General features: G+C 37.4%; 6 protein-coding genes across 7 annotated transcripts in view; 4 read left to right on the top strand and 2 right to left on the bottom strand.

The window, feature by feature from the left end:
- Positions 1-38638, bottom strand: part of dip2cb (disco-interacting protein 2 homolog Cb) — a 55973-nt gene extending 17335 nt beyond the window's left edge. Inside the window, exons 1-24 of one of the 2 annotated variants that reach the window (XM_073848126.1) lie at positions 38271-38638; positions 19418-19489; positions 19238-19342; positions 18264-18389; positions 17991-18170; positions 16270-16404; positions 15610-15747; positions 15314-15433; positions 14093-14290; positions 13904-13995; positions 12889-12999; positions 12600-12723; positions 12341-12450; positions 10889-10991; positions 10703-10767; positions 9548-9641; positions 9206-9325; positions 8973-9087; positions 6425-6564; positions 6107-6243; positions 4423-4631; positions 4216-4330; positions 1839-2040; positions 1646-1746 (exon numbers count right to left, since the gene is read on the bottom strand). In XM_073848126.1, the coding sequence (XP_073704227.1) occupies positions 1646-1746; positions 1839-2040; positions 4216-4330; positions 4423-4631; positions 6107-6243; positions 6425-6564; positions 8973-9087; positions 9206-9325; positions 9548-9641; positions 10703-10767; positions 10889-10991; positions 12341-12450; positions 12600-12723; positions 12889-12999; positions 13904-13995; positions 14093-14290; positions 15314-15433; positions 15610-15747; positions 16270-16404; positions 17991-18170; positions 18264-18389; positions 19238-19342; positions 19418-19489; positions 38271-38349 (2991 nt within the window). In that variant the 5' untranslated portion in view covers positions 38350-38638. The remainder of the gene's footprint in view (positions 1-1645; positions 1747-1838; positions 2041-4215; positions 4331-4422; positions 4632-6106; positions 6244-6424; positions 6565-8972; positions 9088-9205; positions 9326-9547; positions 9642-10702; positions 10768-10888; positions 10992-12340; positions 12451-12599; positions 12724-12888; positions 13000-13903; positions 13996-14092; positions 14291-15313; positions 15434-15609; positions 15748-16269; positions 16405-17990; positions 18171-18263; positions 18390-19237; positions 19343-19417; positions 19490-38270) is intronic. The other variant, XM_073848125.1, reaches the window with a different exon arrangement.
- A 5254-nt stretch (positions 38639-43892) lies between these two features.
- On the top strand, positions 43893-51760 carry marchf11 (membrane-associated ring finger (C3HC4) 11). The gene is made up of 4 exons (XM_073848127.1): positions 43893-45047; positions 47050-47205; positions 48803-48995; positions 51011-51760. The coding sequence occupies exons 1-4, from the start codon at positions 44688-44690 to the stop codon at positions 51319-51321; spliced, it is 1020 nt and encodes a 339-aa protein (XP_073704228.1). The 5' UTR covers positions 43893-44687; the 3' UTR covers positions 51322-51760.
- A 4020-nt stretch (positions 51761-55780) lies between these two features.
- On the bottom strand, positions 55781-111578 carry myo10 (myosin X). The gene is made up of 41 exons (XM_073848491.1): positions 111216-111578; positions 97836-97934; positions 95056-95214; positions 87443-87630; positions 85609-85746; positions 85313-85437; positions 85163-85176; positions 84974-85058; positions 83864-83967; positions 83454-83583; positions 83237-83355; positions 81314-81460; positions 81118-81218; positions 80948-81014; positions 80767-80859; positions 80517-80585; positions 79121-79203; positions 78935-79043; positions 78142-78222; positions 74403-74527; positions 74197-74311; positions 72601-72707; positions 72268-72498; positions 72133-72172; positions 69402-70334; positions 69061-69181; positions 68531-68774; positions 68283-68378; positions 68076-68169; positions 67934-67989; positions 66549-66691; positions 65897-66088; positions 65644-65801; positions 65440-65563; positions 65047-65347; positions 63714-63921; positions 63494-63630; positions 62972-63089; positions 59313-59768; positions 59047-59238; positions 55781-56545 (listed from the first exon to the last, which is right to left on the bottom strand). Exons 1-41 carry the CDS (start codon positions 111234-111236, stop codon positions 56444-56446), a joined length of 6225 nt encoding a protein of 2074 aa, XP_073704592.1. The 5' UTR covers positions 111237-111578; the 3' UTR covers positions 55781-56443.
- Positions 111579-111977: 399 nt separating this feature from the next.
- Positions 111978-115377, top strand: LOC141343713 (E3 ubiquitin/ISG15 ligase TRIM25-like). The gene is made up of 6 exons (XM_073848341.1): positions 111978-112604; positions 112784-112879; positions 113085-113318; positions 113429-113588; positions 113867-113926; positions 114317-115377. Exons 1-6 carry the CDS (start codon positions 112014-112016, stop codon positions 114865-114867), a joined length of 1692 nt encoding a protein of 563 aa, XP_073704442.1. The 5' UTR covers positions 111978-112013; the 3' UTR covers positions 114868-115377.
- Positions 115378-116443: 1066 nt separating this feature from the next.
- Positions 116444-125014, top strand: LOC141344471 (uncharacterized). Its single transcript, XM_073849364.1, has 12 exons — positions 116444-117114; positions 117288-117383; positions 117594-117827; positions 117945-118104; positions 119500-119559; positions 119980-120632; positions 121957-122628; positions 122807-122902; positions 123103-123336; positions 123457-123616; positions 123757-123813; positions 124241-125014. Exons 1-12 carry the CDS (start codon positions 116524-116526, stop codon positions 124792-124794), a joined length of 3567 nt encoding a protein of 1188 aa, XP_073705465.1. The 5' UTR covers positions 116444-116523; the 3' UTR covers positions 124795-125014.
- A 15664-nt stretch (positions 125015-140678) lies between these two features.
- LOC141343716 (tripartite motif-containing protein 16-like) overlaps positions 140679-144179 on the top strand; it is a 12421-nt gene continuing 8920 nt past the window's right edge. The window contains exon 1 of the mRNA XM_073848343.1: positions 140679-140909. Within this exon, the coding sequence (XP_073704444.1) occupies positions 140747-140909 (163 nt within the window). The 5' untranslated portion in view covers positions 140679-140746. The remainder of the gene's footprint in view (positions 140910-144179) is intronic.

Below are 144179 nucleotides of genomic sequence, written 5' to 3'. Positions count from 1 at the left end.
ATAAGCAAAAAAAGACAAGCATACACACTCACACATATACAAGTTTTCCTTTAGGAGGTCAGGTGAATTTGTGTTTTACAGACATACAGTGGTGTGAAAAAGTGTTGGCTCCCCTTCCTGATTTTTTATGTTTTTGCATGTTTGTCACATATTTCAGATCATCAAACTAATTTAAATATTAATTAAAGATAACGCAAGTAAACACAACATGCAATTTTTTAATTAAGTTTTTTTATTATGAAGGGAAAACAAAATCCAAACCCACATGGCCCTGTGTGAAAAAGTGTTTGCCCCCTAAACTTAATAACTGTTTGGGCCACCCTTAGCAGCAACAACTGCAATCAAGCGTTTGCGATAACTTGCAATGAGTCTGTTACAGCGCTGTGCAGGAATTTTGGCCCACTCATTGGAGGGTTTTCGAGCATGAACCGCCTTTTTAAGGTCATGCCACATTATCTCAATAGGATTCAGGTCAGGACTTTGACTAGGCCACCCCAAAGTCGTCATTTTGATTTTCTTCAGCCATTCAGAGGTGGATTTGCTGGTGTGTTTTGGATCAATGTCCTGCTGCAGAACCCAAGTTCGCTTCAGCTTGAGGTCACGAACAGATGGCCGTACATTGTCCTTCAGGATTTTTTGGTAGACAGCAGAATTCATGGTTCCATTGATCACAGCAAGTCTTCCAGATCCAGAAGCAGAAAAACAGCCCCAGACCATCACACTACCACCACCATATTTTACTGTTGGTAAGATGTTCTTTTTCTGAAATGCTGTGTTACTTTTACGCCAGATGTAATGGGACACACACCTTCCAAAAAGTTCAACATTTGTCTCGTCAGTCCACAGAGTATTTTCCCAAAAGTCTTGGGGATCATCAAGATGTGTTCTGGCAAAACTGAGACGAGCCTTTATGTTCTTTTTGCTCAGCATTGTCTTGGAACTCTTGCCAACTTCTGCCCAGTCTCTTTCTTATGGTGGAGTCATGAACACTGACCTTAACTGAGGCAAGAGAGGCCTGCAGTTCTTTAGATGTTGTTGTGGGGTCTTTTGTGACCCTTTTTCTCCCTTCATAAAAAACCCCTTCATTTAAAAACTGCATGTTGTGTTTACTTGTGTTGTCTTTGATTAATATTTAAATTTGTTTGATGATCTGAAACATTAAAGTGTGACAAACACACAAAAAAAAAAAAAATCATTAAGGGGGCCAACACTTTTTCACACCACTGTACTTTGCAATTTCACTTCAATTTTAGCTGTTTCCACTTGGTTTGGGGTAAAAAAAATTGTAATTGTAATTTAAAGGCTCCAGGTTTGTTGTGTTTTGTAGGGGTGCACAAATAGTATTATTAAATAATAAAATACATTTGTTTTAAATAAAATAATGATAATTGCAATTTACTGATAATTTACTAACCCCCATCTCATCTAAGATGTTTGTGTATTTTTTCAGTCAAAATGAAATTAAGGTTTTTGGGGAAAACATTCTAGGATTTTTCTCCATATATGTTTCTTTTAGACTGAAGAAAGAAAGACATCAACATCTTGGATGACATAGGGGTGAGTAAATTGTCAGGACATTTTTATTCTGGATGTGAACTAATCCTTAAATTGTTCAGCATTTAGAGATCCTAATCTCTGAATTTACCTGCTCATTGTCCTCCATGTGACTCAGGTCTCGTCCGCTGGCCTGAGCCATTCGCTTTCCTGCAACGAGATTCCCCACCATCACAGAGGCAGGACCCACCTCTGCAACAAACACAGATAATATTTACATCTTATGTTTTATGTAACACAAACACATGCTCTATAACAAGGCTTGTACTCAAAGGCTTGTATACCAGGTTGTTTCTGTCTGGGTTTGGGCAGGTTGGTGATGCAGGAATGAGGACACATGAGGATGCTGCAGGGGTGTAGCGCTCCCTCCAGAAACAGCTGTTTGGTCTCAGACAGGTGGATTCCACCCAGAGGGGTTTTGGGGAGGGTGTTGGCAGGAACTAATGCCAGGCAGTACACCCCCACCTGATGAATCCCATCTATAGCCTAAACACAGACACAGGTTTGGACAGAGAACTCTTTATTGTTAATACAAATCATTATTATTGACCTTACTCATATAATTAATACACTGAAAAGAACAGAGGTGTGACTTTAAAGCCTTGAGTAACAAAACACAACTGAAGCCATACTTGGAGCTTCAACTGAAATAAATATATTTCTAAACAAAAGATTTTTTGGTATTTTTGAAACAAGTATCTAATGTTAACCAAGGAGGTAATTTATTCCTGTAATGGCAAGGCACATGTGATATAATCCTTCAGAAATTATTCTAATATGCATATTTGGTGCTCAAGAAACATTTTTTATTACAGAGTGTCTATTTACACTAAGTGCAAATAGTCCGCCTTGTTGGCAGAGGCTATTTACACTAACTCTGCCCACGAATGTATGATCGGGTTAGTCAACATTACAAAAGACACCTGCTGAATAACAGCTCCAGTGGCGTTGGTGGCAAAGTGTGTAGCAGTGACTTTTTCGACCCAAGTTTGAATCCACCTTTGGCCGGACTCTTTCTTCTTCCATTTTTACATCACATTTTAGCATTTAATTTCAATAAAATTAAGGAAATAATCGAAAAGTGTCAAATAAAGTACCTCACAGGTATGAGTGGTTTATTGTCCCAAGATGGCATCTATTTAGTCATTTTAGTAAAAAAATGACAATTTATACTCAATACTTTATTATTATTGCATATGGTTTTATAATTTACTAAAATACTAAGGTCCAAATACCTGTCACTTGCACTAAGTAGTATAAATAGCATCTAGCATCTAATATTACTGCAAAGAAAATACTGCCATTTTTACTTAATGTAAATTAGGGATGTAACGATATTATCGATATCGTAATAGCAAAACTGTCTTGATATTATTGTGGCCACATGATGATATAAAACGATAGGTCTTCTGGACAAAATGTGTAGTTTTTAAAATATATTTAAACTTCTTATTCTGACATAAAATGTCTTTAAAGTTGTATTTTGGACCTTTGGCACAGTATCTGTCAAACAAACTAAAACCGAAAGCTTAATCCCTTCACCAAGCCTGTTTTCGATGTGCGTTTTAAAGCGTGTGCACTTCTCAGGCGTTTGGCTCGTGATCTGGTGTTTTCTGTGCCTCAGAAAGGCTCCGTTCACAGTGAAAGCAGAGAACCTGATTATTTCATTTGGGATGTAAAGACCATCGAGTTATGCTTTATTTTAGCGGCAGATGATTACAGCATTTCACTAGGTTTGTAGTGAGACCAGGAGTTTTCATCAAAATAAAAGCTATACTGCGGTTTTCGTCAAAATAAAAGTTTAAAATTACCTTTTTTTTAAAAGTCTGTTTTCACTAAAGCTGGAGTTATCTGTCAAAATATAAGCTCTACTGTGGTTTTCGTCAAAATAAAAGCTTAGAAGTGCAGTTTCTGTAAGTCTGTTTTCACTGAAGTTGGAGTTTTCTGTCAAAATAAAAGCTCTAATGTGGTTTTTGTAAAAATAAAAGCATAAAAGCACATTTTTTGTAAGTCTGTTTTCACAGAAGCTGGAGTTTTCCATCAAAATAAAAGCTTAAAAGTGCAGTGTGAATTGCTGACAGCTAGCGGTTTAAATGGGTAATATTACTGCAGTCCAAATTCAAAATAGCTCTTTCAAGTGTAAAAATTAGGAAAGAAGTACTGTTATTTCCCTACTGTAGTGTAAAGCAAAAATAATAATACATATGAAACATTTTCATTTGTCTTCTTTTTTTTTTAATAAGAAAACATTTTTAAAATATTGCAATAAATATTGTACCGTGCACTTCATTTCGAGATATTACCGTATTGTGAGATTTTGATATCATTACATCCCCATTTTATTTTGTATAAAGAATTACAATATGTCCAGACCTGGCACAACACAATATAGCAATAAATCAGCCAGAGTCAAAGGTTCTGTCCTTATGAGTGATGCCACAACAGGTGATATACAATGGTTTGGTTTCTATTTTTGTCATGTCATGGTGGGTTGCCACACCCACAGCGAAATCTCATTGGTGCAAAATCCTCACCTACATAACTATATATTAAAAATAAAATGTTTAGCATGGCTGTGACTTTGTTGCATAGTATAGCACTTTTGTCTTCAGCAAGGACGAAAAAAATGCAAATTTTGAGTTTGGTTATGTGTGTGTGTACCTGCAACACTCGGCTCATCCACTGGTAACTCTCTTCTTCAGTTGAATCTGGTCTCTGTTCTGCTACCAGCACAATCCTCTCATCATACAACACATTTACTGAGAACACCACCGTCCTAAATGCAGCAAGCAGAGACAGATTTAAAACAAGAATTTTTTTAGAATAACACTGATTGAGTATTGCCTTGGCCTTCTTTTTAATACATACCTTCCTCTATAAATGAACTTCATGGGCTCCACAGCAAGAGCAGTAGCGATGATATCATCAGCGTTGTGTTTCCGACCCCCGACCTGCATTAGTCCTTCAAGTGTACCAGAGATGAAGATCATCCCACCTGGACCCACAAACCCCAGCAGACCTGACCTCACAAATACACAATCGCTGAGCAGTCCACCGTCACATGCCACTGGACACACCTGCACCATAGAGACACAAAATAATTTACTGACTGACAGGACCCAATCACTAAATAGCAGGATACACACACTTTCTACTTTCTACCAACATTTAATCATAAAATTGTTGACAGCTTGAACCAGCTAATTACTATAAATGATAGGGATGCACGGAAATGAACGTTTTTGACCGAAGCCGAAAAAAATTAAAAACTGGGCTGAAGGCGGATTACCAAACACAGTTTTCCGTGTTTTTTCCCCCCCATGTATTTTGCCATTTTTTTCCATCATTGCATAAATTAAATAGCCAAAATCTTTTACACTTCTGTTCAAAAGTTCAGGGTTGGTAAAAAAATTTTTTAAAGACTGCAAAGCTTATTTGTAAAAACAAAAATAATTTGTAAAAATAAATAAATATATTTTTGTATTTAAACATGGGAAATATTATTACACTTAAAAAAATGTTCTGTATTTTAAGGAAAGACACTGCAGGCAAAAACACAGCTTTTTCATGAACCTGTCAAGATTTTGTGCTTTTTGGAGTTTCATAAAGTGTTTTTTTCAGACTAGTGGAAAGAAAACACCCAAAAGATACTGTTAAGTGTTTCTTTATAGCACTTTATCTATTTTGTCAATAGATTTCAATTACAATACATAATTTTAAAGGCTGTTTTCTCAAAATTATTATTGTCTCCTACACTGAGCCAAAAAAATCTCAACTTCAGTAGCACTTATACACACCAAACTTGACATTTTTATTCCTGTCTATATCCTGAAGGTTTTTACAAAGGGATTTGTTAATATTTAATTTGCTCGATTTTATACAACTTTTTATTCCCCCAAAAATGGTAAAAAAATACATTTCTGAATTATGGAGTGACAAAATGAAATACCCAAAGTCCCCTCTATAAAAACATTTGACTCTAATATGTTAAGAAAATTAAACAAGTTTTTTGAAACTGACTTCATCCAGTGTTTAGATTTGTGTACTAGAAATGTATGCAAATTAGCGCATATTTCATTAAATAATGCCTCATTTGCATATTTAAACTTAACATTTTAGTAAACTTGTAATACAAAAAATGTTTGCAATTTTCAGTGTAATCAATTAACTGGGTAAGTAAGGTGATAACTATTAGTTAATTATTTTACCCTATTCACCTGCAGTGTCTCGCCTTAATAGATTAAAAATATATATTTAAGAACATCAAACATTTTAAAATTGCTTAAGAAATTGGTGCTCAAGAAACATTTATTATTATGAATGTTGAAAACAGTTTTGCTGCTTAATTTCAGGATTCTTTGAGGAATAGAAACTTCAAAAGAACAGCATTTGTTTGAAACAGAATTCTTTTGCAACACTGTAAAAGTCTTTACTGTCACTTTTGATCATTTTAATATGTCCTTATTGAATAAAAGGATAAATCTGGAATAAAGCAGTGAATCTTAACATAAAGAAACTTGGTGTATATACAGTCTATAATGTATTTTCACACCTCGAATGTGTTCTTGCTCATTCCTGTAAGTCCATAATATGACGTCCCTGTGGCAACAGACGACACGCAGATCTCTCCAATCTCATCGGTTTTACACAGTTGAGGAACACCCTCCAGTTTAACAACACACACCATTGCTGAGAGAGACGGAGAAAAGTCAGTTTTACAAGAGCCATAAAGTCGTTTGATGAGGTCTGTGGTCACATGAGGAAAACAGCGCTGAACTGCTCTAGGCTTGTTTATGAGGTAGATGTTGGATCTGAATCAAAACCCTTTTTCAAGGATGTTCATTTGTTCATGTTCTCGTAATGTATGTACCTCCTGGCATGGCCGTGCCCACATCCTGTAGGGTGAGAACAGACAGCTTCTCTCCCGTGTCCACTCTGATGACCCCGTGACTCAGATTCGTCATACTTAGGACTCCTCGGCCTGCTGGTTTAGAGCTGCCCTCCTGAGGCCTGAGAGAAAACACATGCATACAAACAAATGCAAGAATAAACATGTCCATATGTGTTGCCAGAATATTATGTTACCATAGACACAATATTTTGCAGATTTCATAAACAATATGGAATCGTGTGGTTTGGCTTCATAAACCTCTGACAAAAGAGGTTTGATTGGCTGGTGCGAATATTACTTGGCATTCTCACAGTCCTAAATAAAAGTTTGTGCAAGTTATATCATTATTTAGTTTCTACCACCAAATCCTGGCATCTGCACCCACAAAAATCCCACTGAATGTGTCACCAAAAGAACACAAAACATTAAAGCATAAACATGAGAAGCCTCATGGTATTTTAATAAGATTCAACTATTGTTAAATAAGTTTGGTGTTGGTAAGATTTTGAAATATTTTTGAAGAAGTCTCTTGTGTGCCACCAAGGCTGCATTTATTTAAGGGAAGACACTGCAGGCAAAAACAGTTTTTTCATACACCTATCAAGTTTGACATTTTGGGCTTTTTGGTGTTTCATAAAGTGTTTTTCAGACTAGTGGGAAAAAAACACTCAAAAGACACTGTTAAGTTTTAAAGCACTTTGTCTGTTTAAGTCAATAGATTTGAATTACAATACATATTTTTAAAGGCTGTTTTCTCAAAATGAGTTTTTTCTCCTACACTGAGCCATAAAAATCCACTTCAGTAACACTTACATTTTTATTGTTGTCTATATTTTGAAGGTTTAAACAGAGGGATTTGTTCATATATAATTTTATACATTTTATTCCCCCAAAAATGATAAAAAATACATTGTTTTCTTTCAAGTTTTTTAAGTGACAAAATGAGATGTCAAGAAAATTAAACAAGAATTTTGAAACTGACTTCATCCGGTGTTTGTACTAGAAATGTATGCAAATTAGCGCATATTTCATTAAATAATGCCTCATTTGCATATTTAAACCTAACATTCTAGATGTTAATTAACTACTGTAGGTAAGTAAGGTGATAACTATTAGTTATATTTTTTACCCTATTCACCTGCAGTGTCACGCCTTAATTAAAAATATATATTAAAAATGACAATATCGTGAAATATTATTACAACTTAAAATAACCTTTTTTTTTACTTGAACATATTTTAAAATGTAATTTATTCCTGTGATGCAAAGCTGAATTTTCAGCAGCCATCACTTGATCGCATGATCCTTTAGAATGCGGATTTATGGTGCTCAATAAACATTTAATATTAATATTTTAACGGTTGTGCTCCTTAATATTACTGAGGACACTGTAAAACATTTTTCAGGACTCTTGAATAAATAGGACGTTCAAAAGAATAAAAATGTATGTGCTATAGTAAACCCATTTTTACAAAACATTTCTATCACTTTGGATCAATTTAATGCACCCTTTCTAAAAAAAGCATTAAATAAATGATTGATCTCACTTTCTCAAAACAGCAACCTTTATTCTGACTGGTTAGATTTACACAATTTCTGAGAAACCTGCCTTTACAAATCATATTTACAAATCTCTACTATAACGAATGCTTCCGAGAAAGAAATGATCAACTAGCTTTACCAAAGATCGGTCATCTGAAAGCTGAATAAATAAGCTTTCCATTGACGTATAGTTTGTTAGGATGGGACTGAGATACAACTATTTAAAAATGTGGAATTTAAGGATGCAAAAAAAAAAAAATCGAAATATTGAGAAAATCACCTTTAAAGTTCTTAGCAATGAATATTACTAATCAAAAGGTTTTGATATAATTACGGTGGGAAGTATACAAAATATCTTCATGGAACATTCTTTACTTAATCTTTACTTAATATCCCAATGATTACTGGCATAAAAGAAAAATCAATAATTTTGACGCATCCAATGTATTGTTGGCTATTGCTACAAATATACCCATGTTACTTACAACTGGTTTTGTGGTCCAGGATCACATATTATGTATCTAATTTCAGATTTACCAGTCTCCAAATGGCACAAAAAAATTAACTGAGTGGTTGGTAACGTAACAAGTCGGTCAGGCGGTCTTTTTTGTTTCTTTGGCCAATTCTTGGCAGTGTGAACCAGACTTTATAGCGATATTGCAAAGTCTAGAGTAATATCCGTTTGATAACACTATTTAAACTTCGACCACACACAAACACAATTAAACACATTTTAATGATTAAGAACCAAGAAGTTTTCACTACATGACATTAAAATCTGAGTCAGATGTATTTCTTAATAGTTTTGTGTGTGTTTGTGTGCATGAACAGTGCGTAGGCCTGTTTATGTTGTTTGTGATGTGCGACCACAAAAGACAGAACCTCCCATTTTAATGAGTTTAAACTGAAAACAGATTCCTCAGCACAGGACTGACGTGTGCACATGTGTGCCTCCTGGGCACAGAGAGTGTGAGTGTATTTATACCTCCTCACAGCTACAGTTAGAGCCTCGGGGGAGCCAGCACAGGGGCATATGACCTCTGACCTCAAGCCCAAGCCCTGAAACACGTTCAGGAATGCGTCGCAAGAGGATATCGACCCTGGGAATGAAAGACACAGAATTTATATACTTTTGATTCACAAAGTAACACACCCACAGGCTTTGAATCATCAGTAACACACACTCAAGGGGGTTTGATTCATCATTAACACACTCACAGGGGTTTGATCCATCAGCGATTAGCAGCATTCGCAGTGAGCTCATGTTGGTGTCACTCTGGTCTTTGTAGGCCATCAGAGCCCAGTGTAGATCCCTACTCTTCACACACGCCACTTTAGCTACACATACATGGGAAAAGACTGATTATTGAATATAATGTATAACACTATGTGTGCTCTTGTTTCATACAGCAGACATTGCCTCTGATTAGAGTGATAGGTGATCTTTGAACATGTAGGAAATGGCTACAACATGCAGGAGCACAAGCCAGGAGACCAAAAATTTGCAAATCTATCACCTACTGATAAACGTTTTCTGTATGTGTTTGTACATAGGTGTACCTTTGTATTGGCAGACTTTCTGGATCCAGGACAGAGGATTCACCTTCATAAGTGCATATGGAACACTGACCACATGTAACATATTCAACACACTCTACAGAGAGAGAGAGAGAGAAAAGCAGAAATCATGTTTTCAAGAAAGACAGGCTAAAAAAGATCATGTTAGGCTACAAAAAATGTCACCCTGGACCACAAAACCAGTCATTAGGGTCAATATTTTTTTTTTAAATTTTCATCTTAAATCTTAAATAAGCTGAATAAATAAGCTTTCCATGATGTATGGTTTGTTAGGATAGGCTGAGATACAACTATTTGAAAATCTGAAATCTGAGGGTGGAACAAAAAATTGAAATGTTGAGAAAATCCCCTTTAAAGTTGTCCAAATGAAGTTGTTAGCAATGCATATTATTAAACAAAGATTAAGTCTTGATATATTTATGGTAGGACATTTAGAAAATATCTTCATGGAATATGATTTTTACTTAAAGGGATGGTTCGGAGTAGAATTGACTTCATTGCTATGCACTCCGAAGCCCATGTAAATACCCCATCCGAAGTTTTTTTTACCTTAGTTAAACATTTATGGAGATATTAGAGTTTTTCAAATTGCTTGTTACAGGAGTGAATGGTACATGTGATGTATCGACGTGTCGCCATGTGTAGTTTCTGAGACTAGTAGTTCTCGGGTAAAACGTGTTTTTAAAACACTCATGGTGGACTTACAAATGTTCTGATGCAGCGTTTTGTGAGTACATAACCTATTTACACTACTGTACAAGTTTGGTAAGATTACTTGCACGTTTAGTGGTGCAATTTGCGAGATACATCACATGTACCATTCACTCCTGTAACAAGCAATTCGAAAAACTCTAATATCTCCATAAATGTTTGACTAAGGTAAAAAAAAACTTCGGATGGGGTATTTAGATGGGCTTCGGAGTGCATAGCAATGAAGTCAATTCTACTCCGAACCATCCCTTTAATATCCTAATGATTTTTGGTATAAAAGAAAAATTGATAATTTTGACCCATACAATGTATTTTTGCCTATTGCTACAAATATACCTGTGCTACTTAAGGGTTAACTGGGTTTGTGGTCCAGGGTCACATATCTGATAAATGACAACATACAGTAAATGGAGTCATTTATATTACCGTTTGAACACTGTGCCAAAGGCCGATGCCTTTCTTAAAGTCTAACACATTCACCATAGTCTCAGCTGAAACAAACACAAACCATTAGAAATAAAGTCATACGGTTTTGGAACGACATCCCAGTATTTTAATTTTTGGGCAAGTTATCCCTTTAAAAGTATCAAGTGTGATAATTTGATATCTTACCTTCGGTGTATCCGCAGGTATGCGTAAGTGTTTGGCAGTGTGAGAGCATCGCCATTCTTGTCACAGTTATTCCCAACACACTCCCATCCTTACAGGTCTTATACTGTAAATAAACCACAAAACACAGCCACTCTTATTATAAATGCAATGAGATTACTGTATTGCCAAAAATCCACAATATATGCACCCTTGCATATTAAGCAGCTATTTAAAAGCTGATATATAAAAGCTGCTATATAAATACAAATTTAATTAAATTATATAAAAACATATTTTTATATATAAAAACTATTGTAAAGTTTTGGGTAAGTCATTTTCATATAGTTTTTTTTGTAGTTTTTAACTTCCTTAATATATTTTAAAATGCAATTTATTCTTGTGATTGCAAATCTGAATTTTTAGCATTCATCACTCTAGTCTTCAGTGTCACAATCTAAACTGCTGATTTGGTGCTCAGGAAAAATTTTTTTTGAAGCATTTATTTGAAATAGAAACCTGTTAATATTTACTATAAATGTGTTAGAATGTGTTATAAATGTGTAATATTATAAATGTGTTTACTGTCACTTTTGATCAATTTAATGTGTCCTTGCTGAATAGAAGCATTCACTTTTTCAAAGGGAACCCCAGATATTAAGACTTGTATGACTTAATATATAATGAAAATGATTGAAAATAACGTGAAACAGTTGCACACTGTGCGCTACTGGCGCTACCTGTTGCTATTTTTATCGCAGCTTTTTTTATTTTATATTTTTTTTTATCAGCTTTTAGTTGTAATTTTCAGTCATAGGGCAACAAGAGAAGCGATGTAAGTCTTCACTGCTTTCCTGGCAAGAAGAAGAGGAGAAAAGAATGGGAAGACAAAACTTCCTAAAGACCCACGTATTTGTTCTCTCCACTTTAGCCCTGATGCCTTTGAGGCTTTAAGTAGACCACAGCTATTGAAAGAGCTTACAAACGGCAGAGACAAGAAAAGCTAGATGCCATCCTGGCAGTATGTAAACATGCCAACATTTGTCATGACACTGTGGCCAATAAAGGAGTTACCCAGTGCGGATTTCATCGATATCCAGGGACAATTAGACTCCTTGCGGGAAAAATCGATGGTACAGGATTTGGTTTAAGCCTACGCTTATATCCATTGCCACCTGTAAGCTCTTTCAATATCTGTGGTCATTGTATCAGTATTTTATTTTCCTAGTTGTGTTAGGGTAAAAAAAGCAACAGGTAGTGCCAGTTGCTCACTGAGTGCAACCATTTCACATAATCAAAATTATGTCCATAGTCCAAAATACAATATTATTTACATTATATTAAGCTATACAAGTCTTAAAAAAATGGCAGTGTATTATTTAAAAAATCATCATTAATTAATATTATCATAAAATAAATGATGATATATTCAAGACAAATCAAATGAATTTAAAACACAATCACACGGTGTGTTACCTCTATGTACGCTGTGTCATTGTTAGCATCTTTAATGAGAGGAAACCACTCTCTTGGGGGTTTAGATAAATGTTTGGAGTCAGTCAGCACCCAGAACAACTTTGGCCAGCCTGAACACACACAGACACACACACACACACATAAACAACACAAACATATAAACTGAATAAACCACACATATATGTTTAGCACATAACAATGTTCCTTTATGAAGACTCATGTGCAGGTGGTTTTAACAAACACTTGTGACGTCTCTCACCTTTAAACTGCATGACATCACCACTAGCACTCTTGGGAAGACCTTTATGACATGCATCACTTGTTAACGCCACGGCAACTCCACAGCTACCCAACAGGAAACCAATTTGTTGACTTCCAGCATCCTTTGAGGGGAGAAAGCAAGAGGGCACACCTCAGGCAAATTTGTTCTTGTAGAATTGTTTGTAAAACCAGACAAGTTATTTTGGTGAACTATTCTTTTAATTATGACTGATTATTCAGTCTTCCAAGTATGTGCAGTCCTGTCTAAGCTGATATACAGCAGTTACCTTCTTTGTAAGTGGTACTTCAATCGGGACAGGAACAACTTCAGCCAGAAGACAGCCATAAAATGCCACCATGAACGCTGCTGGGTCATTGTTGGGGTAAACCAATGCTACCTACAGTAACACATACACATATGTGACCCTGGACCACAAAACCAGTCATAAGGTTAAATTTGACAAAACTGAGATTTATACATCATATGAAAGCTCAATAAATAAGCTTTCTATTGATGTATGGTACAATATTTGGCCGAGATACATCTATTTGAAATCAGAAATCTGAGGATGCAAAAAAAATCAAAAAGACTGAGAAAACCACCTTTAAAGTTGTCCAAATTAGGTTCTTAACAATGCATATTACAAATCAAAAATTACATTTTGATATGTTTACAGTAGGAATTTTACAAAAAATCTTCATGGAACATGAACTTTACTTAATTTCTTAATGATTTTTGGCATAAAAGAAAAATCTAAAATTTTGACCCATGCTATGTATTTTTGGCTATTGCTAAAAATATACCCCAGCGACTTAAGACTGGTTTTGTGGTCCAGGGTCACATATAGTCTTCATTCTTCATCAGTTTTTGAATATATGTCTGTATAGTGTGTGTATATATCTGCTTTCTGTTTTTATATTGGAAGTGTATACTGTGGGGTCTGTAAGATTTTTTTTTTCATTTATTTGTAAAAGAATGTATTTATTTAATCATAATGTTTCATGATCCTTGGTGCTCATGAAACATTTCTTATTATTATCAATGGTGAAAACAGTTGTGTTGCTTATCATTTTTGTGGAATCGATTTATTTAGGATTATTTGATAAATAGACCATTCAAAAGAACCACAATTATTTGAAATAGAAATCTTTTGTAACATCATAAACATGTCTACTGTCACTTTTGATCAATTTAAGGCATCCCTGCTGAATAAAAGTATCATTTACAAAAATATAAAAAATAAAAATTATACTCCCCAAACTTTTAAACAATTGAAATTTTAGATTTATCAACTCTCTTACCCTGTCTCCAGGGTGAATGATTGGCTCTTGTCTGGAACCCAGTTTGTGGAGAAGGTTATAGGCCAACTTCACACTCTTGGACCAGAGCTTACCTACAAATACATAAGCAAAGAGATATAAACTTGCACCCACCACCAAAGACAATAAAATCCAATTAATGGCTATGGATATATATGTATATGAGTGTACCATATGTAAGTGTGTAGGGTTGTTTGGCATTGCTGTGCGTAGTGGTCAGACAGGGGGCTTTAGGTGCAATGGCTCCCCAGCGCAGAAGGGCTGCTTCCAGGGAGGCGGGGCAGTTTTTGGGTCCATCTAGTTCTTCTCCTTGTATGGTGATTGACTCCGCCCCCTCTGGGCGTGGCAGAGAAGGATCAGGCTGCTGAACTGCACATGGCAAACGTCAAGAAAAGGTTAGTAAAGCATTTGCATGTTGATGAGACCCATGTTCTATATTATCAGGATTCATATTGCGTGAATTTTAAGAAATAGTTTAACTTAAAGTACATTTTTACTCATTTACTCACCCTCATGGCATCAAAGATGTCAAAAAAGACAACACAAGGGTGAATAAATGAAGACAGGATTTAGATTTTTGGTTGAACTATCCCTTTAAGCACTTCACCTCGATCTCTGCAAAAATAGCTAGATCAAATTAACTTCTGTGAAGGGTGTGGAGCGTTTAATCTAAGAGTAATGAATTTCAAGACCTTTGACCTGCCAACTGTGAAAGTGTAAGAAGTATTTCAGTGAACTCACGCAGGATATGTTTCATTGACTTTTACAGTTACATTGCCATCCAAAAGTTTGGGATCCATAAGATTTTTAATGTTTTTTATTTTTTTAAAGTCTTTTCTGCTCATCAAGGCTGCATTAATTTGATATAAAATACAGAAAAAACTAATATTGTTACATATTACTGCAGTTTGAAATAGAGGTTTCCTATTTTAATATACTTTAAAATAGAATTTATTCCTGTGATTTAAAGCTGAATTTTCAGCATCATTACTCCAGTCTTCAGATCCTTCAGAAATCATTCTAATATGCTGATTTATTAAGAAATTAATACTTTTATTCAGCAAGACTGTGTTAAACTGATAAGATATGATAGTAAAGACTTACACTGTTAGAAAAGTCTGGAGTAATGACTAATGAAAATTTAGCTTTGCATCACAGAAATAAATTATATTTAGCACATTAAAATAGAAAACTGCTATTTTAAATTGCAGTAATATTTCATAATATTACTTTTTTGTGTATATTTGATCAAATAAATGGAACTTTAATGAGCATAAGAGACTTCTTTAAAAAACATTAAAAATCGTACTTATCCCAAACTTTTGAACAGCAGTGTATATTCATCTTCGAAATAAAAACAAGGAGGCACAAAGAGAGGGGAAAAATTTTAACCTTCCAGAAGTTCTTCAAAATCCTCCACAAAGAATTCTCTCAGGGGTCTCCGCTTGGGTCGCTTCAGTGTGTTAACTAGCTGCTGGATCTTCGCCGACACGCGGCTACTGACAGGCACACCTACACACATACATGCAATTACATAAAAAATACAAATTTGGATTAAACAGTATTTGTTTTTGTCATTTTAAATGAACTCAATTAATAATTTTAATATGAATAAAGTTTTCAAACATAGCAGATAGCCAAATGTGTAGATACAGATTAAAAACAGACCTCTGCACACACACACTCACCATCTCCTGTCTCCATCAGCTCAGCATTGCCATATTTGGGCGGGGGCCTGGTTATCATAGCGACCTGTGGGCGATGAACAGAGATGGGGGCGGGGTCTGGCATGTAGCTGGTGATGTCAGGAGGGGCCGACAGACTGTCTGCAATACACAAACAAACAGGTTAACTCATCAGTATAGAAACACAAACCATTCACCACAATAAATGTCACGACTCAGAATCAGTTATTAGAAATTAGATGCAAAAGCACATAAATTTAGCAGATAAATTTAAAGTGTATACATATCAAACAATGCTGTGAAGGTAAACCTTTTAACTAGAAGCAAATGCCATTACTGACACTGATATATAATATGTTGATAAAACACACAAGTGGATCCAGATGCAAATGCGCACACAGTAAAATGAACCCTTGTGAAACCTGTATGACTTTCTTTCTTCTGTGGAACACAAATTAAGATGTTCTGAAGAACACCAGGAACCAAACAACACTGAAGCCTATTGACTTCCATTGCATGGACAAACAAAAAAATGTACCACACAAAAGAAAGAAAGTCATACATTTTTGGAACAACATAAGTGTGAGTAGATGATGACAGGATTTGCGTTTTTGGGATGAACTATCCCTTTTATGTCAGCCCAAAGAATCATGAAATACTGACCCTCAGAATCCAAAGACGACCAAGGGCGATCTGATTGGTAGTCAGTGGAGTGCCTGCCAACTATTCCATTCTCAGCAGAAACACCCATTTCTCTTAAGCCCCACCTTTTCAGAGACAGATGAGACATCGGACCAACTGGGGGGAGAAATTGAAAGTGAAAAATTTACTTGTAGCAGTCATAATAGCAGTAAATAACTCTTTTACTATGCAATAAGCTGATAGGCTGGTTTGAGTCAAGCATGAGAAGCTCATTTGATGGAATAAGTTAAACATTAGAAGCTAACTGGCTGAAATTGGTGGGGCAAATAGAACTGATTGGCTGAGTTAAGTTTAAAAGAGGCCCAGATCAGATGCAAAGTCTTGTTTCATACAGTTGAGGTCAAAAGTTTACATCCCACTTTCAGAATCTGCAAAATGTTCATTATTTTACCAAAATGAGAGGAATCATACAAAATGCATGTTATTGTTTATTTAGTACTGACCTGAATAAGATATTTTACATAAAATATGTTAATAGTCCATAAGAGAAAAATTATAAAAATGACCCTGTTCAAAAGTCTTGTTACCTACTGTAAATAGATCCACAGCTGTGTTTTTTTTTTTGTTTAGTGATGTCCCTTGTTTGTCCTAAACAGTTAAACTGCCTGCTGTTCTTCAGAAAAATACTTCAGGATCCACAAATTCTGTTTTTTTTTTTGTTTGTTTTTTAGCATTTTTGTGTTTTTGAACCCTTTCCAACAATGACTATTTGATTTTTAGATCCATCTTTTCACACTGAGACTGATATACAACTATTACAGAAGGTTCAAATGCTCACTAAAGCTCCAGAAGGAAAAAACATTCATTAAGAGCTGGGGGTGAAAACTTTTGAACAAAATGAAGATGTGTATATTTTTATTATTTTGCCTAAATATCATATTTTTACATTTAGTACTGCCCTTCAGAGGCTACAGAAGATAGTTACATGTTTCCCAGAAAACAAAATAAGTTAAATTTACCCTGATCTTTAAATTCAAAAAGCTCTTAATGCGTTATTTTCCTCTCTGGAGCATCAGTGAGCATTTGAACGTTCTGTAATAGTTGCATATGAGTCCCTTAGTTGTCCTCAGTATGAAAAGGTGGATCTCAAAATTATACAGTCATTGTTGGAAAAGGTTTAAATGCACAAAAATGCCGGAAAACCAAAGAATTTGTGGGATCTGACGGATTTTTCTGAAGAACAGCAGGCAGTTTAACTGTTCAGGACAAACAAGCGACTCATCAACAAATATCATTAAACAAAAAATGCAGCTGTGGATCATTCAGGTAAGAACAGTATTAAGAATCAAGGGGATGTAAACTTTTGAACAGGGTCATTTTTATAAATGCAACTATTATTTTCTATTGTGGACTATATGTAAATATCTTTTATGTGAAATATCTCATTCAGGTCAGTACTAAATAAACAACAACAGGCATTTTGTATGATCCCTCTTATTTTGGTAAAATAATTACCATTTTGCAGATTCTGAAAGGGGATGTAAACTTTTGATCTTAACTGTATAAGTGAATTAAGCGTAAGAGGCTTGTCTTTCCTACAGATACAGTAATATTCAATATGCGCCAGATATTTGTGAAAGCAAAATCGAATTTGCTTGACAGTGACCCAAACACTAATTTATAACATGACTGATAATTATCCATATTTGTTTGCTGCCATGTGAGTATTTACATGCTCTTACCGCCGTATGAGTGCATGTTGGTTTCTGCGAGTCGGGCTGCGCTGACAGAGCTGTTGCTGTGCGACGATGATGACGAAGATGTTGAAGGTGAGCCATGGAGAGCTCTACTGATCCAGGAGTCCACGCTGACTCCCCCCGCCCTCCCCAGAGACCCCTCAGCGTCAGAGCCGGAGGACGAGTCTGCAGAGACACAGAGAGAACAGTCACACACACATAGACAAACAAACTCTTACTCACTGGCTCTTGCTCACAAACACATGCACATACACACACCTGGAGGTGTGTACGTGTCCATGGAGGTTTGACCGATGAGCGACTGCCGCTTGGATGGCAACAGCACAGCCATCTTTCTTTCACTGTGTCGCTCCAGCGCAGCCTGAACAGCTTCTGAGTGAACATCTGAGAGAAAGAGTCAGAGTTTATACATACATAAAGAGCGCAAAAAGCTTCTTATGTTTGTGTATGTGTGTGTGGACTGAAGTTCAGTGGAGTTGATCTTTTTCAAGCCCGTTCAGAGATTTATTTAGGATTTAATAATTCAGTGGTTTGTTACATCTAAGCCAAATGCATGTTCTGAAGATACCTCAATGGCATGGCTTCCATAGACCACTACTTGAAAATTGACATTTTCTGCCACCCGATAATCATCACTGTTTGCAAACACTGAATTGGTCTATATGTAGATGCAAGTTGCATAAATAGTGTTATGAGATCAATGTTTTTAATTAAATAACAAAAATATGAAATGATGAAAAAAACTGTATGTGGTGCCAAGTCTGTGGGTCATTCATTTAACCAATTTGTTTAATCATCTGATTCATTCAGGAATGAAACAAGTGACTGCCTTTATGAGTGAGTAATTGAATCATTCATTTCACCATTTTGTTTAAAAACATAGATTCATTCAGTAACAAAACACTGCTGTGTTTTGCTGTGGCTTTGTTTGGGAAATAGGGAACATATAATATGGTTTATTGAACTGTTAAATAAAATTTAAAAAACTCTTGCTCATGTGATATTGTTTAAGCATATCACATGTTATAAACAAAAAAACAAGAACTCAATGAAAGCGGTTTCCATAATCAAATTTAGAAATAAACAAAAAGCGAAAACTTCAAAAAAAAAAAACATCACTTTCTGAATATGACCGCTGCGCTGCTATTGAACTGTTTGCTTGTAGAGCTTGTATAATGTCTTCTGGAAGTCAGACTGTGCGTTTCTGTGTAAATCTGTGCCCTTTATCTCACCTGAGCGGTAACGTTCATCCCTTGTGCCAGTGGACCGTCGGCGTTGATAGCGAGAGGATGAGGAAGACGATGAAGATGGTGTGACAGGGATGCGACGCTCTGCCCCTTTGGGAGTTTCAAATGTAATCTTAACACAATAAAAACGGTATCCTGCTTAGTAAAGTATGGCATGCGTGTTACCTGGTGTGTGAGGTAGGTAAGCTTGTAAAAGTTTGGATCTTTTCTTCTCGTAGCCCTTCTGGGTGATATCACCTGAAAACAAATAAAACAAAGTTATAAAACAAAGCTTTTCATCAAGCACTGCAGTTCTTCAGTCTCCAAGACGCATTCAAGGAGGATAGTCATCCAGTTACTCAAACCACTTCAGATGATGTTTTTTAAACACATAAAAGACATGACTCAGGCCATGTATGTAGAACTATGTGACCGCAATCGACACATGGAGCATTTATGGATGAGACACATGGATAGAGCAACTAACATTTAGGCTAAAGAGGGTGTTCAAAAGAAAATTTTACTGCCTTGCAATAATTAGCATCAGAATTCACAGAAGTAAATGCTGTCATATCAGCATATTGCACAAATATATTGTGAAGGGCTGCATCATTAATGAAAATAAAAATTAAATCACAATATAGCTTAGTGTGATTAGAAGCCACAGCTTGATGTTTTAATATTTTTGAAAACCAAAAAAAAAAATTTTGAAATTTTTTTTTTTTTTTTTTACAATTTTACAGATGTCAAATAAAATTATTATTATTACATTTTTATTGAATACTGGACTTCCATTTTACAGTGAAATATTACTTGTAATGCATCTTATTTATACATTTATAATATAAATATTAACAATATTACAAGTAATATAACTAGTAATATATCTTATATATACATATTTAATAATATTAATATTAACAATAACTATATTAAATAATAATAATTATTATTATATTTTTATCTTTCATTTTACAGTGAAATATTACAAGTAATATGATTAGTAATATATCTTATTCATATGTGTAATAATATTAATATTAACAATATTAAATAATAATAATAATAATTATTATTATATTTTTATCTTTCATTTTACAGTGAAATATTACAAGTAATATAATTAGTAATACATCTTGTTAATATCTTACAATAACAATATTAAATAACAACAATAATAATAATTTTATCTTTAATTTTACAGTGAAATATTACAAGTAATATAATTAGTAATATATCTTATTTAATAATATTAATATTAACTAACAATATTAAATAATAAAAATAAAAGTGACAGTGAAATATTACAAGTAATATAATAATAATAATAATAATTATTATTATTATTATTATTATTATTATTATTATGTTTTTGTTGAATACTGGATATTCATTTTACAGTGAAATATTACAAGTAATATAATTAGTAATATATCTTATTTATGTTTAATAATTATTATTATTATATTTGTATTGAATACTAGACTTTAATTTTACAGTAAAATATTACAAGTAACATAATTTTTGTAATATATCTTATATGTTTAATAAAAATAACAATAATAATAACAACATTATTATTATTGTTATTAGTAGTAGTAGTAGTAGTAGTAGTATATAAATCACAACATTTTTGGGTCAAATTGTGCAGCAATCCAAAGAAGCACAGCAAACGTAGAGCTTCAATTAATTAATTAAAAATAAATTCATCGCAATTACATATTTAGATGACCAAGTGTAAATAAAAAGTCAGATAGCAATCTCATCAAAAACTGAATAACACTGCATTATAATGTAATCTCGGAAAATAACCGGCACAAAAAGACAGAAACACACACATTCACACAGAATACACTGTGGAAAACAATTACTTACAGAAGCTGGATGCCTCTCAAATTAATATTTTACATTTTTCCCAAATCTTTTCCCAAATGATTCAGTGTTGAACTAGTGCGGCTGACAAATTCTAGTAAACAAACACAAGTCTAAACATGCTGCATGCCTGCATCCAAAAATAATATCACAACTGATATCCATGGCAACATAGGCGTGGTGGCCCCCTCAGAGACCCGCAGGAAATGAAGACATGGAGGCCCTTTTCCCACGAGACTCCACATCCATTACAAACAACAGAGGGAGAGAAAAAAAAAACCCCTGAACTTTTAATATATTTCTGCATTCAACATAAAAAGAAGACTTGATTGTACACACATGCACAGACCTGGAGGGGAAAACCAGAAAACGTCACGCCATTAACTGGGTTACTAGGTCAATCTGCACTGAGCTTTACATAACATACGTTCACATTCAAAGACAAGATAACATATGCTTCTACTGAAACCTGAGCACACGCACACATGTAATCAAATCAAACCCAAGATAGCATATGAATGTCAATGAGAGCCTACGCAACCTCAGTGGCTGGCCACTTTTTGGATATGGCTGCTTGTCAAAATAAACAGCCAAAAATGTGGCTGTGAACCCTATTTAGAAAGCATGCAGATATCATCGCAATCGGATCATTAGAATTGGCACGTTATGGCATGTGATCTGAGCAAATGAGCGTGGGAGGATTGTTGATGCAAGGTTTCTCAGAAACAGTTGACCCTGTGGGATTTACATGCTCGGGTTCACAGAGAATGCTGTGTGAATTCAGCCAGATCTGTGAGAGAAAACACCTTGTTAAACAGAGCTCAAAGGAGCAGGGAGTGCATTTTTGTTGTGCAAAAAAAACAGGTTTTTGAAATGCACTAAAACTCAAAGCTCAAAACAATAAAGGTGAATGCGAGAAGAGCTTCTAAATGACACTGAATCACTAAAACTGGCCCATAAAGTTTTGCATAAAATTCCTAAAAAGTCATAAAGAGAAATGACTGATAAAAGTTTGAAGTCTTTTTTTAAAGAAATTCACACTTATTCAGCAAGGATGCATTAAGTTGATCAAAAGACAGTAAAGACGTTTCTAATGTTTCAAAAGATAAATTGGTGCATTAATAATAATAATGAATGTTGCTTGAGCAACAAATTAGCAAATTAGAATGATTCCTGAAGGATCATGTGACACTGGAGTAATGATGCTGAAAATTCAGCTTTGCATCACAGGAATAAATTACATTTTAAAATATATTCAAATAGAAAACAGTTATTTTAATCATAATATTATTTTACAATTTTTTTAATGGAAACTTGATTTAAGATTTTTTGATAAATCTGAGCTCAGTGTGTTTTTTGACATCTCTTCTAAAACTCTGAGTAAATCACTCGCATAAGCGACTGAATCTACACTCTGGGCGACTAATTGATGTCTAACATTAGCCATTGGCTAATAAATTCTTAGATTTTACTCGCCGGGTGTGTAAGTTGAAGGCTAAGTATAAGTTTAGCAAAAATATATTTTCACTCGCCGAACATTCTGACTGAGCGCTTCAGAGTTTCACTCTCCGTCAAGCGGTCTGTGCTATTTTTCAGTTCATCTCAATGGATGCGCAGCATACCTGTATTTGACATACCGTAAACTCTAGTGTGAAGGTGCACGACTTGCTGTCGCTTTGCTGAGAGCACTGTTTCTCACACACACACACGCAAAGAAAGTGACAGAGAGAGCGAGAGAGTCTTACATACAGTACCAGTCAAAAGTTTTTGAACAGTATGATTTATAATGTTTATAAAATGACTTCTGCTCACCAAACCAGCATTTATTTGATCCAATATACAGCAAAAGCAGTAATATTGTGAAATATTTTTACTATTTAAAATAACTGCTTTCTATTTGAATATATTTTAAAATGTAATTTATTCCTGTGATCAAAGCTACATTTTCAGCATCATTACTCCAGTTTTCAGTGTCACATGATCCTTCAGAAATCTCTCTAATATGCTGATTTGATGTTCAAGAAACATTTATTATTATTATTATTATCAATATTTAAAACAGTTGAATAAATTTTTTCAAGATTTTTTTTTGGGGGGAGGGGGGGGGTGATAGAAATGAATACTTTTATCTAGCAAGGATGCTTTAAATCGATCAAAAGTGATGATAAAGGTATTTATAATGTTACAAAAGATTTCTATTTGAGCTAAATGCTGATCTTTGGATCTTTCTATTCATCAAAGAAACCTGAAAAAATTCTACTGAGCTGTTTTCAACAAAATAATATTAATAATAATAAAATGTTTTTTTTAAGCAGCAAATCAGAATATTAGAATGATTTCTAAATGATCATGTGACTGGAGTAATGATGAAAAAAATCTGCTTTGAAATCAGGAATACATTACATTTTAAAATATATTCAAATAGAAAGCAGTTTTTTTAAATAGTAAAACTATTTTAAAACTTTACGTCTTCAAAAAAAACATCAAAAATCTTACTGTTCAAAAACATTTGATATACCATGCAGAGTTAACTTGAAATTCTTCAACTTTTAAGAACAACATTGTTGTATTAAATTGTTATATGTACATTGTTATATCATAGGGCCTATGATACATCTCAATAAACAGAATATAAAAAAAACTAGTTTCTCTAGTAGTATGCAGAACTAATACGCAAACGGCACTCTCATTGGCTGACGCTCACCTATTATCGTCCCTGTTTTGATTTCAGCAAATCAGTTTGAGCAAACACAGACAACGTAATTAATATTCATGAACCCAGCAGCTCATTAATCCCAGATTAATCCTTGTTATAATATTTTATAATGCTTGACTGCTGTTAATGTTAACTGAAAGCTGTGCCATTTTCAAACATAAGCTTGTAATCAAGTAAAAAATGTAGGCCTACTACCCAATGGCAATTCTATTGTCAAGGAGTGCGTAGAGGGTTGATTCAAAAAGAACTACCACTACTTCTCTCTTGAACTCCCATCAACACTACTAGGACAGCCAAAGCACAAACTTCATGCACAAACATCACACTTGACATGGATTTTCATTTTGCCTCAAGGAACGCTTCCAGCATGTTGCGTAATCCAGGTTATATTCAACATCTTACTTGTTTGGGAAGCTAGATGGGGTTCTACCCAACAGAAGGACCTTAGACACATTTGTAAAATCTGGTATAGACCCACAGTCAGTTTCTGACCTGTTGTTTCATTGGAGATTTCAGCTTACTGGCATGCAGCAATAATCAAGACAAGAAGGCATGATAACATCAGTATAATAGTCATTCATGCTACACTGTTCAGACCTTCACTGAAGGTGTAAGAGTCATCTGAGCTGAAACTGAAGCTGATGATGGTTGATTATTAATACTGTGCAGATTAGACTTCTATCACTTTAGAAATTAAATGACAACTGAAGAACTCTGGTTTGTGTAACTAAACAATTAATTTGAGTGTAACTGGAAAAAGATGATTTAATCACTCTAAAAAGCATCAGCAATACAACATGAAATTATGCATGATGACTCTCTGCAATCATATCATTGTGATAAAGGGCTATTATGTTTATTTTTCTACTCATTTAAAATCTAAATGATCCCCAAACCCATCCATTTGAGGAATCCATTAATTCACATAAAAGCATGATATTTCTATTGGCCTGAAGATGACCGTTCTGAACTTCAGTAGGCCTATCTGGCTGATGTTCTGCAGGTTTCCTGTTTAAAGATGTAAGACTAGCAGGTGAGAGCTTAACCAACCAATCTAATGCCAACAGCATCATAAACAGCATAATAAAACTGTATGTAGGTCACGTCTTACACAAACACACACACTCTGCTCTAAGACAGCCTGGAGCTCTAGATGAATGCAAAAGCATGGAAATTAGGAGAGAACCGAATTCTTCGGAGACCGAGTGTATAACATTCCTTATATAAAACAACAATATTTATGATTACATCAATTCTTATAAAACTCCCATTAATAATTCTAATAATAAAAGAGAAAAGGCTGATATCTTTGAGGCAGTAAGCTGTATATGTGTATACATGTGAGCAAGAGAAAAAGAGAGAGAGAAAGAATGGATAAAAATAGCATCATGACAGGCTTTTGGACAGCTGCAGTTGTGGAAAGAGTAACTTCCCATGACAACCCACTAATAAACATACACACACATGAAGTATTAAAAGTTATGCATCTAGTTGTTCACTTAATAAACATTATGAGGCTAAATATGAAAAATGCATACTCAGAAAACCCATTTACTTATACAACACAAAATATTTATTTTTGGAAATAAAATAAAATAAATAAATAAATAAATAAATAAAAATAAATAAATAAATAAATAACTAATAAATAAATAATAATTCTTGCCATTAGCTTTGTAAATGTAGACTTGAATGTCTGAGAACCTTAAGTCTGAAACAGGGTTTTCAAGTCAATTTAATGCTTGTTATTAAATAAAATATTACATTTTAATTAACAAATAATTTTACAACTGACATCAGAGAACCATGAACATGAAATCTGTTTTTCTTTTTCCAAATTCCATGTTTTCCATATTTTAATTATTCTGGATTCTGTTTTTCCGTTTTAATTTTTCTAGACTGTGTTTTAATGGTTAAATTAAATTTGCATTAATAAAAAAGCATGTCTAATTAATTGAAATCATGAAACTTTCACAACTTAACCTCAATTTATTAAAAGTTTAACAAAAAATTCATTTTAAGGGCCTATGAAATATTTTTTTCTATCAAATTTAGTCGGTGTTTTCCATTCAGTTTCTGGATTCCCAATTGAATGGTTACATTAAATTGTAATAATCAAAAGCATCTCTAAATAATTGATTTTATTTCCCTAGAAATACTGTTGTGTATCTACATTTTTCTGGTAAATCTTTTTTTCCAAGTAAACATTCTTTAAAAATAATGTTTTTATTATTTATTTATTTTTATTGTTAGTAGTACTATCATTACATTAAGTAACATATTTCTCTCACAATTTCTTCAAGTTAAACTGAACTTATATTTTGACGGGTTGCTGTGAAGACCTTTAAGTTTCTGTTTGTATATGATGTGATGGTAGTTTTGGTTCTTCTCACAAGAAACAGAAGCAGTTCTAGAGATTATGTTCATGTCTTCATTCATATATCACACACCCTTCAGTATGTGTGTAGTAAATAAAACCGCATGTTGATTTAAATGAAAATTTGAAAATATAAACTTAAAATCTCAGGGGATACTTCAAGTAAATATTTTAGGTCAAAGAGGTTCAGCTGAAAAAAAGGGTTGGAAAAACCTGGTCTGGACAATATAACAGGGAACACAAAAAACTGCCTAAATACAAATCATTTATTCCGAAGATAAATGAAAAGCAGCTTTGCAGCCAAACAGACCTGCTTCACACTAAACAGTCCATCTGCTACACTGGTCATAGAAACCAGAGTATAAACTTTGTTTACTTTCACAGAGTCTCTGTACACTATAACACAGTTCATGGCCAAAGTCTTTCTTACTAAAATGACTTAGAGAGTTGAGAGTACAATTACTGAATCAAGCAGCAAAAGACATTTTCAAAACATAACACTACATCTCATATGAACGTCAGATTGCAAACACAAGTATTGCAACGGTGCCAAACAAAGACAAGTCGAGCTAACAAATCTTGTTTTAGGCTTCAAACTGCCTTGGGCTGGACAACACAGAACGGCTCTGTTTGTAGTACAAGTATAGAGGTGTTTATGAAAGCAGAAATAGGGGTGAAGGGCTTACTAATAGTTCACTCAAAATGACTCCTAGAGATGGTGAATCTAGTCTTAACAGATTAATTTTGCCATTATTTACTCACCATCATGGAGTTCCCAACCTGTATTTTACTTTTGTAAAACACAGAAAATTTAGTTTTGAAAAATATCCTGGCCGCTCTATTCAGTATAATGAAAGTGGGTGGGACTGGGGCTGTCAAGCTTTAAAATCACAATTAAAGCATTACAATATAGCATGACTCATGCGCTATATCATATATAAGTTTTCTAAACTTATTGTTGATTGTGTGATCAACAGATGGAAATAATTGTTATTGACGTCAAATCATTCATGGATCTGAGTATTTAATTTATTATGCAAGTTGTGATGTTACATAAAGCCTCAGAATACTGCAATATGTCAGCAGGAAACACTCAGATGCACAGATCTATATTCTCCTCTCATGCAGTTTCTACAGATGCAGCATTTTAACTGTAACGTTACCACTTCTCCTGCAGCTGCAGGAGGCTTCCCTATCACATAGTCCTAAAAATGTACATAAACGCGCCAATAAAACATGTTAAGATGTTTACATGCAGGTGGAATTAGGCTAATGAGCAAAAATTTTAGATGTTTCAATCAACAGTTGCAACGGTTAACAGCTCCCCTTAAGAGTAAGATGTCAATAAGTTACTTAAAGGTGCCATAGAATGCATTGAGAGAATATTTTAAATTGTTCTCTGATATCTACATAGACAACACAACAGAAGGTATATGGCATAGGAAAGGGCAAAAAAAATCTCCAGAAATGGTTTTACAGGTCCATTTACAACCCTAGGATTTGTCCCTAGAATGAAATGCTCTGTTATTGCCTTATTTGGAAGCTTCATGAATATTAATGAGCTCTGCTCTGATTGGTTGTTTCACAGAGCTGTTCATCTCTATTCATGGGTACCAAAGACGTCACTTCCGCTATGCTCGCCGCCATATTTGTGTCCGATATGACAACAGACACAGCGCATCTAAATGAGATTTAATAATAAATTGAAATAAGAAATTACTTTTTACTACTACTTCCCACACTGTGTATTTGACTTGATTGTATGTTTAGGACAAAAAGTGTAAATTATTGTGAACGTAGTCGCTCGATGAAGGCTTTAAGACCTTGAAGAATCCTGGTCACTACTTCACAGCGAACGGGACTCGTGCTGACGGCACTAATTCCCTTACAGTCCGCGCTTAGATTTCGGCAAATTAGTTTTGGCGAATGCAAAAAAAAAATGTGATTATTGAGCATAAGCCCAACATCCAGCAAGCCAAGAAAACATAAAATATACCTGAGGGAAGACGTCTTTCACGTCTTGTGTATTCCTAAACCTGGATCTCATTATTGAAGCACAAATTCAAGCACCAAAAGCAAGAGATTTCTTTATTTAACATATGCATTTGTATTCATTCAAGCTATATGGCTACAATAAAATTTTAGTTTAGTTTATTACACCACTTGTGCAGCCAGTCACAATTCACAATGGTACCATTTACTCGGGACGATGGTTTGTGTGTAACTTGTGTGCCATTTTTGTATGACAAATAATTTTTAGAGTAATTGTACATAAATAGTTTTAGCAAAACAAATATGATTATTTTTGAGAACCTTTTTACATGTATATACTTTACTGCAGGCGTTGCAATGACGAACGCTATGTAGTACAATAGTTTAGCGTTTATTATTTAATTTTCATAATTCACTAAACACTGCATAATCTAAAACATAATCTTGCTCTTAAGCCAAATACACACTGAAACAAATAATTTACGGCATCTGGATGTACTGTAAGTCACTATTCTCTGCATTAGCACTGTTTTGAACTTGCTGTTCGATTGCTTTCTTGTTTACTAAATCTTTGGACTCACGAGTTGATCGGTTCAAAATGATGTAATCGCAAAAAAATGCTTCTTTTCATTTTAAGGCATTATTTTGGTTATAATGTACTGATTCACAATCTTATTCAATAATTAATTATTATTCCACTACTCTTGTTGTGCCGAAAAAAACACCCTTGCTGTGAAAAGCACCTGCGTGAATGACACCGGTACACTAAAGGCTATACTGCATGCATACCGACCCACTTCAAGCACTGCTGAGATCGAATAAAACTGTAGTTAGGTTTTTTTCTGATGATTGTTGTTACAGCTAACAGAATAACAGATCCCGGGCATATTGTATCCTTGTTCTGAACATTCTGGGAGTTTTGTTGATCTTCCTCTGGTAGTTGTGGCTGCTGTGACCATAGACTGAAATAGGTAGCGCGGACACAAAAATGGCGGCGATAAAGCACAGTGACGTCACATGGTCCCTATGGATAGCTGGCACATTCATATTTAATTAGGAGCTCTAGCCGCTTTTAATATGTGGTTTGTTGAATCTGCCGTTTTGAATCGCCGACATTTTAGTCTCATTACTGTGATCACATGTGCTCTGTGTAAAGTTATAATACAGAGGGAGTGCTTACTTACAACACAAGTTCAGCTGCCTGTCAGTGATACTCGGGATCTGTAAGGCCGCGATCACACCGAACGCGTTTTTGCAGTGAGAGGCGCCTTTTTTGAATGGTTTTCTGTTGGCAGTGAGCGTTCTGCGCGCTGCTTATGCGCCCCACTTATGCGCCCCAGGCGCCTCGCGTTTTCGCCGCCTGCTGCGCCTTGCGTTTTTGCAGAAGCGCTCTGAGCGACTGAAGTTGAAAAAAAAGCAACTCTGAGCGGAAAAACGCCCGACGTCATTCGCGTTTTTTCCATCGTCCAATCGAATGAATGGAGAGGCGGGCCTTCTGTTGTGGTGACGAAAGTTTACCGTTGCTTAAAAAGTCTTTTGGTGAAGAAACTTTTGGTGTCTGTCGTGGGTAACCCGGAGCTGTATTTTTTAGGGTTTCTGCTAATATGACAGTTTAATTAACAGCAAAAACCAAAGATTTAGAGCGCTGGCACTATAATCCTTTGATTTGACTGACAGGACAGCTGTTTTGGTCGTTGCCTAGCAACATAAAACAACGGCAGCACACTGCCTTTTTTTAAAAGTCACCAAAAAAAGGCAGTGCTGTGCGCCTCGCGTTTTTAGAACTAAAAGACGCGTTCGGTGTGATCGTGGCCTAAATCATTCACCATCATCAGCGCCGTCATCTCTCTGTTTATGTGGTAAGTGAAATCTTTTGTACTGCAATGTAACAGGCTAGCGCTAGCATTAAGCTAACCATGTCCCTTCAGTGGCTTGCCTTGTTTTACTGATGTGCTGACGTTACCGATGATTGGGCGATGCAAATGTTGGGGGCGTAATTATTAACTATCCCGGGACTATTGCGTAACAGTCGGTGTTATGTTGGAATTGACCTATTTTTCGGTGGTCTTTTGCAAACACTAGATTTATTTAAGGAGGAGGAAACGATGGTGTTTGAGACTCATGGTATGTCTTGTCCATGTACTGAAATGTTATTATTTAACTATGCCAAGGTAAACACAGTTTTCCATTCTATGGCACCTTTAAATTTCAGCATTTTGATCACATACTGTTAAATTAGTATCATACAGCCTTAGAAGACTTGGAATATAGCAAAAAAAAAAACTTTATATGATGCTTCTACGGTGCTTTTGTGTTGTTTTGAAGGTTGAAAGCTTTAATTCGCAGGCATTGTCATTGCAGTCAGAACATTTTGTGTTCCAAGGAAGAATGAAAGTCATACAGGTTTGAAATGACAAGAGGCTGAGTAATTGATGACAGAATAGGGTGGTAAAATATCACCTTAAAGGTGAAGTGGGCACTTCACCTTTAAAGTGGTATTTCGCCACCCCATTCCGTCTCTCTCTGGGCCACTATTAAGTTTATGAAAATCTGACCTACCTGCTGAGGGTGACCTACCAGAAGTTTAAACTGTCATGTTTACTAGTACAACATGGGTAGCACATCTCAGCAGATTGAAAAGCAAGGTTGTACGAAACCACAAGCCTCATTCTAAGAGGACGCATTTAATGACATCAAGTGTAAAGGTCATTGCACACAGAGTCCGAAATTTTCGTCCGAAACTTGTGCATGTTAAAAAATTAATACAACCTCATGTTGTGTCAATCACGTTTACACACTGTCTTTGAAACATTCGTCCATCATAAAAAGGTACGGATCAGATTCGATTTCCTGCGTTTTCACATCCATAGAAAGCATTTTGATCAGAAAGGATGACACAGACGAAAAACAAAAACGCATACGAAAATTTCTGACTCAGTGTGCAATGATCTTAAAGGGATGAAAAATTAAAATTTTATGTTTATCTGCTTTCCCCCAGGGCATCCAAGATGTAGGTTACTTTGTTTCTTCAGTCGAACACAAACAAACATATTTAACTCAAACCGGTGCAGTCTGTCAGCCATATAATGGCAGTGGCACCAAACCTTTAAAAGTAACAAAAAAACATGCACAGACAAATCTTAATTACACCCTGCGACTCGTGACGATACATTGATGTCCTAAGACACGAAACAATCAGTATTTATATCATTTTTTACCTTTGATACATAACCACATCCATCTCTCCTAAGCACAAGCTCATCATCCAGCAGTAGTATACGCAAACTCCGGAAGCGATCTGTCACATGTATACGACACTCATTGTTTACACAGTGAACAGATATTGTGGGTATAGCGGCTATTCAAAACGGTAATTACTTGCGCTTATCCTGATTGTTCAAACCGATTTGAAGCTAAAAGATTACGTTTGCTTGTGCGAACTCATCCAGGACTGTTGACTTTTTACCGATTTCCTCTTACGGCGTTTGCGTATACTACGCCAGAGCGCGTACACAGGTAACGTGCCAGATGATGAGCTCGTGCTCAGGACAGTGGCTGTGTATCAATGGTAAAAAAATGATATAAATACTGTTCAGTTTGTCGCAAAAAAATTATCGTTTCATGTCTTAGGACATCAATGTATCGTCACGAGCAGCAGGGTGTCATTTGGATTTGTCTGTGCATGTTTTTTGTTACTTTTAAAGGTTTGGTGCCCATCCACTGCCATTATTTGGCTGACAGACTGCACCGGTTTAAGTTAAAAATCTTTGTTTGTGTTCTACTGAAGAAACAAAGTAACCTACATCTTGGATGCCCTGGGGGTAAGCAGATAAACATCAAATTTTCATTTTTGGGTGAACTATCCCTTTAATTGCAAAAAACGGAACGGCACCCTCATGTCCCTCAACCCGTAAGACCTTCGTTCATCTTCAGAACACATATTAAAATATTTTTAATGAAATCTGAGAGCTTTCCGATCCTCCATAGACAGCAATGCAGCTACCAAGTTCAAGGCCCAGAAAGACAGCGTTAAAAAAGTCCATGTGACATCATAGTTCAACCGTGCAAGCTACGAAAATACTTTTTGCGCACAAAGAAAACAAAAACAACAACTTTATTGAACAATTCTTCTCCTCATCCCATCTGCCACCATTGTGGAGAGTATCACAACCATGCGCGTGCTTTCCTCTGAGCGTAAACAAGGCTCAGCGCATGCGTGTTCTATGTCAGCAGCACAATGTGCATGCGTTGTTTATAGGGATGCTCATTTCGGATAATTTTCCTGACCGACAACCGCTGCTCGTTATCCGAACATTAACCGTTAACTGATAAAATTAGAATAATAAATTAGTTTAAAATAAAAATAGAATGCACGAGTATCTGTGATGATACATTAAAAATACAAGCAAATGTTTTATTTTAACGTGCAAACAGCAGCATACAGAGCTACAACAAAAACTGTATTGACATATACTTCAATTATCACGCATCACCAGCGGTTCTGAGAACAGAGAAAATCTGAATGAAAAAAAAAGAATAATATAAATAGGCCTACACTAAATATGTATAAATTAAATAACTACCTAATTAAGATGACAAAACTAAAACACACTGAATCCTTTTATGCACTTTGAAGAACTGTACCGGTCTTATTCTTCTCGTCAGACATAAAAATATATAGCAGGCCAGCCAATACCTCAGTGTGCCTAGTTTTTAACATGTCCACATGCTGTATGGATAGGCAGGACCGCTGCCTGTTAACTTTTAGATCCGCGAAAAAAAACACCATCACAAAAACCCTTTCAATTTGCGGTTCGGGACTTCCATCCACTGTCATATGCGTGTGGAGAAGCGCGTGTTTTACAGCGTTCAGCAATAGCCAATCACAGACATGTATATTGATTTGATTATCACTGTGGCCAATCAGAGGAGGCTATGTTACAATCCACTCACCAACCAAAGTGCCGGTTTCAGTTTTGCTGATTTCTACACTTTCGCGAACTCTCTTATTAAAACAAAGTGTTGGCATTATATAAATAAGAGATTAATTGTGCAGTGTAAAGGTTATTTTATTACTCTTTAATAACTTTATGAGATTGCAATGAACTACTCTAGGATGAGTGATAGCTTTCCAGTGATTGTAAAGGGAGCGCCTATTGCGCACTTTCTAGACTATAATTCATTCAGAATTTGAATACATTCACTCACGGATTCACTCTCTGATGATAACCCAATAACGCCACTTGCCATTGAGTTGCATATAATACATCTGTTTACTAAGTAAAGGTGAAGCGAAATATGTCTGTACAGCCACACTGCACGTGTCGACATGCACGCGTGAGTAAACAGATAACTTACAAATAGCATTATTTCTTTCACCATGCAGCAAACATAAAAAAAAAAAAAAGAATAGAAAAAAACCCTTTTAAACCGTTTAACTGATAGTAATAATCGGTTAAAATTCTTACTGTCGGTTAACGGTTAAACGGTCAATATGAGCATCCCTAGTTGTTTATGTGCAGAGGAAATCACGCGCATATGTCGTGACACTCCAAAATGGCGCTAGGGTGACGCAGAGAAGAAGAATTGTTGAATGAAGTATTCTCGTAGCTTCATAATATTACGGTTGAACCACTGATGTCACATGGACTATTTTAACAATGGCCTTACTACATTTCTGGACCTTGATCATGGTAGGACCATGGTAGGGGTCAGAAAGCTCTCGGATTTCATCAAAAATATCTTAATTTGTGTTTTGAAGATGAAGGTCTGATGACATGAGGGTGAGTAATTAATGACAGAATTTTCATTTTTAGGTGAACTAACCCTTTAAAGTTGTCTCTCAACACATTTATCTGAGAAAGTATTACATAAAAAAAAACTTCTCCCTTAAAAGGATAATTCACCCAAAAATGAAATTCTGTCATCATTTACTCACCCTTATATCATTCCACACCTGCATGACTTCTGTAGAACACAAAACAATGATCATACTGCTCTTTTCCATTCAATACGGGACTGGGAAACAGGACTATCAAGCTCCGGAAATGACAAAAAAAAGCACCATAAATGCGTCATAAAAGAAGACCTTATGGGTTGTGCATTATTTTCCAATTTTCTGAAGCCTTACGATAGCTTTGTGTGAGAAACAGACCTTCACTGTACAAAAAGACAAGCTTGGAAATTCTGAGGGCGAGTAATGATAGAATTCTCATTTTTACCATCACTTCTCACAACTGAAGATGGTAAAAAAAGATGGTAAAAATAAAACAAGTCAACCTCAAAAAACCTAAATTCTCTCATTCATCATCAATGTACAATAATTTATTAAACACAATATTCACCAACAACTGATATGAACAAAGCAAAGTGCATTGTGTTAACATGCAGTGTCTTAAAGGGAAAGTTCACCCAAAAGTGAAAATTCTGTCATTAATTTCTCACCCTCATGTCATTACAAACCTGTAAGTCCTTTGTTCATCTTCAGAACACAAAATAAGATATTTTTGATAAAATCCAACAGCTTTCTGACCCTGCATAGACAGCAACACAACTACCACGTTTAAGGCCCAGAGAGGTAGTAAGGACATTGTTAAAATAGTCCATGTGGTTCAACTGTAATATTATGAAGCTACGACAATACTCCTTGTGCGAAAGAAAGCAAAAATAATGACTTCATTCAACAATTTCATCTCAGAACATCCATCTCTCTTAATTCATCGACTGTATATTCTGGTTCAAATGAGTAAGGCTGGGCAAAAAATTGCAAGTCACCATCCCTGTCGAAATCTTCAGACATATTTACTAAGACTGTTTTATGTACATTGCGCGTCTTCCTCTGCTTGTAAACAAAACGCAGTGTATCCGAGTTCTATATCTAATGCCAACTCCTGCATCAGCAGCACCAAACATTTTAGCACTGAAACATTTTTTGCCTCTATAAAGAACCTTTAGTGGAATGGGAAAGATCTGTGGATGTTAAAGGCTCTTCATGACTCATAGACGCTAATAAAGAACCTTTATTTTTAAGACTGTATTGCGTATATTTCCTTTTCATTGCCATTACAATACAATCTTGCTGTAACACTTTAATGCCCTGCAGAATCCATATGTAAACAGTAATAGCTGTGCCAGTGCTGACACCTGTTCACACAGGTGAAAATGTCATTCTAACACACCCATATTTACACACAGTCCTCCTGTTTGCAATCATTCCAACAAAGCAGCTCACTGAGGAACTATCATTAGAACAGAATTATTTTGTTGGATCCATAATAAAGCAGAAACAGCAACATCTTACTAAAACAGCATCAGTCATGCTATGGGTTTAATAAAACTATGACAGACACTTGTCAGTTATCAAAATCAGACCACATAAATACACGATTATATTCCGCATGAGCGCATTAGTGCAAGTAAATGTAACTCTGATCAGATGAAGACCCTAATCCTCCAGAATGACACTTCTGCCCCCATAAGCCTTTGTCCGCAGAGCCAATCCGAATACAGCATGAGAGTCTGAGAACCAATGAAACAATTGCCTGTGGCAAGAAAGCCAATCAGATGACAGCATGCGTGGAAACTAGGCCAGAAGCCAAAGCAACAGAACAGTGACAACAGATGCCCCAATCCATACTCACAAATAGGATATTGTGATATACAACGAGCTTATGAATACACATGTCACACACGCTAATTTATGGAAATTTATACAATAAAAGTATACAATAAAAAAAGCTTTAAAACATAAGGCATTCTTGGAAGTATTTTCTCGATCCATTTCATTGGACCGGGTCAGGAGTCAATGGGAACATTCTGAACTCCTGAACTGTTTGTGTTGGAACAGACATCATGATGGATTATTTAATATCTGATTGAAGTACACAAAATAACAGAGCGCTGGGACGGCGGCAGATGTGGCCTAATAAGGGGAATCATCCTTCTCTTGGTCTCTCTGTTAGGAGAAATGATGCAATCTACATGAAACATAAACCACAAAACACAGACACCCTTCTCCACTGAACTGGCCATGTGGCACTTCACAAACCGGGTTAAGTCCCCACAGCAATGGTGTGACATTCATCCGAAACTATTTTAAACTATTTTCCCATTCTTGTATAATTTTTTTATACATGCAGGGTTTTCCTTTTTTAGTAAGCGGCTTATAAATGAGAAACTACATGGAGTATTTTTTACTAAAAATGTATTTCTAACATTGCAGGCATAACAAATGCAATCATCTCTCCTTGATGCCGTTCAACAAGTAGGGCTGACTAGGGGATTTCAGAATGGGATCCACAGAGCCCCTAGGGGACTGCTAGCGGGTCAGTGAAAAACAAAACATGCATTTTTACATAGTTTTGTGAGAAATTTATTATTCATTCCTTGCAATGTACGTGCGCTCAAAAACAGTGCAGTGAAGCTGCTTTTAAAAGATATGTATCATGCAAATACATTTAAACGGTTTCTCTTATATTTTTTTATACATATACACTATCAGTCAAAAGTTTTTGAACAGTGTGATTTTTAATGTTTTTTAAAGAAGTCTCTTCTGCTCACCAGGCGTGCATTTATTTGATCCAAAATCCAGCAATAAATAATACATTTTTGAAATATTTTTACTATTTAAAATAACAGTTTTCTATTTGAATATATTTAAAAAATCATTTATTTCTGTGATTTCAAAACTGAATTTTTAGCATCATTACTCCAGTCACATGATCCTTCAGAAAATATTCTAATATTCTGATTTGCTGCTCAAAAAAACATATGTTGAAAACAGCTGAGAAGAAATTTTCAGTTCTTTGATGAATAGAAAACATTTATCTGAAACAGAAAACTTTTGTGACATTATAATTGACTTTTGATCAATTAAAGCATCCATGCTAAATAAAAGTATTTGATTTTCAACTCCAAACTTTTGAATAGTGAATAGTGTTTCTTGAACAGCAAGTCAGCATATTGATCAATGATTTCTGAAGGCCCATGTGACACTGAAGACTGGAGTAATGATGCTGAAAATGTAGTTTTGATCAAAGGAATAAATTACATTTTAAAATATATTTAAATAGAAAGCAGTTATTTTAAATGGAAAAAAATTTTTTTTTTTAAATTACTGCATTTGCCGTACTTTGGATCAAATAAATGCAAGCTTGGTGAGCATAAAAACTTCTTTAAAAAAACTGTAAAAATCTTTACTGGTACTGTACAGTTACTTTTTACTGGTAGTGTACAGTTAACTTAATACAATAAAATATTATCAGATAATATATTAATAATTTTGGCTTTAGTACAGTAAAAAAAATAAAATAAAAGGAAACCTTTTGGAAACAAGCTGTCTTTTTCTGAGTTTTTCCCCCTCACAAGAAGATCCTTATATTTGGGGGTCCTCGAAATAAAAGTTTGAAACCCCAAATCAAGACTGGTCAAAATTCGTTGTGGTCATAAAACATTTTCACTGGCCCTCATGAAAATTTAGTTTTTATGGCCATCATGAATTATGGTTATTGCTTGTGTGTACATTTAATATTCATCCCAATATGTGTGACCAGAAAACTATCAAAGGGCTATCTCATATCACATGGGTTTCTCATGTAATATCAAAGAGTGACAGAGAGATACACTGTGTGTTTAAAACTTTGACCAAGCGCATTACTTGCAAAATGCACAACAAAGGAAAGCCAGAGGAATATCCCAATGTTTCACACATACCAGCTTCACTTATAACTGATTTACGTGCCCTATGTATTCACAAAGGCGGTGGCCGTGTTATGAACAGCTCACTGGAATGGAGAATGGAAACGGAATATGAGAGGGAGAGACAGCGAGAGAGAGACACTTTAAATTCCAAAACACCCCCAACAGCAACGTATCAAAAGTGTGATATAATGTCTTAATATACACATTCCTGTCCTCATCCAAGGTCACCGGAACCGCTCTGTCCGGTTCTGCAAACGTAAACACGCGCTCACTTAAAATCTGATACATGTATCGAGCGCTCTGAGCCGTTCATCTCTCCTTCTGTCGTTCACTTTCTCCCTCTCTGACCGGGCAAACGGGCAACTAACGTTAACGTTACTCACCCTCCGACAGCTCCAGCTCCAGCTCCGCGAGCCGTGCGCGCACCTCCAACGGCAGCGGTAACGAATCACGGTCTGCCATTGCGACTTCAACACATCCGAGCCTCGGTGCCTCTCTGTATCTCCCGAGCACACGGTGTCAAACGTGTAATTCACGGTGCAAAAATAGACCGCATGAGTGTGAGCGCGGATGGACAGCGAGCAGACGCGTTACTGGAGACCCGTCATCACCGGGCGGGTTTTTTCGGTTTTCGGTTTCGCTCGGCTTCCCTCTGATCCTAGATTGTAGTGGTGCACAGGAGCGAAGCTGCCCGTGTATCCACTGCGGTGCCACCGTGCCCGCTGCTGCTGCCGTCTCGCTCACGTGACCGCGGTGCTCGTTCAAACGCAGCAGAGAGAGCGACAGTGCGCGCGCGCACCGGCTGTAACGGAAAGCGGCAGCTGTGTGAGGAGAAAACGACCTACAGTGCTATCAAAACACGCCCCGGGTGAACGCGGGGGGCACACCGACTCTTTATGCTTCGTTTTTTTAAGGATAATCTAATGTAAAAATTCTCATCCATTTTATGAGATATTAGCAAAAGTGAATAAAATGTTTATTAAATCACGATTCACTCACATTCTTTTCTCTTATTACAGTGCTGAAATATTTATTTGATTATTTAAGGAGAAAATTAGGCTACTTAATATATTTATGTAACTTTACACGTTTTATTGATAATATTTAATATTCATATTTATTAGCTAGCCTGTTTGTTGTGTCAATGTCATATATTGGCTAATAAAACTATATACATATTATGATTATTCATTTATTTATTTATTATATAATATTTATTTTGTTTGATATTCTTTTACTAGTTTATAAATCAAAATGTTTAGAGTGGTTATGATGCCTCCTGCTGGTAAGCGATGGTATGAAAGCAAAGCATTCATATTAAAAAGCAAATAATTCATAACCAAAATGTGCATCTTTAAATTAATTAAAGCATGGATATTGAAATTATTTATCATAGATGAGTATTTTCTTATTTAAATAGTGCAAGCACTTTTACTAAGGCAGGTCATTTTCTTTCTCAGCTATGGACCGTAGTCAGGGTTGACGCTATTTTGAATTTTATAAGGATGAAACCAAGGCTGTGAAGGATGTACTTACAGTCTGTACAATAATGTGCACTGTATAATAGACTGTAAACTGTTTTATGGAGTTTTTGTCTACTAAAATGTTTTTTTTTCTGAAATATACTACCATTCAAAAGTTTTTGAACAGTAGGATTTTTAATGTTTTTTAAAGAAGTCTCTTCCGCTCACCAAGCCTGCATTTATTTGATCCGAAGTGCACCAAAAACAGTAAAATTTTGAAAATAACTGTTTCCTATTTAAACATATTTTAAAATGTAATTTATTCCTGTGACTTCAAAGTTGTTTTTTAGCATTACAACAGTCACGTGATCTTTCAGATATGTCACCCTGGACCACAAAACCAGTCTTAAGTAGCAAGGGTATATTTGTAGCAATAGCCAAAAATACATTGTATTGGTCAAAATGATCAATTTTTATTTTATGCCAAAAATCATTAGCATATTAAGTAAAGATCATGTTCCATGAAGATATTTTGTAAATTTTCTACCATAAATATATAAAAACTTGATTTTTGATAGTAATATGCATTGCTAAGTTGTCCTAACTTCATTTGGACAACTTTTAAGGCAATTTTCTCAATATTTAGATTTTTTTGCACCCTCAGATTCCAGGTTTTCAAATAGCTGTATCTCAGACAAACATTGTCCTTATTTCAAACAATATATCAATGGAAAGATTATTTACTCAGCTTTCAGATGACATAAGAATCTCTATTTCGACAAATTTACCCTTATGACTGGTTTTGTGGTCCAGGGTCACATATTCAACATTTATTATTATTATGTTGAAAACAACTGAGTATAATTTTTCATTTTTTTGATAAATAGAAAGTTCAGAAGAACAGCATTTATCTAAAAGAGAATGGATTCAATAAATGCAGGCTTGGTAAGCAAAATAGACTTTAAAAAACATTAAAACTCTTACTGTTAAAAAAACTTTTGTCTGGTAGGATATGTATCATCTGCTGAACAGTTGGCATGTTGTTAAACAACAGTGCAATCCACTAAAAGCACTGTACTTCTATCCCTCACAGACTTGTTTTTATTCCAGTCAAAAGTAAATGTGATGTTACCCTGACTAAGGTCTATAGGGCATGCTTACAGCAAAATCATAAAGTCAAGGAAATAGCCGCTTTAACCTCTAAGTAAAGACAAATCCAAGCAGGAGTTGGAACTATAGAGTTTTATTACCTGTGGTAAGCAAGTTGCGCACGTTCCATAAGGCCTACCTAATACCCTTGAGAGAAACACACAACATAAAGCCAATAGCCGAGAACCAGACAGCAATAACCACCTCAGAGAAACCATAAAACACAGCTCACATATGCCTGTGGGACAGAAACACCACATCAGTTGATGAACTTTGAATCTGGCAGCAGCACTGCGTTTATATCAGTAAATGTGACAAATGCACCCATGGAGATGTGTGGAAAGCTAAAATTAAACCTTTGAGGGCCTGTTTGATGAAAAGTAGATGACTCTTCACTTGTATCTTGGTACAGATGGTACAGTTTTAGCAACAGTAACAAGAAATTCAAAAATAAGGACGGGGAAATAACAACAAGACAAGAAGGTTAAATCAGTAATGACGCAAACACTTGAACGCAATGGTTTGACCAATCACAGCGACCTCATTAACATATTCCCACTTTGATAGTTTCACCGGGAACAGTTTGCAATGTTTTAAACAGAATAATGCCATTGAATTTTAAAACACATAAACGACATAGAAAACAACGTCTCAATGTATGCACTCTTCATATAAATGACTTCATATTCGTTTATTTATTTTTTCCCCTTCCAACCACCACTGAAAAGTGTGTCTACCTGTAGAGGCTATATAAGATTCCGCCTGTAAGCTTCTCTAATCGGAGTGGTAGGAAGTTCACTGTAGAGGTTACAAACTGAGTGTTAATCACTCATTCGATCACCTCGGGGAAGGTCTGAGACAAGAGCCAATCGCTGTCTTCACAGGACATCGTCTGAACGGACGAGCGAGCGCACAGGAATGTTGGGTCAGAACGCGGTATTCTCGCACAAGACGTTGGAACGGAAAATAGCGAGCCAACTGATGCGATCCCCGTCGACTTGGAAACACTCGCGGCTGGCGCAATGAGTTCAATGTGTGAACTGGCAGAGGATGCTAGAACCCAATTCAGACTACTCTCCTTCCACTCCTTTTCTTTTCTTTTCTTTTCTTACCATCTGACAGAGGACGCGGCCATTAGTAAATTTTATTTAGCTGTACAGTTTGTTTTCCTGCTTGATATTGCAGTTTGGTGTGTCTTGCCATTTTATTGTAATGTGTCATCTTAATTATGAACACACTGGTTTGTAGAGCAAACAGTTTTAGCGTTTATTGCATTAACAAATATGCTGTCTATTGATGGTTTGGGATAGGACCATATTTGGCCAAGATACAATTATTTGAAAATCTTGAATATTGAGAAAATCAATAAGTTATTAGCAATTACAATACTTGATCTTTAGCATTAAAAGAAAAATCAATAATTTGACCCATACAGTGTATTTTTGGCTATTGCTATATCATGCTATATGACTGTTTGTGATCCAGGATCACATATAAGATATTTTAAATAAAGTATAATATTTAAAGCTTGAATTTGCCAGAGGAAGAAAAGGTGTACTGTTATTTATCTACCTATAAATTTTATCTACCTATAGGGCCATTTATCTATTATCTATTTATCTAGAGTGGATCTTGAAGGACCTGCACCACATCCTCTTGTAGCACTCTTTCGAGTTTATCCTCCAGAATCTGGCAGTAAGTTTTGGGACTTCAGTTTTAGTCTATCCCCTATCCTGAAATGTCTGTCTTGCAGAGATGGACCAAAATGAACTCTTAAAACTTACTGCCAGATTCTGGAAAATATATTTTTGAAAAAGTGCTACAAGAGGATGTGGTGCTGGTCCTTCACTCTCACTCTCAACTCATCTGTCTATAAAGCCTATAAAAAAACAGTCTCCATGTATTTCACAACACTTCAGAATGTTATTCTTATTAATTGAGGGTCATTTTTTAGGATTTTTTGCCCAAGCAAAGTCTTTGAGAACCTGACACATTGCACTTCTGGAGACTCAAGGTAGGTTGCAGTTCTGGAAAACGGTGGCGCTGGAGATTAAATGGTTCCTGATGGTTTCATATCTAATTCCTTACATTAATTCTTACTTTTTTTTTTTGCAATTAACATGCATCTTTTCTCCTCCACCTGTTTTTTTCTGACAATGCAGACGCAACAAGCGTTTTTCTGTCTGGTGGTCCTGCCTTAACTTTGCAAATTCCAATATTGCATTAGTATTGCCTTCTCATGGGCATTAAATAGTTTTTGACTTTTCAGTTTGAGGTAAATCTCTTTTTTGTCTTATTTTATCTGTAAAAGAAAATGTGCCAAATAATTCTGCACACCTGAATATAAGGAGTTTTTCACTTCCAGTCTTCATGGACAGTTATATATCACTTATAAATAATTAAATACAAAATGAATAGTAGTTATTAAGATTAATGTGGTTTGGAATTGGTCAAATGTGCTTGGGAAAAAAAATATGACCACAATATCAACGTGCCTAATAATTATGCACACAGTGTATATTTATTTTTTAATTATTTTTTTTTTAAGTAACCAGATGGCAAAAATTAAATAGTACTTGTAGTCTAATTAGATAAAATTACATTTTAAAATACTTGTAATCAGACTGCATTACTTTTTATGAATGAATGAATGAATGAATGATGCATTTGTATAGCGCTTTCATGTGTATTTCCGTACACCCAAAGCGCTTTACAATCATATGGGGATCTCTCCTCAACCACCACCAGTCTATCCCCAGTCTATCCCCTATTATCCCCAGTCTATCCCCAGTCTATCCCCTATTATTTACTAATTTTATGGATTACATGATTACATATTATTTACACACATTATTTACACAATTCTCCCTAATCCACTTTTTCATCTTTTAAATTATTTTAAAATTTAAAGCACCCCTGAGATTTTAAAATAAATATTTAAATAATTATTTGCATGTTCATTGGTTTACTGTTGTTAGTTATGGTCACATGACATGCAGGTAAACAAATAAATTATACATATATATTGGTTGATTTTAAAATAATTTAATTTAACGTTTTTTATTATTATTTACTAATTTTCATCAAACTCATAAACCCCCTGTAGTTCCTTCACAAACCCATTTGGGAAACCTCGATGTAATGTAATGTTTAATGCACTTAAATAAAATGTATTTTCGTACTCTTTATATTATTATATCAATATGGTACAATATTATCCTATTTATTAATTAATGTGACAAACGAGTTAGGCAAAAAAGTAATCTATAAATAATAAAAAAAAAACCAGTATGATTATATTATCTAAAATGTGCAATGATTATAATTTGTAAATAATTTACCCAACTCGGTATATAAGTAAATTGTTGAAATAAATTGCCATTATGCTTTCATAATAATACAAAAATGCTTTTAAGCATAAACTTTATATTTTCAACTCTGCAATGCCAAAATATATATTTTATAGGCTGTACTGATTTAGCTTTAAATGGTACTGATAACAATTCCTTACTGATATAACACTGATTGAATTGTTAAAAATTCACTTGAAATAAAAAAGGCACCTGTATCATACACACGTAAGAACCTTCTACTTCTAAGAGTCTTTCTACTTCTTTGTTTCATAGTGGTGGCTGTTATTTCATATTAAGCTCTATATCAAATGACCACCGTTTTATCCGGTGGGTAACTATGGTTACCATGGTAAATCTTGGAAAGGGCAATAAGCGCAAAGAGCGCGTGGCTCCGGGGCGGGTGGCTCGCGGGTCCATCACAGAACAGTTACCCAAACGACTTTCCCGTCAGAAACAGCTTCGTCGCTTTTATCAACATTCACATACTCAACCGGTGCATCTGATTCTTTTGTGTAAGGTTGGCTGTGTGGTTATGCGCGTTCCGTGCCTTCACTGCTCGGTGTTCCAGCACCGCGCCCGGATGGAAATGTGTCTTCCGGGGAAAAGCTGCTTTCAGCCAACGAGACACCGAGCACAACACGCCGCACAGCCTGGACATCTGCAACTTTCAACAGAAGCGTGTGCCTTTCTAAGAACGCGTGCGGTTTGAGACACACATCTATGGCCAGACCTATGCGTCCCAGAGGGGAGAAGAGCCGTGGAAAATCTGACAGAGGCCCGTAAGAGCTCAAACCCCTAATTTTGCTATTTCATTCTGATCTTAGTGCCGTCATTCATGGATGTGCACGCAGAGGCGGGTCCGTTGCACGTGCAGACGGTGGATGAGCCACCGGGAGGCGCCACCGTGACCGTCGCCGCCGCCGCCGCAGAGTTTCAGGTCCAAACGGTGCCGGGGAGCGATGGCGAGCTCAGCGAGGATGACCTGCAGTCGGGCGCTGGAGCTCAAACACCGGCGGCGGGTGATCCGATCACTGAAATCGAGAGCGAGGATGGTGCGCGGGCAGAGACGGACACACCGGTCGAGGACATCGTCGGGGAGAGCGCGGGGAAAACGGAAACGGTGGGCTCCAGTTGCAGCAACGACAGCTGCATCCCGACTCCAGGCTGTCGGATCTGCTTTCAAGGAGCCGAGCAGGTGAAGTCGGGCCGTTCATTCGTTCCGTCTGCGTTATTTATTGTCGGTCAATGTATATATGCGTCACACCGACGTCTTTGGTTGTTGCCAGGATTGTGTCCCATTGAGAATTGAACTGAGCCTTTTAAATTCAAATTTAATACCTGAACCTTAACTGAATTATTTTAATTATTTGACCAAAATATAAGGGATCATACAAAATGTTTGTTATTTTTTATTTAGTACTGACCTGAATAAGAAATTTCACATAAAATAGGTTTACATATATAGTCCACAAGAGAAAATAATAGTTGAATTTATAAAAATTACCCCGTTCAAAAGTTTACAAACACTTTATTCTTTATTATTATTTTTTTTGTTTAGTGATAGTTGTTCATGAGTCCCTTGTTTGTCCTGAACAGCTTAACTGCACACTGTTCTTCAGAAAAATCCTTCAGGTCCCACAAATTCTTTGGTTTTTCAGCATTTTTGTGTATTTCAACCCTTTCCAACAATGACTGGATGATTTGAGATCCATCTTTTCACACTGAGGACAACTGAGTGACTCATATGCAACTACTACAGAAGGTTTGAACACTCACTGATGCTTCAGAAGCAAACACAGAATCATACAGTCATTGTTGGAAATGGTTCAAATACACAAAAATGCTGAAAAACCAAAGAATTTGTGGGACCTGAAGGATTTTTCTGAAGAACAGCAGGCAGTTATTATTTTCTCTTGTGGACTATATATGTAAATATTTTATGTAAAATATCTTATTCAGGTCAGTACTAAATAAAAAATAGCATGCATTTTGTATGATCCCTTTTATTTTGCTAAAATAATTAACATTTTGCAGATTCTGCAAGGTGTACAGTATGTAAACTTTTGACTTCAACTGTATATTTCTTCAAATAGTGCTTTCAGAGTGCTTTTTACTAACAAAAGGTATACCTATAAACAATTAACAGGAAATTATAAAATAGAGAAAAAGAAATAAACAAAAATGAAAATAATATTTAACATTGAATAAAAAAATGATGAAATTTAAGAATTCAGTGTTATAAGACATTACATGAAAGCCAGGCTAAAATGATTTTTAATTAAATTTTAAACTTTCAATATTGTCAGCACATCTTACTTTCTTCAGAAAGTTATTCCAGCAGCATGGATCATAATGGCTAAAAGCAGCATCACGAAATCTTTTATTTCTACTTTGTGATTCAGTTCAAACAGAATCTGATGATCTGAGAGGTTACTGAAAGCATTTTTAAGAAGGAGTCTGGTGTAAGGCCAGTAATCCCAATGCAAGCGGCTAATGCAATTTAAATTGCATCTCATGAATTACAATAAAGGCAGTTTTCGAACAGTGACATTTGGTTATGTCATCCTGATTTTTGTCCTACGCAGGTAATGCCGGTCAAAGCAGTTCATCAGTAAATCCAACTGTTGACAAGTGTTAGGACAGTCTGAGAAATATAAACATTGTAAACAACTTTTACATTTATTATGGGCCTACATTATTAATGCCATTATTAGAATATTGGAAACCTCGATGATTCTTAATGCTTTAAACAGACAGTGTGGTGTGTGTGAGGGAGATGGTGAGATCCATTAGAATACCTGCTGCTCCATTCATGTCTAATGCTCTTCACTTCCTGCAGCTAATGTGCTTCCTCAAGGCGCCTTGTGTTTGTGTGTGTGTAAGTGTGTGTGAATGTGTTCCACTCTGTTTCAGACTCATTATAGTTCTAAATGAGGATGTTTCTGAAATTATTCATGAATGCACAGATGAATCATTTCCCGTCCACTCACAGAGATGAATCTCGGTCATTATGCGTATAGGGTTTCATTCACTCCAAATGTTCTGCTCACTTAGACGAAACAGCTCCACAACCTCATTTCTCAACTCATCTGCAAAGGCGCACAATAAAACAATCATCAGCTCGACTGAATGTGTCTTTTATCTTGATGTGTTATTGGCTGATTGATATTGTCTGTGTGTGTTGTGATTGGCTGCAGGGGGAGCTGCTGAGCCCGTGCCGCTGTGCTGGTTCTGTCCGACATGCTCATCAGCAGTGTCTGCTCAAGTGGATCAGCGAGAAGGGCTCCTGGAGCTGTGAACTGTGCAACTATAGATTCAACATCCTGCCTATACATATCAAACCACCACAACAGGTAACACACTGATTTATGATTATGATTATATCAGCCAGAGCTTTGGACCAATAAAATAAGTCTAATGAAGCATTTGGGAGCCAGCTGCAGTTGCAAATTACACAATTGCTCAATTGTTATTTAGATGTGGTTTAGTTCCAATTTAAAGCTGTCACTCTAGTGATACAAAGTGTATTTGTGCCATGTAAATGTTACTTGTAAGAATATTTATGGTTGTTTATAAATAACAATGATGAATGTAAGTTTAATGTACTGTGTACATCACACTAATGGTTCCTGATTCATGATTCAATGAGGGAGTCATTAATGGCTCTGAACATTTCACTTACTGAATGTACTAAAGTCCTGTTCACTCCAAGAACGATTAAGATAACTACAGTGATAACTATTAGTGTCCACACCAATGGACTATAATATTTTGTTTATTATAAGCTTGCACTGCAGCTTAGTCTGCTGCTTTAAATGCTCAAGCTCTTTAAAGGAGAAGTTCACTTCCAGAACAGAAATTTACAGATGATTTACTCACCCTTTAGTCATCTAAGATGTTCTTGTCTTTCATTCTTCAGTCGTAAAAGAAATTATGTTTCTTGAGGAAAATATTTGAGGAATTATCTCCATATAGTGGACTTCAATGGTACCCCCAGGTTTGAACTTCCAAAATGCATTTTAAACGCAGCTTCAAATGGCTCTAAATGATCCCAGCCGAGAAAGAAGGGTCTTATCTAGCGAAACGATCAGCCATTTTCAAAAAAAATTGAAATATTGATATACTTTTTAACCTCAAATGCTTGTTTCTGCGATGTGCATGCATAGTTTGTGTAATCTGGGTCAATACAGTTAGGGTCGAAAAACTTCAAAAACCAGTCAAATGTTTTTGAGGATTTTTTTTTAAAGAAGTCTCTTCTGCTCACCAAGCCTGCATTTATTTGATTCCAAGTACAGCAAAATTTCAAATCATCATTACTTCAGTCACCTGATCCTTCAGAAATCATTCTAATATTGATTGCTAAAGAATCATGTGACACTGAAGACTGGAGTAATGATGCTGAAAATGTAGATTTGATCAGAGGAATAAATTACATTTTCAAAATATATTGAAATAGAAAACAGTTATTTCAAATAGTAAAACTATTTCTAATATCTGCTATTTTTTCTGTACTTTGAATCAAATAAATGCAGGCTTGGTGAGCAGAAGAGACTTCTTTAAAAACATTAAAAATCTTTTGACTGGTAGTGTATGGTTGGTGCAGAGTGTATGGTATGTACAGACTATGATTGCATCCAGTCAGAGGATGTCAGACATGACTGATATCCTGAGACACATATTTAGAGCACATTATTTTCATTTGCCATGTGTCTTCTAGCAACAAGGCACGTGTTTCTGCCTGAATTTGTTGTGTTATGAACTGCTTGAAAGTCTGGTAGTGTGAGAGCCGCAGTCATTAATGTGTGTGATGCCCAGTTTTTCTCTGTTACAAAGTCGGCAAGTGTTTTTCAAATCTGTTCAGTTTTGAAGTCGTGACGTGTACTGTATTCAAGCATTTAGTCACAGTCCGGAGCTCAGATCGCTGACCATGTTTGTATGTTGTTTTGCCAGTGGCAGACTGTCACCATGACTCTGGTGGAGAAAGTTCAGGTCATTGCAGTGTTGCTGGGTGGCATTTTCCTGTTGGCCAGTGTGTCGTGGCTGCTGTGGTCAGCACTGAGCCCGGATGCACTATGGCAACGCAGTGACATCTTGTTCCAGATCTGCTACGGCATGTATGCCGTCATGGACCTTGTGTGTATCGGTGAGACATAAATATATGCACTTAAACCACATTAATGTTACACAACACCATTTTCTCAAGCTAAAGTGCATATTTAGTGTATTTAAATATAGCTGACCAATCTAAAATACCCTGTAAAGTAGGGCTGAGTTGACAAAAACAATTAATTGATTTTAATCGACCTTCATTTTGATGAACTGAATCGATTCTTAAATCCCAAGAAAGGCCTATGCTGTTTTCTGTGGAAGCCCCTTTTTGCCACTGAATAAAAAATTGTGATAATTGTGATAGAATTGTAATACAAACTTGCAATTCTGACTTTTTCTCAGAATTGTGAGATCTAAACTCGCAATTGGGAGTAATGAAGTCAGTATTGCAAGATATAAACTTGCAAAGGCAAGTTATAAAGTCAGAATTGCAAGATATTAAGTCAGAATTAGGAGTAATAAAGTCAGTATTGCAAGATATAAACTTTTAATTGCGACTTATAAAGTCAGAAATGGGAGATATAAAGTCAGAATTAAACTCGCAATTCTGACTTTTTGACTTAAAAAAATACTTTCAGGAAGTCCAGTTCCGAGTGGAAAAAAGACTGATATTTTCTCAGAATTGCAAGTTTATAGCCTATCTCTCACAACTGCGAGTTATAAAAGTCAGAATTGCGAGATATAAAGTCAGAACTGGGAGTAATAAAGTCAGTATTGCGAGATATAGGCAAGTTATTACATCAGAAATGCAAGATATAAAGTCAGAATTATGAGATATAAACTTGCAAGTCTAGTTCTGAGAGGAAAAAGGACTGATATTTTCTCAGAATTGCGAGTTTATAGCCTATCTCACAATTCTGACTTTATTACTCGAAATTGCGAGTTATTAAGTCAGAATTGCAAAATATAATCTTGCAACTGTGATTTTTCTTGGAATTGCGAGTTTATATCCCACAATTCTGACTTTTTATCTTGTAATTCTGACTTTATAACTCACAATTGTGAGTTTATTTCCCGCAATTCTGACTTTATATCTCGTAATTCTTTCAGTCAGAATAGATTTTTTTAATTCAGTAGTGAAAACGGTCATCAATAGTTTTCATTTGATGCGTTAAAATAAGATTCAAACTTATTTGTAGCTCCTCGCATTTAATAAACGCACTAAGCTTTGTGCTTTCTTACTTTTGATTTCGAAACAAAGTATCATCTTTCAAATTCGATTAATTATATTACGAAATCCAAACAATACATGATTTTCTGCCGCGTTAATGTGGCGTGACAGATCTCTGTAGCCACCCCAGTTCTAGTTGATCATTTATTCCCTTTTATTTCATAAAATAAACATGAATGAACAGCAGAAGGTATGTTTAAAAAACAACTTATGTCACATATCGTTACATTAGCATCAGAAAATCCATTCACTGTAATACGTATTAATATATGCACTATTAACATTTAATGTATTTGTTTTTATGACAGTCACTAGTTTGAATGTTTATATTTCGAGTAAAAAATGATATCATTAAATAAAAAAAACTTAAATATGTGCTATTTAAATGTTTATATATAGTGTTTATCTAAAAATAAATAGCAATTCAATGTAATAATTTAAAAAACATTAAAAATCGTACTGTTCAAAGACTTTTGACAGGTAGTGTACGATTGATACAGATTATGTACAGACAATAATTGCATCCAGTCAGAGGATGTGAAACATGTCTGATATTTGAGATACATATTTAGAGCACATCTTCTAGCAAAGTCAGAATTGCGAGATATAAAGTCCAAACTGGGAGTAAGAAAGTCAGTATTTAAATGTTTGTATATAGTGTTTATCTAAAAATAAATAGCAATTCAATGTAGATATTTAATATTACAGTAATGTATCAACTGAAAGGGTTGTATAGTTTACAGCTTTATCAAATCAATATCAAAATGAATTTAAATTGTAATCAAGCTTGTGAATCAAGTTGAATCATGGAATCGATGTCAATATCCAGTCCTACTAAAAGTGTGTTTAGATGTGCTAACAATACATTTTTGTTTCAGGTCTGATTGTTCATGAAGGTGGCGCTGTGTACAATGTGCTGATGCGCTGGCGGGCTGTTAATCTCTTCTGGGACGTCCAGAACTACGATAAAAGCCGAGACCTGGAGAGCACGCACAGCCCGCACCGTAACCTTTGGCTGCCTCTCACACACACACATACAGTCTCGAACACACACTCACAAACCACCCGTCTGGAGTCGTCGCCTCGATGCCCTCTACACTTCCTCTCCATGTGCCTGAACGTGACCCCTGACCTCTCCCCGCAGGAGCAAGGTTCAGGCGAGCTGGTCGTTAGAGTCACGTCAGTTTGACATCAAGTGAAACTCATTCAGGGACCAATCTAACATCCTTTGTGGGAGTGGCTAACCAGTGGGAGGAGCCTTACTTGAAGAGCACTTTAGAAGATACGCAAACTGAATTAATACGGAATTATGTTGTATTGAATATCGAACAGTTCTGGAAGTTCTGGATCAGCCTTTGATCATCGAAGTAAGACTGCAAAGCTCTCCGCACACACACAGACTGTATATGCACACAAAATGTATTAATGCTGTTAGACAAATGAATGTTTGTTTAAAACCAACTGTTTTTTTGTCCAGATTTTTAATAATTTCAGTACAGATAAACTACAACGTATCACTGCTGCTGTTCATTACGCTTCACCTGCCATAATGGTGTAACAGGTATCACAGTTACAGGCTTTTTCCACATCCCAAAGTATACTTAGAAAGGCGTAGCCTTTTTACACATACGCTGGCTCTCCTCTACACATAAAAAGTGAAGTATACTTTGGGCTTAAAGGAACACTCCACTTTTTTTGGAAATAGGCTTATTCTCCAACTCCCCTCGAGTTAATAAGTTGAGTTTTACAGTTTTGAAATCCATTCAGCCGTTCTCCTGTTCTGGCGATATCACTTTTAGCATAGCTTAGCATAGATCATTGAATCCTATTAGACCAATAGCATCACATTCAAAAATGACCAACGAGTTAAGATATTTGTCCTATTTGAAACTTGACTCTTCTGTAGTTATATCGTGTACTAAGACCGGTGGAAATGCAAAGCTTCAATTTTCTAGGCTGATAAGATTAGGAACTACACTCCCATTCCGGCGTAATAGTCAAGGAAGTTTGCTGCTGTAATAAGGCTGAAGCAGGAGCAGTAATACCACGCAGCACATGTGCAAATGCTAAACTAGCTGGGAACTCATTTCTGATAATACTCCGCCTGCTTCGGCCATATTACGGCAGCAAACTTCCTTGACTATTACGCCGGAATGGAAGTGTAGTTCCTAATCTTATCAGCCTAGAAACTCGCAGCTTTGCATTTCTGCCGGTCTTAGTACACGATATAACTACAGAAGAGTCAAGTTTTAAATACAACAAATATGGAAACTCGTTGGTCATTTTTGAACGCGATGCTATTGGTCTAATAGGATTCAATGATCTATGCTAAGCTATGCTAAAAGTGATATCGCCAGAACAGGAGAACGGCTGAATGGATTTAAAACCGGTAAAAATCAATTTATTAACTCGGGGGGAGTTGGAGAATGAGCCTATTTCCAAAAAAAGGGGAGTGTTCCTTTAAGTCGCATTTCCACTATCTCCACATACGCATACAATCGTTACGTTTTGCCCCCTAGTGGCAGCCGCATGGAACTTTCAAATTTGTTGTGAAGCAGCCATTTGCTTATTCACCATGGTAAAAAAAATTAATGAATAATGAATGTATATCCATACAAAACAAATAAGCGCCTATAATGACAACGCTGCTTAAAACATTAATTTCAGAAGTGGGTAGACTGTAAGAAAATTTGCAGAGGGGTAGCAAAAAGTCAAACAATTGTTGAGAAAACCTAAAAGAAATGAAACACCAAAAAGTTACAGTTAGCTTGTTGCATCTAGCAGACACTTTTATCCCAAGAGACTTACAATGGTTGAGCATAAGCAATTTTGTTAGAGAGCCAATAATATCCATGTATCATGGCAGGTTTATTAGAAAGCTAGATTAGGAAACAAGCTAAAGCAAAGGAGAAATGCTATGGAAGTGGTAATTAAAGTAAAAGTGGTAAATCAGAATTTCGAGAAAAACACAGAATTCATACTATTTTTCTTGACATTCACAGTTTACATTTCGCAATACTGACTTTTCACCTCAGAATTGAGTTTAAGTCTCGCAGTTTTGTTTTTTGTTTCCACCACGGGATAAAAAATTTAAATAGTAATTGCAACTTTTTGCCTCGCAATTCTGAATTGTTGGACAAAACCAGTATTCACACCTTTTTTCATGAAATTCTAAGATTTTGCAATCCTGACCCTCCCCCTCAGAATTCAGAGTTAATGTCTCACCATTCTTTTTTTTTAGTTTCCACCTTGCAATAAAAAATTGTTAGACAAACCCAGATTTTTTTCTTGAAATTCAAGTTTACATTTCGCAATTCTGTTTGTTTCAATCACAGTATAATAAAAATAGTAATTGCGACTTTTCTCTAACAATTCCGAATTGCGAGACAAACCCAGAATTCACTTTTTCTTGAAATTCTAAGTTTACATCTCATAATACTGACTTTTTCCCTCAGAATTCTGAGCTTACTTCTCAAAATTCAGTTTTTTTTTCTACCACGGAATAAAAAATAAACTAGTAATTGCAACTTTTTGTCTCACAATTCGGAATTGCCAGACAAACCCAGAATTCACACTTTATTTCTTGAAATTCAGTTTACATTTTTTAATACTGACTTTTCCCCCCTTAGATTTTTGAGTTTATGTCTCCCAATTCTCTTTTTTTGTTTCCACCACATAAAAAAAATTTTGTAATTGCAACTTTTTGTCTCAAAATTCAGAATTGCGAGACAAACCCAGAATTCACACTTTTTTCTTTAAATTCTGAGTTTACATCTTGCAATACTGACTTTGTCCCTTGGAATTCTGAGTTTATGTCTCGCAATTCTGTTTTTTTTGTTTCCACAACGGAAAAAAAAATGAAAATAGTAATTGCAACTTTTTGTCTCAAGACAAACACAGAATTCACTCGTTTCTTGAAATTCTGAGATTTTATCTCGTAATACTTACTTTTTCCCTCAGAATTCAGAGTTTACATCTTGCAATTCTGTTTCGTTTCCACCACGAAAAAAAAAAATAGTAATTGAAACTTTTTGTCTCACAATTCAGAACAGCGAGACAAACCTAGTTCATTTTTTTGCTTGAAAGTTTGAGTTTACATCTCGTAATACTGACATTTCCCCTCAGAATTCTGAGTTTACGTCTCACAATTCTGTTTTTTTTTTTTTGTTTATTTCCACTACGGAATAAAAAATAAAACATTTCAACTTTTTGTTTTAAAATTCAGAATTGTTAGACAAACCCAGAATTCACTCTTTTTTTTTTCTTGAAATTGTATATACTAAGTTTATATCTTGTAATACTAACTTTTTCCCTCAGAATTCTGAGTTTCTGTCTCGCAATTCTGTTTGTTTCCATCACAGAATAAAAAATAAAAATAGTAATTACGACCCTTTTTTTTTACAATTCAGAACTGCAAGACAAACCCAGAATTCACACTTTTTTCTTGAAATTCTGAGTTTACATTTTGTAATCCTGACTTTTTCCCTCAGAATTCTGAGCTTATGTCTCTCAATTCTGTTTCTTGTTTCCACCATGGAATAAAAAATAAAAACGGTATTGCGATTTGTTACAATTCTGATTTTTTGACTTTCAAACTGCAAGTTTATATCTCCCAATTTAAACTTTTCTTCTCAGAATTGTGAGATTATATATAAAATAGCAAATTGTGAGAAAAAAAAAAACAAAACAATGTGAAATATAAACTCAGAATTGCAAGATAAAAGGTCTGATTTGTGAGCTGCAATTACCTTTTTGGGCTTCCATAAAATGCAGAGAAGAAGGAAAAAAAATATAATGAATGTTTTTATTTAAATATTTTGGGAAATGTCAGTAGTGTTTGTCTGTTAAAATTGCCACCACAATGCTAGGGTGTTGTGGGTGGGTGTGCAGGCGGTCTAGATGCAAAAGTTCAAATATTTCAACACATCCGAAGCTTAAATTGGATCTCCTCTACTACTCTCCATCAGAAATGAAAGACTTAATTAATGCCACACCAGACAAGGCTGTGAAAACACTGATTTCACAAGGAGGTAGGCCTAGTGGAGAAACACAAAGGATTGCAAAAGTTTTGCTGCAATGCATTCTGTTGTAGGCATCTTTGTCAATATGAAATTCTGTCAATTTATTCTATTCCCACCTGATTTTAAATGACCCTCAGAAAGATCTTACACAGTCATCTGATGCTTAAGTGCCCTACATCTCATGTTGTGTGTATTACAGCAAAAAAACGAACTGACTTTGGACTATTAGTCTAGACTCATACAAAATTCATGAAGAAATGGAGTTGGTGGTTAGATAGTGTGATGCTGGTAAGCATTTTAACCATTGTGCCCTTAAGATACCAAACCCTGGCTGATTTCAGAAGCTATTAAAGACCGATATGACGTGTAATGTTATAATATTATAAAATGTTAGGAGTGAATAAATCACAAATATGTTTAAACATCATAAGCACATTGAAAATCTTCCTAAGCAGAGTCCAGCTGGGCACATTGCGTTTCTGTCCTTGAAACTGGACCAGCGTTCGTGACTTGGTGCTAGCTGATTAGCATAGCCTACAAAAGATTTCATTCAGATGTCCCAGAGATGCAAAAACGGTTAAATGAGAGTCTTCTGTCAGAGAAAAGCATTCTGCACTGCACAGAGCGAACGTGGGTGAACATTTTAATGAATGTAAGTCTTTGCATTTTGTTATATTTATTGCCTATAAACGACTGCACAGTAAAGATACAAAATGAGAAAGATTTTCCTGTTGTTTTAGTGTTTTCATAGGCTTACAGTAGAAAAATAACAGGACCAGAGGGAGTACATCCAATAGTATTATCACAATCCTGCAGCTCAACAGAAAAGGTTTATAAAATATACAGCTCCTCAGAAATATATAACATACATTATAAACATTGCACATATAAAACAGACATAAAGGGCACTCTGTGTGTACATTTGCATATGCGTGTATATTTCTGTGTGTGTTTTTTAAAGGCACTGGATTTGAGTGCTGGTTATTTCGGACTGGACTTTCTGCCTGCAGAATTCCGAAGAAATGCAACTGGACTTATGTTAATACAACGTAAATGGGGCTCAGTGAACAGACATGTATGTGTGGCACAGTTTCAAGCACAACTCAATGTGTGTCTGTGAGAACAAGATATTGTCTGCTTTAAAAGTGTCTCATTGTCTTTGGTTCCTTTGCATTCACTTAGCATTGAAGGGTCACACTCTTTTTTTGTGAATGCATAATTAAATGTCCCATTTGCTGATGCTTAACCTCAAAGGCACATTTATGAAAAGTGTCTGTCAGGTATGAGAGATCACCAGTTGCTGCCGTGGCTGCTGATGGATTGACAAGTGCTGAAACGTTTCTTCACTATTAGACTGATGTAAGCTTTCATGAGCTTTGCGATGTCCATTACCTACAGAGTCAAACCAACAAAGAGGAATTTAGTGTTATTTGTGTATCATTAAAGGGGTCATCGCATGCAAAATTCACTTTTACATGTTACCACCCTATAATGATAAAATGTAATAGTTGGATGTAATATTGAACATAGCAGTTGTCATTTACTCCCGACATCTGAGCTGCTGAAGACGCAGAGAATTACTTTCATTTTTGAAGGGAATGCACCCCCTGATCTGCCTAAATGCGTGTATGTTCACGTGAATCATTCGTGATGCCAGCTTCACCCACAGAAGAAGTGAGTATAAAGGTTTTTTGTGAATCTGCAAATCCTTTCCTAATATTGTGGTAGTTAGCAAGTTCCACGGCTAAATGCGGCTAAAGTTTACAGTCTCTCAGAGAACGGCTCGTCACCCCATGGAAGAGAGGGGCAGGGTGAGCAGAACTCATTAGCATTTAAAGGGGCAGGCACCGAAACAGGTCGCTGTGAACAGAGCTGTTTTCAACAAGGTAAAAAGGGTGTTGTTTTACACTACTATTGAGAAATTTTAACTAAAGTATGTTATATACTTTTCAATAATACCCTAAAGAATCATTTCAACTTGTGGAAAATGGGCATCCAATGACCCCTTTAATATACTGTTTTAGTTTATACTGATATTTTGAATGTTTTAAATTTATATATTTATTTATTTATTTTTTAATGTATGTTTTTGGTCATTATGTTGTGTTTTTGTATCATTATTATTATTGTGTTTATATGTATTATAATTATTATTATTATTTTTAATATTATTATAATAATTTTCAACAAAAGTGAGAAATGTTGCCTTTTTAACTGATATAAAATGTTACAATTTTTTATGTATTTTATTTTAAGTCAATGTTTTATTTATTTATTTTTTATATATATAAATATAAATAATGTTTTTTACTGTTTTAGCTACCAAAAATAATAATCCTGGAAGAAACATGAACATTTTGGCCTTCATAATGACCAAATAAATAATTAAAATAACACATTGACTGTTTTAATATTTTCAAAAGTAATTGTGAGGAGTTGTCCTGTGTAAAACTTGGGTGTTATGGGTGATTTGCTGGCAATGGTGGACATTGACGAAGCATTATTACTTTATTACTGTACTGTTTTGGGAAACACTGCATATCAATGCATTACATCTTAAATTTTTTCCACTACATTTATATCATCACTCTATGATGAATCATTCTTCTGAGCTGACTTTTCTTTCAATGAACCCACTGAAATGATTCACAAACCACACTGAATGATTCATTCATAAATGGACTGATTCTAGCTGCAATTCCCAAGATAAAAACTCACTGATGAGTTAAATGATTCAGTCGGACTGAGTCTGGAGTGAGTCACCCAAAAATGAAAATTCTGTCAATAATTGCTCACCCTCATGTGATGTCGTTCAAAACCCGTAAGACCTTCATTCATTTTCGGAACACAAAATCAACATATTTCTGATGAAATCCGAGAGTTTTCTGACCCTGCATAGACAGCAACACAACTGACATTTTCAAGGCCTACAAAAGTAGTAAGGACATTTGTGACCCTGGACCACAAAACCAGTCATAAGGTAAAATTTGACAAAACTGAGATATATACATCATATGAAAGCTCAATAAATAAGCTTTCTATTGATGTATGGTTTGTTAGGATAGGACAATATTTGGCCGAGATACATCTATTTGAAAATCTGGAATCTGAGGGTGCAAAAAAATCTAAATACTGAGAAAATCACCTTTAAAGTTCTCCAAATTAAGTTCTTAACAATGCATATTACTAATCAAAAATTACATTTTGATAGGTTTACAGTAGGAATTTTACAAAAAATCTTCATGGAACATGATCTTTACTTAATTTCCTAATGATTTTTGACATAAAAGAAAAATCAATCATTTTGACCCATACAATGTATTTTTGGCTATTGCTACAAATATACCCCAGCGACTTAAGACTGGTTTTGTGGTCCAGGGTCACATTTATAAAATAGCCCATGTGACATCAGTGGTTCAACTGTAATTTCACGAAGCTATGATAATACATGCATGTGTCATGTCACTCTCATAAATGGCAGCGAAGACTAATACAGAAGAGAAGAAATTGTTAAACAAACAATTGTCAATCGACTATTTTATCGATTTGCTTACTACCTTTCTGGGTCATAAAACATTTCAGTTGTGTTTCTGTCCATGCAGGGTCAGAAAGCTGTCAAATTTAATCAAAATTATCTTAATTTGTGTTTCGAATATGAACCAAGATTTTACAGGTTTGGAACGACATGAGGGTGATTAATTAATGACTTTAATTAATGAATTAAATGATGAAATGAATGAATTTTAATGAAATTAATGAAATTAATGAATTTTCATTTTTGGGTCATTTCCAACTCAAATGATCACTCACTAATGAGCCAATAAGGTACTATAAATGATGAATTTAGGGTTGTTTATTGTGGGAGCATGTAAGTAAATATAGAAAGTTTGTACCATGTTAGTGCTGAAGAGCAGCTCTCGTCCCTCCACGCTGATCTTGTAGATGTTAGGCTGTGGTGCACCAAAGGACAGAATGACTTCGTAGAGAAACACCTCCAGAGGCCACGCCTCCCCTCGCTTGTACACACACACCCCCTTACGACTCACGCCCAACCACAGCTCTCCAGGATACACACTGTCCATACACTGACAAACAGAGAGAATTTATTCAGCAACACTTCTGGGTGATAGATCACATGTGTGTATATGTGCGTACATACCTCCACATCAAAGAGGGTTGATCCATAACCCTGCCACTCCTTGATGAGACTCATGTATTTTTTCATGGCTTGGTCCTGTTCCATTCCCTGCAGTTTGCGCCATTTCTCCACCAAGCAACTTCTCAGCCCCGCCTTTTCATCTTGTAGCCACGCCTCTATGGCCCCAGGCCCCTCCCCTTGGCGTTGTCGCCCAAGTGTCCCTCGGAAGCTCCGCCTTAGCGTGCCTTCCAGAAAACTACCCCTTTTTCTTTCTGCGGATGGAGTGCCAGATGCAAAGCATCGTGCGGACTGCTGTACCCTAGCACGCAGGCGATCCATAGGGAACACCTGCTCCAACTCAGGCAAGGCACTCTGGGTGGTGTAGTCTCCCAATAGATATTGGAGCCGAAGAGCAGCCAGAAATTGCAAAGTCTCTTCTGGAGCAGGATACTGACCCCTAATGACAGCTTCATGGGCCTGAGAGAGAGAAAGAGACATTGCATTTGTTAAACACTGACCTAAGATCTGTTAGATGCATTATTAAAAAGTATGTACATGCATACTTATAGGGATAGTCAGTGATGGGCAAGCTACTTTGAAAATGTAGTGAGCTAAGCTAACAGTTACTCTTCATTAAATGAAGCTTAACTACACTAAAGCTACAGCCTTTGGTAATGTAGCAAGCTAAGCTACAGCATCATGGCAAAAGTAGTTCACTACATCTAAGCTATTTTTTAAAATTTCATTTTTCTATTGAACCAACATCATACAAAGTCAGTGCTCTCTCAGTGATCAATTAAATTGTCAGTCATACAGGCATACACGTTCAGTTTAATTGTTTATTCAACCACTCTTCCAAACCAATTTGGCAACAAAAATCTGTATCATGTACAGGGCTGGATTTATCTCATATTCTGGGGGGTTGAATTCTTTCTTGAAAAAAATAAAAACAAAAAAGCAATGGCACCAGTCTCACAATATTAAACGAATAAAACAGGGAAAACACAAAATTTGTAAATAAAATAATTTTATACATATTATTGAATAACATAGTCTATATATGGATGGGTGTTCGTCAACTGATTGCATGTTGTCAGAGTTTACAGTGTTGACAGCTTCGTAATAAATAGCCTAAAGGAAGCGCTGTAGATTTGTTGTATATAGCTACTAAAATATGACAGACCGCACAAAAACAGCACTTTAATTTACTGCCGTGTTTGAACAAAGATAGTGATTGATTTCATGAATACAGGAGCCTGATTTTTTTAATTGTCAGAATCTATAGTACATAACAAATACAAAAATAAAAACAAATCACAAACTTTTGCAGTCAAGACTGTGAATAAAAGACAAGTATGGAATGTAAGCCAGATTTGGCCCAGACTCTGTTACTATCTGGGAAGCAAAGCTAAATTCTATTGTAAATTTGTTAACTGACAGTAAGAATATATAACCGAATCAAGCGGCTATTTTCGTTTGCAGAAGGTAAAATGCATTAACGTAAAAATTTAACCGACAGGTCACAGCGGCTAGGCCTATAAGTCACATTTGTGACCCTGGACCACAAAACCAGTCATAAGGTTAAATTTTACAAAACTGAGATATATACATCATATGAAAGCTCAATAAATAAGCTTTCTATTGATGTATAGTTTGTTAGGATAGGACAATATTTGGCCGAGATACATCTATTTGAAAATCTGGAATCTAAGGGTGCAAAAAAATCAAAATACTGAGAAAATCACCTTTAAAGTTGCCCAAATTAAGTTCTTAAAAATGCATATTACTAATCAAAAATTACATTTTGATAGGTTTACAGTAGGAATTTTACAAAAAAATCTTAATGTAACTTGATCTTTACTTAATTTCCTAATGATTTTTGACATAAAAGAAAAATCAATAATTTTGACCCATACAATGTATTTTTGGCTATTGCTACAAATATACCCCAGCGACTTAAGACTGGTTTTGTGGTCCAGGGTCACATTTTATTATATTCTGAAATAAACAGGCCTACAGCATAATGTTATGACATTATTTCCCTCACTCCACAACAAATCCTTTAACTTTAATCTTATTCAGAACAGAACAATGATGAAATAAATAAATAAATAAATTTGCCTAAACAATCCAAAACAAATTAAATGTGAAAGTAAAGATGGGCTTATGTAGACTACCTCTCTTGCCACAAATACAAATGTTTCCATATCTGCAATGTATTTGAAGCAAAATTATTATGCATTGGGTAAGCTTTGTACTTCATGCACGTCGACGGAAAATATCATGATGAGCAAAAATGTGCCACAGGACCGGTGGTCATGCTGAACTGCATGTTATACACACTATTTAAATTGACTAGTGTAACTTTTGGGTGACTGTGTTTTATTTTTCAAATGAACATAGTGTGCGCGTAAGACACGTAAGACACCAGCGCGACCAAACAGCTGAATATCATATTCTGTCATGTTGGTCATAGTAAAGGCATAATTTGCTACTGCAAAGTCCAAAGCAGTTTGAAGTATTCAGAATATTAGCAAAGATTATTATAATTCGTTTAGACTAGAACACGGTTTCATTCTTATTTTGCTATGGAACCTGGTCGTTTTTTGTTTGTTTGTTTTTACTAACGAACCGAAATATTTTGCCTTTCGCCATGAATTTGACACCCACTCTCTGCCCATCTTGTACTTCTGAGTTTGAGATCTTCCCAGAGCACTAGCCTGCTTCAAATACTAAAATCAAGGCGCCCATCACTAGCATTGCAGATTATACAGTTTTCTGTTGCTATGTGGGCGCTCAGTTTTTTTCTGACATTTAGCTAAAATATCGACAACAAAAGTCTCGACAACCAGTGCTAGACTAAGACACACTTTTCTCATATCTTCGAATGCAAAAAAAAAAAAAAAAACATTAGCCTTTATAAATGTACTTTCAATCAACACTTCTTTATTTACCTCAAGTCTGCAAACACGCTGAGATGCTTCAAACTGCGTGCCGCACTTCATTCACGAGAGAGGCGGGAGGAATAATACGGTTTGACTGACAGTTTAATGAGCCAATGGCATCACGAGGTTTAGTGGCGGTGGCGTCGCTTACTGACCCAGGATCAGTGATCCGTAGCAGTTATATTTCCGATTTGAGCTTAAAGTATAGAACAATATATAGCTTGTAGCTTTTGTTGACGCTACCGCGTTACTTGATCAAAATAATAGCTTAGCTACTGAAAAGCTATTTGATTCAGAAAACAGCGACGCTACCACCACGCTACTGAGAAATGTAGTTAAGCTAGTAGCGTTACTACTTGTAGCGACGCTACTGCCCAACACTGGGGATAGTTCACCCAAAAATGAAAATTCTATAGTGTGGAATTCACATAGTGTGAAATACTATGGAAGTCAACTGTTTGGTTACCAACATTCTTCAAAACATCTTCTTTTGTGCTTAACAGAAGAGGCTCATTAAAGTTTGGAACAACTTGGAGGCGAGTAAATGAATTTTTGGGTGAACTATCCCTTTAAATGTGTAAAATATTATAGTTTTTACAGTCATGACATATGGCATTTGTTTGCATGTGCACTCACATCAAAAATAGATGCCACATTGACTTTTAAAGCCGCTTTTTGTAATGACTAAACAATTTTAACCGATATAAAAGGCCAGATATTGAAGTGACATCAAACCTGCTCAAACATGAATGCAAACTCCACACTGTCAGCAGGAACGGTCTCAGGCTCTGAGAAACAGAAAAGCTTGAAATAAAACTTCCAGTCCTCTCCTTCCTGTCCTTTATTTGCCAACCTGATTGAGAGAAACAGTGAGAGAGAATTAATTTCACAACATGTTTTCACATACAATAAAATAAAAAAGATTTTCTGTGTAATATGATGCATAAAATCTCTTTAGAGTACCTAACAGAAATCACACCAGCCTTAAACTGAGGAGAGACCCACTCTCTTACTCTCTTACTTACATATCAATCAATAAAGTATATGTGTGTATATATACAGATTTTTTATGTGTTTTAAGAAGTCTCTTCTGCTCACCAAGCCTGCATTTATTTAATCCGGAGTACAGCAAAACCAGTAAAAGTTTGAAATATTTTTACTATTTAAAATAATTGTTTTCTATTTGAATATATTTTAAAATGTAATTTATTCCTGTGATCAAAAAACATCTAACTCTTAAATCAAGTTGAGACTCACTTTTCAAACTTAGCGAGGATGTCGGCCACCACAGTCCTGCTTTCTATGGCTCGGTCTGTGCTGTCGTTATGTTCAAACAAAGCAAACATGTTCTTACTGTCCTCCATTGAGAGGCCCTTCAGCAGCTTCTCAACCACCTAGAGAGCATCAGACACACACATGTACAGGTTAATATTATTCTGGAGCTCCCATGCATGTGTGTGTGGATGTGTTTACGTACCTCTCCTGCAGTTGTGTGTGAGTTAATGGTAATTTTGCAGGACCCGCCACCGTGGCAGTAAACTGTGGATGTCATTTCCTGTCTGCTCAGTATGGCCCTCAGCTCCTCCTGCGAAGGAACATATTCACGTCCACGCACGTGCCGCAAGGCTTCTTGGGAGAAGGCAGCGTACCGTTCCATCTCAGTGCCTGGATACAGCTCTCGTGTCCTGAGGAGAAAATCAGTCACAGTATAATCAGTTGTGATAAAATCTATTTATCTCCCTCTCATTGGGTATGTTCATTATGACATAATCAGCCATGGTTTTTAATAAGGATTAGTGCTGTTAAATTGATTACTGAATTGAATTGAATTTATAAAAATGACCCTGTTCAAAAGTTAGCTTGATTCTTAATACTGTGTTGTTTCCTGAATGATCCACAGCTGTGTTTTTTTGTTTTTTTAAGTCCTTGGTTTGTCCTGAACAGTTAAACTGCCTGCTGTTCGTTAGAAAAATCCCACAAATTCTTTGGTTTTTCAGCATTTTTGTGTATTTAAGCCCTTTCCAACAATGACTGTATGTTTTTGAGATCCTTCTTTTCGCACTGAGGACAACTGAGGGACTTATATGCAACTATTACAGAAGGTTCAAACGCTCACTGATGCTTCAGAAGGAAACACAATGCATTAAGAGCCAGGGGGTGAAAACTTTTGAACAGAATAAATGCGTGTACATTGTTCTTATTTTGCCAAAATATCATATTCTTTTCATTTGGTAATGCCCTTCACAAGCTATAGAAGATACTTACATGTTTCCCAGAAGACAAAATAAGTTAAATTAATCTTCAAATTCAAAAAGTTTTCACCCCCCAGCTTTTAATGCATCGTGTTTTCTTCTGAAGCATCAGTGAGCGTTTGAACCTTCTGTAATAGTTGCATACGAGTAGCTGAATTTTCAGCGTCATTACGCCAGTCTTCAGTGTTACGTGATCCTTCAGAAATCATTCTAATATGCAGAATTTTGCTTCTCAAAAAACATTTCTTATCAATGTTTAGTTGTGCTGCTTAATGATTTTGTGGAAACCGTGATTTTGAGTTTAGAACAGTATTGATTTGAAATAGAAATATTATGTAACATTATTAATGTCTCTAATATCACTTTCGGTCAATTTAATGCCACCTTGATGAATAGAATTAAATCCAAAAAACAGAACTGAACGATAGTGTACTTTGCAGGTAGGCAGGTTTTGCAAGCAAATTGATCTTTTAATTTCTAATTTCTCTCTAATAATCTTTTAAGCAGTGTGACAAAAGAAAGTACTCCATATACAAACTCTCACAAAATCTCACTGACCTCTTGAAGTGAAATTTCAGGTATTTGAGAACACTTCTGGAGGCGGGGCTAAAGGTGCAGCACATGCAGGCTATGATTCGCCAACCACAAATGTGGGCGGGGCCAGCAGGCTTAGGGTGGTGTGTTGTCTGTTTGATGAGCTGACAGAAGAGTTCATCTCTTAAGGGTCGCAGGTCATGAGCTGTCTGCAGAAGCCCCTGGATGTGAGTGATGGGACTGTCCTCGGTTTCTAGTTGATGAAGAATATTGAAGAGCTTGAGGGCCTCAGCCTGCAGCGTGCCGTAACTTCTCCCTTTGTCGGCTAAAACATACATATAGAGAATGTTTTAAAGGTTAGGGTTTATTTAAGCATATATGCATATGTGTGTGTGTGTGTGTGTGTGTTTTACTTACAGCTTTGCTGTGCATCTCCATAGGGTAAAGGCAGGAGAGCTGTATGTAGAGGGTGGTGTGTGTAACGCAGTATTGGGTTCCTCTTGTAAATCTGCTCGACCACTTCTAAATTCAGACAGTTCTCCTGAAATGTAAGCAATTACAACAGTATTTCAAGAAAGTGTTACAAAACCATAAATGTATGAGCATGTGTATGCGTGTTACCTTGATGTCCTGTATAAGTTGTTGTGTGGGTGTATCCATAAGTGGTTTGCTGTCGATGACGGTTTGTACAGCGTTGGCCCATCGACTAGCCTCCGTTTGCAGCTTAGAGTATAGCCTATATGAATGCTTACGGCCAAACACGCTCACATTCCAGTAGCCTAAACACACACAAATAGAAGTTAGAGTCTGAGAAAGATGTACAGGTTTGTTGGTATACTAACTGTTGTTTATGTGTGCATATAAGTGTGCTAACCAGTCTCTCTGAAGACTCTCTCATCAGGAACGATCACAGAGCAGAGGCTGTTAAGCACTAAAGAGCCCAGTTTAAGAGCGTTTCTCTCTGAGCTTTTATAATAGTCCACAGAATTGTGAGTCAGCACAAACCAGCGCTTCTTCAACTTAAGATTCCCACGACTGCTGCCCCGAATCTCTTTATACAGCCAACCTGGAGAGAGAAACAAAGAGAGAAACCGACAGAAAAAGATTAAACATTTTTTACATTTTAAATTTGCAGACAAAGGCCTAATGCAGTGAACATGAAATTTTACCCTTTATTTGTCAAAATGGTAAATAACCATCTTCTTCAAAAACTGTCAAGTATGTATTACATATAACTTGTATACAATTTAATCCAAAAATATGCGACAACTCGAAAAAGTTCTCAACACTAAAATTATATGAAATCAAAACACTTAAATTATATGAATGTTAATATTAAGCATTCAAAAATACATCAGAATACATTTTTTTTGTTCATTTTGGTTCACTATGACAAGAAAGAGTGGTGAAACTTTCTCATACACTGAGAAAATAACTGCAGCTTTGCACTGAACAGCAATGAACTGAATGTTAAAATAATTTTCAGACAATCCGTTAATAACTGAGCATGGCTTTTGGCCTCTCACCCCTGATGATGAACTCTTGTCCCTGCACCCGTGTGTCTCCTTTCGTGCGTTGGAGCAGTGTAATCCAGTGATGCATTTCTTCTGCTGATTCAGCCATGCAATGTAGCACACGGTGGGCTGTGATTATAACAAAGGCATTTGGCCTGGATAGAGAAAAAAGCAGAAACATTTAAAATATTTTAATGTCTGTACATGACTATGCAACGGTATGGTTGCATAAAAATGGTAAAAAAAAAAATGGTAACTGTGAGATTAGGTTAAAACATTTATATTCATTTGGCAGATGACCTTATGCAAAGTGACTTACAAATGAGGAGCATCACAAACAATTTGCATTAAACCAACAATATTCATTATGAATAAAAGAAATTTTTTTTTTTCAATTTTTACTATTTAAAATAACTGTATATAAATGTAATTTATTCCTGTGATCAAAGCTACATTTTCAGCATCATTACTCCAGATTTTAATTGTGACATGATCCTTCAGAAATCATTGTAATATGCTGATTTGTTGTTCAAGAAACATTTATTATTATTATTAATATTTAAAACAGTTGAGTTAATTTTACCAGAATTATTTGATTAATAGGAAGATCCAAAGATTAGCATTTATCTGAAATAAAAAGCTTTTGCAACATTGTACACTAAACCATTCAAAAGCTTGGGGTCAGCATTTTTTGGGAAAGAAATTATAAAAATGTGTACTTTTATTTAGCAAGGATGCTTTAAACTGATCAAAACTGATGATAAAGACATTTATAATGTTAAGAATGATTTCTATTTTAGGTAAATGCTGTTCTTCTAATCTTTCTATTCATCAAAGAAACCTGAAAAAAAAATTCTACTCAGCTGTTTTCAACACAATAATAATAATAAATGTTTTTTTTTAGCAGCAAATCAGAATATTAGAATGATTTCTGAAGGATTGGAGTAATGATGCTAAAAATTAAACTTTGAAATCACAGGAATAACTTCAAATTCATTTTAAAATATAATTATATAGACAACAATTATTTTAAATGGTAAAAATATTTCAAAATTTTACTATTTTTGCTGTACTTTGGATCAAATAAAGGCAGGCTTGGTGAGCAGAAGAGACTTCTTTTAAAAACATAAAAAATCTAAAACTTTTGACTGGTAGCATTTGTATTTATTATATATATTTAATATAAATCAAATATAATAACGTAACATAAATTATATATAATGTAAAATATATTAATAATTTTAAAAAGTGCAGTTCACTAATGCATTATACTATCTTTTAAAGTTTTTATTTTCCATAACAACAAGGCAGAGAGAGAACAGAGTGTGCACATAAGTGCGTGTGTGGGTGTTTGTGTGTGTGTGTGTGTGTGTGTGTGTGTGTGTGTGTCTGTTTACCTTTCTGGGTTGTCAGAGGCACATACAGAATCAATCATTCCCACATCCAGTGTGCCCTTTAAAAACAAAAACATCTTTTCTAAATATCTTATGAGCTGTCTGCAGATTTCCCAGTGTGTGTGTGGATGTGTGTAATACTTACCACAGCATTCTGAGGATTTGCTTGTTCATCATGCATCTCTCGAATTTCCTGTTCTGTCGACATGTGCACCTGACTCAACACACTGAACCAATGACTGCAAACAACGCAGAGATTGATTAAAAACCTCAGGTCAACAATTCTACACATTTATGAAATAAACATCAAGGTTGAAGCACACTATTTAAAATATAAAATGTAAACACTTACCTGGAATCTTCAGCAGATTCTGCAACAAGGTGGTATGTTCTCCCTGGCATGACAATGTCAATCCCATTCTCCTTCCCCGTTATGTCAATAATCTCTCTAACAGAACCACACAAAATGAAAGAGAGAAATAAATATACATACATTTAATTAATTATGCTTGTTGTCTTTTTGCTGCTTTATGTACTGCTTCAAACCAAAAAATCACATTGATTATGACGTAAAAACGTGTGCACTTCCTGAGCTCTTACTTGGCTTCATGCATGTCCAGCATGCCTTTCATCCTCTCTTCTGTGTCATTCTCGTAGTAGATGAGTTTGCTCTGTCGCAGGACGAACCAGCGGCGCCTCCAGTTGCGTCGAGAGAGTGTAGACGAGCCTCCGCCCTTCTTCAGCAGCCAGCCCTGTTTGAGCGCCTCCTGTCTGCTCCTGAACCACAGAAATGTTTCATCCTTCAGCACACACCAGCGACGCTTCCAGGAGTTCAACAGGCCACCTACAAAACACATACGATGATGACAAAGGTTATAGGTACATCTAGACTTGCAGTTAATGAAATGCTGCAACAGGTTCAGAGTAGACAGGGTGTTAAATTTTGACCTTAACTTCTTAAAAAGTACATTTAAACAAAGCTACCAAAGTTGAGTTTGTGGCTTCAAGTTAACTGCAGAAATTTTTGGAGAAGAAGTGATATGAATTTCACTGCTTTGCCTCGAAAGCTCTGAAATCAAACAAACATAATAAAGAAAGAGGTGTTGAGAGAGGAGCGGGCAACTATTTACCTTTAATATAAAGGAAACTGTGGAAGTAGGGGAGAGTGACACAGCTGTAGACAGAATCCCGCCGGTAAGATGATTCATCGTCAGTGTCAAACCTATCGAAGTCATCTTCACTGTCTTCAAACTGAGGGACAAAAATACAGAGATACACAATCAGCTATCAAATGTGAAAAAACAAATGCATGCTTTTGAAGACATGAAACAACATTTATAACCCATTTTAGTTCAGTAATGTGATGTACACTGCTATTCAAAAGATTGGGATCAATTAGGGGCTAATAGATGCATTTATTGATCAAAAACAACAATATTGTGAAAATACAGAATGTGTGTGAAAAACTCACAGAAGATTGCGCCCCCTCTGAGCTGAAGCGATACGCTCCTGAGCTGACACTGGTGCTGGTTGCCAAAGAGCTGCGATGGTCACGTGACCAAAGGTCATTGTGAGGCGGGAGGCTGGGAGGCCGCATGATGATGCCTCCTTCATCATAATCATCTGCATCATAATCAGAATCCTCATCGGGAGGGATTAGCTCCGCCTCCTCTTCCTGAACAGCGTGAGAGTAGGTGGAGCCACTGCTGGAGGGCGGTGGATGATAGGTTGAGGGTATGATGAGGGGTGCAGCAGGGGGCAGAGGCATTCGATCGTTTGCATAAGGATCCTCCTCTGAGGAATCATCGCTGGTGCGGATTCCACTAGTACGCTGTCCATCGGAGTGACCATGCTCACTAGGGTTAGGAGAGTCTTTAAAACCATCTTCATCCCCACCTAGGCCTTCATCCACCTCATCTTCCTCACCTCTGGCTACATCCCGCTGTGAGCCTCCAGACCCTCCCATCGAGCTCTCGATGTTACGCACACACTCGTCGATCTCATCGAAGTTGAGAGAGGTGAGGAACTGTTGCGCAGCCTTGCAGGCCTCCTCTTCCAGTCTGCGCAGCTCCTGATCACGCAGCCACTGTAGGCGATGCAACGACTGCGTGGTTAGACTCTGCTCCTGAGCTTCTTTTTGTCGCCGCAGGCCTTCAATCTCACGCTCCAAACGTAAGATCTCTTCCACCTGCGATGCCTGGTTTGTCTCTCCCTCGAACACCTCTTCAAACACCTCCTCCACCAGTGACTTCTCTGCTATAGAGAAGGGTACAAGGTCCTCGGGTGGGTCATTCTGAAGTGGGCTACTTTCTGGTACAATACTGACTGGTGTGGCACTCTCGGTTAAGATATTTTGAATCTGCTCATTTTTATTTTTTTCCTCTAATCTTCGAGCTTCCTCTGCCTGTGAAAAAATAGCAGAGAAAAAAATAGAGTTACCCAACATTATACATAAGTCACATGAATACTGCACTGAAACCAACAATAATTAAAAAGAAAACCAAATTTTAACCAAATTAACGAAAAAATAATCATAACCATTGGTATCAATGGCAATATTTCATAATTAGCAAACTATGATAAGTTTTTTTATAAAAAAATAACAAAACAGTATTTTTTTTATTGTTTCTCTACAGACAGACAGACAGACAGACAGACAGACAGACAAATATACAGACAGACAGACAGACAGACAGATAGATAGATATACAAATATATAAACAGACAGACAGACAGACAGACAAATATATAGACAGACAGACAGACAGACAGACAGATAGATAGATATACAAATATATAAACAGACAGACAGACAGACAGACAGACAAATAGATACACACACACACACACACACACACACACACACACACACACACACACTAGACAGACACTAGACAGACAGACAGACAGACAGACAGACAGACAGACACACACACACACACACACACACACACACACACACACACACACACACACACACACACACACACACACACACACACACACACACACTAGACAGACAGACAGACAGACAGACAGACAGACAGACAGACAGACAGACAGACAGACAGACACACACACACACACACACACACACACACACACACACACACACACACACACACACACACACACACACACACACACTAGACAGACAGACAGACAGACAGACAGACAGACACACACACACACACACACACACACACACACACACACACACACACACACACACACACACACACACACACACACACACACACACTAGACAGACAGACAGACAGACAGACAGACAGACAGACAGACAGACAGACAGACAGACAGACAGACAGACAGACAGACAGACACTAGACAGACAGACAGACAGACACACACACACTAGACAGACAGACAGACAGACAGACAGACAGACAGACAGACAGACAGACAGACAGACACACACACACACACACACACACACACACACACACACACACACACACACACACACACACACACACTAGACAGACACTAGACAGACAGACAGACAGACAGACAGACAGACAGACACACACACACACACACACACACACACACACACACACACACACACACACACACACACACACACACACACACACTAGACAGACAGACAGACAGACAGACAGACAGACAGACAGACAGACAGACAGACAGACAGACAGACAGACAGACAGACAGACACTAGACAGACAGACAGACAGACAGACAGACAGACAGACAGACAGACAGACACACACTAGACAGACAGACAGACAGACAGACAGACAGACAGACAGACAGACAGACAGACAGACAGACACACACACACACACACACACACACACACACACACACACACACACACACACACACACACACACACACACACTAGACAGACACTAGACAGACAGACAGACAGACAGACAGACAGACACACACACACACACACACACACACACACACACACACACACACACACACACACACACACACACACACTAGACAGACACTAGACAGACAGACAGACAGACAGACAGACAGACAGACAGACAGACAGACAGACAGACAGACAGACAGACAGACAGACACACACACACACACACACACACACACACACTAGACAGACAGACAGACAGACAGACAGACAGACAGACAGACAGACAGACAGACAGACAGATATACAGATAGATAGATATTTCACTAACTGCTTGTGCTAGGAGCTCCAACTCCATGCGCTGTCTCTCTCTGACAAAAAAAAACATCACAACAAAATCAGAAACTTAGAAACAAACTGTATAAACAAATGTAGGTATAGTACTACAGGCAATTGAACTGCCTACCTCTCTAGTGCCTCCTGCTCTTCTCTTCTTCTCCTCTCTTCTTCTTCATCTTCCCTCTTCCTCTTCTCCTCTAGAAGGTGAATGTAGAGCCGTCGTGCCTTTTGCCCTCGGAGCCTCTTCTGTAGGGTGATGGTGGCCCAGCGCATCATCTGGAAGCGCCGCCGCCAATACAATGCGCGGTAGTTTTTCTGAATGATAACAATGCACTGCAACAACCACCTGTACTGCTTCCTATAACCAGCAGAGGGCAGAGAGTACAAAACAGAGTGAGTACATGAGAGTTGGCACCAACTGTAAGTGAGCGTGTTTGAATATGCATGTAAATGTGTTTACCGTGCTCTGTAGCCCAGTATATGAGCTTGAATAATTGAAGCCGCTTTGAGCACTTCTGTTTCTCTTTGTTTCTCTAACCGCAGCTCCAAACTTTCTCTCATGAACACCTAAAAACAATCAATGTATAGGCATTATTCATAATAGATCATGACATGCAACCTTTGCTTATCTTATTCAGCATTCTAGGCAGTTGATGCATTAAAAAGTTTATGGTCACCTTTTTTAAAGTTTATGACTGTAAAAAGGAGAATATAATCATAGGTTCTGTAGCTGGTCACCAGTTAATTAAATTAGTCACTGTCTGCCTTTTTACAGTTTACACTCCCCTTTTAGAATCTGCAAAGTGTTCATTATTTGACCAAAATAAGAGGATCATACAAAATGCATGTTATTGTTTATTTAGTATTGAGCTGAATAAAATAAAATATAAAATATGTTTAAATATAGTCCACAAGAAAAAAAAAAAACTGTTGAATTTATAAAAATTACCCTGTTCAAAAGTTTACATCCCCTTATTATTGATTCTTATTATGGTGTTCTTACATTAATAATCCACAGTTTTTTTTGTTTAGTGATGGTTGTTTATGATTCCCTTGTTTTTCCTAAACAGTTAAACTGCCTGCTGTTCTTCAGAAAAATCCTTCAGGTCCCACAAATTCTTTGCTTTTCCAGAATGTTTGCATTTTAACCCTTTCCAACAATGACTGTATGATTTTAAGATCCATCAGGAAACACAATTTGAAGATTAGGGTGAATTTAACTTATTTTATCTACTGGGAAACATTGAAGTATCTTCTATAGCTTCTGAAGGGCAGTACTAAATGAAAAAATATGATATTTAGGCAAAATAAGAAAAATGTATACATCTTCATTCTGTTCAAAAGTTTACACCCCCAGGCTCTTAATGCATTGTTTTTCCTTCTGGAGCATCAGTGAGCGTTTGAACCTTCTGTAATAGTTGAATATAAGTCCCTCTGTTGTCCTTAGTGTGAAAAGATAGATCTCAAAATCATACATTCATTGTTGGAAAGGGTTCAAATTCACAAAAATGCTGAAATACCAAAGAATTTGTGTGACCTGAAGAATTTTTTCTGAAGAACAGCAGACAGTTTAACTATTCAGGTCAAACAAGGGACTCATGAACAACTATCACAAAATAAAAAAACACAGCTGTGGATCATTCAGGTAACAACAGAGTATTAAGAATCAAGAGGATGTAAACTTTTGAACGGGGTCATTTTTATAAATTTTATTATAATTTGTTTTGTAAACTATATGTAAACATCTTTTATGTGAAATATCTTATTCAGGTCAGTACTAAATAAACAATAAAATGCATTTTGTATGATCCCTCTTATTTTGGTATAATAATTAACATTTTGTAGATTCTGGGGGATGTTAACTTTTGACCTCAGCTGTATAAAATAAATTTAATGTGATGTAGTCTTTCTCTAATAATCAAAAATCAATTATCATTGCTGCTAAAACTGATTAACTGATTAAACTGTATTATGAAAAACCAAACGTATTTCATGCCAGCAACCCACAAAGTCACACATGTCTAAGTAAATATCCAGAAAACATGATGTTGCTTACTTTGCTTTTCCCCAGCTGCCATTCAGCACTATTGTTGTCATAAAGTTGCAGCAGAAGGAGGCACCGCTCCTTTGGCTCATCTGACAAAGCCAAACCCCTCATCAACACACAGTACCTGACAAATAAAAAATAAAACGGCGATTAAACTGTCCTGCACAAATAAAAGTAACAAGAATATGTAAGTTTGTTGTGTTTAGGGGACAAACCTGGAACAGAAATCTTTGAACGTCCTCCGAACGGGAAACCCAGAACGTCTGATTTTAACAGTCTCCAACATCCCAGAATATCTGAGCTGGTTGAGGACTACAGACTGCTCAAACTGATCAGGCATCTGCAAAAGAAAGACAGAAACATTGTAACAATTTAAATCACTACAGCTGCTATTTCAAAAAAATTCTAAATCTAAATTAGCTGAATTAATTCTGCCTTCAAATATAGACTGGGTGAGCTTTGAGTGGATTCATTCTTTAAACACACTAAGTAGGCCATCATCACCCCCTCTCCCCCCGACCCCTGACCCTGTGTGGGGGTGAGGTCGGAAACGGGGCGCTGTGATCCCCGCTTCTAAATGTCATCTCTGTGGAAGGAGGAATGAACCAGAATGAAAGTGAGATGAGGAGATGAGTGCTGAATGAGCTCTGTGAGAGCAAGGTCAATACCAACACACACACACACACTCGCACTCACACAATCATTCATTATAGTCAGAGGCACATTAACATACTGATACATGCAGCACAAGTCACAGGAAGCAGACAGGATCAATGTCAGAGCGCTTCACGGGGGGAAGGGACAACATCTCTCTTTAATCGTCTCCCAGGAAAACAAATACTACCAACATATAAAACATATTTAAAGGGATAGTTCCTCAAAATGACTATTCTGTCATTTAATCATCCACATGTTGTTCCAAACCTGATGAATGTTTATTTTATAAACAGTGAAAGTCACAGGGGTCCAATGTTGTTTTGGACCCCATTGACTTTCACTGTATGGACAAAAACAGTTTTTCAGTTTTTTATGTTTAACAGAAGTCATTAAGGTCAAGTGGACGAACAAAAATATTCATTTTTGGGTGAACTATCCTTTTAAGAATCAAAATCACCAGAGTTTTCGCAAACAGTTTTCATAAATCTGCTCTTTACTACGCAAAACTTTAAAAAGCATCTGCAGGTATCTTCAGGTAAACACACATCTGATCACTCACATAATTGAAGCCTATGTCAAAACAAAGCAGTTCAAACATCTGTCTAAACTCCCAGCATCTGTCTAAACATCAATACATCACTTCTGTTCTTCTACAGCTACAATGTAATCATCTGAACAATTGCTTTTTATAATATATGATCTCTTACTGTACAGTAAAGTGTCCTTTCTCATCCTGTGACCGTCAGCAGCTTTAAGCGAGTGTATGTCCAAAACGAGCCAGTGATCAACTGGTCAGCTCACACACACATACACACCCCCAACCTCTCCGCTCTCATTCACACACTGCTGGTTGCCATAGAAATCAGACCCATGCTGGGCTAATTTGTGTTTGAAGGGGGAGGGGGGTGTTGGAAGGAAAAGCATTGTGGGTAGAAAAGGGGCAGAAGCCACCCCAGCTGTTTACATTCAAATAAAGTGGGGGAACAGCGGAGAGGCAGAGATGTACAACTACAATATAATAGACAGAAATAGTCTCTTCTGCTCAGCCAGCTCACTTTTACTATCTAAAATAAATGCTTTCTATTTTAATATATTTTAAAATGTAATTTATTCCTGTGATAAAAGCTACATTTTTAGCATCATTACTCCAGTCTTTAGTGTCACATGATCCTTTAGAAATCATTCTAATATGCTGATTTGCTGTTCAAGAAACATTTTTTATTATTATTATCAATATTTAAAACAGTCAAACACATTTCAGGATTCTTTGATGAATTGAAAGATCCAAAGATCAGGATTTATCTGAAATAAAAGGCTGCTGTAACATTATACGCTATACCAGTCTATATATTTTTTTCTATAAATTACAGTAATTTATACTTTTATTTAGCAAGGATGCTTACATTTATCAAAAGAGACGATAAAGACATTTATAATTTTACAAAAGATTTCTATTTTGGATAAATGCTGTTCTTCTGAACTTTCTGTTTCTAAAGAAACCTGAAAAAATTCAGGCTACTCAGCTGTTTTCAACATAATAATAATAATAATAATAATAATAATAATAAATGTTTTTTGACCAGCATATTAGAATATTAGAATGATTTCTGAAGGATCATGTGACTGGAGTAAAGATGCAAAGAATTGAAAATTGAAATCACAGGAACAAATTACATTTTAAAATATATTCAAATACAAAACAGTTATTTCAAATGGTAAAAATATTTCAAAATTGTACTGTTTTTCTGTAATTTGGATCAAAATTGCAGGCTTGGTGAGCAGAAGAGACTTCTTTCAAAAAGCATTAAAAATTCTTACTGTTCAAAAACTTTTGACTGATTGTAACTGTAAATTAATTCATTAAATTTACAAAATTTCATATATTTATATTATGCCATTCGCTATTTTTTTAAATAATAATTATGATAATCTACTTTTCACTAAATAACGATTTAAAACAGAATTTAATATATAAAGATAAAAATAGACATAGATATAGAAATAGATATAGATAAAAAAGAAAAAAAAAGATAACAATTGCCATTTAAAAATGATTCGTTTTAGCTTATTTTTATTTATCTAAATTTTATTCATTACAATAGTAGTAGTAATAAACAAATAACACATTTGTTTAAAAAGAAAAAGACAGAAAAAAGGAAAAAAAGAAAATTCAAGCCAAGTTAAACTTATTTGAAAACAAAATAGAAAAATAATAAAACAATGTTACATTTTACATTATCAAATGTATCTTTGATTTCTCTTGTATTTTCTTGTAATTTTTCTTAATTTTCTTCTTAGATAATCATAAAGTAAACACACACACACACACATACCTTTGAATTTGTTAATTAGTTTAAACTACTATAATTAATTCTTTCCTGCCAGTTTTTTTGAAAAAAAGTTGCCAGTTACCATCAGCATTTTTGATCATTTTCACATTCATAATTTCCATCAGCATCCCCAAAGCTTGCACAGTCCTTTACCACTTCCTGGATCAACATTTAACTAGCTAACGTTAGGCAGTTTTCATTTATATGCTGTTTATTATTAATGATCGCATTATTTTTGATCGAGAGTTTCTGCGATCATTCAGGAGATGCGTAATAGTGGAAACATTGTCTCATGAATAACGGAAAAATCCATGTTTGGCAGTAAGAGAGTTAATATTCCACATTATTCACTTAATTTGTTTGCGTTCTCTTCTTTTTTTTAAACTTCACTATATACTATTTACTCGTGACTTCTGCACGAGGCTAGATTTGCATATTGATTTACTTCAGCATTGATGTGTTTAAAGCACGATCTGAAAGCATAAGTAGAACGGAACAGAATTGATGTGTCCCATTAACACCTCTGCGCTGACCTTAAACAAGTGAACAAAGAGGAACTACCATACACAAAACACACACGCAGTCTGACATCTGCTGTGGAGTTAATAGGCAGCCTGCTGAATGGCCTCAGGTCCAATGCAATCCGAATAGAAAAGTGTGCAGTGTGTGTCTGTGTCTCTCAAAGGAGCCTTATATCTTCACACCGAGTTTATGATGTGTAATCTCCTTCTGTCACTACTGAATGAAAACACGGAGAGATAAACAACCGTACACAGGACTGCCATCTGATAGTGTGCGTGTCTAATCGGTGTGTATTTTAGATGTCTGCACTTGAACTCAGTCCACAAATGTGACCCAGACCCAAAATAAACAAAAACATTCATTCCAAACTTGAATGCAACACTAAGTGACACAAACTCTGGTTCTCGGCTCAGTTAGTTTATATGTTTGTGTGTGTGATGCATACCTTGCTATTGTTGGGTTTAATGCAGCGTACAAAGAATGGATTGGAGGAACTAAGGGTGGACATCAGGGAGTGCAATGAATTCTGGGTAGACAGAAATAAATCATCTGTTACAAAATGTTCAAATATTTGTGACCCTGGACCACAAAACCAGTCTTAAGTAGCATGGTTATATTTGAAGCAATAGCAAAAATACATAGTACGAGTCAAAATGTTCTTTTATGCCAAAAATCATTAGGATATTAAGTAAAGATCATGTTCTATGAATATACATTGTTAATTTTCTACCATAAATATATCAAAACTTAATTTTTGATTAGTAATATGCATTGCTAAAAACTTAATTTGGACAACTTTAAAGACATTTTCTCAATATTTTGATTTTTTTTGCACCCTCAGATTCCAGATTTTCAAATAGTTGCATCTCGGCCAAATATTGTCCTATCCTAACAAACCATACTTATTTAGTCAGATTTTAGATGATGTATAAATCTCAATTTCAAAACATTGACTCTTATAACTGGCTTTGTGGTTCAGGGTCACATTTTATACCTAATACACTTAATCTACTAACTAATACTTTTAGTTAGTTTATTTAATATAACTGAAAGGTGAACAGACAATTGTTTGATAGTTTTGGACTGCTTCTTTAGTGACAGTACACTTTTTAAATCAAATTTTAGAAACATTTGTAGAAATAAGAGCATAAGAGTAAAAAAATATTTTTATTTAAACACTTTACTTCAAAATTCAGCTTAAATGGCTTTAAAGCATTATGGGAGTTGTAGTTTCCTACCTTAAATTGTGAGCTAACAGTAGGTCTTCGATACTTGGAGCTGCACTTGACGGTGTCCTGTCCAGTCCAGGTGTTCACTCGCTCAAAAAGATCATACACAAAATCCAACCTGAGAGAACAGGATCGCGTGAACAAATGACCCCACAGAGAACAGTTACGCAACTACATACATACACATACACACACCTGCTCTCCCTGAGTAAGTTGAGAATATCGTCTCTGAAAGTGTCTCTGTTCTTCTCCAGGATTCCTCTGACATCATACACAACCTGGAGACAAAAAGCAGGATGTCAACTTGAGATCTGACACCTGTACTTCTGAACACATTTTTGTCTCATTCCCTAATATATACCATAACACACATGATATATGCAGTGCACAGACTACACTTTTCCAAATGAAAATTTGCCATACAAAAATACTAAAAACTAAGGTTCTTATGCAATGTAAATGCTTGCAATATGCATCTAAATATCAAATGCCTTGTATTTTAATATAATCACCAACTTAGTGGCTGGTAATTAACAAGCCATATTGCATCAAAATGTCTATTTAATCATATTAAAGCAAACACTGCTTCTCTTTTATAAAGCAAAAAAAAAAAAAAAGATTTTATTTATTAACATGAGATTGCACTTGTTATATAAGTAAAATGTCACTGGCTGTTGATAAATGCTTACAAATGCTAATTTACTTACATATAAATCAATAAAGTATACATGTGTATATATACACAGTCAAAAGATTTTTAAATGTTTTTTAAAGAAGTCTATTCTGCTCACCAAGCCAAAGTACAGCAAAAACAGTAAAGGTTTGAAATATATTTACTATTTAAAATCTATTTGAATATATTTTAAAATGTAATTTATTCCTGTGATTTCAAAGCTACAATTTTAGCATCATTACTCCAGTCACGTGATCCTTCAGAAATCCTTCTAATATTATGATTTTCTGCTAACAAAACATTTATAATTATTATTATGTTGAAAACAGCTGAGTAGATTTTTCAAAAGTTTTTTGATGAATATAAAATTCAGAAGAACAGAATTTATTTTAAATAGAAAGTCTCTTTATCATCACTTTTGATCAATTTAAAGCATCCTTGCTAAATAAAAGTATTCATTTCTATAATTTCTTTCCCAAAAATATTATACTGACTTCAAGCTTTTTATAGTGTATAATGTTACCAAAGCTTAATATTTAAGATAAATGCTGATCTTTGGATTTTTCTATTCATTGAAAATGTACTCAACTGTTTTCAAATATTGATAATATTAATAATAACAACAAATGTTTCTTGAACAGCATATTAGAATGATTAGAAAAGGGTCATGTGACACTGACGACTTGAGTAATGATGCTGAAAATCTAGCTTTGATCACAGGAATAAATTACATTTTTAAATATATTCCAATAGAAAGCTGTTAATTTAAATACTAAAAATATTTCAAAATTTTCAGTGTTTATATAATGTACTTTGGATCAAAAACTTCAAAAACATTTGACTGGTATATAGTTGCTTTTTTTTGGTAAAGTACTTAATTACAGCTAAAAGAAATAAATCCAAAAAGGGGTGCTGTACCTCTCCTGCATAGTGCTTGATTCCAAACTGATGAACTGCAACACGAGGTTTGACATAGAACTGATTCCTCTGAGATGGAGATATGGATTAGTGATTATACAACAGTTGCCATATTCAGGTTGATTTTATGCTTAATATTCAAATCTATGGTGGATCAAAAGCTTGTTTGGGCTCTTTACATTTGGTTATTTTCTTGCTCATGCAAACATAATGCCCTTAAGAAAAATAATGATCTGTGTGTATGACGTACAGAATGCTGGCTATGGAGTTTCTCCAGCAATGTGTCATCAGTGCCTTTAGGAAAGTGACTCTCCTCATTCACGAGAGCCAGCAAACCCAACTTCTGCAGAGAAAACACACATGGACAGACTCAGATCTAGAACGTCAGAATGTAGACAGTGTTTCTGAGTGGGGGTGTGCTTGTGTTTGACCTTTTCTATGAGATCAAGACACTCTCCATTGTCCATCCAGTTAACATCATCCCAGACCAGCCCTTCTCTATGAACACAAAAATGACAGAATTAGATGTTTGTCATGTGCATTAATTGAATTCAAAGGGTGTTTTAGTGTTGGTAATAGGTTTATATTTGCAATCACTTACTTGTTATATTCAAGTTGCTCTAGAGAGAAAATGTGCTTGTTGAAATACTCCTGCAGCTTCTCATTTGCATAGTTAATGTTAAACTGCTCAAACCGGTTCACCTGAGAGGAAGAAAGAAAATCAAGCAGAAAATTTAATAACACTAGTCAGGACCAATGGGTTAAAAACCTGTCCAAAGCTCATCATAATGACTCGCCTCAAAGTTCTCAAACCCGAAGATGTCCAGGATGCCGACGGATCGGAAGTCTTCAGTGCCATTGATACGGGTGTTCAATTTACGAATGATCCAAGTGAAGCACTGAGAGTAAAGAGCCATCGCCATAGAGTCCCGCGAGTCTACCGCCTGATAACACACACAGGCATATTTGTGTTATAGCTATTTCTATCATGACAACTCTGAAATGTTAGCATGGTAATGGAAATGACAATGTTAATGTATTACGTCTTGCCAGAATTGCTGCTGTTATGCAAATAGTATATATAGAAACCCATAGCAGATCTATACAGGTGGAGCTGGGGAGGTGGAAGGTTTCTAAAGCAGCTATTTAAATATAAAGCAGTAAGTTCATTGGCTGCGTATGCAAGGTGGACCAATTATCTTATGTTAGGGTGACCATACGTCCTCTTTTACCCGGACATGGTCTCCTTTTTGGCTATAAAATTATGTCCGGGGGGATTTTGTAAAATATCATAAAATGTCCGGGTTTTTTACCTCATTTCACTGACCGTCATTAATTCAACACTTTAAATGCAGCCACTGCCCACCGGCATTATTCTGAGGTACCTGTCTGATGACGTGAAAGACCCAGTTGTCAAAACTAAACAAAGGAGGAGCTGCGCTGCAAGAGCTGTGTCACTAACATGCCGAAACGCAAATGTTGTTTCACAGACGAATTGCAAAAAAAATAATATCCGATGTTCATTCGTGGTCGTGATAAATGGGAAGCATTGTGCACCATCTGCACCTATGCTGCCCTCCAAAGGCAAAGTGCAGTAACTACACCAACACTGAAACAGAGAAAAATGCCTTTAAAGTTTTTAGGCCAGCTAGTCAAACATGTTGACACTCTTGTTTCTCGGAAACACTCTCGTTTCTTTGGGACAAAATTGATCAGGAGACTTTGCCACAAGACAAAACAGTTTTCATAAAGTCCATTTTAAGCCTCAATTTTGACCAAATGCGTAGTTACTGCACTTTGCCTTTGGAGGGCAGTATGTGTCTGTTGCCAATAAAGGCAAATCAATTTAAATAAGAATTTTAAAAAATGTCTGATTTCTATTATTGAGCGGGGAGGGGGGGGGGGGTGCATCCTGGGGAGGGTGTCCTCTTTTTGGATTCTCAGAATATGGTCACCCTAAATTATCTTATGTCAAGTAGTTTAGCGCTGTGAATAGATCAGTTTGCATTAAGGACATTTATTATTTACTTAAATATGCTTAATTAAGCTTTAAATTAGATCAATTTAGAAAAACAAATATTGTTACATTAATATTTAAAACATATTAGATATGTTGATTTTGTCTGCTTTTATCCATTTATAGAACAACTCTGGAAAAAGTACTTTCATTTTCAGTCATTTAATTTTATTTATGTTTAATTTATACAATATAGGAAATTCATCTTGTGATGTGATGTTTTTGAGTCTTCATCTGACGTTATCCTCCATCCATATAGTGATAAAGTGGAGTGCAGAAGGTGTAATGTTTCTAAATGGATTGCAGTTACATGTGAAGTCCTCTAGAGGGAGGGAGAGTTTCTAGACTTGTTTTTGGGGAATACAGTATAAAATCTATGCTGGTTTCAGTAGGGTTGCAAAAGGCCAGAAAATTTCAGGTAAATTTCTGGAAACTTTTTAAGTTTCCAAAAAGTCCTGGTAAGTTTCCAAAAAGTCTGTAATGTGTACAGAAATGTTCCACCTCTTTGCAACCCTGATTTTCAGGTGTAACTTGATTGTTCATTCATGCTGTGAGCTGCTTATCTCAATCTCATACTATTTATTTTCTCCATATCAAATTTTTTCTGTCACACTAAACAGTAATACACTGGCACTGCATTGAAAAGTGTGTGTAAATATTGTGTTAAGAAGTTGTTGTGATGTTTGATGGGAAAATGCTCGACCTGCTCTACAGTGAGAGGTGTGCTGATTTCTTCTCCTCTGAGGATCATGGATCTGTGGGTCAAAACTTCAGCCAGCTGGGCACAGTCCAACCCCAAAAGATCTCCAGCTTTACTGAGAGCTAAACACACACATATTTGACAGTTATATTAATATAAATACAATGCAATTATCACCAGCATATCATTAAAACAGAGCAGAGAGTGGATTAGCTCTTACCTGATTTAGAGCAGACCTGTGCTCCACCTGCCGTTAAAAACTGAATGTTTCCCACATGCAGGATTCCAGACAGGAGCCTCAGCACCTCCTTGATGTTCTCTTCTCCAAACTGCATTGTCCTCAGAGCATTCTAACACACAAAACACAGTCAATCAGCATTAAAACAAGGAAAACAGCTTATTTATACATAATACTTGAATATAAATATGCATAACAGTTATTTTAAATTATAATAATAATAATAATAATAATAATATTTCACAATATCGCAGTTTATTGCAAATATCTGCGGCCTTGGTGAGCATACTGCTTGTACAGGAGTGTAGTAGGTTGTTGTTGTACAGCAGTGGAGTGTGTGTTCATGTACTTTGGAGTAATCAGTGATGTTAGTGATGTTGTGACTGTCTTACCAGCACTTCCTGAAAAGTCTCAGTGTCATTAATGGCTTTGTCCTTCACACATCCTGACTGACCCAGATAATGAAAGCCCTCCGGAGGGCAAAGGGAGAACGACTCTGTGAGAAAATGAGCGAGAGCGATAAACACAGATTTTAAACAAACTGATACTGTGTCACAAACAGCACTGATTCACTGTGATACTACGACCTTCTAACCTCTGTCTCATGTGACAGTGACATCAGCAGAAGCTGAACCCTGGCTTAGGTGACTAAACTGAGAAAGCCATGAATAACAACGTACGTTTTGCACACTGTGAGGCTCAATATGAAGCCTATAATCGTTTATTTGTCACCTCTGTCATATTTCTTCCTGAAATGGACTTTAAAATGAAAGTCATTCTATATATTTAGCTTACTATTATATGATTACATATTGCAAATGCCCATTTGGAGTGGAAGCAGAAACATGCTGCTTTTGCGCTTGCATCTTTAAATGCAAGTGAGCTGCTGCTCTCCGCCCCCTTTTCCAAAAGAGGGCAGTGCCTTTACAGCTCGTACATCAGATACTCTGCCAAAAACATCTGTTTGGTTTTGATTATAATGCTGAAATCATGCATTTTAAACCATATAAGTTTAAACTTCTGATATAGGGCTTTCTGAGCACACATCCAAAGCACATGCACAGAAAGCGGCTACTACAAGGCATGTACGAAACCAAGTTCTCTTTCAAGTCTTATTGCACTTAAACTGTCAAATACACACAAGTTTATGTAAAAAACACAAATGAGTCAGTTATGTCTGTTAAAGTAAACAGCTGGGAAAGAAATCACGTTTATATTATATCTGTGTAGTAGCAGCGTAATATACAGTAAAAAAAAATAAAAATAAATTCACTCCTCTCGTCTCCTCTGAGGCTGGGACTCTAAATAGGGTTCTGTGCTCATCAGTACAGCCAAAGAAAGAAAGACTGGAGACTCAATTATAGCACTTATACACGGAAAAAGTCTAATTTACATGATATGTCACCTTTAATTTGTTCCCAGATATATCTGTTCAGTTTAAAAAGGTTTAAAAAGACACTTTAATCAGAAATCTGAGGACAATGTAGACAGTCCAGACTCACCCTTTTGTTCTGCGCTGGTTCCGGCCAGCAGAGCATAGAATATGTGATAATTTCTTTCCCCGGGATTTTGACGCACAACGCGATTCTGAGAGAAACAAGACAGACAATAAAAGTCAAACAATGTGATCAGTGACCCACATAAACGACACACACAGACACACACAAGTAACATGAATAAAAGAAACTCACCTTTTCTAAAAGGTCTGTGTTGAAAATATAAAGTCAAGGCAAATGCAGAAAGATATACTATGAGAGTACAGGTAATGAAATAAAGCTGAAATAAACTAACAGCTGGCACATCCAACAATAAAAAAAGAAAAACACACAAAAAGAGGATACAGTCTGTGATTCTTCCTCCCTGGATGTTTCCATGCTGGCTGAAATGAAGCTGGATGAATTTCCCAAAGCGACTAGAGTTGTTATTATGTACAGTTTTAGCATTTCCAAATGCCTCCATTATTGGACTACAGAGACAGAAGAGACAGAATTCATGCATATGAGTTGGCATACAGTGCATACAGAATGTTTTGTGTCATTTCATATGTATACACACACACACACACACACACACACACACACACACACACACACACACACACACACACACACACACACACACACACACACACACATACCTGCTCTCCAGAATTGCCTGCTCTACATGAGATGATGCTCTCTTTGTAGTTGATAGTGCCACACTTTGCTGACTCATTGCAGACAGAAAGCGCAGAATCATCTTCGTGCTCTCAGTTTTACCTGCTCCACTCTCCCCACTGACACAAACACACACACAGAAAATGTCAGTGCTGATAGATGAATATTGGCTGACAGAGTTGTGATGAGCTTATGTTGCCAGCAGAGGGCAGTTACTTTCTGGCTCTTATTCAAGGAGTCTTTCAAGAAACAAGACGCTTTACTGGCAGAATAGTGAGTTAACAAATTGTTAAAGCAATAAATATTGGATATATGCATACATGTACACTACCATGCAAAAGTTTGGCGTCAAAAAGATAAATGAATACTTTCATTCAGCAAGCACGCATTAACATAAACATTAGAATGGTAGTGTATTTATGGCACTGTCCACAAATTAGGGCTAGAAACTCAAATAAAAATGTATTTCAACAAACAGTCTGTGAAGGAAAATGGCGCCTCTCAACCTCAGGCGGTCAAACTACTGTAAATTATGAGCTATTTTATTTCTATGTAATTAATATGAGGTTTGCCAAATTGTAACACATGTTTAAATACAACTTAAAACCATGATTTGTGTGATTTAATTTGCATCAAAGGCATTAAATAAACATCAAATTAAATGCGTAAAATGATTACACAAGGGCAAAAATGAAGCCAAAATAACATTTTAAGTGGAATACAGACATGTAAAGTGTATAAAACTAGATACCTTTCATGCTAGGTTAAATTTATTATTATATAGTTTATTTAATACAGTCAAACCAAAAATTATCCAGACACCAGATATAATTTTTGATATTTTTTTACTAGTGGGTGCAGGACACTATAGTTCATCTAGATAAGTGAGGATAGCAAAATAATCAAAAAACAATTATCAAAGCTATCTAACATTATCAAGATGAATTTGTTCTGACACGGTTTAACTCTGAGCTCTTGTCATGTTTTATTACCATTTTCTAAACTATAGCAAATACACTGGGATAAAGTGAGAAATGTTGAAGGTGTCTGAATAAAGTTTGGTTTGACTGTATATCTAATAGTTTTAACAACACAAAAAGACAACAGAAATTTGTGCCTTAGCGAAATATCATGGGACATGTACCATATTGCTGAAAAGTAAAGGTATCATTAAAAAATTGCTGTTCATAAAGGTAAAAGCATTTCATGTGTGTGCAAAGTATCTTTCAGCTTTGTGTTTGTGTCCCACCACTTGCCCTTTTCACAAGGCAAGGCTTGTTTGTGCTCCCTGCGGTTTCATCCTGCAGGTCTGGGAGTTTGCAGGTATTAGATTTCCATTGAAATTCTTTGTTGTGGTTTGCAAAAATGGCAAAAGAAAGCTCTGTGTGTAGTTACAGCACGAGTTCAAGAAGTACTCTTCAGTTTCTACCTCGTTTCTGTGCAGTAAGAGAAAAGACTGTCTTCTTTTGGTAGCCCTATCAATGTCCACATGTTTGCTGAGTCTGTACATGCTCAGAGCTTTTCTTAGTCTAGGCTTGGCCACGGCGGTCAGGTATTCTGCCAATTTGTTTTCTCTATGTCCTCTCTCACTGAAGCCGATGAGAGATCTGCAGTGCGGAGAACAAACACAGCAGTCTGACACCTTTAACCTCTGCGTGCTTGTGTAATGAGTGCTGTCAGGCAGCCATGAGTTTGACCTCGCACCTTAGCGAGAGGTCAGAGGTGAGGGTTAAGGTCATGGCAGAAGACTTTATAGTCAGACAGTCTGAAAATTGTTCAATGCATAATGATGTGCAATGCAATACTGAAACATACCTGATGAGCACACATTGATTGTTGGATCGCTTCCACAGAGATCTGTAGCACTCGTTAGCAATGGCGTAGATGTGAGGAGGAATTTCACCCAGGTGATGTCGACTGTATCGTTCTATGGCCGGGGCATCATACAGATCTGACAGACTCTGATAAGGGTTTACTGCTGCTAAAATAGAGCCGATGTATGTCTGCAAACAGAGGAATGGAGAGAGAGACAGAAGAGGAAAATAGAAACTTATTAAGTGAGTAACCACATGTTATAAACACCCTCTGTGTGCCTGAGCATGTGCACGTGTGTGTTTTGGTGTCTTCTGACCAACTTTTCTAACCACTAATGCAAATAGATTGGATTGGTTGCTGAGATGTTTGGATTTGAATGCCAAATAAGTGCAAATTGGCATCTAAACGGTCAAAAGCTCAGGTGAGTTTAGGACTTCTGACACGCTCCTGCATCTCGCTTGTCAAATTTTATGCATGATCGTACATACATATACACTACCATTAAAAAGTTTGGACACACTTCTCCATTCTCTTTGATGGGGAAGTGTGTCCAAACTTTTGACTGGGAGTGTATGTCAGACAGAAGATGAAATTTTAATTTATATGACATAAAACCAGATGAAAAATACATGCTGCATGCATTTGTAAAAGTGCAAATATTGCAGAAATATATTTTCAGCTCATTGTATATAATAAGGTGCTCAAAATATATAATAAATCAAAAATGTCTCCAATGCAATAAATCAGTAGGATGCACTGTTAAATTATCTTCTTTTGTGTTCTGCAGAAGAAAAAACATTAAAGATTGATTAAGACTGGAACATCACTAGCTGTTTTGTGCTAATGTCTTTATTGAATGCAATGTCTGTCAAAAATATATTTCTCCCACAGGATCCATAAAGGATGAAGTTTAAATGAACTTTGCATCTCTCGTTTATGAGGCTTGTTCAGTCAAATCAGCGAGATGAATTTACGCAGCAGGTTTTATAGTAATATTAATGTTAGACTGTAATTCAGAGAGAGCCAGATGGAAACAGTAGTACAGTAGAGTAAGAAGTTTTAAAGCAGACATTAAGCTGTCAGTATGTGGTCCTCAGAAGGGGAAAGCCTTCTTATTGAGTCACAGGTGTTATCAGTTTACTCAGAATAGGCTGGCAGGATTCCCTTCTCTTTCCTAGTACAGGAAAAATGAAGTCATTCTTGTAAAATAAAACAAAAAAACCTTTCTATTTTAATACTGTGGTGCACTGTTGTATCAGCATCTAGGTGACAGAAACTTATCAGTATCTGTGCTTGGAATGGAATACTATTATTTTTTCAAATAGAGATCACAATTCTCTCACGATTTAATAGAGGATGTGTCAAAAAATTTGATTTATTTGAATGAATTCCAAAATCATTTGAATGAATGATTTAATGACTCACTTATAAATACTTCACGTGTTCCATTACTGAATGAATCAGCATTTTTGAACAAATCTCTTGAATGAATGATTCAATGAAAAATGAATTTAAGTTGCTTGTCGCCACCTAGTAGTGAAACAATGAAAACAACAGCGCCAATCTGAAGCGAAAATTACTTTTATAAGACGATTTACTCCATTTTACTACCATAGACATCAGTCTTTGTATCTGAAATAATGACTTCTATCCCAGTATTTCTGTGAAAATATGAATGACTGTAAGACATGGTGTTAAGTTTACCAAGTCTGACCTGGGTGATCAGATCCCAAAAGCACAATAAAGTTAATAAAGTGTTTTCATGACTGTTGTTTTCATGTCTAATGGCGTCACTGAACGTAAACAATGCGACTGAACCAAACGAAATTCACATGTTTTGCTGATTATTGCTGCTGAAAATGGTCAATTATTGTCATGTTTTGGGCTGTACTAATTGGTCAGACTGGGAAAATATTTGGAGTACTATAGACTGCCAAAAGTTAGAACAAATCAATGGGATGAATTCAAAATACTGTCTGAGGAACAAAGGGCATTTGTGGTTGGCCAAACTCAACCAGGATTTCCAGGGCAAGAATCTTGACAACATTCATATTTGTGCTTATTTCCGATCAGGTAGGTGACATATTAAGCTTATATCTTAATTAATACTGCTCATATATATATATATATATATATATATATATATATATATATATATATATATATATATAACCACCTATTAACTTTAGTTTGTTAAAATATTGCACTCTTTCCTGCTTACTAAGTCCTTCTCTATATGATTTAGCACACGTTTATATGACTTCCACACGTTTTTTCCCGTGGTTTAGATAGCATAAATTAGCAGAACAACGTATTCAGTAGTACATTAACCATGCAATCCATGCTGTTGTTTGCATCTGATTATTGCCAACTGTGATGTATATGCAAACCCTTTATCATACACTGATTTTTTTAATTTTTAACTTAAATTACTGCTACAAATAAATACAGCTCATAAATGGCTATTGAGATATTATTCTCACATTAAAACGGAGTAGACACTATTCTTTATAGTACGATTTATCAAACAGATAGCCATAGACTTCCAGAAGGAGACAATGCTTAATTTAGTAAAGCATACTACTCATGCTATTTCAGCCAAATAAAGATGCAGCAGAAATAGTAAGTGCAATAAGGCAATATTGGATTCAGCCAATCAAACTGTGACACACTGCCCCAGTTAAACCCTCCAGATGCCCCTGCGAGGGTTTAATCTCCATAAGTGCTACCTCAGAAATGCAATGAAGGTCTACAGCAGCCATGTCCTTCCTATTACCTCCCCTGGGTGTGTCTGCAAATGTGTGTAACTGCACACTAAGGGGTTTAATTGGGGGTGAACATCATCTGTATTGCTGTGTTGTTGTTTCTGGGCTCAGTCCAAATAGTGCTACTAATATCTTCATAGGTAAGAACTCATAAAGCAAACTATACTCACAGTACTGTAAGTAAAAAAAAAAAAAAACATTTTATATGCTGTTCCACATGCACAGACAGAAGCAGGCATGAGATTGCTCTCTTGAGAGACAGCTGAGAGTGACAGCTATGCATAGTGATGCATAATAAACTCAGACACATTACACACACACACTCCTCAATGTTAAACCAAGTGTGTAGAGTGAGAGTTGAAACATGATCCGGCCCAACCGAAGCAGAACTATTTCCTGCTACACGCTCATACTACAGGGAAAGACAGAGGTTGCAAAAGAAATAGAGAGAGAGAGCAATACTATGAAAAAGAGGTAAACCTCACATGCAAAAGACATTTTCTGGATCACCAGCCCCCTTGTGTGTGTTTGATGTGGGAAGCTGGCCTAGTATTTTCAGTCCAAATGTAAGGGGGGAGAAAAAAGTCCACAGCTGTTTATAATCAGAGAGGGAGCGAGAGAGAGAAACGTCTTTGTGTTTTAAATGCTGTGGAATCGGATCTCAGCTAGACACACACATTCCACAAGATGACATTCAACACACACACACACACACACACACACACACATGCTCAACCAGACGCTTTTATTTTCATCACAACTTGTGTGTTTTCAATGGCATGGGGAACGTTACTGTTTATTTGTACTGAGTCTAATCACCTCTTGGAAATAAGTAAATAAACTCCTGTGATTTTATGCATTAATTTTAATATAATACTGAAGAAATTGGCAGACAATTCACAGACCACCAAAAACTAACCACACACCCCACACACAAATAACACCCTAATTCGTTCTGATTGCTCCCATATGTCACCAATTAGCCAATCAGTTTAGCAGACATGTGGCGGCTGCTCTAATTAGCCAATCAATTCATTAGATTTACAATTGTGGATGGGTTGTGATTTTATATGAGAACACTTTAAAGATGAAGTGTGTCATTCATGCACCAAACGGAAGTAGTGATGCCAAGTCTGATTAATTTCCCCCAAACTGGTTCTTTTCAAGTTCGGCTCAATGAACCGACTCAAAAAGCTGATTCATTGGTTCCTTTATTTACGATGTCACTATGCATTGCTTTTCAAACAACTCAGTGTCATATTATATCAAAGAAACATTCAAATGCGCACCTACAGACACAGATCCACAAACGTAGATATATTCCTTATGTCTAAAGTGAAGGCTATAGAGTGTTTTCACGATGTGTCATCAATCAGCCATATTGGCGGCACTGAGCGTAAACAATGCCACTGAACCGAATGAAACTCTCATATTTTGCTGATTTTGCTTAAAATGGTCAATTATTATCATGTTTTGGGCTGTACTAAGCGGTCGGACCGGGAAAAAACATTTGGAGTACTATAGACTGCCAAAGTTTATAACAAATCAAGGAGAAGAGTGCAAAAAGACTGTCTGAGGAACAAAAGGCGAACCAGATTTTCAGGGCAAGAATCTCAACAACATTTCTGTTTATTCTTCTCATTTCCAGTCAGGTAAGCTAATATCTTAATTAATATGGCTCATACGTACACTAAATTGCTTAGACTGTGCATCAGGCTCACCCATCAGAATCCTCGGTAATCATCTGCAAACTTCGACAGTTTGCTGAACCGGCATTCAGTTATTTTTTTAGTCGGACGTGCTACTTCGGCTGTGCGGCTTTCGTCATCAACCCAGAACTAAAGTTCGATTCGGTTTGATTTTGTGAACCGGCTCAACTGGTTACTTGAGAGAACCAGCTCAAAGGAACGATACGTTCTAGAAGCTAACATCACTAAAAAGAAGTTTCTAAACATGTTCAACAAATCTTTGGTTATCAAAAGCAAGCTCATTATAAAAACCAATGAATAAAAATGTGATTTTGAGTTTTTATCCAGTTTTGGCATCAAAACATGAACCAAAACTGTCAAACTGTTAAAAAAATGAAAACATGAAACTGTTTTGTTTATGATGTTCATCTAATAAAGTATATATAAAAAACCATGACTGTGTATTTTGTAATATAGCCTAAATAATAAAATACACATCAGACTTTTTTTTTTTTTTGCCCTAACCCTAAAACACGCCTTTTTGGCATTAAAGATTCACATCAAGGCATCATTTAATTGTTTTAGCCCTTTTCTCAACCCATACTAATGTGTGGGAAAAGTTTTCAGTCATGTCGAAAAAGAAGGTGTGTATTTTCTCACGATAAGTGAGTAACTCTGACGTTTTTGTGATAACCATCGCATACCTGCAGACCACACCCACTCTCATAGCCGACTGGTTATCTCACACTCAAACTGATCCAATCACATGGTGTGGCAGACAGACATGTGTGTGTGTGTGTGTGTGTGTGTGTGTGTGTGTGTGTGTGTGTGTGTGTGTGTGTGTGAGAGAGAGAGAGAGAGAGAGAAAGAGAGACAGAGAGAGGCGAGTTGCTTCCTGGAATGACTGCTTTATCATTTTATAATACTCCATGACAGGGCAAATAAGGCTATTATTTTATCTGTGCATGAAGATGAAAGGGTTTTATTATTAGTATTATTATTAGGTTGTGAGAAAATTAAAAAAATACCAATTAATTACTGTACCTTATTTTCATCTTGTTTGACAAATTAAATATCTTTACAAATCAAATGACTGGACATATTAAAGGATTAGCTCAATTCCAGAATAAAAATTTCCCAATAATTAACTCAGCCTCATGTCATCCAAGATGTTCATGTCTTTTTTTCTTTAGTCGAAAAGAAATTAAGGTTTTTGAGGAAAACATTCCAAGATTTTTGTCCATACAGTGGACTTCAGTGGTGCTTAATGGGTTGAAGGTCCAAATTGCAGTTTCAATGCAGCTTCAAAGGGCTCTACATGATCCCAGCCAAGGAATAAGGGTCTTATCTAGCCAAACGATCGGTCATTTTCTAAAAACAAAATTCAAATTTACATACTTTTAACCACACCTGCACATCTTGCAATAACTCAACCTTGTGTATTACGTAATCATGCACATGTGACATAGGCAGAAGTACTAACCCAGTGTTCACAAAGTGGACATGCAAAGAAAGTCAAACGCCCTTTACAAAAAAACCTTAAAAGAACAACTGTGAATTTGGAGGAGAAAATGAGATGGAGTTTATCACCCTACCCTACTTTTTTGAACCGAAGTACACAAGCTAAGATCTAACCATGTGTGACATCTCCAATGTGATTACTCAATATAAATAGTTTTATTTTAAAGAAAATGACCAATCGTTCACTAGATAAGACCATTATTCCTTGGCTGTCATTGTGTCAAGCCCTTTGAAGTTGCACTGAAATTGCAATTTGAACCTTCAACCCATTAAAGTCCTCTTTATGGAAAAAAATCCTGTAATGTTTATTTTTGACTGAAGAAGGAAAGACATGAACATTTTAGATGACATGGGGGTGAGTAAATTCTGGAAGTGAACTAATCCTTTAACATATAATGTGTCAAAATCTCACACTATAAAATCAGTGTATTGAAAATATCCAGGAACAGTTCCAGGAACAGTTCACCACAAAATGAAAATTCTCACATTATTTACTCATGTTGTTTTGAACCCAAATGTTTTTTTTTTCTTCTTCTTCTGTGGAACAAAAAAATATACATTTGTATAAAAATTCCTGGCATTGCCACTATTTTGAATATAATGAAAGTAAATGAGGGCTTTGGCTGTCGAGCGCTACAATGACGAATAAGAACCATAAAAGCATTATAAAAATAGTCTTGTGTGCTATAAAGTCTTATGAAGTCATACGATAGCACTGTGTAGGGAACAGACTGAAATTCAAGTCATTTTTCACTGAAAGTCCCGACATTCACCCTAGCTCTTCTTGGCACATTCATGAGAGAACCAGTCATGTTCAATTTGTGAGCAAATCATTCCAGCGAATCAGATGTTTTCAATGAATCATTGATCTAGTTCTGCAATATTTCATGGTACTTTTATGAAGCATATGCATCCTTTTTGAAACATGACAGCCTCAGACCTTATTCGCTTTCATTATTTTGCAAAAAAAATTACAGAACGATATTCATATTTTATTCATTTGTGTTCCACTAAAGAAAGAAAGTCATACAGGTTTGAAATGGCAAGAGGCCTAAAAAGTATAACATAATACACATTTTTAAATGCAACTACAGAACAGTTTAAACAGATGTTAAGTCCCCCTAAATGCACACACAAAAAAAACACTATGTATTAATTGAACTTGATGCAGATCCTTGGAAAGAATTTAGAGTGCTGATGTTGTTCAGAGAGTCAGCAGTAGCATGTTAACTCTGTTCCTTAGAGTCAGTCTGGAAATCTGGAACTGGACTAACTGCTTTTGGCACAGACCACATCCCGACACTACACACACACACACCTAACACAGTTGAACCAGCCCCAATGAAGAACACAGTACACTGTTGTGAGGAAAGCCTCAAAGAGGCAGTATAAAGAAAGAGCGAAAGGGAGAGAGACGTGTAATTAAGCAAATATATTTTACGTTGACACATTAAAGAACAGAAAGCCATCCAGCCACCTGCACAACAACCCTTTAGCCTTGACAACTGCTTCTTTCACCACAACTAAAACATTCACACTTGCACACACACACATTTGTAAAAATGCACACTTGATGAATAACAAACAATGCTATATTGGGTGTGTGTGTGTGTGTGTGTGTGAGAGAGATTTTGCTTACATATATGCTCTTCTGTATGTAACGAAGCTGCAGGTTGTGTAGAATGGCCCCGTCATGCAGGTCCTGTAGGGTTGCCATGTCCTCGACCCCATTGATACTGCTGGTGTGCATTGGGTAAACCCTCTGCCTGCTCACAGCGTTCTGTTTGTAGGTGTACACCTGAACAAAATACACATTTGCAACACATATTAACAGCATGTTTGTCTTTTGTTTGCAGTGTTTGTTGTAATGATCACAAGAAAAACAAAAAAGAGAGCAATATGTGACCCTGGACCACAAAACCAGTCAATAAATTGTTAGGATAGGACAATATTTGGCTGAGATACAACTATTTGAAAATCTAGAATCTGGAGAGTGCAAAAAATCAAAATATTTAGAAAATCACCTTTAAAGTTGTCCAAATGAAGTTCTTAGCAATGCATATTACTAATCAATAATTAAGTTTTGATACATTTATGGTAGGAAATTTACTAAATAAATTCATGGAACATAATCTTTACTTAATATCCTAATGATTTTTGGCATAAAAGAAAAATCAATAATTTTGACCCCGACAATGTATTTTTTGGTTATTGCTACAAATATACCCGTGCTACTTAAGACTTAAGAAGGTTTTGTGGTCCAGGGTCACATATACAAAAAAAGTAAAACAAAAATGTAAAAAAAGTTGTGTTCCCATTCTAAAATCTGATTGGATGACCCAGATACAAGGCAAACATCCATGATGACACATCAACTGAATTCTATATTAATGAACACTTATGCAAAGTTGTTTGGCAGCATTTTTTTACATAATGACCTCTAAAACTCTATAATTTACCTTTAGCCCAGTCAATTGATTTAATTGGTGGCCATACTAGTTTCAAGAACCTCATATCATATGTTCTCTCTTCAAATTTCCTGCTGAAAAAAAAAACAGCTTAAACCAGCCTAAAATGGTTTGTTAGCCAGTCACATGCTTTGAAATTTTGTTTGCCAGTTTTAGACTCCTTTCAACAGGTAAGACCTGGAAGACCAGCTTTCTGATTGAGCTGAACCAATTGAGCATCAGTTTGTTCAGGCTGGATGATTATTTAAATCAGTTAAGACCAGCAAACCAGCTTAGACTGGTTTAAACAGCTTTTTCAGCAGTATATTTCATATTTAAAAAGATAGTCCCCCTAAAAATGAAAATTCTGTCATTATTTACTCACCCTCATGTTGTATCATTATCATTCTTTTTAATCCAAACAAGCCTTCTTTCTATGAAAAGTTAAAGGTTGTATCAGCGATTCTAGGCTGAAACATAAAGTGTCAAATTCAGCTGACCTTTCTTCACGATCCGCTCGCTGCCTGCCCCATAAATTGGCTGTAAAAAAAACACGTCTCTCTGGTCAGCCTAGGGTCCGAGATATGCCAAAAAAACAATCGGTGCTACCAACTTTCGTACTGGTGCAGGGATGTGAGGGAGGCAGAGCGAAAGTCCACAACACCAAACCCCTGACGGTGATTGGTTGGAACACTGTTTGTTTTGCTGTGGAATCGTTGGTAGCACCGATTGTTTTTTTGGCATATCTCAGACCCTAGGCTGACCAGAGAGACGCGTTTTTTTTACAGCCAATTTATAGGGCAGGCAGCGAGCGGATCGTGAAGAAAGGTCAGCTGAATTTGACACTTTATGTTTCAGGCTTGAAATCGCTGATACAACCTTTAATAGTAAAATAGACTTTTAATAGAATGTGTCTTATTCACAAAATTCAGAGCTATTTGACACCCAGAATTGAAGGGTCACCTAAAAATGTCATACCATTTCAAACCTGTAAGACATTTGTTCATCTCCGGGACACAAATTGAGAAATTTCTGTTGAAATCCAAGAGCTTTCTGACCCTGCAAGACCCAGAAAGGTAGTAAGAACATTGTTAAAATAGTCCATGTGACATCAGTGGTTCAACCAAAATTTTATAAATCTACAAGAATACTTTTTGTGTGCAAAGAAAACAAATAACGACTTTATTCAACAATTAATTTTTTTCCGTGTCAGTCTTCGCTGTGCGTTCACGAGAGTAGCACAACGCATGTGCTTACACAGGAGTCGATGAAAAGAAATTGTTGAATAAAAATGTTATTTTGACCACTGATGTAACATGGACTAGTTTAATTATGTCCATAACTACCTTTCTGGGCCTTGAACGTCTCAGTTGTGTTGCTGTCTATGCAGGTTCAGAATTAAAGCTTTTGGATTTCATCAAGAAATATCTTAATTTGTGTTTTGAAAATGAACAAGTCTTACGGGTTTGTAACGACATGAGGAGTATTTAATGACTGAATTTTCATTTTTAGGTGAACTTCCCCTTTAAAGTGCATTTATTTGGTCTTTGGCCAAGGTGTTTATTGCATTATTAAACTATACAGATCCTGATTTCAGCCTGGAGATAACAGACGATTTGCTGATTGTACAGTAGATAAGAAACAGAAGCCAGAGACATGAGCAAGTTGCGTGTGCTTGAATAAACATGCGAGAAGATGAGAAACAGACTCAAGAAACACACAAACACAGACAATGCTCAGTTGAGAAACAGGCTTAACTGAGTTTCTGGTCATCTCTGTGTACCTGGTGCCGGGCTCCATGACGACAAACAGCCTGCTGGTTCTTTCCAAACAGGCGGGTACACAGAGAAGTGTGTGTTTGTGTAAAATGAGAGCACGACACCTGTTCAGCAGTGCGTTTTGATCCGAGGTGCACAGAGCAGATGTTAAGCCACTGTTCTTGTGTAATGCATACACCGCTACCCCCACTTACCTGTCCATAGTCGGAGTTAAAGACCACCACTCCACCAGAGCACGAGTCCACGGTACTGGGGACATAATGATCCTCCACCCAGAGCCACACACGACAACCCTATCAAACACACACAGGCACACACTGGTTAGAAACCTACTGAACAATAGCAGAAACACAAACAACTGTTTTCAAAACCAAGCGTTACATATAATTGTGGATCTTAAAATAAAATTATAAGCTGTTAAAGGATCTGTTTGAGAACATTCCTGTGGTACAGAAAAATCACTAACAATTAGCAGCAACAATAAAACACAAACAAGGGTTGTGTTAAAACTACGTGGTATTTGTAATTCGAGCTTTGACATCTTGGTATTTGTAATTCTCACTTGTGTCTCCTAGAGTTTCAGAATAGAGTGTTTTCACAACGCATCATCAATCGGCCATATTGGCGACATTGAATGTAAACAATGCCACTGAACCAAATGAAACTTGCATATTTTGCTGATTACTGCTGCTAAAAATGATCAATTATTGTCATGTTGTGGGCAGTACTAATGGTCAGACTGGGAAAAAACATAAGGAGTACTATAGACTGCCAAAAGTTATAACAAATCAAGGAGAAGAGTAAAAACTAAACAACAAAAGGCGTTTGTGGTTGGCCAAACTGAACCAGGATTTCCAGGACAAGAATCTTGACAACATTCATGTTTTTTCTTATCATTTCCAGCAGGTAGGTGAAATATTGGGCTAATATCTTAATTAATACTGCTCGTACGTATCTTTGCCACCTATTAACTTTAGTTTGTCAAAAATTGCACCCTTTCCCGCTTACTAAGTCCTTCTCTATATGATTTAGCAGCTTCCACACCTTTTTTCCATGGTTTAGGCAGCATATATGAGCAGAAAAACATATTCCGTAGTACATTAACCGTGCAATCCATGCTGTAGTTTACATCCAAGAACCACCAATATGGCTGTGCATCCGGGTAACTGACAAAATTGTAACATAAGTGCAAACCCTCTATACATCTTATGTGCTCGTATTTGCTTAACTACCAAAGTTTGCAATCAAATTTCAGAGATTTCAATGACAAAATGATCTGAGCTATGCTATCTACATGAATTTTGCAGCTCTAAACTTTTATTCTGTCAACAGTTGTCTTACATTTTAGAACAACTGTCTATTTATCCTATGGAAGACAATGTTGAAACTTAAAGGAGTAGTTCACTTCCAGAGCAAAAATTTACAGATAAATGTACTCACCCGTTGTCATCCAATATGTTCATGTCTTTCTTTCTTCAGTCGTAAAGAAATTGTATTTTTGAGGAAAACATTTCAGGAATTATCCCCATATAGTGGACTTCTATGGTGCCTTTGAGTTTGAACTTCCAAAATGCAGTTTAAATGCAGCTTCAAAGGGCTCTAAATGAGCACAGCGGAGGAATACAGGTCTTATCTAGCTAAATGATCTGTCATTTCCTAAAAAAAAAAAAGTATATACTTTTAAACCTCAACTGCTCTGCCATGCGCATGCGTACTCTGTGCAGTCCTTTTCAAGACAGTTAGGGTGTGTCAAATTCCACCTCATTTTTTCCTCCAACTTCAAAATCATCCTATATCGCTGCTTTACCTTTTTTGTATACGTTTACTTTGTAAACACAGGGTTGGTACCCTGGAAATCCAGAGGTCTCGCGAGAGCAAAATTTGAATTGTCTCTGCAAGACACTCTGGCATCGAGCAATGATGCACGTTACTGCAATACGTAAGCAGTTCTGGAAACCAATCAAATCGGTGTATCTGATGTAGGCGGGCCAGAGACGAGCTAAGCAGATGACGACAGCGCTGCGACGTCCAGAATTATTTAGTAGCCTAAACATTGAAAGATGGCAACTGCTTTGGCCGCTAAAACGAACGAGTTACTGTGCGTTCACACCGCCGGCGGCGAGAGCGTCAAAGTGGCCGGAAGTCATTCATTTTCAATGTGAGCCGGCGGCGAGAAGCGGCGAGAGCGGCGCGGCGCGTTTTGGGCGGTGTGGGCGTCGGGGAGAGTTGAAGTCAGGTCAACTTTATGGTAATGAGCTATGACACGGCTCGGCGGCAACCAATCGGAATGTAGAAGTTCACCGCTGAGAGGTTTCCAAAGAACGCAGTCCTGTAAACTTGGTTCCGGCCACATTAGTTCCCAAGGAAAATGGAGAAGTTAATTATTGCTGTGGCGGGATTCCCCATAATCTAGGACGTGTCCCTATTTTTAAGTTTGCACTTAACCATGAACACAAAACCCAAAAATCCCAAAAATCCACCCAAAAATCCATGCAAATGGCTTTTAATTGGTTTATTTCGTTAGCAAACATGTAACTATATTAAATTCAATTTCTTATTTTCATGTTTAAAATATTTAATGAGGTTAACCCTACTTGTGGTCAGTCTGCACAAGATCGACATGCTTGTTTGCTTTGCGGCCGCTTTAAATACAAGACCAACCGTTCGATCGTCAGAGCGTCAAGGAATCTTTCTACAGCGTTGCATGCAGGGCGGCTAGAGCGAATTTTGACGCTCTCGCCGGCGGCGGTGTGAACGCACAGTTAGACTTGGCTTTTCATATAAAAGAGGAACAGAAAACCGCGCTTGAATCGTTCCTTTGCAAGAAGGACGTCTTTGCTGTTTTGCCGACTGGATACGGCAAGAGTTTAATCTATCAGTTAGCTCCGCTGTGTGTGTATTGTTGTGATTGGTCTTGGCGTTATCCAATTGCTTGGTGCCGCCCCTCGAGTTAGGCCCTTTTCATTGCTCGAGGCCAGACCCTTAATCTTAATAGATTAGGGTCTGGATTTTTTCCAGGCTACAGGGTTGGTACTTTTGCAGCGATTTGTAGGATGATTTGGAAGTTGGAGGAGAAAATGAGATGGGAGTTTTTCGTTATACCCTAACTGTCTTGAACCGGAAAACACAGTGTACACGGAGACCTAGACAAGATTTTAGGTTAAAATGTAATGTCTTTTTTTTTTTTAAGAAAATGACAGATTGTTTCACTAGATAAGACCCTTATTCCTCGGCTGGGATTGTTTAGAGTCATTTATAGCTGCTTTGAAACTGCATTTTGAAACTCGCCACCATAGAGGTCCACTATATGGAGGTAAGTCCTTAAATGTTTTCCATAAAAAAAAATTCTTTATAACTGAAGAAAGACATGAACATCTTGGATGACAACAGGGTGAGTGCATTATCTGTAGCTTTTTGTTCTGGAAGTGAACTACTCTTTTAAATGAAGGTAAGAACTTCTTTAATGCCCCCTAAAAATAAAAGATCAACCCTTGAGCAATATCTTTTTCTGGAAGGCTCTTTTTTTTTAGGAATGTTTGTACATTAGGTCGCAAAAATGCATAATTACCAATAACTATATCTCATTAGAGCAAATTCCTCTCTCTCTCTCATATGCCACACACACACTATAAGTGTACATGCTGATGGAAGAAACACATGGTGATCTGAACAGGCATGACTGGCTGTGAGGCCCCACTGAAGCAGACACAGTTGAACTTTAACCCCATTCCCCACTTACATGCGGGCACACACACATATGCTATCGACACTGCATTAAACACTGCGGCATTGTGTTCATTCCACTGCCACACTGCATAATGGGTATTGTAGTTGTACATACTAGTTCAAATGTTCTAAATGTAGAATTTACCACTAATGTTTCCACATGGAAAACATAAGACTGAGAATATAAATCAAACACAACATGAACACAACAACGTGATTATGTTTGACCACAGCACAAACAGCTTTTAACATGCAAGTTTTAAACTCAGACTGTGGAATTTGAAAACTCAATGAAAGCTTTGTGAATCACTCTTGCATTTCTAAATCTTAAAAATTCATCACTGTTAACCTGTCATCCTCTCCCTCAACCACTTATTCATGCAGTGGCATAAACTCAACAGGCCTTCATAGCTTAGAAGAGCAGAAACACACACACTCACACAGAACTGCTGAATGATCAGACTAAACTGCAACAGAACAGCTGTGCAGCTGGACACACACAGTAAAACACTTTCTCTTAACTCAGTATAATAAGCAGAAACAACTCTAAGTAGCTAAACCATTCTTAGACTGGTTTCCCCAGAAAGGGTGTCAAAATATTACTGTTTGTTTGAGCAACAATGACTCAACTAATGAGTTTTTTATGGCCTTCAATTTCAGAAGGCACTTGGCAAAATGTGGAATTATTTCAACGCATTTCAAACACTGGAAATAAAATTAGTATTTTTTCAATCAATTAATTAAAATAATTAATAGATTAAGCTTTTAAAATAGTTGTTAGCTGTAAAGCTGCAAAACGATTAGTCGCAATTAATCAATTCAAAATAAAAGTTTATGTTTGCATACTTTTATTTTGAATCGACTAATCACGACTAATCGTTTTGCAGCTCTAGTAGCTGTAAGTGTAACAATTATTCTAATAAAAATAATACAAATCCACAGTTTACTCCAACCTGAAAACCACAGTACCCACAGAAAAACTTTGGTTTTGCAAGACATAGACAAAAGTCTGTAGAGGAAATGGACAATTTAAGTAATTTTCTCTGTGATTGCTGTCACATGCACATCTTCATGGTTTCTAACAGCCTATGCACACACATGCAGGCCTTCTGCTAACCTACCACTGGTTTGCTAAACTAAACTTAGTAGCTGTAAAAAGCAAACAGACAAACTGAGAACAACAACAGATAAATAGAGCAAGAAAGAATGGAAGATGATTTTATCAATGGGACCATTATGTTACTCATTGTTTTCAAGGAATCTGACTTTTAAAGATGACTAATTTTGGTAAGCAGCATGAAACTTCTTGCCATTGCAATACGGATAATTTCGCATGAAGTTTTTTGCGTATTAACAGTCAATGTTTACTGTCTAAAAAGAAATCAACTCTGTACTGGATTTACTCTGGATTCAAATTACTTTAAAAACACAGAGTCAGCCCCATCAAGTTAGCAAATCTCTAACCCACACAAACAGGAAGTTGTTTTCCTCCCTAAACCAAGTTTATCTCAGGAATTCTGGGCTTCTAATCCAATTCACCATCTCTGCAGTAAACCAGGATGCACAGTGATACCGTTTCCCAACTTTTGACGCAAACGCTTAATGGTGAACTCGAGAGTCCTGACAGTCCCATTTCTAGAGAAACACGTTAAGAAATTAATGTTAGGAAACTTCTGAATTGTTCATTGTTTTTTAGTATGAGTGGATTTACAAAAAGTAGGACAAAAACGCCTCTAGACGTTTGCTAAATCTTACAAAACCTCACTTTGGGGACATCCAGGAATGCGTTTATGCTGGTTGAGGCATTGAACTTGAGTGTGTGCATGTGTGTGTGTTTCCTTGACAGAAGCATATTCGAGTTAAGCAGCTTTGACTGTCTCTTGTGTTTATCTGCAAACATTAGATGATTACAACCGCTCGGCCAGTTTATGACTGCAACACACACACATTACCGTTTAAAAACACTCCAATCATATTTCATTCATAATTTTCTCTCTCTAGTCAAAACTACTACCATGCTGATTTCCAACTTTTCATACCTTTTGAAAGGACACAAAAACCTTGATGCATTTACAAGCACTTTAAAAGTCTGATTTCAGCAAAAACATGTCATGTAAACGCTTCCTTCCAACCGAAGACTGGCCAATTCAGTTTTTGCAAAGTTAGTAAAAATTCTGTCCTTAAAATATATTAATACTCATTATGTTATTTGACTACACAGAAACACCAAGAGAAAAACAGAGAAAGTGTGAGGAAAAAAAGACTTTGTACATTTTCTAAAGCTTAGGGCTAATTAGATTTGTAACATTTTGAAGGACCAAGGCTCACCAAGGCTGCTTTCATTTTAATCAAAAAAGTAAAAACAATAATATTGTGAAATATTATTAGAATTTAAAATAAATGTTTTCTCCTTTTATACATTTTAAAATGTTATTTATTCCTGTAATGGTTAAGCTGGATTATCAGAAGCCATTACTCCAGTCTTCAGTGTCACATGATCCTTCAGAAATTATTTTATAATGCTGATTTGACACTCAAGTATCCTTTTTGTGGATTTTCAGAAATTTTTGATGAGTAGAAATAGAGCTTGGCAATATACCGGTTCAAATGGTAAACCAGTTTGAATTACGTACACAGTATGATTTTTTTTTTAAAAGCTGCCATACTGCTACAAGTCATGCTTAAGTCATGAATTGAGAGGAGATCCCTGTTAACTTCATACACTTATGACTAATAATTAGAGATCTATAACTGGCCAAATAAACCAACTCTAAGTGGCTGTATACAGAAGTCAGAGACGCTGAAGAAGAACGTAAAGACGAGAAAATACTGTAGCAGGTAGAGCAAGATCACTGTTCACGATGCGCAAAATATTGGAAGAAAATCCTAAATACTGAACTGGATTGAGGGGTTTATATGAATGTATCTCTGAGGGAAACTGTCTGTCTTCAGAAAAGTTTAGATGGCATTTTCTTTTCACATTACCTCAATATAATGTAGTATTTAAAAGAGCAATGATGCTTTGTTTACAGCAGTAGCTAAGAAAACGCTGTATCGCTGCTGTTCCATAAATGCCACCTGCTGTCAGAGAGTGAATTTGCATCTCATTCAGTCCATCTGCTGTTTTTGTTTCATGCAGATGTTTTATGTAGCATAATTTCACAAAGCTAAAGTCAGGCCATTCAGTTTTTACTTTAAATTTTGAAATTATACAGCCTTTTTTTCATCAAAACCGCTCATACTATACAGTTCAGGCCAAAAGTTTACATACACTTTGCAGAATTTGTAAAATGCTAATTATTTTACCAAAATAATGTTATTTTTTTATTTAGTACTGACCTAAATTAGATATTTTACATAAAAGATGTTAACATATAGTCCACAAAAGAAAATTGTTGAATTTATAAAAATGTTCAAACGTTTACATACACTTGATTTTTAATACTGTGTTGTTACCTTAATAATCCACTTAATTATTTTTTTTTTTGTGATAGTTGTTTATAAGTCCCTAGTTTGTCCTGAACAGTTAAACTGCCTGCTGTTCTTTAGATAAATCCTTCAAATCTCACAAATTCTTTGGCTTTTCAGCATCGTTGTGTATTTGATCCCTTCCCAACAATGACTGTATGATTTTGAGATGCATCTTTTCACACTGAGGACAACTAAGGGACTCATATGCAACTATTACAGAAGGTTCAAACACTCACTGATGCTCCAGAAGGAAAAAACTATGCATTGAGAGCAAGGGGTGTAAACTTTTGAACAGAATGAAGATGTGTCCATTTTTCTTATTTTGCCTAAATATTATATTTTTTTCCATATAGTATTGCCCTTCAGAAGCTACAGAAGATACTTACATGTTTCCCAGAAGAGAAAATAAATGAAATTTACCCTGACCTTTAAATTCAAAAAGGTTTCACCCCTGGCTTTTAATGCATAGTTTTTCTATCTGGAGCATCAGTGAGTGTTTGAACCTTCTGTAATAGCTGTATATGAGTCCCTCAGTTGTCCTCAGTTTGAAAAGATAGATCTCAAAATCATACAGTCATTGTTGAAAAGGGTTCAAATACACAAAAATGCTAAAAACCAAAGAATTTTTAGGACCTGAAGGACCTGAAGAACAGTGGGTTGTTTAACTAGGTATATGTACTCTTTGCAATCTGATTCATATAAAGGCACAGTCATGGAAAAAAGATGTTTGGTCAAACCGCCCAACGCTAAGTAAAAAGTCTTTATAGTCACTTTTGATTTAACTGAATGCGTTTGATTTAATTTAATGCATTCTTGCTGTAAAAAGTATTAGTTTCAAAAAATAAAAAAATCTTTCCTGACCCAAAACTTTTGAATGGCACTGTACATGTCCGCCAGGTCTTCTGGCCAATATTCACTTCCTGTGCTAAAACAGATGGCTCAAGGGACTCACAGATTGAAACAGCTACCAAGTATCCAACTAAAACATCACACACGCACAACTGATGCACAAAGACTCCCAAATCAAACATCACTGACTCTTTCTAATTTTGTTTCATGTTCAGATGAAAGAAACCCCTCACTTTGAAGTTAAAAACTGCACGGTGCGCATGCATGTCTGAGTGTGTCCTTGTATTGTGTATCTAAACTCTTAAAATAATATCAGAGTTTTGGAGGGCGGTCAGGCGGGGCGGAGTAAAGGATGAAACAGACCAGAGTTACTCTGTAATCTCACTGCTGCTTACCGAGCATGTTTAGAGCTTACCACACACACACACACACTTCTCCGTTGCTCTTTCTCTGTCCCCCTTTCTTTCTCTCATTTGGCTGCAGGAAGTGAGGGATCAGATATCGTTTGGGTCAACAGGAAGGCAGGCCAGTGATGAAGGGCATTCCTGCATACTTCGAACCCAAAGACCCAAACTTCAGCTCTCTCACACGCTGGGCTTGGCGTTCAGAGTCAGTCCGGTCTCCTAGACTTACAACCAAACTTATTTCACCAAGCAACCCCCCTCAAACACACTCACATATACACTGCATTGCCGCCTGACCTACTTTTCCAAAGCACTCTCGTTTTCCCCCTCTCTCGTTCTGTCCTACAGTGAAAAATGTGTGTTTATACTTCACGACGAGAGTGAACGAGAAAGAAAAAGCTGTGTAAACTCACACAGAACAAAGACAAAGACAAAGACCATCTTCGTGCATGTATGTGGATGTACTTTGCACCTGATTGCAGTTTAGAAGCCTCATAGATTGTAATCGTTATGAATCATAAAAGGAAGTCCACTTGTTTTCTTCCTCTTAGTCATTCGGGAACAAACAGACTAATTAAGTATACAGTTTTGTTTTGTTTGCTAATTGACATGACTCAAGATTAAATGAATAGTTTATCTAAAAAGAAAATTCTGTCATTGTGGACTCATCCTTATTCCAATTCATATGACTATTTCTTCCATAGACAACGAAAGGGGACATTTTGACCTGGTTGATGCTTTTCATGCAATTACAATAAAAGAGGAACTGAAGCTTTCCAAATTCAAAATGCATAAAAAAAGCACCATGATAGTCCAGTCAACTTGTTGAGAAGACATTATATATTATTATAACAGCAATGGCTGTTTGTAAAATAATCATTCTTTTCAGTCAGATCTTTCAATGAATCAGCTGATCCGGTTAAAAAAAAGGTTTGAATGATTCATTCACAAATCTGAGTAATTCTAAAGAAGATTATCAGTTAATACCAATTTCATTTTTTTCTCTTTCTCACTAAAAAAACATCAACATCATATGACTTCAGAAGACTTGGAATATCACACATGAGTCATACGGAGCAGTTTAATGGCACTTTTGCTTTCTTTTAAAATCTTGAAAGCTCTTGTCCCCATTCATTCAGGACTTAATTCAGAAATACTTCTGTTGTGTTTCAAGAAACAAAGATAGTATAGAGGCTGGAAACAACAGAAGGGTTAGTAAATGATTTTCATTTTTTTGGAGAACTATTTGTAACAGAAACATAAAACACACAAACCCTTTAAGAACAAACAAACAAATACAAACTCCACCAACGGTTTTCTCTTCCAGTATTTCTCTTTTATCAGCATAAGGGGTTTTCCTGTTCTGAGTTTCTTGTTAAAGGCAGCTTTGAATCACTGCGCTGTGTAATCATTAAGCTACTCACAAGATTTAATGTGTGTGTGTGTGTGTGTGTGTGTGTGTGTGTGTGTGTGTGTGTGTGTGTGTGTGTGTGTGTGCATATGTGTGCGCATATGTGTGCGTGTGTGTAACAAGAAGGATTACCTGACACCAAGCAGATGAAGAAACCAGAGGGGGTACATGACCGAGTATGTGTGAGGTTACTTTTCCACACTTTAAGGACAAAAATTGTCTCCAGAAGTTAGTTAAACGTGACAAAATCTCCCTTTGGGGATGTCAGAAGCATTCCCAAAGAATAAAAAAAATATATACATTTAATTACAAAATACATATACGGGCCATTCTACAGAATTGGTCCAAAGTCAATCTTCCAAAAAAGGTACACATTTCTAGTAATTGTGCAGTTAATTCTTATATTGTATTTTCAGAATGTTTTGGAATATTTGTCCTCTCCCCAAATTTGTCACTACCGAAACACAGTAACATTAATTTAATTAGAAGGGTTTTATTGACCTACTGATACTTTTCTTGCATTTTGAACAATATTTCAAATGTTATTTATGAGATTTGTTGAATTTTGAATCCAATTTTTCTTAGTGAAAGGCCAAATCATACTGATCATACATGATCATACTGATTTCAAAGTTAAGGATTCATTCGTTTAAATATAAATTGAACCAAAAACTATCATAACATCTTATTTGATAATTCAGTTTATTTTTTGATAAAACATCCCATGTTTCGGTAGTGATGATTTTATGAGATAACATCCAAAAAAAAAAAAAAAATGTTGAGTTTCGGTAATCAGCCAATGGACTACAACATACACTGTTTTGGTAGTGACATGAAGTTACATAAAGTTTCATAATTTACAAAGAAAATATATATTAAAAAAATTCAAGAATCAAAAAGATACTTTTAAAAACAACAAAAATACAAAAATTATTTAAATATAATTTTTATAAGTTAAAATTCAGGGACTAGGGTTTAGGACAGCCACCTCCCAACAGATAAAATATGATTTTATATTAAGCTTACTAATAGTTTAAGTTTTAGTAAACATCTAAGATTTTAATACTTAAATGTTTTTTAAATGTGTTTTTTGGTTGTGGGACAGCAGTTTGCACCAATTCTGTAGAATGGCCCATATGTAATATTCTTATTTTACCAATAAAAATATTCTCCAAAACAGTAGAACTCTGTGGTACTTCCTCATTTAAACTAGGTAGATATGTGTATAGAGTCTCACGGCTGTTGTAAACCAGGTGCTAAATAAGCTCCACCCCTTTGTGTGTTTTATTATGGCATTCAATTTGACTTAAGCACTTCAATAACCAAACCCTTTGTGTGTCTGCTAAAATATTAACAATTTACCAGGGAAAAAAAAAAGACGACGACAACAGTTATAATCTAATTCGTAGTGCATGAGACCTCACAATTGCACCCAAAGCATAGGACTTTTGTTTCAGGGAATAGACTAACCTGCACTGTTTGTTTTCCCAGAGTGACACTCCTCTTCACTAAAACACTGTCAAACAGTATCTGCGACTCTGATTGGCCAGTTCACAGGAAAATAAAGAGCTTTACCTTTGAATAAGCTCCGCCTTATAGTGACTGCAGAGAGGCAATAGCCTCAGCGACGCTGCTGTGCAAACAAAACCATACACAAACACACCTAAAACAAAACTGACATGCCGGGCCATAACTGCAAACAGAAATGTGTGCAACCAAAAAGACAAAATACGCAGCAGATTTGTAAGCATTAGGGCAGACATGGAGAAGAACAGTGTGTGAGACAGAAATCACAGTCTCTCCGTCTGAGGTCAGTCATGTAGAAGAGCAGTGTGTGAGACAGGCATTCACAAGCTCAGCTCTTCCTCACATTCCGCACGCATGTTTCGGCTGAATCTGTTTCTCTTTTTAAAGACTACTCCTTTTGTCCAGAACCGATTCGCAGGCTAGATACGCAGCAGCAGGCCGATATTTGACACTACTGTGTAAAGTTGGTGCAGTTGGAGCCTACTCTCCTCTCTAACCATCTGAAACTCTAATATAAAATCTATGTTTCAGAGCTGGTACAGGTAAGCATGTTTCATTGAGATGATTTATTTCATTAGAGTCACACCTTCACAGGTGAAAAGCGCAATCCTGAGGACTAATGATCCACCTCAAGCCAACATTAGAAACCTTCACTTGTGACTCATGTGGCGCTGGCTCAAGGGAGCGGCTCATGCTACTGATCATCATCACAAATTTCACAGTCAAGTCACAAGGAATGAATAATACTATTGTCTCATTTCCATCAACGTCAGTCCTGACGAACGTTACACAGAACTACCTTTTGGCAACACTCCCATGTATTTTTTTAAATTTATTTAATGTGCATACTATAATATTTTCTAACTGTGAAAATTCTAAAAATGACAATTATTTTAAAAATTCAATTAAATAATTTAATTTAAAATGTCTATTTCTTCATGTCATTTATATCACTATAGTAAATTTTAAAAAAGTATATTATTATCAGTGTTTGGTAAGTTACTCTAAAAACTACTCAACTAATTACTAGCTAATTTGTGACCCTCGTCCACAAAACCAGTCATAAGTAGCACGGGTATATTTGTAGCCAATAGCCAACAATACATTATAGGGTCAAAATTATTGTTTTTTCTTTGATGCCAAAAATCATTAGGATATTAAGTAAAGATCATGTTTCATGAAAATATTTTGTAAATTTCCTATCATAAATATGTCAAAGATTTATTTTATTAATAATATGCATTGCCAAGAACTTCATTTGAACAACTTTAAAGGCGATTTTCTCAATATTTTTTTTTCAAATAGTTGTATCTCGGCTAAATATTGTCCTATACTAACAAACCATACACCCATGGAAAGCTTATTTATTTATTATTTATATCAAAATTGACCCTTATGACTCGTTTGCAGTCCAGGGTTATATTTGATCTTCAACAGTGTAATTAGATTACTGTACTTATTACTCTATCTAAAAAGCATTGCATGCCTTTTTACTAATTACTTTCTAAATCCCATATCACCCTCAACCAGTCGAACAATACAAGAACAGACATGAAGTTTTTTTTTTTATCTAATAAAACAAATTATATAAAATTGCACAAATTATTTGTAAACTGACTCAGGTATTTAAAGGAAAAAGTTAACATTAAAACATGAATTTTAACATTAGATGTTACATTATTATTTTATACAGAATTGTTCTACAGTCATAACGTGATTAAATTACAAGCAATCCCTTACTTTACTTTTTCAAGGGAAAAGTAAGTAAATTACAGTAATTAGGCTATTTATTTAGTAATGCATTACACCCAACACTGAGTAGTATTATTATTAATTATTGCTATATCTAATAACTGTCATGATGTTTACAAAGTTGTCACTGATGAAACACAACTTATTAATTCAGCAAGTGTACACTTCTAATAATAGCTACAGGATGTAGAGGAGGAAACAAGAAGAAAGGTAAGGAAATGCCTGAGAGTTCCGCTGGGAACGACCCAAACCGTTCAGAAACGGGCCAGTGAGAGAGATGTGAGGGAGATGTTAAGCAACTTAAGCGTATAAATATAGAAATACACAGAAATGCAGATTTGTTATTGTGTTTAGCACATATTTTGTTCTCTGCAACAGAATAAGAACATCCTTGTTATACCAACATGAAAACATTATTTTCATATCCAACTTACCTCGGTGAAAAAGTTATCCATTGTCCTTATAATTATGAGTCTCTGAGGTCTTCATAAGAGTCAACAAGCCCAGCCATAAGTGTAACACAACAGAGTGAAAAGTGTCATGCAGTCCCTCACTGCATCTCACTGATCTGTAGACCACTTAAGTTTCTCTCTCGCAGAGACGCGTCTTTGTTTCAGACCATACAGATGTTGGAAACTATCATATGTCCCGCTGCCAGTCGCCAGAGCAGGAAAAAGTTTAATCTTCCCTGAGCGCAGTAACACCGGGGCTCCCGAGGCGCACCGTGACGGGATATAAAGACGCGGTGCGAGGTCACTTTGTATGCCGGTGTGACACGCGCCTCGGTAAACAGCGAGGGTTTCGTCTCCTGCCAAGTTTGCAGTGTCTCCGCTGAGTCGGCTGCTCGCGGTCTGTTGACTCCGCCCCCTGCTCGGTTTGAATGGCAAAACTTCCAAGAGAGCCGTAGACTCGCTCACTCCTCCTGCTGTTCCCGTATCGAGGGCGCACGGCATAATCTACAGATCATTTCTGTTGATAAACTGCGTGCAAAACTCAACCAAAGTTAAATAGAGAGTTCACATCAGAGTGTTAATATACTAAATTAAAATTTCAATTCCAGAAAATACGTCAATTGATGTGTGTGACATCTATCTATCGTAGTGGTATCGTACTGCTCTCTAGTGGTCGTGTTCAATATCAGAATCAGGAAATGTTTCAGTTCAGAGAAATCGAAACTAAACTGCTGTTGAACTGTTGTGAATGTCTCTATATTTGTGAGTGCGTTCGGTAAAATGGCAGAATCCAGTGTTTCTTTGGCTCAAGATCAGTTCAGCTGTTCAATCTGTCTGGATCTACTGAAGGATCCAGTGGCCATTCCCTGTGGACACAGTTACTGTATGAGCTGTATTACAGGCTGCTGGAATCAGGAAGATCAGAAGGGAGTCTACAGCTGCCCTCAGTGCAGACAGACCTTCACTCCAAGACCGGTTTTAGGTAAAAACACCATGCTGGCTGAAGTGGTGGAGAAACTCAAGAAGACCAAACTACAAGCTGCTCGTCCTGCTCAGTGTTACTCTGGATCTGGAGATGTGGAGTGTGACGTCTGTACTGGGGACAAAAAGAAAGCCACCAAGTCTTGTCTGGTGTGTCTGGAATCTTACTGTCAGACACATTTTGAACTTCATGAAGAATTTCACTCTGGAAAGCGACACAAAGTGATGGACGCCACAAGACGACTGCAGGAGATGGTCTGCCCTCAACATGATAAACTGCTGGAGATTTTCTGTCGCACTGATGAGCAGTGTATATGTTATCTGTGTATGTTGGATGAACACAAAAACCATGACACTGTATCAGCTGCAGCAGAGAGGACTGAGAAACAGGTATGAACTCAGAATTTATGCTGCATATTATTTTCATAATCACATCTCTATGTAGTCAAAGATCATTTATAAAACATTTCTCATTAGGATCTAACAAGACTTTTGTACTTGAGGCAGTTTAATCATTTATAGCATGCAGTAACATCTATCAAATTAATGATTATTTGTTTTTCTTACAGAGACTATTGGGTGAAATGCAGAGAAAATATCAGGAGAGAATTGAGGAGGGAGAGAAAGAGCTTGAGGAGCTGAGGGAGGCCGTAGAGTCTCACAAGGTTTGTTTTGAGCAGATGAACAACTGTCTGCTGAAGATCTGTTTCAGACTCAGTTAGGACTCTCCTCCAGTCAGTCATTGAGGAGCCAGTGCTGGAGCTCTTTCAGTCCCACTGAAGCCCACTGTGAGGAACAGGCTGTATGAGGTAGCAGTAAGAGCTGAGTGAATGGACTGATTCTAATGCTTCTCTCTGTGTGTCCTAACAGCGCTCTGCACAGGCAGCAGTGGAGGACAGTGAGAGGATCTTTACTGAGCTGATCCGCTCCATTGAGAGAAGCCGCTCTGAGGTGACACAGCTGATCAGAGATCAGGAAAAGGTTGCAGTGAGTCAAGCTGAAGAACGACTGAAGCAACTAGAACAAGAGATTGAAGATCTGAGGAGGAGAGATGCTGAGCTGGAGCAACTTTCACACACAGACCATCACACCCATTTTCTCCAGGTAACAGACAAACAGGACAGTGGTCTTCAGGCAGGGAAGAGATTGTGTTTTCTGTCAAATGTTTCTGTGTCTTCAGCTGCTGTTTCTCTTGTGTCTTTGTGTCTGTGTAGAGTTTCCAGTCTCTCCCTGTTCCTCCTGAATCTACAGACTCACCCAACATCACTGTCAGTTCTCGTCTCTCTTTTGATGATGTTAGTAAATCTTTGTCTCATCTAAAAGAAAAACTTGAAGATTTCTGCGGAGAGGAAATAGAAAAGATTCATGGTAAAGGTAAAGCACTGATCATTCATTTACTCTTAGAAATAAATATTACAAAAGGAGACACTTAGTAGTCTCTGTGAACACCTCACTGTCTGGGCCCAAGACACTCACTAGCTAGTAGTGACTGCTGCTAAAGCATCCTTTCTTACCTCTCCTGCCTCCTATGCTAACAGTTGCTGGTTTGAGATCTTGAGTTTGAGGCTGGGACAATGCATCATCTACCACAAAAATACAAAATGTATTAAGATGCATGTATTAATATACAACATGTCTGTTGATTTCCATAGCAAAATATATTGAGATCATACCCACCCCTGAATGCAAGACAAAGGACGAGTTTCTACAGTGTAAGTTAAACAAGCAAGGACACATTCACAAAACACACTTCTTCACATTCAGATAATGATATTTAAGGTTGACCACAATGAAAATCTCATCATCTGATAACAATAGTCAGTCGAACTGTTTTCTATTCAGTTTTGGTGCTTGTCCTTTTGGTTAACATACATAAAATGTCCCCACAAGTGACTGTAAGCTGTGCTTGCTTAATTACTTTAAGCTAAATTTGGACGTCGCTTTGGAGGCTAGAGTTTAGAGAGAAGCATGTGGTTAGTGTCTATTGAAAGTTTGCAAAACAATGTCACAGCACCTTGTTTTATTGTTTTACAGTTGATTTATGTTAATATTTTAAATTGAGATTTCTTATTTAGGTGTGGATTGTGCTTTGTCTCCATCAGATTTCTTCCAGTTTACAGTGGATTCAAACACAGTACATAAAAACCTCCGTCTGTCAAAGGGGAACAGAGTAATTCAATATACTTCTAAGAAACAGCCGTATCCTGATCATCCAGACAGATTTGATACATTGAAGCAGGCGTTGTGTAGAGAGAGTGTGTGTGGACACTGTTACTGGGAGGTTGAGTGGAGTGGTTGGGTGGATATATCAGTGTCATATAAGAGCATCTGCAGGAAAAGTGAGGACAATGATAATAATGACACCAATGACATATGTGAGTTTGGATATAATGATCAGTCCTGGTGTTTGTTCTGCTCTGACTCTAGTTGCTCATTCTGGCATAATAATAAAGGGACTGATCTCCCTTTAGTCTCCAGCTCCTCTAGAATAGGAGTGTATGTGGATTACGGTGCAGGTACTCTGTCCATCTACAGTGTCTCTGACACAATGACCCTCATTCACAGAGTCCATACCATATTCACTCATCCTCTCTATCCTGGGATTGGGATTTATGATGCATCAATTGTGAAGCTGTGTGAGATATCAAAATAGAGGATGCATAGATTGTGCAAATAATTCTGGCATACAGCTTACAAAACTGCTAAACTAATGCTATTAAAAGCAAGTGCCTTAGATATTATTGAAACTGAAATATTTAATCAGATTGATTTAATAATGTGTCACGTTTCTGTCTGTTTTGTCATTGGTTTTTTTCCCCATTTGTCTTCCCCCTGTCATTTTGTGATCATTTGGTTTAGCCCTCGTTTGTGTATCACCGTCACCTGTGTTTCATTAGCTCGTCATCTGTATCACCTGTGTCTTATGATTAGTATGTCTTTAAAAGTCTGTCTTTGAGTTCAGTTCCCTGTCGGTCTTTAACGTTGAATGTCGTGTGTGTAAGTGTTCCTGCCTGTTCTTGCATTGTTCTTCTTGAATTATTATATAAAATATATTGTTAATTGTTAATCTTGTCTCTCGTCTCGTCCTGCACACACCCCTGACATAATGGTTCTAATAAATAATAGGGCGTATTATTTGTGCAACAGAAACTGTAAAATAAAATGTTTTCAGACAAGTTGTTGCACTGTATTATATTATTATTGCAACTAATATTATTATTTGTTGCAATATTATATTAGAGAGAAAAATACTCGTTGTGGATAAGAAGGAACTGAAGTTCTTTGTCATGGGAATTCTGCCTCTGTACTGCTTTGTTTCATCATATATTCTTCCAGAGTAACCATAATGTAACTGGTATTTGTAGTAGGATTATATTATAACTAAAGGTATGCATTATACCTTATTAACTTTCTAAGTGTGAGACCCAAAGTGCTAGGATTGTGCTAGGAGTGTGTTAAAACATGCTAGAAAGTTAACTTACTAAAAGCATGCTAGAAAAATTATACCAATGTACTAACACCTTTAAAACACTAGCATTGTAAAACTTGCTAGAAATGTGTGTGCAACATGATAAATTAGCTAGCATTGTGTTAAAACATGTTAGAGTAATGGCAGTAAAATGTCAAATCATGTTAAAATGTGCTGTGCTTTACATGCTAAACAAAGCTAGAAAGATAGTAAATCATATGTTAGCAGCATGCTAGAACATACTAGCAATCTTTTGAAACTTGTTATAATTCTAGCAAAATGCTAATATATGTTAGCGATGTGTTAATCATGCTAGAAACATAAAGCAATAAACTTAAACTTTATTTTAAACTTTCAGAAAAGGCAAAATCAAAGTTTGTCTTGATCAAACGTTACTTTTAGCTTTTAATAGATGGATTAAAGGATGGTTGATTGTTTTGCATGTATTTACTTTTTTTTAGCTATTTGATGACTCTGTGATGATTCTCTTTAACATTTTAATGATGTTTCATAGTGTAATTATGAATATTAAAAGAGGTCCATAATGTGTAGCCTATTCTCTTTTGTGCTCTTTTGAGTATTTCAGCGTCCAAGTGAGATTCTAATCCACAGGAAGACTGAATGAACTTTGAAGGGTGTTTACAATAATGTGAGGGGGCAAAGGTCACTTATACATTTCTTCATATGTGAACTTTAGTCTAACCACTCCTAGCTTTAGTGTTTTAGTCTTTTTGACTTCCTGCTCAATCTTGAAGTGAAATTCAACAGGCTTATGTTATACTTTTCTTGGGGTTAACTACTTTTAATTTTTATGGTGTATATGTATCTGTGTTCAGTACAATGGCAGAATCCAGTGTTTCTTTGGCTCAGGATCAGTTCAGCTGTTCAATCTGTCTGGATCTACTGAAGGATCCAGTGGCCATTCCCTGTGGACACAGTTACTGTATGAGCTGTATTACAGGCTGCTGGGATCAGGATGATCAGAAGGGAGTCTACAGCTGCCCTCAGTGCAGACAGACCTTCACTCCAAGACCTGTTTTAGGTAAAAACACCATGCTGGCTGAAGTGGTGGAGAAACTTAAGAAGACAAAACGACAAGCTGATCGTCCTGCTCAATGTTATGCTGAACCTGGAGATGTGGAGTGTGACGTCTGTACTGGGAACAAAAACAAAGCCATCAAGTCTTGTCTGGTGTGTCTGGAATCTTACTGTCTGACTCATTTCGAACATCATGAAGAATTTCACTCTGGAAAGCGACACAAATTAACTGATGCCACTACACGACTTCAGGAGATGATCTGCCCTCAACATGATAAACTGCTGGAGATTTTCTGTCGTACTGATGAGCAGTGTATATGTTATCTGTGTATGTTGGATGAACACAAAAACCATGACACTGTATCAGCTGCAGCAGAAAGGACTGAGAAACAGGTACGAATTCAGAAGTTATGATGTCAGGTGACTTCATAATCACATAATCAAAGATCATTTTAAAACAGTTCTTACTAGGATCTCATGAGGCATTTCTACCTGAGGCAATTAAATTGTTTAAAGCATGCAGTATAAAAAAATTTCAGATTCATGATTATTTGTTTTTCCTGCAGAGACAATTGGGTGAAATGCTGAGAAAATACCAGCAAAGGATCCAGGAGAGACAGGAGGAGCTTGAGGAGCTGAGAGAGGCTGTAGAGTCTCACAAGGTGAGTTTTGAGCAGAAGAACAACTGCTGGCTGCTATAGAGCTGTTTCAGACTCAGTTAGGACTCTCCTGCAGTCAGTCAGTGAGGAGCCAGTGCTGGAGCTCTTTCAGTCCCACTGAAGCCCACTGTGGGGAACAGGCTGTGTGAGGTAGAAGTAAGAGCTGAGTGAATGGACTGATTCTAATGCTTCTCTCTCTGTGTGTCCTAACAGCGCTCTGCACAGGCAGCAGTGGAGGACAGTGAGAGGATCTTTACTGAGCTGATCTGTTTCATTGAGAGAAGCTGCTCTGATGTGACGCAGCTGATCAGAGATCAGGAAAAGGCTGCAGTGAGTCGAGCTGAAGAACGACTGAAGCGATTGGAGCAGGAGATTGAAGATCTGAGAAGGAGAGACACTGAGCTGGAGCAACTTTTACACACAGACAATCACACCCATTTCCTCCAGGTAACAGAGATCTGACAAATAGAGCAGGGGTGTTTAAAAAAGGAAAGAGCATGTTGTTGCTTAAAATGTATCTGTGTCTTTAGCTGGTGTTTCTATTGTGTCTTTGTGTCTGTGGAGAGTTTCCAGCTTCTTTGCGTCCTTCCTGGATCTACAGACTTACTCAGCATCACTGTTAGTTCTCGTCTCTCTTTTGTTGATGTTGAGAAATCTGTGTCTCATCTGAGAGAAAAAGTGAAACACTTCTGCAGAGAGGAGATCGAAAAAATTCATGATAAAGGTAAAAGCACTGATCATTCATTTAAAGAAATAGGTGATGCATCAGTCTCATACAGCAAGGCTTTATCATAAAGTCTGGTTTATTCTGTCTTATTTTCAACACAAGTGTCAGCTTAAAATTTAATCATGACCAAAATTATAGACTGGTGAGCACAAAAGTAGACACTTATGGCATAGTATTCTCTGTGAACAGTTTACAGACGACACAGAAGAAATGTTTTTATATAACTGGGGTCAGCTGGTAAGGGCTGTGCAGTAAACCTCACTGCCCTGAGCTCAAGACACGCACTAGCAAATGACGCTAGAGGCTGTGATCTTTAGCATTCTTTTTCTTACCATGCCTGCCTCCCATGCTGACCGTTCCTGGTTTAAAGGATAACTATTGCCAAAATGCAACCTTTTTTTTTTACTGTAAATGAGACAAACATATATCTAAAAGCATAATTACGACAAACGAGCCGTTTTTAAGATTGACCGTGATTTCTTTTGTGGTCAGTGGCAGGTGAATGAGATTACTAGGGGCATAAATTTAAGCGCATCAAAATCGATATTTTTACAACACTAAGAAGGCTCGACACACCATGAAACTTTGCTCGAAGTATCGCCTGGGTCTCTACACATGAACTCGAGCATTTAGAACATTGTTTGTGTACACAGAGTTTACTAAAAATAAAGGTTTTGAACAACTCACTTTCACTGTTTGAGTTTCCGCTCGCGGCCGTCTTGCCAGTCAAGAGGTGTCGATCTCCGAATGCGAGGATGGATAGCTCCTAAAGCATATTTCCATATAAATGCACGGCTAATTCGTTGTTTTGTCGCAAGTGAAAAACAATATTAACCTTCTAGTTGTAAAAAGAGCCTCATGTAAGCCTAATATTTCGTCCTATGGAGTCCATTCATTCGCATCCGGAGATCGACACTTCTTGACTGGCAAGACGGCTGCGAGCGGAAACCCAAACAGTGTAAATGAGTTGTTCAAAACCTTTCTTTTAGTAAACTCTGTGTACACAAACAATGTTCTCAATGTTCGAGTTCATGTGTAGAGACCCAGGTGATACTTCAAGCAAAGTTTCATGGTGTGTCGCGCCTTCTTAGTGTTGTAAAAATATCGATTTTGATGCGCTCTAATTATGCCCCTAGCATTCCCATTCACCGGCCACTGACCACAAAACGAAATCACGGTCAATCTCAAAAACGGCTTGTTTGTTGTAAGTATGCTTTTAGATATATGTTTGTCTCGTTTACAGTAAAAAAACAGCCCAGGTTGCATTTTGGCAATAGTTATCCTTTAAGCTGAGTTCAGTTCAGTCTGAGGCCGAGACAATGCATCATCTACTGCAGAAATACAAAATGTATTAAAATGTATGTATTAATACACGTCTCTTGATTTCTATAGTAAAACATACTGAGATCATTCCCACCCCTGAATGCAAGACAAGAGATGAGTTTGTGCAGTGTAAGTTACTAAACAAACAAGCAAGCAAGCACACACTCACAAAACATACTTATTCATATTCAAATACTGATCAACAAAATATGGCACAATTAAAATCTCTGTTATCAATAGTCAGTCAAACGGTTTTCCATTCAATTGTGGTGCTGTAAGTAATTGTCCTTTTGAATACAATACATAAATGTCCACACAAGTGTCTGTGAGCTGTGCTTGCTCAAATACTTCAGATTAAATTTGCACGTGTCTTTTGAGGCAGGAGTTTAGAGAGAAGCATGTGGTTAGTGACTAGTTAAAGTTCACAAAGCACCTAACAGTGTCACAGCACCTTGTTTTATGTTTTATTGTTTCAACACGGTTGGTTTATGTTAAAATTTTAAACTTAGATTTCTTATTTAGATGTAGTTTGTATTTTGTCTCCATCAGATTTCTACCAGTTCACAGTGGATTCAAACACAGTACATAAAAACCTCCATCTGTGTAAGAAGAACAGAAGGATCACTTACACTGACACAGACCAGCGGTATCCTCATCATCCAGACAGATTTGATACTTTGGAGCAGGCGTTGTGTAGAGAGAGTGTGTGTGGACGCTGTTACTGGGAGGTTGAGTGGAGTGGTGAGGTTGATATATCAGTGTCATATAAGAGCACCAGCAGGAAGGGGGGACATGATGGTGATCGTAATAGTGATGATAATGATTATGATGATGTTGGTGAAGGTGATGATGGTGATAATGATGATGGTGATCACGATGACAAAGAGGACAAAAATGAAGACTATGAAAAATATGATAACAATTATGACACATGTGAGTTTGGACGTAATGATCAGTCCTGGAGTTTGTTCTTCTCTGACTCTAGCTGCTCATTCTGGCATAACAACAAAGAGATTCAATTCCCTGTAGTCTCCAGCTCCTCTAGAATAGGAGTGTATGTGGATCATGGTGCAGGAACTCTGTCCTTCTACAGCGTCTCTGACACAATGACCCTCATTCACAGAGTCCAGACCACATTCACTCAGCCTCTCTATCCTGGGTTTGGAGTTTATGATGACTCAGTTATGAAACTGTGTAAAATATCAAAATAGAAGATACATACAGTAGATTGTGCAAAAAATACTTTCATACAGATAACAATAAATCAATACTATAACTGAACTTATGCTATTAAATGCAATTGCACTAGATATTATTGGAGGTAAAATTTTTCATCAAATTAATTTATTATTTATAATTTATATATTAATGGCTAGCAAATAATTTTGTGGTGCCTTTTTTGGTCATTATCATTTGTGGTCATTATCATTAGTATTGTTTATGGATGTATTGTTAATTTTATGTTTGTTTTTTTTTGTTTGTTTTATGTTATGTTTGGATTGTGATTCGTTGTTTTTTTGGGACCCCCTAGAAAACGAGATGATACATCTCAACGGGTTAATCCTAATAATAAATGAAACAATTAAATGAGGTGATGATACATGGGATATATTATTAAAGGGAAAAAGATTTGTTTTGATGAGAAAGGAACTGAAGTTCTTTGTCATGTGATTTCTGCTTCTTTATTGCTTTGTCTCTATATGCATTTATAGATCTTACAGAGTAACCATAATTTAGATGTGGTATGATGAAAAAAAAAACAGTCATAAAATTTGTAATGGTTTTAGTGTTTATAATAGGAACTGTATTGGTTTTAATGAAAACTAATTGTCCCTGTGGGTCTTCACTGGTTATGTGTTGCCTTCTTTTGGCATGTTAAAATCACTAAATCTGAACATGACAATGACATAAATTATAAACCAAGTATGAAAAATGTCCAGAGTTTTCATGTAAGTAGATCTTTAACAAAAATTTAATTTGTACCAAGGGGGCGTTTTGCAGCTAAATCAGAGCAGGCAGTTTCTTTATGGAACCATTTATATAAAAAGGTTCTTCTATAGCATTGTGAAGCACCTTTATTTTGTGCATCTGGCTGGGGGGTGTTTTATCTCACTAAATATGTTTGAGAAAAAAAGTCATCCTAAAAATATAATTACAATTTGTCAATAACTTTCTATCTACAGGCCCTTCTGTTCTCTTTTCATATATAACTGTGATGTTTTAGAAAACAACAAGCATGGGGGTGCTTCCCCCCACTCTACTCTGCTAGTAATGTGCTAAATGTGCCGTGTACAAAATCATGGTATCAGAAAAAAATAGTATGTTAAGTTTAAAGGGCACTGCAAACTTCACCAGGAATGAGAAACTGCACCATTAACTAAATGAACTTTGAGAGGGTATTTGCAATAATGCGAAGAAGCAAAGGTCGGTCAAAAATATCTTCTTGTGTGAACTTTAGTCTAACCACTCCTAGCTTTAGCGTGGTTTATTACCATCCTTTTGAGTTCCTGCTCAGTCATGAAATGAACTTCAACAGGCTTATGTGATGCTTTTATTTGTGTTTTACTACTTGTATTTTTATGGTATGAGCTGCTGTATGTATCTGTGTTTAGTAAAATGGCAGAACCCAGCATCTCGGTGGCTCAGGATGAGTTCAGCTGTTCAATCTGTCTGGATCTACTGAAAGATGCAGTGGCCATTCCCTGTGGACACAGTTACTGTATGAGCTGTATTACAGACTACTGGGGGCAGAAGGGAGTCTACAGCTGCCCTCAGTGCAGACAGACCTTCACTCCAAGACCTGTTTTAGGTAAAAACAACATGCTGGCTGAAGTGATGGAGAAACTTAAGAAGACAAAACTACAAGCTGCTCGTCCTGATCAATGTTACTCTGGATCTGGAGATGTGGAGTGTGACGTCTGTACTGGGGACAAAAGCAAAGCCATCAAGTCCTGTCTGGTGTGTCTGGAATCTTACTGTCAGACTCATTTTGAACGTCATGAAGAATTTCACTCTGGAAAGCGCCACAAAATGACTGATGCCACTACACGACTACAGGAGATGATCTGCCCTCAACATGATAAACTGCTGGAGATTTTCTGTGGTACTGATCAGCTCTGTTTATGTTATATGTGTGTGGTAGATGAACACAAAGACCACAACACTGTATCAGCTTCAGCAGAGAGGACTGTGAAACAGGTATGAACACAGTTATGCTAAATAATAAATGTCTCTAATGTCTCAATTTAAAATAATTTTAAAACGGTACTTAATAGGGACAGATAATATATCCATTTCTCCACTTTTTTTTTTTTTACTGTCCTTTGTGACATTCTCTGCAAGGACTAATGAAGTCTATGTTGACTATACTATATAGAGACATCTGGAGGACACACAGAGAACAAACCACCAGAGAATCCAGGACAGACAGAAAGAGCTTAAGGAGCTGAGAGATACTGTAGAGTCTCACAAGGTGAGTTTTGAGCAGAAGAACAACTGCTGGCTGCTGAAGAGCTGTTTCAGACTCAGTTAGGACTCTCCTGCAGTCAGTCAGTGAGGAACCAGTGCTGGAGCTCTTTCAGTCCCACTGAAGGAAACAGGCTGTGTGGGGTAGCAGTAAGAGCTGAGTGAATGGACTGATTCTAATGCTTCTCTCTCTGTGTGTCCTAACAGCGCTCTGCACAGACAGCAGTGAAGGACAGTAAGAGGATCTTTACTGAGTTGATCCGCTCCATTAAGAGAAGCAGCTCTGAGGTGATACAGCTGATCAGAGATCAGGAAAAGGCTGCAGTGAGTCGAGCTGAAGAACGACTGAAGCAACTGGAGCAGGAGATTGAAGATCTGAAGAGGAAAGACGCTGAGCTGGAGCAACTTTTACACACAGATGATCACATCCATTTCCTCCAGGTAACAGAGATCTGACAAACAGGACAGTGGTCTTTTGGAAGTAAGAGGCATGTTGTACAGAGATTGTGTTTCTATCAAATATTTCTGTTTTTAGCTGGAGTTTCTATTGTGTCTGCGTAGAGTTTCCAGTCTCTCTCTGTCCCTCCTGGATCTACAGACTCACCCAGCATCACTGTCAGTTCTCACTTCTCTTTTGATGATGTTGGTAAATCCGTGTCTGATCTAAGAGAGAAACTGGAGCATTTCTGCAGAGAGGAGATAGAAATGTTATCTGGTAGAGGTAAGCTTTACATTTTCTGACATGTATAGCATATTGAAGAATTCATACTTAAATAAAATTATTTACGTATGAAATAAATAATTACAACTAATTTAAATTATTTACTATATTTACTATAAAGTGTCTGTTTGCTTCCATAGTGGGAAACATCAACATCATTCCCTCTGAACCCGAGACTCATGAGGACTTCCTTCAATGTAAGTCTTAATGATCATACATGTACATAAAGAGAAATACTTTAGTTCTAATTACATTTCATTAGTCAGACTAAACTGTGCTCCACACATCACTCTTGATTTGGCAGAAAATTCCTGTTTTGGCAGAGACACGTTATGTAAAACTGACCTTTGGCTCAACTGTACATTTTGTGACAAAGCTACAAAAAAGAAAGGGAAAATAAATAGAAAATGTGAATTGATGTTTTAATAATAAAAAATAACTAGCAATAATTTCTGGTCAACTCCAAACACACACAGCTACACCAGCATGTTGCTGTGATGACGTTGATAGCAGTGAGGCAGATGCTGTAAATGTAAATCTAAATTTATTAGACCTCTGATGCTTTATTTTTATATTTGAATGCATTGCTTGTTAGATGCTTATTGTATGTTTTATCTTCATCAGATTCCCGTCAGCTCACCTTTGATCCAAATACAATGAATAAAAACCTGTTACCGTCTGAAGAGAATAGAGTGATTAAATACACTTGTGATGAACAGCCATATCCTGATCATCCAGACAGATTTGATGGTCTTCCACAGGTGTTGTGTAGAGAGAGTGTGTGCGGACACTGTTACTGGGAGGTTGAGTGGAGTGGTTGGGTGGGTATATCAGTGTCATATAAGAGCATCAGCAGGAAGGGACGGGGAAAAGAGTATGAGTTTGGTTGTAATGATCAGTCCTGGAGTTTGTACTGCTCTGACTCCAGCTGTTCATTCTGGCATAATAACAAACAAATTAAACTTCCTAGAGTCTCCAGCTCCTCTAGAATAGGAGTGTATGTGGATCACGGTGCAGGAACTCTGTCCTTCTACAGCGTCTCTGACACAATGACGCTCATTCACAGAGTCCACACCACATTCACTCAGCCTCTCTATGCTGGGTTTTGGGCTAACAAATTTTTCACAGGACTAACGTTTTTCTATTCAAAAGCGACACTCTGTGATCTAACAATATAGGTTATATAGACTTTCTACAAATGATACAATCAAAGATATTCTCAAGATATCATTGCCTTGTTTTGAATTTTGACATTTATTCTTATGTTTACTTTAAATATTATCAATATAGCATTAACTTATTTATTCACTGATTTTATTAATCACTTGCAATGATGTTTGTTATTTGTTATGTATGAAAGTGTCTTTTAAATGGAAATAAATGCATTTAAATGAACTGTGATAAATAACATCACACCCATTTGTGGCTGTCATAATCTTATTCTTTTGGTTTTAGCAATTTCCGGAAATCCCTTACATAAACAACTGACCTCTGATTATCATTATTAAAACAGAGGGAGTGCACATCATTTTTACTCAATGGAATTACAATTTAAAGATTATTTGTAACATTACTTTATCAAGTGAGAATCTTATTCTGTAAGCACTGGCCTACATCATACAAACCCTAAGCATGTGACTACAGAACCTTAAACACTCAACAACTTATTTGTATATCTATGTCAAACTGAGAGAAAATGAACACAAAGAACACTGAGCAACAGCTTTCCTGTTGCTGTAACAGCAGAGATGGCGCTAGCAACACAAAGGCCCTGGGTTAGATTCCCAGGGAGTGAATGAACTGATAAAATGTATGCATGAATGCAGTGCAAGTCGGTTTGTGCTAAAGTGAATGCCAAATGCATAAATGTAAATGTAACTTACACTTAAAGGGTCACTCATTCACAATGAAGAACTTAGAAGGCTTCAGATATTTGATAATCCTGTGTAGCAGCTGATCTTGCTGATGTAGGAGCCATATTTATTCATTGATTAAGTTTAATTGATTTATTTTTATTTCAGTCATGATTTGAATAAGGAAATTTAGTGGACAGTATCTCCGCCTGTCACATGGAAGACCAGGGTTCGATTCCCTGACGGGGAGCCATCCTGGCCCCTAATTGTTAATGCCAAGACAGAACAATTACCAAATACAAAATATTCAATGGAGCCAAAATACATATAACCAAGTACAATCTTGTCATATGTTCAATAAATCAGAGTAAATATTTCCTAGTGCATTCTTTAGAACAAATACATTGTATTCTAGTCAGTGCATAAGTACAATGTCCCCTTTTTTTTGTACAATTCCCATGAACCCCCCAAAGTCCATGCCATGCTATGTACATTTCATAAGAAGGAGTCCATTGGGTGTGAGCGTAGTGCAAAAATGAGAAGTCCATGTATGTGCAGACTTTGAGTGTATATGTGGTGTAAAATTGGAAAGTCCATGTATGCAAAGATAAGTGCTGGAGTGTGGGCACGCCATAGTATGTACATGTTTGTCAGTATATATGTAAAAGCGTGCTAATCAAAACAGACCATAGGAAGCTGATATAACGTTGTCAGTCTCTTAATCTGAATGTTCAACATCCAGAAGTAAGCAAAGTTTGGTGATGGGTCTTTGGAGAACAGTGGACTTAGTTTCCATCAAAACACTGCGGAAAAGACCTTCAGGCCCTGGCAGGGTTTTTACCACACAACCTAAAGGCCACGAATTTCTTGGTGCTGTATTGTCTATTATTATGACTACTATGTCATTTACCTTGAAGTTTCTCTTGATATTAGCCCATTTTTGCCATTTCTGCATTAAAGACAGATATTCAGTGGTCCATCTTTGCCAGAAAAGGTCTGCAAGGTATTGCACTTGTTTCCATCGCCTCCTAATATACAAGTCATTCTTACTGAAAAGTCCAGGTGGTAAAAGAGGTTTAGATTTCAATTGCAAGAGATGATTTGGCGTTAGGGGCTCAAGGTCATTTGGGTCACTTGATACAGTTGTAATGGGCCGATCATTGAGAATGCATTCAACTTCGCATAAAGCTGTTTGCAACATATCATCATCCAATGTTTGTTGTTTTAGCACTGAAAGCAGTGTTTTTTTTACCAGTCTGATCGGTCTCTCCCAGACTCCTCCAAAGTGAGCTGCAAATGGTGGATTAAATATCCATTTAACATGAATGCTCAACAATGCATCTCAAACTTTCTGATGGTCTATCTGGTTCAAAGCGGCCTTCAATTCCTTTAGTGCACCTACAAAATTGGTGCCACAATCTGTTCTGATGGTCAGAACTGGTCCTCTACGACATAAAAAACACAGAATAGTGTTGATACAAGAGTCTGTGTCTAGTCTACTTGCCACTTCATGGTGAATGGCTCAGCTTGTTAGGCAGGTGAATATGACACTCCATCTTTTTACATTAGAACGACCTCTTTTAACCTCTATAGGTCTGAAATAGTCAATACCCACATGTGAAAAAGGTGGTACATCAGGAGCAACACGGTCCTCTGGTAGGTCGGCCATTTTTTGTTCTCCAGTTTTAGCCTGCATTCATCTACAGAAGACACATTATTTTATTATTTTTCTAGCAGAGGAGTTGGCAGATGGTAACCAGAACCTCTGACTCAATTTTGAGAGCATGTGGCCTCGTCCTGAGTGTCCGACCCTTTGATGGATATCACGCAGGATCAGTTTAGATGCGTGGGAATTTTTGGGTAGGATAATTGGGTTCTTTAGACTCACCGGCAAAGCTGCTTTACTTAGTCTTCCTCCAATCCTCAAAATGCCCTCATCAAAGATTGGATCCAGCTTGTGTATCGAGCAGTCTGATTTGATGTGTTTACCTTTTCTTAAGAGTGTAAGCTCTGGATCAAAGTAGCGCTGTTGTTCATAGTGAATGACTGACTTATCAGCTTCATCCAAATTTTCTGGGGTTAGCCCCTTTTGCTCAACTTTCCACTTGGAATCCATAACAAGAGCCTTGTGTCTCTGAGTTCGAAGCATCAGAAGTCCTTTGAGCCTTAGCCACCATGCAACGGCTCTCAATAGTTTGCTCCATGAGGAGTAATGCTCAATGATTCTGGTAGTTGCATTATTCTGCAGGTTCAAGTAGCTCATAGTGATTTCCCTTTTCACCTCTACATCATCTGGTGAGAGGCAATTAAGATCTTCTGGTACTTTGGGACATTCGGAATTTTCCTTTGTCAAGAAGTGAGGACCATTCAACCATCTAGTGGAATTCAAAAGGGATTCAATCTGTAATCCACGTGAAGCATCATCTGCCGGGTTGTCTCCAGAACACATGTGCATGCGCTTCTGGCGTAGTATACGCAAACGCCGGAAGGGGAAATCAGTGAAAAGTCCCGGATGAGTTTGTGCAAGCAAACGTAATCTTTTAGCTTTAAATCGGTTTAAACAATCAGGATACGCGCAAGTAATTACCATTTTGAATAGCCGCTATACCCACAATCTCTGTGCACTGTGGAAACAATGACTGTCGTATTCATGCGACAGATCGCTTCCGGCGTTTGCGTATTCTACGACAGAGCGCGTGCACATGTGACGTGACTGATGCCAAACTCGTGCTCAGGACAGATGGACGTGGTAAAAAATGATATAAATACTGTTCAGTTTCTCACAAAAACCGATCGTTTCGTGTCTTAGGACATCAATGTATCGTCACTAGCCGCAGGATGTAATTTGGATTTGTCTGTGCATGTTTTTGTTTACTTTTAAAGGTCTGGTGCCCATCCACACCCATGATAAGGCTGGCAGACTGCACCGGTTTTCATTAAAAATCTTCGTTTGTGTTTTTCTGAGGAAACAAAGTCACCTACATCTTGGATGCATTGGGGGTAAGCAGATAAACATCAAATTTTCATTTTTGGGTGAACTATCCCTTTAACAAACAATTTGAGTCAATTATCATCTGCAGGTGTGGCGCAGTAGCGAAAAAAAAAAAAAAGGAGGAGCAACCATAGACTGTAAAAAATATGGACGTAGTATCCGTGACGTCACCCGTAGGATTCTGAAGCGCTAATTTGGAGAAGGGTCTGGCTGCAGACCGTGGATGCGAGTGGAGCTCCACTCAAGAGCGGAAATACGTCACCTCCACTTCCGACGCATATTATGCCATATTGGTCCGGGCAAAATTTGAAGACATTGCATATTTAAAACTTATTGTTTAATCTTTTGTTTTGTATTATTTATAGTTACATATACAAGCACGTAATATTTACATTTTCTGTACATTTTATCGTTAAAACGTTTACCGTGGCAAATTATATATGTATATAATTATATATTTTAGAAAGTAAACAGTAGATCTATAATATCACTGGACATTAAATGAGAAGTTAATTTATTAAACATCTTAATCACAATTTGTATTTTAAACAAAATAACAACATGTACATATCACAGTAAAATAATGTTTTCCACAATGTTTAATTTAATTCCTTTATTTCAGACTCTTAGGTCCATATCAACAAAAGTAACAAAATATAGATAATACATAAGATAATACAAACATAAAATACACATACCTCAACACCTTTGAAAAACACACAAACATTCATGCCAACACTTTCGATACCAGAAGTACTTAGGATCACTTAATTTAAGGGTTACTTAGAAAAAATGTAATTTAATTTCTAGAATTATTAAATAGACACATACAATTGCAAATATTTTATTCCTTAACAAAGCGTGAATATTATTATATACCAAAACATAGGTATATTGCCGCCTTACAGGTGGTGTCGAAGCCGAGAAATCCATCTTTAAATCATGCATTATTTCTAATTTGGAAGCAGGAAAAATCCTAATTTCAAGTTGTCTGCAAGGCAGCATTGCGCCTATGTAAACTTTCACAAAACTAACATTGAAATTTCACAAGTAGTTTTGTTATGATATGATAACCTCGTTGTAACTCGCTAATGTAGCGATGCTAAATTAGTGACTGCTTCGTATTCTGATTCAAAGAAGGCAAACCTCTTGGGCAGGTTGTCATTTACCATAATATGTGTGCAAAAGGCGATAGAGAGAATGTCAGAGCGCAGTCACGCAAGCCAAATAAGGACTCTTATTATGAAAGCGCGCATAGCGCAGATGAGAGGAAGAGACGCTATTCATTATACACAGTTCATCAGACTGCCTCAGTCACTGCTCACGATCGGGTTTTCTGCATAACGGGCGTTGGAGACGGGCATCGTAGTTAATATCAGACCCATTTGAATGTATCTTGTGTTGTGTGCGTCCTATATGAGTGAGTACAAATAATCAGTAACAGATTGATGCTTGCTTCATCAGTGACGCAGTTGTTAGCTTTTCAATGCTGCATGATAATGCTGTCATTTACGTGCTGTTTTTGTAACATCTCTGTTGTATTACAATGTTCTAAGTTATAATGTTTATAATGCTATAAGTCATGTGGATAAATAATGAGTGTAGATGCACTATATTCAAAGTTATACATTGTTACTGTTAGAGGGGAGCAGCCTATAGCTGTATAATAATACTTGTAATGGTGGTTTAATTATAATCTTGCTTTGTTTCTTTCAGAGAAACCACACACCCTCCACCACAATTATACATTTCATACTTAAACTGATAAACACTCAGCCCTCTCACGAAGACAAGACTAATTGAAGACTGTGCTTAAGTTCCCTTTCTAGCCAGCTCTGTCACCTAACCCATTTCATGTCCACTGTAGTTCAGGCTTATTGGTCCACATCCTGTTAGTATACACGGACTGATGTGCATGTAAAGGCTGTCTCCTCCCTCTGAGTTGATCAAAACTGCATATGTGAGAATAAACCTGTTCAAACTGATACATCTCTCTGTGGTGTTTTAACCGACACCCCTGGTTCACTGCGATTCAAGCTAGCCCTAACAGTATCAGGTAGCTCTTCGCTACATTTTGTGGTCCTTCGAGCCGGATCGTAGTTGTGCTGGGAGTATGCAACAGAGTGATGAAGCATCGTGGGCCCCCTCCACTCGACCAAAACGTCAGTTGAGACAGCCATCCTATCTGAAGGATTATGAGGTCAGTGCAGTGAGACCGAGGACACGTGGACCATCATGTGCCAGCCCGGCACCACCCCTGCCTAGAGAGGAAGATCAGGGATCACAGCCTCATGTAACATGGAGTACACATGACGATTATTTACCAAGCTTAGAGGAGAGCTACGACGAAACCAGCCAAGGATGGCGACGTACCCCAACGACCTACACTGAGGAGGGAGCTGAGCCAAGCTGGCTACACAGTAAGAGTGTGCAGTACAGTTCCGCCTCACCTTATGACACTAGAAGTGAATGGCGTGAGCTATCAACCTCAGCCAGTGGGGAAAGAGCAATGCAGCATGATCAGGTCTTAGAGCATTGGCCAATGCCTCCCATTCTATCACCAGATGATTCAAGAGTGCCAGAGGAAGAGGATGGAGATGATGAGCTGCCTCCTCCGCCATGGCCTGCTTCTGACTACCCTCCCAGGTCAGCAGCTGTCGATGGGCATCGAGTGGTCATTGCAATAGACCAAATGATGAGCGAGTTACAACTCATGAGGGACAGTATGACGTCCAGCATTACGTCCCACACTCGTCCACATTCAACACCTCGGAACTTGAATCCCCCTCTGCCTAGACGAGGTCCTGAACAGTCTGATGTCTGGTCCCCAATCTCGAGACCAATACTCCGTCCGCCAATACCACGACCGCAGCCCAGAATGTATCACACCGATGCGGGGTCCTCAACTCAGCACTCAGCCAGGCCTGATATGAGCCGACCCTATTCCGCCCGAGATGGGCACTTCTCGCCAGTATCTGCGGCTCAGGGAGTAGGAGACTATAGGGGGCCAACTCCGAAAATTCCTCTGTTTGTCCGGAACGACCCAATGGAGTTCTCTCGGCTAAAATTAGCACTGTCGAATCTGCTACCTGCAGATGCTCCAGAGCTCTTCAAGTATCAAATTCTGGTAGATCATGTAAAACTTGAAGAGGCCTGTCTCATTGCTGATTCTCTTATTAACTCCCCTAGGCCATACACGGACACCATGGCGGCCTTAAACGAGAAGTTTGGTCAGCCACACCATGTAGCCTTGAAGCGGATTGCTGCTGTGATGGATTCGCCTGAGATTAAGAGAGGAGATATAGCAGCCTTTGAGAGGTTTTCCTTGCATGTACAGTCACTTGTAGGTATGCTACAGACGCTAGGCCCAGATGGAGACGTCGAGCTGAAATGTGGCTCACATGTGGCCCGTCTCCTCACCAAACTTCCGATCGAGCTGAGAGCGAACTTCAGGCGTCAGATGTTCCACCGTCCTGGACACACTCATACGCTACTCGACCTGGCGGAATGGCTTCGATATGAGTCATGGTGCCAAGGTTATGACAATCTTTCAGACATCCGAACTCTAGGCCCGTCCGGCTACCGAGCTGAGAAACGACGGAGCAAGCCCATAGCTACGGTTCTACATGGGACAGAGAGCTATACATCAAACCAAACAACCAGACGAGAAGGTCAAAGTTCCTCCGCACCAGGACGGAAGGGAAGGGTAAAACCGTACTGTCCGTATTGTGAGGGTACAGAGCATTTCCTCAACAAGTGTCCTGCTATTCAGAAATTGACCCGAGAGGAGGTCATAGAGTGGATCAAAGTCAACAAGAGGTGCTGGAGATGTGGGAGAGCCCATCAAGCAGCCCAATGTGACCTCAAGAAGCTCTGTGATGTGTGCCAAGGGAAGCATCTAAGGGTACTGCATGATGCCAATGTACGCCCCAAGGCTGAGCAACCGAAAGCTGAAAGTTGTCTGGTAAGCACCAGTACAGAAGTCCTTTACCTGGACAGACCATCATCCCATTCGCGCGTTCTCTTAAAGGTTGTTAGAGTTCTTCTGCGAAACAAAGACAGGACACTAGACACTTATGCGATTTTGGATGATGGATCAGAGCGAACAATGCTCCTCCCCGAAGCAGTTGAGAAACTGGGACTGCATAAGAAGCCCGAAGAACTCGCTCTCCGCACAATTCGACAGGAAGTCCAAACCCTGAAGGGAGCCGCTGTCTCGTTCAGAATCTCATCACCGACTAATCCCAAGAGAATCTTCCGTATAGCAGAGGCCTTTACCTCACAACGTTTGGGTCTTGCGGACCACTCCTACCCCATCGCCAACTTAAAGAGGAGGTACAAGCACCTGGCAGACCTCCCCCTTGAGCCATTTGAACACGCCAAGCCGCTCGTGTTGATAGGTGCAGATTACCCCCATTTACTTACCCCTGTTGAACCGGTGAGACTGGGACCTCCGGGGGGACCGGCAGCCATTCGCACAAGACTGGGATGGACACTTCAGGGACCTGCGCATCTTACCCAATGGGCCTCAGGTACCCGTCAGTGCCTCTTCACAAGTGTCTCATCTCAGATGACAGAGCTGATGCAAAACGTGGAAAAGCTCTGGAAGACGGACATCCTGCCATATCAGAGTAACAAACTAGCTGTGCGGTCGAAGCAGGATAAGGAAGCGCTGGAGCTCCTGGAGGCCAGGACGAGGCGAGTACAGGTTGGTGACATCCTTAGATATGCCACGCCCTTACTTAGAAAGCAAGGCGTCCCCCCCCTCAGAGCTCCCAAAGAAGCCGTCCTACCCAGTCTCAGGAGTCTAGAGAGACGCTTAGCCCGAGACCCTCTCCAAGCTGAAGAGTACTGCGGAGCAATTCGGAAGCTGGTGGAAGCAGGAGCGGTCAGAAGAATCTGCCCAAACGAAGCCTCAACCACTGATGAGTCGTGGTACATACCGCACCATTTGGTGAGTCATAACGGGAAGAATCGTTTAGTCTTCAATTGCTCTTTCCAATTCCAGGGTCGAAGCCTTAATGACTCCCTCCTTCCCGGACCAACACTGGGGGCCTCTCTGCTGGGAGTTTTATTGCGTTTCAGGGAACATGCGGTGGCAGTCAGTGGAGACATCAGAGGCATGTTCCACCAGGTCCAGCTCTTGCCAGAGGACCAGCCGCTCCTCAGGTTCATATGGAGGGACATGAAGCGTGATAACCCACCTGACGTCTTCCAGTGGCAGGTCCTACCCTTTGGCACTGCGTGCTCACCGTGCTGTGCCACCTTTGCCCTCCAGAGGCATGCAAGAGAGCATGGTGGGCCAGGAGAAGGAGTTCAGCACTCTGTGGAGCGCTGTTTTTACGTGGATAACTGCCTCCAGAGTGTGCATACTGAGAATGAGGCTAAAGAATTGGTGGACCGGCTCAGGATGGTACTAGCTTCAGGAGGGTTTGAGCTCAGACAGTGGGCCTGTAACATACCAGATGTACTCCGGCATCTACCTGGGGAGGCGAGATCTGATAGCATGGAGCAATGGCTTTCACATGATGAACCGGGCATGTCGGAACCAGCCCTTGGTCTCAGCTGGCACTGGGGATCGGACACCTTAAGCTACAAGAGCAGACCTCTGGAGTATGGAGCTTTGACGATGAGAAATGTCTATAAGGTACTGGCCCGACAATATGACCCCCTGGGGTTCATTTCACCTTACACGACACGTGCCAGGCTTATCGTCCAGAGCATGTGGGACAAGCCTCGTGATTGGGATGACCCATGTATTCCCCAAGATCTGCAGAAGGCATGGAAGGAATGGGAATCCGAGTTACACCTGCTGCCACACCTCTCCTTGCCCCGATCCTATGCTCCAGGCCTTACTGAACAGATGGTTGTTTCCAGGCAGATCCATGTTTTCAGCGACGCGTCCGAACGGATTTATGGCGCAGTTTCCTACCTCAGAACTGAAGACGTCCAGGGACAAGTGCATCTAGCATTCCTTGCAGCTAGGTCCAGGGTAGCGCCCCGGCGGCAACATTCCATTCCCCGCCTCGAGCTTTGCGGTGCGTTGACTGCTGCCCAATTGGCAACGACGATCAAAAGAGAGCTAACGGTGAAGACAGATAAGACCATCCTTTGGAGTGACTCAACGACAGTGTTAACCTGGTTGCAGTCTGAGTCATGCCGTTTCAAGGTCTTCGTGGGCACCCGGGTTGCGGAGATCCAGGAGCTTACGACAGAGTGTACCTGGCGCTATGTTGACTCCGTGCAGAACCCGGCCGATGATGTTACTCGGGGGAAGACCTTGGCAGAATTAGCCCTACCTAATCGTTGGAGCCAAGGGCCCTCTTTCCTCCTCAAGGGACCTACTGAATGGCCAGTCTCACCTGGAGCAACCCCAGAACAGGATATCACAGAGTATAAGAAGACAGCTTTGTGTGGAGTGATATCCCGAGCGGACAGACAGGAGGCTCACGAAGGGCAGCCGTACCTGTCTTGGAAGAATATGGTCGAAGCCGAAGTGCGGGAGATGCATGGGGCGGCAGACCAAGATGAACCCTTGACCGCGGAGGACTATCGACAGGCAGAGATGACAATCTTCAAAAGAGTCCAATCTGAATGCTTTCCAGAAGATTTGCGTCATCTTAGAGCAGGAAAGGCTGTACTTCGTAGTAGTCGTCTCCTTACCCTATCCCCGGAGCTTGACTCTAGTGAGGGAGTTATACGGGTGGGAGGGAGGCTCAGACGTGCTGAATGGCTAGACCCCGCCTTTAAGCATCCCATTGTCCTGGACCCCGCACATCCCGCGACAAAACTCCTTATCCAGGACTATGATGCTCGCCTCTGTCATCCGGGCCCTGAACGTGTATTTGCCGAGATGCGACGGGTTTTTTGGATCCTCCGTGGAAGGGAGGCCATAAGGAGGGTGCAACACCAATGTCAGGAGTGTCGACGATGGAAATCTAAGCCATCGGTCCCAAAGATGGCAGATCTTCCCGTGGCTCGTCTGCGCCTATACAAGCCAGCATTCTATTCCACTGGCGTCGATTGCTTCGGACCCTTCCAAGTGAAGCTAGGACGACGCTCAGAGAAAAGATGGGGCATTATCTATAAATGTCTTACCACTCGGGCTGTGCACCTGGACCTCCTGCACACTATGGATTCCGACTCCTTCTTGATGAGCCTCAGACGGTTCATCGCCCGCCGTGGGAGTCCAGCAGAGCTCTATTCAGACCAGGGCACAAACTTTAAAGGAGGCGAGAAAGAGCTCAGGGAATGGTTCAACAGCATGTCCTCTGACCTCAAACAACTCCTGGCCCAGCAGAAGATTGATTTCCGCTTTAATCCCCCGGCAGCTCCTCACTTTGGGGGTACGTGGGAGAGGGAGATCAAGTCTGTTAAGACGGCACTGCATACTGTAATTGGAGTCGAACCTGTCTCTGAGGAAGTACTGCATACGGTTCTGCTAGAGGTCGAGGCTATACTGAATTCCAAACCGCTGGGTTACTCCTCCTCCAGTGTTGCTGACTTAGATGCTGTGACTCCTAATGTCCTCTTGATGGGGCGGCTGGATGGAGCGCTACCACCAGTGGTGTACCCTAGGAGTGAGGGACTGAGTCGGCGAAGATGGCGCCACTGCCAAGTCCTAGCAGATCACTTCTGGGCGAGATTCATCAGGTGCTATCTGCCCACCCTTCAGTGCAGACAAAAGTGGCATGGCACCCCCACGGATTTGACAGTAGGTTCAGTAGTCCTGCTGATGGACCCCCAGTTTCCACGAGCACTCTGGCCAGTAGGCAAAGTGGTTAAAGTACATCCCAGTGTGGATGGACATGTACGATCCGTAGATGTACAAGTTAAGGACAAAGTCTACACTCGGCCCGTTGCTCGTCTTATTACTCTTCCAGTCATACCAGATGCTGAAGAGAACAAGGAATGTCCGTCAACGGCTCCAGGTGATGAATAAGCCTTTTCCAGGAACAAATTGCACACAATTTGGGGGCGGCTGTGCAAAAGGCGATAGAGAGAATGTCAGAGCGCAGTCACGCAAGCCAAATAAGGACTCTTATTATGAAAGCGCGCATAGCGCAGATGAGAGGAAGAGACGCTATTCATTATACACAGTTCATCAGACTGCCTCAGTCACTGCTCACGATCGGGTTTTCTGCATAACGGGCGTTGGAGACGGGCATCGTAGTTAATATCAGACCCATTTGAATGTATCTTGTGTTGTGTGCGTCCTATATGAGTGAGTACAAATAATCAGTAACAGATTGATGCTTGCTTCATCAGTGACGCAGTTGTTAGCTTTTCAATGCTGCATGATAATGCTGTCATTTACGTGCTGTTTTTGTAACATCTCTGTTGTATTACAATGTTCTAAGTTATAATGTTTATAATGCTATAAGTCATGTGGATAAATAATGAGTGTAGATGCACTATATTCAAAGTTATACATTGTTACTGTTAGAGGGGAGCAGCCTATAGCTGTATAATAATACTTGTAATGGTGGTTTAATTATAATCTTGCTTTGTTTCTTTCAGAGAAACCACACACCCTCCACCACAATTATACATTTCATACTTAAACTGATAAACACTCAGCCCTCTCACGAAGACAAGACTAATTGAAGACTGTGCTTAAGTTCCCTTTCTAGCCAGCTCTGTCACCTAACCCATTTCATGTCCACTGTAGTTCAGGCTTATTGGTCCACATCCTGTTAGTATACACGGACTGATGTGCATGTAAAGGCTGTCTCCTCCCTCTGAGTTGATCAAAACTGCATATGTGAGAATAAACCTGTTCAAACTGATACATCTCTCTGTGGTGTTTTAACCGACACCCCTGGTTCACTGCGATTCAAGCTAGCCCTAACAGTATCAGGTAGCTCTTCGCTACATTATGAATAAATAGTAGTTTTGCGCATGGTCATTTTGTAGTAATCCCCGCTTCACAAGCACTTATAATTAATAAAATTATTAGTCAATATTCTTAATTTATTTTGATCATATGCATACATGAACCATGCTTATACTTTTATAAGTTTATTTACAGATTAATTCATTTATACCTTGTGTAAGTAAAATTAAAATTCTATTTGTTTATTTCTTATGGTTTTCGTATCACAAATTGAATTATTTTATGAAACTGTAAAAATCGCTTGGACATCTGGGACGCGAAAGCAACTTTTTCCACCTTTGACCGCAAGATGTCACTAGTGTGCAACGTGTTGAAAAGCTTCGAGTAATGTACCTTTTTACGATACACTTAAGGGGAAAGCCTCAGTGCTTCGAAAATCTTAATTTTCCCATCACTACTAAATTAATAGGCTACAATAAAAAATAAAATTACCTGAATTAAAGTGCGCGATGCCATTTTGATTTTAGTGGAAATCCACTCGCTGTATGTCTGCAGCCAGGTAGTCTCAGCCTCAGACGTCACGCCCACGGAACGTTGGCTAAACGTCTGATGCATATGGTACACTTAACTGGAAACACTTCAGGAATGTCGAAGTCGTGTGCTGCGTCCCAATTCGCCTACTTATACTACGCCCTAAAAGTATGTACTCTTTTTGTGAAGAAAAAGTACATACTTTTGAGTATGTAGCAGAATAGTAGGCGAGCTTTGGGACATACTACTTCGTCATAACTGCTTTTTTAACGGACGCTCTGTTGCTTAGTTACCTGAATCCTGTCACTGTTTAAACTGCCCTGTCAATCATCACAGTTAACATTGTCTACATTTCGTTTAATTTAATTTCCTATCGTAACAGAGAGAAATGAAGAGGCACGTTCTTTCAGGAGTCTTTCATGCCAAGAACTCTGCTCATGTTTGCATAATTATGCATTTAAACGTTAATGACCAAACCTATCTTTATAAAAGTTCATAATGTTGCTGCACATGAAATATAACGAGGATAACATTTAAAAAATATATTTTTTATCAGGTTACACACTGATTATTTATCACTCAAACCCCTTTCTCTACCTGTCCGTTGGTCGCGCATATCCTCCATGTTTGTAGTTTTTTAACACTTTTTATGCGTGTTTGTAGTTCTAATCGAATCCTCGTTCACCGCGCAATGTGTTGTGGGCAATATTAGCCGTTAGAGTGTGCGTTGATCCGCACTTCGAATTCTGAAGTCAAGTAGTAGACCATCCGGGAATCTTTGGAATACTTTTTTGAACATACTACGATTTGGGACATACTAATTCTATTTTCGAATACTATTTAGGACGGATAGTATGCGAATTGGGACGCAGTAGTGATCTGATTAGTTGAATTTGATCGGATTTCCGGAACACGCGAGTGTCGCGTTTATTTTCGGTCCGCCGGGAAACAAAGCGCAGACTGATTTACTCGAGTTTTGCTAAAAGGTGCTTATGCAGACGCCGTTGTTGTTATACACATTTGCGACGTTCGCGTACAAATTACTGACTTACTGCTTGTTCTCCCTCTTCTTCGTTAACTTTCAATGCTGGTTATTTCAGTGACTGACTTGTTGCATGCCCGTCTGTTGTTGTGGGGGCATTTCTACGCCCCGAAACGTGACGCTGAACGAAACGAACTGTGATTGGTTGTTTTACATGTCGGTCAAACGGCCTTATGGGCGGGCCTTGGCCAATGAAAGCTGCCATGAATACCAGACCTTCAGCCGTCAGTCTGAAGGTCTGGCTACGCGAGACTAGCAGCCAGGTACTTCTGGGGGATGAAATGGCCCGGCATCCTGGCCCGTCAGCCGTCACGGGTGCGGTCCTCATCCGGACCCGCAGCGGCGGTGATGAGGCTTCATTCAGTTCACGTGCTCCTCATCACACACCGCCAGCCCGGGATGTTTTCGCGACTCTCCTCTCCCATACACACCCACTCCCGTTGGGAGCCTGGAGAAGGGCGGCGAATAAGGGACGGGGTGGTGATGATAATTAGGGGGGAGGCAGCCGACTCGTCACAGTATATACAATTATATTTTGTTTTGTTGTTTGCAATAAAAGATCACTGTTATCAGTTTGGTTTTTTGGAGGCACCATGCATAAAATGGGATGTAGACACTGAAAATATACTGTATGTAGTCAATTTAACGTAATACTACTTTATTGGCTTAAATATTCCACAGGCAGAATTGCCAAAGCAACAGAAAAATGTCCATAATTATACTAAATAAACAAGAATCATGACAGAGGAAAGGTTAAAATAAGAAACATATAAGGTGCAGAGTAATGTTACAATATACACAGTGAAATACAGTGCAACAATGTTAATACCTTGTATATAATACTACACAAATATTACAGAATAAACTCTGTAATTCCATATAATTTTACCTCAGACATGGTTAAAATCATGGATTTGTGCTGTACTACATATTACTGTTTTTTCCCCTTCTTTTTTTTCACCTTAGCTTTTTTTAATACTTTTACATTTTATAAGAGTATTATGTTAAGTATGCGCATGCGTTTTAATGACGCGTTACGTCACAAACGACGCGAAAACGCCTAACGTCACCACGCAATGCAAATTACACAGGCATACCATACGTCATACCATACTTTGCGCATGCGCGGTAAACACATACCTGACGTAGGTACCTGACGTCACCGCGCTACAGTCTGCAGGGTTGTGGCTAGAGGGTATACAGCTCAGACCAAACTAACAATGAAATTAATTGTTCTACCTATTAGATTGTGTTTTATTAACGTCTACACCTACCCCAACCCTAAACTTAGCCCTTACTATAATACAAAAAAAGTATTATTGTTGTACAGTGTGACAAAAATAACGTTAGACTGATGTGCGCATGCCCAGTAGCCATAGCTGTATCCCTTCTAGACTTTACCAGTCTGCAGCGAGGAGTACTTGGTTGGTTTCAGAGGGAGACTGGAAGGTTGCCCCTTGGGAGCAACTGGTTCACATGACTGGTTAGCCCAATTATCAAATATAAAAGTTTCCTTATATATTCAAATCATGACTGAAATAAAAATAAATCAATTAAACTTAATCAATGAATAAATATGGCTCCTACACTGTGGGAAAAGAAGAGGATGATCGTTACAATCAGCATAAACAACATTTTTATTTTAATACATATTATATAATTATATTAATGTATCACTAACTGTTGTAGTGAGTTTCGTATAAGACTGCCATCTAGTGGTCGAGTTCATTATATGGCTCATTTGCACTCGCCCTCCTCCTCGCTTTGGACCTCTTGGCAGAATCAGGAAGTGTTTCAGTTCAGAGAAATCGAAACTTAACTGCTGTTTGTCCTAACTGTTGTGAATGTCTCTATATTTGTGAGTGCGTTCAGTAAAATGGCAGAATCCAGTGTTTCTTTGGCTCAGGATCAGTTCAGCTGTTCAATCTGTCTGGATCTACTGAAGGATCCAGTGGCCATTCCCTGTGGACACAGTTACTGTATGAGCTGTATTACAGGCTGCTGGAATCAGGAAGATCAGAAGGGAGTCTACAGGGTCCGTGTAACGCTTCACAATTCAATTTTCAATTTTCAATTAAAAAATGGAAAAACAGAAAAATGAAACCAAACGCCCATTTTTCAATTTTTGCAGTTACATGAAGGATCGATTATTCAAATTTTCTCTTCTTTTTTTCAACTTTACTTTTGCTAAACTGTGACTTTTTAAAGGATAAATGAATAAATGAATTTCAAGCACCGCAGTAAAGATAGTTTGCGGTTTGATATTCAGATTTCTTTTGGCTGTAAAAACACAGTGCGCTGTCATAAACATGCAAATAATGCCGAATTTCGTTCTCCATGATGTGTGAATTATGGTGACGGTGTTCTTCTGGCCGAAATCAGGATTTTTTTCAAATCGACTTTTCATTTTATAATGCTTATAGCTCCGAAAGTTGGACACTTAGAAGACTGAAACCGGCGTCAACTAAACCAACATGATCTGTGAATTTTTTCACAGCAAAGTTCTTGTCCGTAAACCCCTTTGTAGTCCGCTATAAGGAATGTGAAAGATAGGCGCTCTTCATGTTTAACGTCCTTTACCAATAAACACGCAGACTGCTCGAATACAAAAACACTGTTTTTAGGTCAAAGTCGATTTGTGAAAACGTTCACAATTGCAATTTATCACGTGTCAGTGTTTCTTTTTGCTCTGCTCCCTCTTTCTTTTATTATAATGTCACACAGTGCTGTTCCAGTGAATAAAAGTTTATATTATTAGGTAATGAGCTTATACAGTTGTAAACTTTATTTCAAAGTTTTGATTGTTTCCCTGGTTACTGGGCTTCAAATTCTGATTTGTAAAAGAATATTGATTTTTTAATATAGAATATTAATATAGAATATAAGATATTTCTCAGTTGAAGGTTTCCCTGAACCCTTAACTTGACTATTCTGCATTGTGATAAATTTGACAGTGCAGTTATGTTCAGATAACCCTTTCCTGATTCATGTACATCACAATTCTGATCTGTGAAAACTTTCACAGTTCAGTACGGGTCAGCTGACCCTTTTTTGGGTCACAAACATCACTATTCTGATCTGTGAAAACTTTCACAGTTAAGTACGGGTCAGCTGACCCTTCTCTGGGTCACCAACATCACTATTCTGATCTGTGAAAACTTTCACAGTTATGTATGGGTCAGCTGACCCTTCTCTGGGTCAAGTACATCTCTATTCTGATCTGTGAAAACTTTCACAGTTCAGTACGGGTCAGCTGATCCTTTTCTGGGCAAGTACATCACTATTCTGATCTGTGAAAACTTTCACAGTTATGTATGGGTCAGCTGACCCTTCTCTGGGTCAAGTACATCACTATTCTGATCTGTGAAAACTTTCACAGTTCAGTACGGGTCAGCTGACCCTTTTCTGGGTCACTAACATCACTATTATGATCTGTGAAAACTTTCACAGTTCAGTACGGGTCAGCTGACCCTTTTCTGGGTCACTAACATCACTATTATGATCTGTGAAAACTTTCACAGTTCAGTACGGGTCAGCTGACCCTTTTCTGGGTCACTAACATCCCTATTCTGATCTGTGAAAACTTTCACAGTTAAGTACGGGTCAGCTGACCCTTCTCTGGGTCAAGTACATCACTATTCTGATCTGTGAAAACTTTCACAGTTCAGTACGGGTCAGCTGACCCTTTTCTGGGTCACCAACATCACTATTCCAATCTGTGAAAACTTTCACAGTTCAGTACGGGTCAGCTGACCCTTTTCTAGGTCACTAACATCACTATTCCGTTCTGTGAAAACTTTCACAGTTCAGTACGGGTCAGCTGACCCTTTTCTGGGCAAGTACATCACTATTCTGATCTGTGAAAACTTTCACAGTTAAGTACGGGTCAGCTGACCTTTTTCTGGGTCACCAACATCACTATTCTGATCTGTGAAAACTTTCACAGTTCAGTATGGGTCAGCTGACCCTTTTTTGGGTCACAAACATCACTATTCTGATCTGTGAAAACTTTCACAGTTCAGTACGGGTCAGCTGACCCTTTTCTGGGTCACTAACATCCCTATTCTGATCTGTGAAAACTTTCACAGTTCAGTACGGGTCAGCTGACCCTTTTCTGGGTCACTTACATCCCTATTCCGATCTGTGAAAACTTTCACAATTCAGTACGGGTCAGCTGACCCTTTTCTGGGTCACTAACATCACTATTCCGATCTGTGAAAACTTTCACAGTTCAGTACGGGTCAGCTGACCCTTTTCTGGGTCACTAACATCACTATTCTGATCTGTGAAAACTTTCACAGTTAAGTACGGGTCAGCTGACCCTTCTCTGGGTCACCAACATCACTATTCTGATCTGTGAAAACTTTCACAGTTCAGTACGGGTCAGTTGACACTTTTCTGGGTCACTAACATCACTATTATGATCTGTGAAAACTTTCACAGTTCAGTACGGGTCAGCTGACCCTTTTCTGGGTCACTAACATCCCTATTCCGATCTGTGAAAACTTTCACAGTTCAGTACGGGTCAGCTGACCCTTTTCTAGGTCACTAACATCACTATTCCGTTCTGTGAAAACTTTCACAGTTCAGTACGGGTCAGCTGACCCTTTCCTGGGCAAGTGCATCACTATTCTGATCTGTGAAAACTTTCACAGTTAAGTACGGGTCAGCTGACCCTTCTCTGGGTCACCAACATCACTATTCTGATCTGTGAAAACTTTCACAGTTCAGTACGGGTCAGTTGACCCTTTTCTGGGTCACTAACATCACTATTATGATCTGTGAAAACTTTCACAGTTCAGTACGGGTCAGCTGACCCTTTTCTGGGTCACTAACATCCCTATTCCGATCTGTGAAAACTTTCACAATTCAGTACGGGTCAGCTGACCCTTTTCTGGGTCACTAACATCACTATTCCGATCTGTGAAAACTTTCACAGTTAAGTACGGGTCAGCTGACCCTTCTCTGGGTCACCAACATCACTATTCTGATCTGTGAAAACTTTCACAGTTCAGTACGGGTCAGTTGACCCTTTTCTGGGTCACTAACATCACTATTATGATCTGTGAAAACTTTCACAGTTCAGTACGGGTCAGCTGACCCTTTTCTGGGTCACTAACATCACTATTATGATCTGTGAAAACTTTCACAGTTCAGTACGGGTCAGCTGACCCTTTTCTGGGTCACTAACATCCCTATTCTGATCTGTGAAAACTTTCACAGTTAAGTACGGGTCAGCTGACCCTTCTCTGGGTCAAGTACATCACTATTATGATCTGTGAAAACTTTCACAGTTCAGTACGGGTCAG

This window comes from Garra rufa, chromosome 10, assembly GCF_049309525.1.
Source record: "Garra rufa chromosome 10, GarRuf1.0, whole genome shotgun sequence".
Taxonomy (NCBI): domain Eukaryota; kingdom Metazoa; phylum Chordata; class Actinopteri; order Cypriniformes; family Cyprinidae; genus Garra; species Garra rufa.
The sequence above is the reverse complement of the archived record's forward strand: the minus strand, read 5'-3'. Positions and strand labels throughout refer to the sequence as shown.

Bases quoted from the DNA above. Each gene is read 5' to 3' on its own strand.
- myo10 (XM_073848491.1), bottom strand. From the start codon at position 111,236: ATGGATAACTTTTTCACCGAG. The intron at 66,089-66,548 runs GTGAGAGGCCAA...TTCTCTCTCCAG, and splicing joins ACAAGAGTTCATCATCAGGG to GTTGGCTGTATAAAGAGATT. The intron at 59,769-62,971 runs GTTTGATGTCAC...TCTCTCTCTCAG, and splicing joins TTGCATTCATGTTTGAGCAG to GCCCATGAAGCTGTCATTAG.
- marchf11 (XM_073848127.1), top strand. From the start codon at position 44,688: ATGGATGTGCACGCAGAGGCGGGTCCGTTGCACGTGCAGACGGTGGAT. The intron at 47,206-48,802 runs GTAACACACTGA...TTGTTTTGCCAG, and splicing joins ATATCAAACCACCACAACAG to TGGCAGACTGTCACCATGAC. The intron at 48,996-51,010 runs GTGAGACATAAA...TTTTTGTTTCAG, and splicing joins CATGGACCTTGTGTGTATCG to GTCTGATTGTTCATGAAGGT.
- LOC141343713 (XM_073848341.1), top strand. From the start codon at position 112,014: ATGGCAGAATCCAGTGTTTCTTTGGCTCAAGATCAGTTCAGCTGTTCA. The intron at 112,605-112,783 runs GTATGAACTCAG...TTTTTCTTACAG, and splicing joins CAGAGAGGACTGAGAAACAG to AGACTATTGGGTGAAATGCA. The intron at 112,880-113,084 runs GTTTGTTTTGAG...GTGTCCTAACAG, and splicing joins AGGCCGTAGAGTCTCACAAG to CGCTCTGCACAGGCAGCAGT.
- LOC141344471 (XM_073849364.1), top strand. From the start codon at position 116,524: ATGGCAGAATCCAGTGTTTCTTTGGCTCAGGATCAGTTCAGCTGTTCA. The intron at 119,560-119,979 runs GTAAGTTACTAA...TGTCTCCATCAG, and splicing joins AAGAGATGAGTTTGTGCAGT to ATTTCTACCAGTTCACAGTG. The intron at 122,629-122,806 runs GTATGAACACAG...TATACTATATAG, and splicing joins CAGAGAGGACTGTGAAACAG to AGACATCTGGAGGACACACA.